At 45.2% G+C, this 135,498-nt stretch overlaps 6 protein-coding genes across 7 annotated transcripts; 2 read left to right on the forward strand and 4 right to left on the reverse strand.

Annotated features, from left to right (window-relative positions):
* Positions 1 to 5,806: 5,806 nt before the first annotated feature.
* Positions 5,807 to 15,781, reverse strand: LOC119400399 (uncharacterized). Of its 2 annotated transcripts, none has more exons than XM_049418068.1 (7): positions 15,606 to 15,781; positions 14,233 to 14,353; positions 13,956 to 14,041; positions 13,148 to 13,343; positions 11,390 to 11,595; positions 9,968 to 10,442; positions 5,807 to 6,217 (listed from the first exon to the last, which is right to left on the reverse strand). In XM_049418068.1, the coding sequence occupies exons 2-7, from the start codon at positions 14,339 to 14,341 to the stop codon at positions 5,862 to 5,864; spliced, it is 1,428 nt and encodes a 475-aa protein (XP_049274025.1). In that variant the 5' UTR covers positions 14,342 to 14,353; positions 15,606 to 15,781; the 3' UTR covers positions 5,807 to 5,861. The 2 variants fall into 2 exon arrangements, with proteins under 2 accessions (XP_049274025.1, XP_049274026.1); XM_049418069.1 differs by having other exon boundaries at positions 11,390 to 11,592; positions 15,606 to 15,775.
* Positions 15,782 to 16,297: 516 nt separating this feature from the next.
* Positions 16,298 to 24,052, reverse strand: LOC125756231 (uncharacterized). Its single transcript, XM_049417576.1, has 5 exons — positions 23,829 to 24,052; positions 21,865 to 22,146; positions 20,056 to 20,233; positions 18,384 to 18,557; positions 16,298 to 16,442 (listed from the first exon to the last, which is right to left on the reverse strand). Exons 1-5 carry the CDS (start codon positions 23,968 to 23,970, stop codon positions 16,298 to 16,300), a joined length of 921 nt encoding a protein of 306 aa, XP_049273533.1. The 5' UTR covers positions 23,971 to 24,052.
* A 227-nt stretch (positions 24,053 to 24,279) lies between these two features.
* LOC119400400 (ATP-binding cassette sub-family C member 10) lies at positions 24,280 to 69,618 on the forward strand. Its single transcript, XM_037667421.2, has 20 exons — positions 24,280 to 24,507; positions 26,415 to 27,750; positions 28,184 to 28,342; positions 29,474 to 29,701; positions 30,960 to 31,125; positions 32,207 to 32,337; positions 35,658 to 35,909; positions 37,690 to 37,788; positions 40,349 to 40,538; positions 43,855 to 44,121; positions 53,627 to 53,714; positions 55,139 to 55,298; positions 56,397 to 56,612; positions 56,797 to 56,924; positions 59,465 to 59,634; positions 60,353 to 60,513; positions 61,347 to 61,600; positions 62,496 to 62,763; positions 68,493 to 68,605; positions 69,369 to 69,618. Exons 2-20 carry the CDS (start codon positions 26,449 to 26,451, stop codon positions 69,577 to 69,579), a joined length of 4,563 nt encoding a protein of 1,520 aa, XP_037523349.1. The 5' UTR covers positions 24,280 to 24,507; positions 26,415 to 26,448; the 3' UTR covers positions 69,580 to 69,618.
* Positions 69,619 to 75,109: 5,491 nt separating this feature from the next.
* Positions 75,110 to 89,408, reverse strand: LOC119400401 (luc7-like protein 3). The gene is made up of 8 exons (XM_037667422.1): positions 89,231 to 89,408; positions 88,143 to 88,249; positions 87,350 to 87,482; positions 85,684 to 85,899; positions 83,421 to 83,585; positions 82,055 to 82,766; positions 81,172 to 81,232; positions 75,110 to 75,588 (listed from the first exon to the last, which is right to left on the reverse strand). Exons 1-7 carry the CDS (start codon positions 89,333 to 89,335, stop codon positions 81,201 to 81,203), a joined length of 1,470 nt encoding a protein of 489 aa, XP_037523350.1. The 5' UTR covers positions 89,336 to 89,408; the 3' UTR covers positions 75,110 to 75,588; positions 81,172 to 81,200.
* Positions 89,409 to 89,818: 410 nt separating this feature from the next.
* LOC119400402 (eukaryotic peptide chain release factor GTP-binding subunit ERF3A) lies at positions 89,819 to 119,523 on the forward strand. The gene is made up of 11 exons (XM_037667423.2): positions 89,819 to 90,256; positions 94,926 to 94,979; positions 95,503 to 95,685; positions 105,554 to 105,587; positions 106,224 to 106,332; positions 106,901 to 107,205; positions 111,094 to 111,334; positions 111,760 to 111,942; positions 114,014 to 114,175; positions 115,887 to 116,055; positions 116,516 to 119,523. The coding sequence occupies exons 1-11, from the start codon at positions 90,049 to 90,051 to the stop codon at positions 116,557 to 116,559; spliced, it is 1,692 nt and encodes a 563-aa protein (XP_037523351.1). The 5' UTR covers positions 89,819 to 90,048; the 3' UTR covers positions 116,560 to 119,523.
* A 5,891-nt stretch (positions 119,524 to 125,414) lies between these two features.
* Positions 125,415 to 132,529, reverse strand: LOC119400403 (ankyrin-3). Its single transcript, XM_037667426.2, has 4 exons — positions 132,292 to 132,529; positions 131,956 to 132,118; positions 131,025 to 131,176; positions 125,415 to 130,352 (listed from the first exon to the last, which is right to left on the reverse strand). The coding sequence occupies exons 2-4, from the start codon at positions 132,099 to 132,101 to the stop codon at positions 129,877 to 129,879; spliced, it is 774 nt and encodes a 257-aa protein (XP_037523354.1). The 5' UTR covers positions 132,102 to 132,118; positions 132,292 to 132,529; the 3' UTR covers positions 125,415 to 129,876.
* Positions 132,530 to 135,498: the final 2,969 nt, after the last annotated feature.

Consider the following 135,498-nt stretch of genomic DNA (forward strand, 5'->3'; position numbering starts at 1 on the left):
AGGAGTAAGTAGAATGTTTTTCATCAATTTGTAAACTTCGCTTGCTGTAGACACGCGTCAGTGGGCGAAAAGTGGGAGCACAGCCCACTCTGCCTTTTTTTTCTTTTTTATGAATACTTTTTTCCCTGTTTTAGTGTTTCCTTAAACTTACAGTATCATTGATGGAAGCGACTTTTTACTTTTTGAAGATTTCGGAGCAGAAAAAGTACCACTTTGGAGCAACTATAAGTGCTTTGTAGCAGCAAAAATGCTAGTTTGGAGCAGCGATTGGTGTTTTAGGTGCAGATTGCAAAATGTGCAAAGCGTCACCGAAGCGTCTCACAAATACTAATATTTATTATGAAAGATATTTCACAGCAAAAATCAATGCAAATTGCAAGAAACGAACAATTAAAAGGATGGTTGGTTATTGAATGGATCGTGATATGAGCTATATATTTAAAATACAATCTTGGTCCTTTTCACATTTCACCAAAATAGCCTGCATGTAGAATCGAAGCTAAGTTACCTATGGGCGTGATATGCCAGTTCTTGTTGCATAAATGAGATCAGAGCCGATAAAGCTGCGTACTAGTAGCATACTGCAGATACTGATAGCATACAGATTGTTTTTGGTTCCTTTAGGGCTTGCCAGTTCATCACATGGTTAAAGTTCTTCATCTTCATTTTCTCAGTGCCATTTTGGAGCAGGTTCGGAGCAGTTACTAACAAAACTCAGTTTGGCGCAGCATGCAGCCGCATTTTTCTTTTGTAGCAGTTTGGAGCAATTGGAGCAGCCCTTCCATCACTTCAGTATTACACAGTGATAAAAAAAACCGCCAGGCCTGCGCTGAAACCGCAGCACAGTCACAGCGAAAGCTGGAAGAGCAGCGTTTCTAGAGCCCGTTAAGCTCTCTTGGGGCTACAAAACAAGTACACTAGAAAGGTACCCACTACGCTATAAATCACAATTTTTTGTGAAGTTGGGAAGCACCTACTAAGCCATTATTCGTCATTCTGCGGAGAAGCGAGGCACCAGCTACACGTCAGTAAGGCATCATGTGCACTTTGTTGACGCGACGACTGATGACGATGAAGAATTATGGCTCAGCCCTTTGTAATGGGTTGGAATCTTTAAACGGCCCACCATTTATGTAATTTGCATTGGGTGACGCCCGGTCACTATTTCCCTCTCCCGTCATGCTGTATAACATACGTTGACGTGGGAGAGAGACGGGGGGGGGGGGGGGCGAAGAACTTTACTGAGACCCCGAGGAAATGGATCATGCGCTTATGGGCTTCCTTGGCAACCAATACAAGTGCACTTGCGAGGAACCCACTACGCTATAAATCAGTGTAATTTTACTGAGACCCCGAGGAAGTGGATCATGCGCTTATGGGCTTCCTTGGCAACCAATACAAGTGGACTTGTGAGGAACCCACTACGCTATAAATCATTGTAATTTTTGAGAAGTAGGGCAGCAGGCACTGTGCCACTTTTCGTCATTCTACGGAGAGCGTTGGTAGCTGCTATACGCATGTAAGGCATTATGCGCACTTTGTTGATGCTGTGCCTGATGACGATGAATTATGGCAGAGTGCTTTGTAATGGGTTGGAAGCATTCAACAACCTACTCGTTGCGCAATTCGCATTGTGTGACGCCTGGTTACAGAATTCGCGTTGTGCGACGCTTGGTGCTTATTTTACTCTTCTACCACGCTATATTGCATATGCTAATGTGGTTCCTTTCCGACATGAAGCCTGTATAGGACCTTTTTGCAAAGCAGTTTCAAGCACCGGCATGGCTCAGAGGTTGAATACTGGGCTCCCACGCAGAGGGCCCAGGTTCGAACCTCGTTCCATCCTGGAGTTTTTTTCTTATTTCGTTTTTTTTTCTTATTTCGAGCGATACTGGTTGCGGACACCGGCGGCGGCGGCGGCGGCGGACAACTACGGCGCCAAAAACGGCCGGTGAAATGATCTCATAACAGCTTTCGCTGTAAAAATCGAAGCATTAATGCTTCGCCTTTTTTACATAATGCCAACCCTAAATCTAATGACGAGGTCGTGTACGATATTTTTTTTTCTTTTATAGTCAAGCTCGCACGCAATGGTGCCAGAAAAATCAGGGTGTCACTTTTTTTTTACATTGCAGATCAGCGGGCCTGGTAAGTAGGCGGCTTTATTTCATAGTGATGAATATGATTCATTTATTTTTACAGTCCCGGCTAAATAATTCATTCACATACAGCGGCCTACGGGGCTTCGGTCTTAAATATGCAGGTTTTCCCAGCTAACTTTAGCCAAGGTTAAAAAACATGCAGAAGCACTTTCATCCGAAGAATTCAAACAAATGCATGTTGTTAACTACTGTACGACTTCACATGAAACTGCATAAATAGTTGACTAATTATCTTCTCAAGTAATAAAAAGACACTAAAGTGAAAAACTAAATCAGATTAGATTAATAAACTGATCGTTGGGCACCGTGTGGCCTTTGGTTTTGCAATTATAGGTTCATTCTTAGATGAGCAATGGAGCTTAAATTTCCTCTTTTTTTTCCCGATTTCGCGCTGACACTTCCGCGCATGAACGTCAGTGTGACGTCACAGATTGTTTCTTTTTAACGTTGACCCAATGAAATTTGCTAAATTTTGTTAAGTGTTTAACTTGGCACACAACGTATGTTAAATCCTGGCGTACTTCCCTGGCATTTATACTGCTAAATCGTCATCGATTTTTTTCCCCTATGCCTGGCTGGGATTGCTTATATCTAGGCACTATTGTTTCTTATATACAGGGTGTCCCAAATATCACGTAGCCCGATTTAAACAAAGAGGAACATCGTTATGTGAAGCACACCTAGGGCATATTGTTCCCAGCATACTGTAGTAGCCACTGCTCATTTTTTCGTTAATGAGGTTTAGTTAATTAGTCGTAATTATGTTTCTAACTCTACAAGTACTCACCTAATCATAAAAACGTCAATGAGGCATATGTAGGCATGCTCAAATGACATCTAAATTGTGCTATTTTCGGCAACGTGCTAATTACGTGCCGATTTTTTCCGGCTGATAAAGAAAGCACGCGAAATATGAAAAATAACACGTGACCATGCTGCCACCCACAAAAGGCGGGAGCGTAGTCTTGGTTTGCTACCTCACAACGATCATGTTTGAGGGTGCTGCTTCCGGATGCGCGCTGCAGTCACGTCACGTGTCATTTTTCAGATTTCGCGGGCTTTTTTATTAGGCAAGAAAAGCGTGCACGCAATTAGTACGTTGTTGACAATAGCGCAGTTATATGCCATTCGAACATGCCTATATGCCTCAGTGACAATTGAATGATTATATCTATAGATTAGTATTTGTCGAGTTAGAAACATAATTACGACTAATTAACTAAACCTCATTAACGAAAAAGTTAGTAGTGGGCTACTGATATGCACTAGGTGCGCTTCACATAACGACGTTCCTCTCTTTTTTTTTTAATCGTGCTGCATGATATTCGGGACACCCTGTATATTGCCCTGTGTGTCTTTCTACCCGTGTCCCCGTCTTTTGTGCTGCGCTAGTTTGACTAAACGAAAAGGAAAATGTATCAAGGGCTCGTTTCTTTGTTAGACGCAAGCCAATAAAAACCAACAGTCAATGAAGCCAAGCAATGTATGGATACTATTCGTAGTCTTTAACTGTATTGTAGTAATTATTATATAAATAGAGAGGAATGAAAGTGGACAAAGAAGCGCATTATCCACCGGCGGCAAAGCTACTTTTCCATCCACTTTAATTCCTTTTTCATTTATGCCATAATTACTACGCTTAGGAGTATTTTTTTTTTTGGGGGGGGGGGGGGGTTCAACTACACTTTGTATGTTCGTGCGCTCGTTAGTATGTGCATGTGCATATTGCACGTGCAAAATTGAAAATTTTCGGGGGGGGGGGGGTTGAAACACCCAATCCCTCCTGCCCCCTGTGCTGATTTTCGCTTGTTTCACTTGTTACATGTCATTGCATTGATGGTCATATTCTCGTTCTGCTGTAGCCAGAGGTGCCAGCGTTGGATGACGTCAGAGACGAGGAGGCGCGCCAGCTGGACGAGACGTACCATCGCGCACGCAACGTCGACGAAGCCAGCAGCGAGCCACTAACGGATGACCCGCTGCAAGACGCCGAAAATGACCTGGTCGACGATGCAGCTGGCGAAGCGGATGGGACGAATCCAGAGCCCTGACAGCTTGCAGCGCGTGATAGCCCTGTTACGGTCTTCTCGTCATATTGTTACAAAACGCGTTTTTTTATTTTATATTCTCACCGAAAGTGAAATATATAAATACGAATATATTCTTGTACGGGCATCTTTCTTAATTGTAAGTAATCAATCGCCTAACGCAGCAAAAGAAACGATTCTAGCCAGTTCCACGCCATAAAAACCGTCGGGCGGCGAAACTGTTGCCCCTTTCGCCAAGCATAAAATTTTGTTCCCAAGTTTCGGCAAAGTTTTCACGAGCATCAACATCATCATTTTTACTTATTTCTTCGTTCACTTCCGTTAGTGACCCTCTGGTCACGTGACCTGCCTGACGACAAGTACTATAAGACTACAACCATAGGCGTGCGCAGTTTCCCCATGGTGGAGCTCAGGGGGGGGGGGGGGGGCAAGGTCATTGCATCTTCCACCCTCCCCCCCCATAGGCTGAGTCCAAAAGACAACATGCTTTGCAATGAATGAAAAAATTCAAATGAAGTGATGACATTCTTCTCGCAATGGCCTGGCTTTCAGGGAGTAACGATGGGAATTAAACAGTTTTGTAATGCACCATCAGGGGCCTTCGGCTGCCATTATTGTGAAAAACCTGCGTGGCCAAAACCCTTCTCTTTAAACAATGAAAGGAAAGATCCAACTGTAGTAAACGTATGGGGCCAGAGCCGTACTCAGGAATTTTTTTCGGAGGGGGTTTGTGTATACAACGACTAACCTTGCCAACTGGTGGCGGGCCAGCTGTGAAGGGGTGCAAATATTTTATCACCCAAAATGTTAAAGCATGAAAAAATTTCGGGGAGGGGTCAGAACCCCCTCAAACCCCCTTGTTACAGCCCTGTATGGGACAGACATTGCACCCCCTTCCTTGGTGACCCTTTCCATGTGCATGCCTATGGCGACGAAGACGACGGCACACGGGCAGACTAAGACAGCGACAGCACTAAATTTTTCATTACTCAATATTGGCACTTCAATTCAATAATTAAAACCAAATAGCGTACCAAGGAGTTACACCATACAGAAAATACAGCAAGAATTGACTAACTACTCGGCCGATCCCCTCCAATGGGTATGTGCCATGAGGAGAGGACAACAACAACAACACAACAACGACAACAGCTTCGCTGTAAAAGATCAGCAACAATTACATTAACCTGTAATTCGAAATTTGAGCGCAGTTGTTTGGTTGTGCTGATTTCGCGATATACAAGGTAAAAAGTTGGATGGAGACATGCATGAATGTTACGGCGGCGGCAATCACTTTCAGCTTTGGTGGTGCGTATGGCAGGATCCTCTCGGCCACGACGCTTAGGCACTGCTTCGGCGACACGAATCTTTGGATTCTAGCATCGACATCGCTGAGCCTCTGTTCAGGCCTCTCGTTTAGCTGCAGCGGCAGACGAAGCACGTTGAGCTACGGCAAAGTGAAGGCTACGCTGGTAACAGAAAACTGAAGAGGTCAGCTACACAGAAGCAAAGAATTTGGCAAATTTTACTTCGCCACTTCGTTGCTTGTACGCTATCACATTGACGTTTATCAATGAGACGGGCTCTGCACCAGTTTTTATTTACACAGGTTTATCGCATCAAAATACAAATGTTTGTATGTCATAAAAACTCAGTAGCAATCCCTGTCGCAGTGTTCTGATGCGGCAGCAGCCAAGATGTCTTCTAAAAGAGAGTCTCCACTGTGGAAGTCCAGTGAGATGTGCTCCACATCACAATTTCTGAAAGTTCCCAGGGGTGAGAGTCTTGTAAGAAGGTCTTCTGTGTGTACCAGCCCTAACTGTAACGTGCCTGTTGCCAGCGATGTGGCTGGCTTTTGGATGTTCTCAGGGAGCTTCAACTTCCGTTGGAGGCACTCCGACACACCCAGGTCAAGCACTTCCTCCATGGCCGCCAAACGATCCACATTGGAAGTGCTATCACCGCACTCCATGGGTGCCTCTACATCAGTGGAGCAATCTGGATTGTCTGTAAATTCAGCAAAGCAACGGGATGTTTAGGTAGGCTAGTTGTCGCTGCATTTTTTGTAAGACGTAGAGCACGAATGATGGCACACTGGACAAAGAAAGGAACACACAGCACATGTGATGTGTGTTCCTTCCTTCATGGAGTGTGTTTTCGTGTTCACTCCAAGCGTTCTAAAAAAGTTGAGCAATGCATGTGGTACCTTTAAAATGGGTCCAGACCATCAAGAATTTTTAGATAAGATCACATTTCACACCCCAAATTGACACCTGGGTAAAGATGGACACTGCTTCGATGGACTCCGGACTATTTTGACCACTTTTCCACAACTGAGGCAAGTTTGTGACCTCACTCTTGGTAGAAAACGCGGCAGGTAATTGCGAAGCCAAGCCTTCATTTTGCTCAGTCTACTCAGCAATGTCACTACAAGAAGTGTACAGAAGGATTTTGAAGGCATCACAGGCAATTTCGTTTAAGACGGCCATCGAGATTTTCAAAGTGATGGGATGGACTCGAACAACACTTCAGACAGGAAGGAGTAAGAATCACGGAACCTTTCTGTTCCGAAGTAAAGTGGAAGGAACTTTGAAGCAAGATTTTAATAGCAGTAGGGTGCAACTTATAGGCGATAATATATGTAATGTTTTAAAGTTTGCAATACTTAGTGCATATAAGCCCGTACAACATGCTCTTGAACTTAAAAATACGATTAATTGACAAGCAGGTAATATGAACAATTTAACCTTGAAATGTGGCTTCGCGGCAGTGCAGATTTCCCCTGAATATGTGGTTTCACAGCATAGCAACCCCAAGCTGCAGTGAAACCACCTTTTCAAGGGTTTTACATGAGGTCAAAGATATATCTACTCGTTCGTTACGACTACTTCAAGATTATGAATAACTCATATTCATGTTAAAGCAAATTTGAATACTGCGATATTCGTTTGAACGTTTTAAGCACTCGAATATTTGCACATGCCTAAAAAAAATATGCACAGCTTCGACTGACTTAATGTCGCAAAGGCTATTAAACAGCTTAATAATAGGGAAACTGAAGAACCTATACATATACCAGATCACTGAACATAAAGATTCCCCCTCCTCCCTCCCAGGTCACGAACGTTGACTTCAAATAGAAACTGAGTAATGCTAGAAAGCTAGCACCTGATGTTCCACAACTCAAGGAGAGAGCAAGTTCATCATTATCTTGCGTGATGCAGCCTTTAACGCATGCCCTCAATTCGTCATGCGATATGGAATAGCATCATTCTTCTATATCTACACTGAATGCACAATGGCAGCTCAAACTATCAGTGCTTAGAAACTTTACCACCACTTCAGAATTTCTAACACAAAACTATTTATACCTTTTCATACCTCATGACGAATTGATGGTGTACACTAAAGGCTGCATCAGGCAAGATAATGAGGAACCCTTTTTCTGCTTGAGTTGTGGAACATCAGTTGCTAGCTTTCTAGAAATACTCACTCTATACTTGCAGTCAGCATTCGTGACCTGGAGGGGGGGGGGTGTAATCTTTACGTCTAGCAATCTGAATATGTATAGGTTCTACAGTTGATTAAACAGCGCAGCTGGTGGCATCAGTTTTAACTTTGCCATTGCCAAACATTCCAGAACGAATTTGAGACCCTCCGTTTTTCCAAGATGGTTATCAGCCGGTCCTCCTCTCCACACCACCTGCTTTGCTCCCACCATGGCTTCCTTCTCTCTACCCAGCTTCACCCTCTCCACGTCGCTACCCTTTCTCTACCAGGCTCAACTCTCTACTCTGGGCTTCCCTCTCACACAACTAGCCTTACCCAGGAAGAAGCTTTACTCATGCTCTCCCTCTTGCCAGGCTTCGCTCTTGCATCTGGGCTAGAAAGTGCAGACTATGGATCCCAAGTGATTTAACTCGGTCTTAAACAGCTCTGCTGATGATAATATGACCTGTATGCATCTGCACGATCATCATCACCATCAACCACCATCTCAACGTTGGACACAAGTAGGGATGGGTGAATAGTGAATTTGAGGTTCGAAGCGAATCCGAAGCGAATAGTGATTTGGTCGAATAATTTCAAATTGAATAGTTTGAATAGTAATCACCGCATATTATTAAAAAAACTGGGCGTTTTTTTTTGTCATGACCCTTGCACAATATTTTTAAGGATTGGAACTAGGTATGAGTGAATGTCACTTTTTTGGTTTGAAATGAAGTGGAAGCAGCCTTGAATAGTATCAAGATTTGAATAGGGCGCAAGTTATAAGTGGACGTTACAATTTAAAAATTACTATACTTAGCGCATATAAGCCCATATAACACGCTTGTAAACTTAAGAAAAATATGTACATTTAAAGGGACACTAAAGGCAAATAACAATTTATGTCAGAGTGAAAGCCCAATGTATGACAACTTCTAAAACGGCAATATTATCAACAGCAGTGCCCTACTTACCGAGAAATTAAGCTAAATGTATCACATGATGAGCGCCACGAGTGGGACATTTTCGAAGTGATCCCGATGACGTAGGGAAGTCGGCCTACAATAAATCACTAGTAATCAAACTAGCAGCAGTAAAAAAACAACATTCCGAGCATCAAAAGACGTAATAAAATGCTGTTTGTTCGTTTCCGCTTGATTCATGGAAAACAAACCTCCGTGGCGTTGCCATGGGGAACGGTGCGCGTGATTCAAAGGTTCCGTTTTCCGCCGAACTGTGCCTCGCCCGTCTCAGTGGTAGTTTCGGGATCGCGTACTGCCGTGCGTGTTTTGCGCGCTCGTGAAAGTCGCTCTGACAGAAAGTTCGACAAAATGCCGCATGCGTGTGATATTGCCGGATGCCCGAATGGTGCATAACGCCAGTGCTGCAGCAAGGAAACCGGTGTGTCTTTTCACTGGGTGCCGCGGAATGAACCCTTACGCTCGAAGTGGCTTAGTGTCATGCCATTGCGCCAGTGTGCTAAACAGTCAAAACCTCTGCGTGTGTGCTCGCTGCACTTTCGTACTGAGGATTACAAGACCAACCGCAACTTGGTGACGGCTTTGAATGTGCCCATCCGAGCAAGTCTTTGCCGCAGCGCCGTTGTTGCTACTGTGGGTCCCGCTACTTCCGCTCGGCTGCTACTAGTGTCGGCGGCCGTGCAGTAAAAGCGGGCAACGTTGGGCACGGCAGCAGTGACGTATGAGAGTCGTATTTTCAGGCGGGAGATTTGAAGCGCGCTAATGCGATGCGGACCACTAAAAACGTGATTTTATTTCAAAATAAGCACTTCCTTGGCACAAAAGCAGCGCTACGAGGTTTCTGGGCCGCTATTTCAACAATCAACGTCGACTTAATATTTGCCTTTAGTGTCCCTTTAACCTTGAAGTGTGGCTTCGCGGCAATGCTGATTTCCCCTGGATGGATTGTTTCACGGCACAGCAACCACACGCTGCAGTGAAGCCACCTTTACAGGGGATTATGTGCGGTCAAATGTATACATCTATTCGTTCATTTCGAATACTTCGAAATTTCGAATAATCTGAATTCGTATCGAAGCGAATTCGAATACTGTAATATTCGTTCGAATATTCGAAACGCCCGAATATTCGCCCATCCCTAGACACAAGAAGTGCCATTTAGTGCACCTGGGTAGTCATTACGGTTAATGTACATGCCATTATGGTCACTGCCGCTTCCTCACTACATGAAATATTATGTTTATTGTCCCTCCCTCTTTCTCTTCTTAGCAGAGAGATAACATGTTACCTTCGTAATTCGAAGCATCCACTCCATCCTGTCTGCATCCCATCTCACGAGTTTTGCCAGGGAGTGGACATCGGTCGTGCAGCCTGGTCCGCAGCTGACGCAAAAAGGCCTGCGCATCTTTCCGGACTTCTTGATCTGCATCGGAGGCCATCGCCTTCTTCATGGACGCGCCAAAACCTGCAGTGTCGGCTTCCCCGAGCATTTCCTTCACGGCGGACTCGGAGACTACGCTCGGCACTTCGAGCTTCTCCCCAAGAAGCGTCTTCCAGATTGACAGACCGGCTAGCTGGACTTCGCAGTCCAAGTCCGAAGCGAGCATGCCGGATGCACAGTGCTGCAGAGCACATCGGTGTCTGGAGCGCAGTCCAAGGCAGTCTCGATCAACCCAGCTGCGAAGAGTGGACGCTGCGGACCGTCGTGCAAACACATCTGCGTCGTCCAGCGCCATCGATGAAATGTCTTTTATGACGTCTTCCTACGGGAATACAGTCAAACCTCTATATACAAGGAGCACGGATATAACGAATTATCAGATATAGCGAAGTAAATGAAGGATAGTCTTGCCATGGATGCCGTGTTCAGAAACTGCCTTTAAAATGAATACCCGCACTTATCGAAGTCATTTTCGTGTCAGACAAGACATCGTTATGATGAGGTTTGACTGTAAAGTGTTTGCTTTTGTCATATTCCACCAACTACACAGCAATGTGCTTATCTGTTGTTGTTCTATTTACTCAACGTTTAGAACAGCTTCGAAAAACTTGATCAATTATCAGGTAGTACTGTGTAACCAGCTAATTAAGAAATTGACAGTCCCTTTAGCTAATGCTAAAGAAAGCACAGATGAAAGCCTATGCTCTCGCATTTGATTTACTGTTAATCCCCAACATTTGATTCCCTTATCATTCACTTTAACATTCGATTTAATGCTAATTCACATTAACATTAAATACACATTTGTATTTAATTCATATTAATTCCCATTTGATTCCCTTTAGTTCATTTTAACTCATGTTTGGTTCATCTTAAGCATTTAGTGATCACTTCTAATCACTTGGCATACACATGCTGCTTCAATCCACTTGAATTCACATTGGATTCATGTTTTATTAACATTAATTATCACCTAGGCAATGCAGGCATGCACCACATGCGACTTTTGGTACCACTTGTGGTCTCAATGCCAGACACTGAATTTTTTTACTTGTGAGCCATATGAGGCTTTAGCCTTAACAAATTGTGCAGTCAGTGTCTAAAGGCTTCTTGGCAGAAATCCTGGGCACGGTTGAACCAAGTCTCAAGTGGAACCATGCGGTATATACAAATAAATACAACACGTTCCTTAATTTTTGTTTTGCGGTCCTGCTCATGCTTTCATCTAAAGCCACTTCATCATGCCACGAAAGGAGTCCTTCATCTCACCTCCTCAAGAGACAGACGACTGCAAAAGTGAGTCCACAACCATTCTCGAACAAACAGTTTTCCAACTGCGGCCACCGCGGATGCCCGCACTCCGCCGTCGCCGTTCTGTAAGTTGTCCCACACGAACCTGGCCAGTCCGTAATGCTGAAGCCAATCCGTGAGACAGGACAATCCGGCAGTGCCCTCTCCCAGATTCAGCCTTTCTGCTGATAATCATAATTGAAAAGAAAACGAAGTGACGGCATTCAGGTTTCTCACACTCCGATTGTGTATGAGCACACTAAGTTGCATGCCATGAGATAGCATAATTATGATAAGTTCATGAACAACGGTGGCAGAACTTCTTAATGCCTAAAAATTGGCACTGAATTTCCTTAAGGGTACAGTTGTAGTTTACAAAGCATTTAAAGAAGTGAAGCAGAGCAGGACGCACGTGTTATTTGATTATACAGTAGAACCCCGCTGTTACGTTCCTCACTGCTGCGTTTTCCCGGCTGTTACGTCGTTTTCCGCCGGTCCCGGCATAGCTCCCATAGGATACAATGTATTGGGAACCCCGCTGTTACGTCATAACTGTCGGACCGTTCCCGTACGACACGTCGCGAAGTGCGCCCGGAGCCGACCGAGTGACTACCAAAGAGAGCGGCCATGGTGCATTTTCACGCAGCTTGGCCTCGTTTGACCGTAATATTAGCCGCATGAGAGGGGCAAGCAACAGAATCTTTCAACTGATGCAAACAAAAGCATGGCCTTCGAGATTCGAATTGCACAGATGGCGTCTATGACGTAACTGCTCACGAAAGCAAGGCCTTCGAGATTGGCATTTACTATTGGCAAAAGCATAGCCTCTGAGATTTGCATTGCACAAACATGGCGTGTATGACGTAATTGCTTGCGAAAGCAAGGCCTTCGAGATTGGCATTCACTTCTGCCATCGCGTTGGCGTAGACTCATCATCATCGTTATTTGTCGGAGAACGGGAGGAGTTCGAGCTGGTTGGAGCTCGCATGGTCGTGCGTGCGGTTCGCGGTCGGACTCGCCGCGCCGGTCGTGATTGCGTGTGCTTAGTTCTTTCATGCCTACAGCTGTTGGTGTTAAAAAAATCACATACGTTGATTACATTTCTGTGGATGAGGCCGTCCTAAGCTCCGCGTTTCTATCCATCGACTAGATCGCGGCTGAGCGCGCCAATTTTCGAGCTGCTCGTAAGAATTGAAATAAAATTCTGTACCACTAAATATTTTGCCGTTTTTCCTGTTTTTCGGCTCTTACGTTTCTCGTCTCTTATGTTTATTTCCTACGGTCCCTTCAAAAACGTATCAGCGGGGTTCTACTGTATTGTTGTAAGCACGGAAAGGCCAAAACTGCACGGCCAGTGTTAACGTTATGCGAGTAAATACAGTGACTTCACATAAACTGTACACTTTCAATAGTAACCATCTTTTAGTGCTTGAAAACAACACAAGAAAGGTGACAGGACACAGTGCGAAGAGAGATACAACTCTCTTTCTTGTATTGTTTTCTTTTGCTAAAAGTTAGTATGGACAAGCACCAACTAGGCCGTCAATGCATTGCGCATACCTTCTCTCAAAATTGGTTGATGATTTGGTGTAAAAAGCCATGGACCGACACTAAATTTCCCACTATGCTTTATCCTTTCACAACCATCAGTCTGAGAAGCCATTTATTTAACCTTTCATACGATACTTCCTAAGTCTTTCATCCGTTGCACAGATGTGATCAAACGAAGTGGCATACCGGCATGATCCCCAATGCCGCTGAAAGAGTCTAGCGCAGCTTCCACGAACTGCGGCTCCGTCGACACAAGCTGACGCTGCAGAGATTCACCGAAAGAGCAGAGGGCACTGCAAGCCCTCCAGTCGAAATCTTGACTCGTGTTTGAGAACATGACACACACCAACGTCAGGGATATCGCAAGTGCTTGCTTCAATGCCTGCAAACAAAAGTATCACGTAAAGCAAGCAAAAAAGAAAAATCAGGAGCCCTTCCCTGTCGGGGAAGGGCTCCTGATTGGGGGGGGGGGGGCAAGCAAAGCTTGGCATGTGCATGCCTAACCTACGACTTTTCTTTTTTTCATTCTATCGCAGTGCACAATGCTCCCTCCTAACTGTTTCCTTCTTCCATGCCGGGAATTGGAGCTTCACCCACGTGCTTAGCAGCGCAACACTTTAGTTGCTACAGGCAACAATAATGATCATGCATTCATATCCAGGCAACAGAGAAATGTGGCAACGTGAAACGAAAAGTCACCTCGATCAAAGATCAGGCTGCCATATCAGAAATGGCTGATCGCCGACGCGTTCACGATCGAGAGAGCATCAGTTATTGGAAAAAAGAGCATACAAATACGCGTGTGATTGGTGCACTTTTGAGGGCCGCATTTCTTTGCTTTTGCAGGTGCTGGGGTTTTTTTTTTGCGGTTACACCCACAGCACGACCGACAACTTGTGAGGCAAAGCAAGCTTCGCTTGAAAAAAAAAAAACTTTCTTCAAAAACAGGCTCTTTCGTTAACTACTTCACGTAATGAGAAATGATGCAACTTACATGGGCTGACAAACTTGGATCTCGAAGGAATGGTGCCAGGTTATCCAGATAACTTCTCAACCTCATAGGATCTGCTCGCACAAGATCTGTTGATAAGATAACAGCTGACTGAGGAAATGAGACAATTCAACACACACACACATTGGGAAGTTTCAGCGAGTTGCAAGCGCCAAAAACAACGTATGCAAAAGAAGTATGTTACGACTATTCAGCGCTCATGTTTGTTCAGTGTCAGTGCTCAAAGCACAAGAAGCCGATATGAAATAAAAAAACTTACCAATTTTCTTGACAGCAAGCGCAACGCACTCAAGGGCAACAGAGAGCAGCCTCGTCACCTTGGCAGCTGGGGAATTCGTTAGGAACTGCGCTATCTTGTCGGCCACCATTTCATAAGTTGCCTGCAATAATTGGATGAAATGGAGTTGAAATAAATTTAATTAACCCTGAAACCAGGAGTTGCAAGGAAGAGTAGGTAAAAAGTCGTGGTTACAGCTTAAAGGGGTCATGAACCACACCTGGGGCTTGGTGAGAAACCATACCCCGAGGTAAGCAGACACCGCTATGAACAGCTCTGCCAAATCTTGCAATCGTGCGAGGCAAGGAAAGCTAGCAGGTGGAGCGCAAAGTTGCCCTTTTCTCAGGTGCCCTCTTTTCATACAGAGGCCTGTGCTCACTCTCTTCGGAGCTGCCAATGCCTATTGTTCGAAGTTGAGCAACAGATAGCATGCTATTGGCCAACAGCCAACCAATCAAGAGCAGTGTTTAGATCAGAGAGTTTTCCTAAAATTAACTATAGGGGACCTGGCGCTGCGAGCCGTTAGCTACCATGGGAATGAGGTTTCGTACACAAAATTTTCCTAGTCTTTCGGCTTGCGCTTAAACGTACTTGGGCTTTTGTTTATTGACGTGTTTTTTGCGTTCTTTTCGGATAAAAGATAGCCCGCTGTTACTTCGTGACCAGGTTTGTGATTTGTTTGCCTAAAAATAAAGTGGTGAAGTGTAACACTGACTTTTGCTGAATTTATTTTTTGCGACAAAGCGGATGCAGACCGACTCTTAGCGCAAACGGAGCCGAAAGAACTAGTTTAGACAATTTTGTGTACTACCCCATCTTACCATGCTGCTGAAGCGTCTGCTTGCAGCCTCCATAGACCACTAGCGCCAGAGTTCCCTCTAGTAAGTATTGTAGGAAACTCTATGGTTTAGATCAGATGCGCTTCTTGCCACGGTGTGCCACCATGTGCTGGTGCTGCGCTCCATAGTCCGTTAGCATTCACACAGTGAGCCACACTCGTGCACAGGAATCACAATGGGAGAGAGCGATCGTGTTTCATAACTTGGGCTGACATAACTTCTTTCCCTTGTGTCATCCCTCCCTGTGTAGCTTCCAGAACGTTCATCGTGACGAGAGAAGAAAGTGCTTAAAGCTTGCAAGAAGGCCATGTAACTTCACTCGTTCTTGACGGATTTCAGAAATTTTCGTAGAAATCAATTCATGAGGCAATAAACTACCACACTGAGGCCATTCAATTATTACTTGCAAAAGCGGTTTGTGAACCATTTAAGATTCTTGGATAAGCAATTCAACGAAATTTCAGGCTGTTTAACGAAAAAAAAAAACAAAATGAAAGGCATTTTGTTTAGATATACCGAGTGTACAAAGTGCTGGCAGCGCCCTCTTCAACTCGCAAACCGCTGCAGGACTGCAGCGCCCTCGCTTTCGACTTGTCTCCAAACTCGGACTCCGCTGCGGCTATTGGACCTGTTAGGGTTTCCGCAATCTTCTGTTCGGTTTCTGTGCTTGCACAGGAATTAATGCTGGCTCTGAAAGGGTGGAGGGTGCATGCGGAGAAAAACAAGATTATACTGATGTCATGGAAAAATTGTTGATGTCGGTCGAAAAACCATGCATTGCCATTAGGACAATCATTTCACATTCTTTTCTTTCGAATTGCTGCATTAAATATTGCATGAAACCATTCCCAACATGTAAAAAATGCCGCCGTCAATATGCCAGCCATCTGTCATCAGACTTCACGCAGGAGGAAACTGACACTATCCCATAACGAATTGCTGGCTTTTTCCTGCAGCTTTCAAAAACCACCGATCTTTATTTCAAAGCATTGAGAAATGTAATGTACTATACGCTATTACATGTACTGTAGCACAACAGAATACCTTACATTATGATCTTGACATTTCTATCTCTTGAATTTGCTATTTGCTTTATGTTCTTGATTAATTTCCTTTCTTATTTATTTGCAGCATTCCTGTAATGCTATTTGTTGGGGTTTTCCCAACACATGCTGATATTGACAAGATGCACTTTTTTGTTTACTTAATTACACCCGCATTACACCTTCATTACACCCGTACCTGTAGACAAAGGGAACTTGCCTTTCTTGGACGAAGCTGGCTGTAAACTTGATGCTCACAAGCCTGTCACTGCTCAGTGAATCCAGTGCTTCTTGAAAGAAGCTGTCATCCCTGGCAAAGAAAAAAGCCGAAGCATTATAACATTATGACTCAAATGCATGACTGGCAACCATTAGCACGCAGACGCAAATACACATTATTACAGCCTCATTTAGCACGGGTAATGAGAAAGATGCCGGGTAATGAACACAGCTGCACTGAAACGAGCTTACCAAGGCTCTTTTCAAATTTATGTTAGCGCTTGACTTTTTTCCGTAAGTGCATTGCACACAGTAGAGAACTTTATATTTTGTGTCGAAAATGGCCAAAAAATTTCTTGCAATCTCCTTGACAATGTCATCACAAACTAACATGCAGCAAGCAGGCCCAACTACGAGGCAAGCGGGCCTGACAGCTATAGGCTGGTTTGGTTAAAGGGACACTAAAGAGAAAAACAATTTTTCTCATATTAGTAAATTACTCTTTCACAACACCGAAAACACCCCGCTTCCTGCTACAAGACACTTGGTAAGTGAGAAAACGCGCAATGAAGAAAATGTGGGTGGTAATGCCACCTTGAAATTGCTTCACAAATCGCCATGACATCATATATTTTGATGGTGTCTACTAGGACTTACGTCATTCCTAATTGGTAAAAATGAAGTACATTGACCTTTATGAGGGCCAGAGAGTTAACATGCCAGGTTTCAGAAAATTTCATTGGGCCCATGTAGCCAAATACAAAAGATACACTTTGAAATCTATGACATCACACGCAGAGATTTCAGCGCAAAATTTAAAAATGAGACTGTGACCTCGATTTTTCTCCTCTATTTCTAAAGCTATGATGGCAAAATTAGCAATGTTAGAGTTTTCAGAGTAAAAATTAACAATCTAGACCAGTTAATTGTTTCACTTTAGTGTCCCTTTCTTAATTAAGTGTATTGTACACAGCAGAGCATTTAAAATTCCATGTCGAAAACAGCTGAAGAATAGCTTGCTATCTCCTTCACAATCTCATTGAATAATATGCAGCAGGCAGGCCCAAATACGTGGCAAGCAGGCCTGACAGACCCAGGCTGATTTCGTTAATGGCATGCTGGTAGACAATCTCCGAGGCCAGGTTCTGGTGCCATGCGTGTCTGAACCAGAAACTGCGGCCAATACATACAAAGAAAAAAAGAAGAGAAAATGCTCGAGGCCATGATTTGCAGCACTTGCAGTGACGAAAGGAAAGCGCACATTTTGTCAACAACCTCACTCATACTCCATGGATATAAAAAATGTTTGACGCAGGAGATTCGTGGGACAACAGAATTCACTAATAAGGTCATTCTATAATTAACTAGAAAGGAACAGCGGGGCCCCTATATCTAACTTAAACCCTTGAGGCGCAATGTCCACATATGTGGACGCAACTTGCTTTTGCCAGTTCTTTGGACTAGTGGCCAAGAAAGAGCAAGATACATTGCACTTAGCATCGATTGGACCTTCTGCAGAGTCTTTAGTCTTTACTTAACCTCAATGTGCTGCAAGTGATCGTAGCCGAACACTTTGGCAAAAGCAATACAATGTTCAACAAGTCGTTCAACGTGCTGCATTGCAGGATCAACATCAAAAGTCGTGTGCACTTCTTCCGTCCTTTGTCCTTTTTGTGAGCAATGCACAGTCCTTAGCATGTATTATTTTTCTTTGTGTGAAATGAATACAATAAAAAAAATTGCATATGCATTCTGAGCATAAAACTTGGTCTTTTTTATGTAAAAATGCGACATGGCTGACTGCAGCATAATTAAATATTTAATTAATACTAATTATGATTAATTACTGCAACGCACACAACACATTACTTCATTTTCTTTCTTGGAATGTAATACCGAGTGCCTTGGAGTTATGTGCAAATTTGACACATTTGCCTGAAGCCTGAAGGGGTTAAACAACTGCACGGAAACAGGTGTACTAAACCAAAGCTAGTCCTAAAATTCACGGTAATAAGATTTTTTTTCCACAAACTTCATGGTAGATGCAAGCTTGGCGAGGACATCTGCAGCTGCACTGGCTGCTTCTGAGGACGACATCCAAGCAACACAGCATCCAAGAAGGCGCCGGTTGATATCAGACTCGGAGCAAAGCTTTTTGCCAAGCTTTGCATCCTTTTCAAGCAAGGAACGAATTACGTGCAAGCATCTGAAAAGAAAAATTAGCTATGTAAACCTGATGTAGAAACTAATTCAAAATAGGTAGAACAGTTAAGTAATACCCCAATCTCAACAAGACGATGAATGGAAGAGCTACAAGTGCCATCACAGTCGAACATGCATATATAAAACTCGCTAAAAAATGGGGATTAGTTCGACAGATGATATAATTGGAATAGATCTTTTAAAGAATTTTCCGTATTTTCTATGCTAATTTCGGTACACAAGTTGACTTCATGGGACTGATCCACGATAATGCAAAGAAGGTGGCTTAGCGCAACACACAGGGATTTTTTTTAGTTCTTATTTTTGTGTGGTTTGTAGTTGGCAGCGGGGGTTACATGCAGGGGTAGGTTGTAGGCGCAAAAACACAATATCAACACGACCCTCTTAATCACACTTCTCACTCTCTCAAATGCATGCGGGAAAGTTCCCTTCCATGAGAAAAAGCCATTTCACACTGCTTGTTCAATATATCAAGTGTTCCGGCTATTTTTGTTCGATGTAGAAGCAAATTTTCCTATGCATTGACGTTAAAGCACTGTTGTGTTTGAAAATAGTTCGATATAAAGGAAAAATTCGATTTAGCCAAGTGCAATGTATAGTCGGGCTTGACTGCATTGGGGAATCAGTGCTAGCGAGCCATGGCTGGACATAATGTTGATTTATATTTCTGGATAGTACTGTGATTTTCTTCCAAGGTTACAGCAGGATGACTACTGGCAACTGATCGTTACCCTTCACCAGTGCCACGTGCTCCTCTTTGATCACGATCGGGCACAATCCGGTTTGAATTTGTTGATCGTGACTGGCTCCTGTATACAAGCTGCAGAAGAAAGCCAATCCCTGTTGAGGAATGTGATCCCAATCAGGCTTAAAAGGTTACTGACATGAAAATTTTTCAGTTGTTCCTTTACGTCAAACGAAAGGTCAAGCCCTCAAAAGCCTATAAAATGTACTGGTAGTGTGAGTGCGACCTGAAAAATTAACTACATGTTTTTAAAAGCTAGTGTTGGTTTCTACTGAACCCCGACATCACAACACGGTGTGAGCTTCTCTTCACGTGCTTGCGGAAGACATCATCACATTTCCACGGTCGCTACGCTGCGTGGCTCCGTTATTAACATACTAGAAGCGACTATTTGGTATGTTTTGGTACCTGACGTCATCACAACTAGCCATACTGGTGCGTGAAGTCACCAGAATTGACGCTGCAGCCTGACTTCATGATAGTATTGATGCCAGTAGGTGTGACATGCGAAAATTGATTTTAATGCGAAATTAATTTATCTTTTCAGCATTTCCTGAGCTTCAAACTTGCGCTGTATACTGGAAATTTGAATGACTGAGTGAAGCCAGCTTCGGAAATTGGTGTCGGTACCCCTTCAATCACAATCAGAAGTGCACGGTGTGACACTGGTGTTACTCCAGTGGTGTTACACCAGTGTGACTGTGTGACACTGGTGTGACATAAGTGTTTTACGTGCCTTCTACGCTGTCTCGGTGGTAGCTCCTCCGTCAGGGTCCTGTCTACAAATGCAGCAACTTCACTGTCGTTGCCCTTGCTGAAGTCCGACTCGAGGAACGCAACAAAAAATGCCTCTGCCTTTCCCTGGACAAAGACACTGGCATCCTGCAGGCACTGAAACACCTTTGACGAGACACCTGGAACATAATGAAGTTTATTTGTTGATTTTTTTTTGCAAGAAGGCTCCAAACAGAGGTTGCAATGTCGAACGTTTACAATTACCTGACTGAATGAAGGAAAATCGATTTATGGACTCATTTTTGTCTCTTTCAACCGTATGAAGCCAAGGAAAGCGTCAGAGGCTTGTGGTAATTGAGTCTATGTAATATTAGTGCAGTAGTAGTGCAGTAGTAGTAGTAATTGAGTGACCCTTTGAGACGCTACGTACACAACTGTGTACACCACTTGTTTTTGTGACTTGTATCAACTAGGGGCTAAGAAAGAGCAAGACACATTGAGCTTTGGATGAATTGAACCTCTTGCATAATAAATTTGTCTTCATTTAACTTCATTTTGCCGTATACTGTTGCATATGATCACTTTGCTGAAGGCACTACCACATTCGACAAGTCGTTCGACATGCCGCTTCCAGCGATCCACATCAAAAGTATGATTTTTCTTTGCTCAGCATGGACATAACCGAAAACAAGTTTGCACTATATTCCTAGCCTGAGATTCCATTCTATTTTGAAGAAACAGAGCACAAAGGGCTTCAGAATAAATAGATATTTCATTGCGTAATAATTAGTAATGATTACCATAACACATATAAGTAACATATTACGACATTATTTTTGTTGCAATATATTATCAAGTGCCTTGAAGTAACACTGCATCGATTTGACGCCTTTACAGACATTTCTTCCCAGGTGGCGTCTGAGTCAGGTAAGCTGGTGTGCCAGCTTATTCCAATATACCCCTGTCTTTCTCCCCCACCCCTGTTTTATTGCACATGCCCTCTCCTCCTCTTCTGTTTTTTGTTTGAGGGACAGTGTATGAAGCATACACATACATGTGCTAATGTAGGCAGTTACTGTCTTAAAGAAGACAAGACCGCTTGTGTCGAAACGCTGGCTCCAGCGACAGCCCCCTGTTCAAGGATTCTTCATATCATCATCTCCTGTTACAGAATGAAAGAGGCCCAGGAAGACATTGTATTAAAAAATTAAGGCAGCTTGCACTATTGGTGCCAAGCCTGAAGGAAGTGCGGAGCTGGGCAGCCTGCCTAGTTCCTCTTTATTTTTCTCTCTCGTTCTTTCTTTATCTTGCCTTTCTCTCTGTTTTTTCTATCTCTTTTCTTGTCTCTGTATATTTCTGTCTTTCTTTATTTCTTTCTCTTTGTTCACTTTCTTCCTCTCTCTCTATTTCTTGCTTCTTCTTTGTCTCTCTCTCTTTTTTTTCTATCTTTTTATTGTCTGTTTCTTTCGATATCTTTCTCTCTCTGTCTATTTCTTTCTTTTTCTGTATTTCTTCCCCTTTTTTCTCTCTCTTTGTACTCTTTCTTTTGCCCATCAGAGTCATTGCATCCCATGCCGGACAAATCAGGGCACGTGTTCCGTGAGCGAAGCAGATGATAAAGAGGACGAAGAGAGCGCGTACTGACTGGTTCATGAAGATGATAGTTTTCTGTTCGTTCTGCACGGACTAATGGTCGGCTTAAACAGCTCTGCTGTTAAAAGGAAATAAATATGAGTGAAACAAGTCCTCACATTACACCTGTCTAACTAAAGCCTGGCCAATAAAGCAAGGATTCAATCGAGTTACGTACCGTGCTCGATACACCAGCTTCGTCCAGACTGGTGACCGAGGAAGGATGTCACGGCTTCCAGGTACGACACCCGCTCACTGGCGCCGGCATTGTCGCTAAGTCTGTCCAGGGCCTTCAGCACGCGACTGTCATCACGAAGCGATGTGAACATCTGTTCGAGCTTTCCGAAGATGGCGATGAGTTGAAGTGCGAAGCAGAGCGATTCGGGTGTTCTAGGCACAGCGACTGCTTTTTCCAGCTTGGGCATGACATCGCAGCCTCTCCACAGCTCCACACCGAATTCTGCAATTAATGCAATTTATTTAGCAACACTGCCGATCCGCCGTGTTGGTCTAGTGGTTATGGTGCTTGACAGCTGACCTGAAGGTCACTGGAATGGAATCCCGGTTGCGGAGGCCGCATTTCGACGAAGGCGAAATGCTAGAGGCCCTTGCGTTTTGATTAGGTGCACGTTAAAGAACACCAGGTTGTCTAAATTGCTGGAGCCCTCCACTACGGCATCCCTCATAATCATACTGTGATTTTGGGAGTTAATACCCTAACAACTTTACACAGGGCTTTAGGAGATGTTGGAATATGGTATACGTACAGATTAAAAAAAAGACTTTGCAAGGGCTAGAAATTGCAAGTCTCAGATAACTTATATTGGGCTCTTCCTTTGTTTGCTTATTTTAGTTTTCCCCCAACACATTTATATATTTTTGTTTCTTTGTTAAGTATATCAAGAGAAGTACACAACACACAAAATTATCTCAAAAAGTGTGATGTGGTAAGTAGTAAATGCAACTCACAAAAGACAGAAACAAGCTTAGTGGTGTCGGGCGAGCTTAAGTTCCGTCCGTTTACAGACAGCAGAAATAATCAAAACCTCTTTTAACCTAATCGCATTAATGATCACTGCTAAAATTTCATTCATGGGTGTTACTGTGTCAATGCAAGACGCTTCACTTTAGCACATTTTTTTATGTGGATTAGCATCAATCAATCGTGCATTTATAGCAAATAAGTAATCTACGCCCGCCTATGACAGTGTACCACCGAAAAGAGACCGCATAGTTGCACAGCACATGCACTCAACATGCCTTTCCACATTTCTTATTTTGTTTCTACGGTCGGATACGACTTTGGAAGTCCGCGACATTTCCTCCTCAAAGGCGGATGCGCACAAGCCTGCACCAATGGGCGCACACTCCAGATTGACGTCATGAGCCGGACGGCCGGTGGCCCCGCCTTCTGATAACATTGCCGAGTACATGTGCGGAACTATTTCTTCAAAACGGCTGTTTGGCCTAGTTGGAAATGGTTCATCATTTAAGAAGCGCAAAATGACACGGGGACGAAGCATAGACACACACAGGACAAGCGCTATGCGGGGCCTCTCCGGCCTTATTAAGTTGTATACAACTATAGTCAAAGCTTAATATATTTCCTTTTGGTCAATTTACCATAGTGGGGATGTTATCTTCACAGGGAGGCAGGCATTGTAGCGTACATAAGAGAAGTGACGATAGGAAAATTCAGGAGCCCCTGCCCTATCGGGAAACTTGGTGCAAGCGAAGCTTTGGGTCTGCGCGCTTGACTTCCTACTTTTCTTTGTATCGCACTGCGCAATGCTCCCTCCTAACTCTTTCCTTCCTCCATGCCGGGCATCGGACCTTCATCCACGAGCTTAGCAGCGCAACACTTCAATTGCTACAGGCAACAACGACGGTCATGCGTTCATATCCCGGAAACAATGAAATGTGGCAACGGGTGAAATGACAAGCGACCTCGATAAGAGATCAGACTGCCATATCAGGCAACGGCTGATCACCGACAAATCCACGATCGAGAGAGCACCAATTGTTGGAAAACGGCGCATACAAATACGCATGCGACCGGCGCACCTTCGAAGTACGACGCCGCCAGCGAAATCTGTGAGTTATGACAAGTTTCGCTTGAAAAGTTGATCGCACAAATCGCACCTGAGTCGTCTCGCACGCTCGCATCTAGGAAGGTGACCAGTTTCTGAACCAACGTGTCGTCGACGTCATCTTTGAGCTGTCGAAACAGTAGTAGATCGAAGACCGCGTTCCATTTTTCGAGTTGCTCCGCGGGAACCGGCATGATCGTAAGCACAGAGCGCAAACAAGCCTTCGTTTTAAAAAAAGACACGCTTTGCTCGCTTTTGAACACCGCGACACGGCCGCCATTAGCCGAAAGTGTTGATTAGGGCAAGATGCACTGTCGTATTCTAAAATTCTTGTTTTTAGTTTTGTTTGTGCATAACTTAAGTATTATTGTTTAAAAAATATATATTTATTAAAAATTTATCGCTTAAATGTTTATTTCATTACCTTATTCAAAATTATTGCTAACGAAACTGAGGTTAATATGGATATTACCGAAACCACAATGTTGGCAAACGTGGATAGCATATGATCCGAGCGGGCAGCAGACGCTATCCACGACCGGATATTTTTCTCAATATCGGGGTTTAAAATTTGTAATCAATCTGTCGAGTCAAACGGTTACTGAAAGCTCACAATGAAGCTCGCTGAGACACAGATGCGAGTTGTTCGGACGGCGACATGACCCGAAAACCGCGCGCCAGACGGTTTTCTCGGTCACAGTCTCTTGTTTCTTCGCAGTTTGGGCTCTTAGGTAAGCGATCGTTTCGTGTTGTTGCATTTACACGTTATTTAGTTCGTACCCAAATTTTTCGGAGGACAAGGATTCGGCTTTTGCGCGGACGTTGCGTAAGCGTGTGTTGCGCGTAACCACGTGGTATTGACGCGATCGCGATAGTTTCGGTCGTGTGTGTGGGTGTGCGCGCGTGTCATGCGAGCCGACAGTAGTATCGGCCGCGTAGGAAACGCTCTCCCTTTCTTCTTGCTTTCCCCGTAAGCGAGCCGTGGACCGCACTCGAGTTCCGCTTCTACGAGGGCGGCCCTTTCAGTCGCCTTGACTGCGCAAAAACCTTTCCTTAAACGTGCTAAACCGAGATACCCACGACTACCCGTCGAGCGTATAAACGATCGAGCAAATAAGTCTTTGTAGTACCATCATGACTTATTTGCTCATTTTCGCACGGAGCTGCAATCAAGCTTATTTTGTAAGCGGCTAAGGTGGCATATCTCTGGCTTGGTCTGTTATCCCGCGCGGCGACATACTGCATATATCATATCTTTGAACACATTATCACAGGATGTTTGCAAACGTTCCCTGATATGCCAAAGTGACAGTATCTGTGTTGCTGTGAAAATATCTCGCCTAGAGCATATCGTGTGTTAGCATGTGGGCTATAGTCACTGCATGGCGCTTAAAGCACATTTTTTTCGGTGCTTTATTATTGCATATATGCACTACGTAACCCAGTGCATGAGCGATTAATTTTGCAACATCTCCAGGAGATGTCCCAGCAGGGATTGAGCGCTTCAGTTGTCACATATATTCTCTCCTGTTTCACTTGTGTATGTACGATCTTTTTCTCATAAACTGCATACCAGGTTTATGCAGTTTGGTATATATGACCCTCAAATTTCTGAGCTTTTCCAAAACATTCAGTCTTCAATTAATTGGTTGCTTCCGACTTACCGGTATCAAGTTTCTTGAAGTACAAGCATCTCAGCACTACTTTAGATGGCAAATAACAGGGAGGGTGCATTCTAAAATACTTGTAGAGCTCTTTGCAGTATGCAGATAGGTTCCAAAGGAGCTAGCTTCCATGAACTTGCCACCTGAGATGTTACCCTAACTAACTCAGTAGGGATAACAAATTAATGTTATCCCTACTGTGACATGTGTTCTAGTAGTTATTATGTTTTGCCTTTGACACAGCTTGAATTTTTTTTACAAGACAAAAGCAATTTATATGCCCATAATTGATGGGTCTCGGCACATTTAAAAATGCAAAATTTTACGTAATGTGTATGCGGCTGCATTTTGCACTAGTATGTGACAGAGGCTAGGTGCTCAAAGTTCATAGAAAGCTCAACCAGTTTACCGAACATAAACTTCTACAAATAAACATACTCTTGGGCAGATCCTTTTGTATTTATAATAATGGCACAAAAGGCAATGTTATTAGCAAACGATATAGTTTTATTTCGTTTACCAACCTTGCATACCTTTCTTGCCGCTGTCTTTGCAACACGCCTTCCTCTGTGGGCATTCTTGATGGTCTTTTACAGTATCCTCATGTTTCAGAGAGTGATAAACTCGTACACATTAGTTTTCAATGAGTTGCACGACCATATACCCATATTTATAAACTGCTTCAGTTTCTCTGCATGCTTTTCAATTGAATACAGAAGTGGTTTGAAAACTCATCTCTGTTATTGCAGATAAATAGAAATATCTGTCCTGATTAGTCGATTGATTGATCGGCATCAGGGTTTACATTAGAAGCTAAGTCTGGAATGTGATTACATCGGAAGCTACGTCTGAAGTGCAAGGGAAACCATAATGGTGGGCTAGCTTTGTAGCTGTTACCACCTGGCTTGTTCGTTCATTCATCATCACAAAAGACTTCAACTATGTTTGACGTCTTTTGCCTCATTTTCTTGCAGATGCAGAGAAGGAAGGTTGTGATCAGATGAAGCGATGAACCTTTGGGACACCTTCTGTGCAAGGAATGATGGGACCCTGGTCATCTGGGAGGGTAACCGTCTGAGTCGCTGCTTCCTGGACCTCCTCGGAAGCGCTGTGCATGTCCTGGTCGCGGTCATCAGCGTCTACTACGTCGGCATCCGCCAGATCGCCCTCCGCCGCGACCACCAGCTCGTCCACCTGCTGCCATCGACATGGCGGACCCACCTTCGCAAGCTGTGCTGCTCCATCTTCCTGCTGCGTCCTGTCGTCCACCTGGTCATGTCCCAGCTGATACTCGGCGAGGTCATGGCACCCTCGACAATGTTCAACATCGGCGCCGTCATTCTGACCTGGACGGTCCACTTCTTCTACCTGCAAACACTCACAAACCCACTGCCACGGCACCGCCGGTTCGCTGGCGAGGTTCCCGTGATATTTGTCGTGGCCACGTCCGGGTTATGCGCCACGTTTCGCGTGTCCGCACTCCTCTCCCTGAGTGAGTCGGATCATGGCTCCGAACTCTCGTATTATGCCGACTTGTACTCGAACATTGCGAGCGCGCTCGCCTGTGCCTTCTACCTTACAGCCGCTGTACACTGCTCGAGCACTGCAGGCGAGACGCCGCCACGGACGTCGGGCCAGGAGTCGCCGTCGTCCGTCCAGAGCTACGTCCGTCTGCTCGAAGCGGACGACGAAGCCCGACAGCTTGGCACAGCGGAGGACACCAACTTCTTCTCGCTCCTCACCTTTTGGTGGGTCGGACGGTTGATGCGCCGCGGATACCGGGGCCACATTCAGGAGCCCGACGACCTGTATGACCTCCCGGTCAGCCTGAGACCCGAAGAGGTCGTTCAAGGACTTTACCGGAAGGTCGACGCCTCTAAGCCACTGCCTGGTCTTCTCACACTATTCCACCGATGCATCGGAAAGCAGTACTATGCCGTTGGAGTTCTGAAGTTCCTCGCAGACGTCCTGTCATTTGCCAGTCCCATCTTGCTGAACAGGCTCATCATGTTCCTCGAGGAAGGACCTGGTCAGGGACCTGCGTGGTCTGGCTACGCCTACGCGTCGGGGCTCACTATTGCCTGTCTCGTCGGTGCGTTCTTGTCAACTCACTATGGTTACCTGGTGTCGCGCATAGGACTCAAGGCGAGGGCGATTGTCGTGGCGCTCGTCTACCAGAAGACGCTGCGTGCAGATGCAACGGAGCTGCGACAGAGTTCGTCAGAAGCGCTGAATCTGATGACCACCGACGTGGATCGAATTGTTGGCCTCTTTCAAAGCTTGCACGAGGCATGGAGCTTACCACTTCAGGTTGGTTATGTGCCTTGAAACATTTCAAGAACTCCACCTTTTTTTTTTCTGAGAAGCACACAATGTAATGTGCTTCCTATGAGAGGAAGAATGTATGCAGTTGACAAAAATAATCACTGGGCAAATGAGTGATGTGAAAACCTAGAAGGTGGAGGGAGACTGCTGAAAGAGAAGTAGGATTCTTCAGTTTTTAGAAGTTGGTATAGTTTTCAAAATTTATGCCATGCTCTACAAATCTTTCAATTGAGAAGTTACATTTCAGAGGAACTGTGTAGGCTTCCCATGTACCTATATTACCACAGACTTATTGATGCCAAGTACCCAGTTGATTAAATTATCACATCAGTTGTACATTAATGAAACTTCTATATCATTATTGTGTGTTTGCTGCTGCATCAATGTTTTCTCACCGTTTCTAAAATTTTGGTTGCAGGTAGCAGTGACAATGTTCCTGCTCTGGCAACAAGTGGGCCTGGCCTTCCTTGCTGGCGTTGTGCTGGCTGTTTTGCTGGTCCCCGTCAACCGCTCCATCGCACTCAATATTGGTAGACTGAGCACTAGCATGATGGCATTCAAAGACGCGCGCATAAAGGTACAAGTCACCCAAGAGTGTGTGTAAAGTAGTTTGAGTGATGATTTGATGCTAGTAATGCTCTATTAACCCTGCTAAAGTTATTAAACATTTTTAATGGACTTACATACATAGTCACTAAGCAAAACTATTCATTTGTAGGTACTGGTCCGTATGTAGGAGAAAAGACTGGTTTTATATAAATTCATCACTTACTTTTATGAATGAATTAAACAATGTTGCTTCGTGGCATTAAACTGTGTGAATCAATCAGTCCATCATTAGTCAACTGCTTGTGCAGTAAAGGTACATAATCATAATAACTATTCTTATTATTTATTTTTATCAATACAACGTTGATGGAGAAGACGAAAATAAAGGCAACACTATTTGCTTGACCAGGTTTTTATCCGCTGCACATGGAGGTGGAGTTCGGTAAGCAACAGAGCTAACATGATGCATCTTACTACCTTATACATGACCAATAGCAATGGGTATAGAAGACCACAAAAAGCAAGAAAATGTCATTTAACAAACTACACGTAAAATACTGACAATCTAAAGCAGATTGTGTGTTGGGGTGCACTCAAAGAGAAGTTGAGCTCGTACCATCAAAGTGCAACAATCAAACTTATTCAGTTGTGACAGTAATAATGTTGTTTGTAGTTATACTCCATTCCATACATAGCAGTCAACACTGTGGAGGTTAGCGATGCTTCTTGTGGTAGATGTGTTCACACCGGGATAGGTTAAGGTTCATTCTTGTTTCGCACCCACAATGTGATTTCTTTCAGTTTTATGCGGATTAATAAATTAGATGTTTCTGTGGCTTCGAGGTAAGCAACTCTGCGGTATGGCTGTGGATATGTTGTTCTGTATCTGTTAGCATTTCGTTGTCTTCATTTCATTGTTTTTTATTTGAGGCGTTGCAACGCTTGACATGCCATTGCTCTGCTTGCACGAGCACTGATGACGAAATGGGGCTATGACGCGCGCAGTTATACATTTTGCTGACCGAACTTGTGCAGCCTCCGTAGCGTTGATTGCTATGAATGGAACGGAGTAAAGCGTTTGTACACAAATTGTCCTTCGACAATTTTTGGTGTGGTGTGTGATCGAAAAGAAATTTCTTGTCCCTGTATCTCGTTGCAGCTGATGTCGGAGGTGCTGTGGGGCATGCGGATGATCAAGATGCACGCGTGGGAAGCCCTCTTCCAGGAACGTGTTGAGAGCATCCGGCAGAAAGAGGTGGCCTTCCTGCGGCAGCGCAAGTACCTGGACGCCCTGTGCGTCTTCTTCTGGGTCGTCACACCCGTGCTCATGTCGGTGCTGTCCTTCGTCACCTACGTCCTCCTCGGCCACCGACTCACTGCTGCAAAGGTGAGCGCTGCACCATTTCAAAAGCCACCTGACCCAAAATCAACTGTGTCATATACCCAAAAGCACATAGACACGGCCATTGACTGATATGAGTATCATGAGCTGCATAGTTGCCGTGGCGACCGCAATGTGCTGCGGTGTGCCCGCGCCATGCTCCACAGTGCACTCATGATCACACTGAAAGTGAGCCGCGCGTTGGAGAAGAAAGAAAAGAAAGTGCTCAAGGTCATGACATGCACTGCGCTTTCAGGTGTAGCTTCTTGCCTTTTTGTCAACACACTCTCTGTAGCTTTCAGCGTGCTCACTGGTACGAAAGGAGAGGGAAAGTGCTTGAAGCGTGTGAGAAACCCCTGTAACTCCGCTCGTACCTGATGAATACTAAAAATTTTTGCAGCAGTCAATTCGTGAGACAATGATCTCCAATAATGAGGTCATTCGACTATTACTTGTAAGTGTGTTGCAGGGCACCTTTAACTTACAGTTGACTCGTTTCACCACTTTCTGAATGACGGCGCAGCGGATCTGCCAGCACCATGAAGGAAGGGAAACAGGAGTGAGCGTAGTGCAACATGATTGTTGCTTGCAAAATAAGGAACCCAACACGTGATCGTCACAAGAGCTCACGTGTGCATTGCAGGCATGCACACTTTGCCTGTGTGTTTAGCTGCAGCCATGCCATGGAGCAAGAAATATTTACGTGTTGAAACCATAGGCGTGTGCAAGGTTCCCCTTCATGGGGGGGCAAAGGTTCGTCGCAGCGCCCCCCCTCCCAATTATGTCAATGTATGGCGCTGACATTGCGCCCCCCCTCCCCCCTATTATGTCAATGTGTGGGGCTGACTTTACGTCCCTCCTCTCAGGTGAATAGGGGGGGCGCCCCCCCCCCCGCCGTGCGCACGCCTATGGTTGAAACTCTGCTATTTGAAGCAACCAGATAATGTCATGCTCCCAGGGAGCCACAGCATGCTAGCGTCATCTTGTGGCAGATGAAGACATTGCTGCCGTGTCGGTTGCCAAGGGAACCAGTCACATGTGTTGCTCCCATTCAGTCATGGAGCATGGATGTGGAGCACATTCGGCCACATTTGCTGCCGCGGACTCCTTGCACCATGAAGCGAAAACAACAGTACAGCGAATGCAAGCACCCCCACATGGCTCATAGTGAATCCAGAGTACTACTTTGGAGGTTTAGACCTTAGTTAAACTGGTCGCTGGACTCTTCGATAATACCCGCTTCTCCTTTCCTTTCCTCTTTCAGGTGTTCACGTGCCTCGCTCTCTTCAACATGCTCAAAGTGCCACTCAATGCCTTCCCCTGGGTCATCAACGGATGCATGGAGGCATGGGTGTCGTTGAAACGTACCCAATGCTTCCTCGACCTCAACGATTTCGCTCCTGCCAGCTACTACACTAGCTCAAAAGAGGGTAATTGCCTAAAGTGTTTTGACATATATCACAGGCTATGCAACTCAGCTACATCATACCTGCACGTTTAAGTCATTATCTATTCAAGTTAACTGTTTCAAAAGTACAGCTATTTTTCTTGGACCATGATAAATAAAAGCAATGTTAGCAACGATGTTGTTATGCAGGATTCTCTGTAAATTTTTTTTAAAAGCACCTAGCTTGAAATTTCTATCATTCTTTCGTAATTGCGACCTGGCCTTATATTTATTTTGAGTTTGGCTGCCTGTTTTGTACAGTGAAATGTCTATCCACCCTGCAAAAGACTGCAGCATTTGTAAATGTAATAAAAAAATCTGTTGTCAAGACAGCTCATAGATGACTAGAAGGTGTTTGAAAAACAACATAGTATGTGCTTAACCCATTGCAACACGGCGTCCTTATTTGGAGATGTGACTTACTTTTGCCATTCTTGTGCACTATTGGCAAGAAAAAGACCGCAAACACTGAGCTAATTGTAAGCTAAGCATTCTTGTTGCCTAATGTTTTTATGTCACTTTTGGTTGGTACACATGATCAGTTTGGTGAAGGCACCTTGTTTGACGCGACTTTAGACGTGTAGTGTTTCAACAGGAACTTCTAAATATCTTTTTACGTTTCTAGGAATGCTCGCTACCAGCAGATAACTATCGCATGTAATTTGAGTGGGTCGTTGAATTTGATTGATGAAGAAATACAGCATGACTGACTGTACAATAATTAGGCAATTATTTACATTGTAAATACAATTAAATGCCGTAAAATATACTATAACTTATTCTAACACTTCCACTTGCTTCAAGTTTGGTCTTCAGAACATTGGAACCAATGAAATTGTCTAAGTTTCACGCATTTATGAACAGTCGATCATAATGTGTGTTGCAAAGGGTTAATCGTTCTTACTACTGGTATTACTGTTTGGTGCCTCGAACTTCTAAAAGCTCAGTTCTGTTGGACCATCCCATTTACCACAGCAAGGCTTAGTGTCGTGTCATGCAAAAGCGCAAGGGTCAGCAAAGGAGGTAATTGTATGCCAACAACCTATCTGGGTCTCTCTGTGCAGATGACCTGCTCGTGCGGGTCACGAATGGTGTCTTTCACTGGGGTGGCGTGATGGGCGATGCCACTCTTCCAGCAGCCATCATCGGAGCCCGGGGCTTCATCCTAGGACCGGTCAACGTCACGCTGCGCAAGGTCTGTTCTTATGCGAGGTGGCCACGATAGTCATTCACATGCAAAGTGTCAGGAGCTTGTGAATGAAGTGTGCATCAGTGAGCCTTTACAGTATTGGTATATGTTTGCTAGTGTTAGATATCAGCTGTTCTAGAAAGCAGTGTCATCTTCATTCAATGTCGTTCTCTCAGTCTTGTTTTTATTGTCACACCAGTTATATGTACACCCTAGGCAGGTTTTTGCCATCGCCATCATGTTGCGTCTAAACTCCAAATTGATAACATCGCCTCAATCATCATATGTCCTACGCGCGAGTAAAAGCATGCGAGTGCTGGGGATGAAGATGGGTGAAGCAGAGATGAAACGAGCTGGCCATTTCCGTCTCACGAAGGGCACATGCGGTAACATTGCCCCACGTGCGAGGCCGGCCGTCAATGGCTCCTCAAGTAGGTAGGAAACATCCCGCCCGACGAAAGACGGACGAAGGAGCATGAAGGGGCGCTGGTGTTGGTGCGGCTGCATTGCTCGAGCAGCAACTGCGAACTTTGATCAAAAGGGTGCAGTCATGAGCACTGGCGCGCGTGCTATCTCGACAGACGGCTTCTACAGGCAACCGACAATGGTTAGGTGGCGCTGCGATTGGCCCAGCCATCAGCGCCACGGTCTCGATTCCGCGTAGCATCGAGGCAGCCAACGAGCCATTTCTACCGTGCATGGCGTGTGTTTGTCGTGCTGTTTGAAGCATGTCGCTGGTTTTGTATTGCGGTTTTAAGGCGATTGAAAACATCGATGCCCATTTTCGACCACCGACGCTTGAAAAGGGACGCGCACTGTACGACAACGACCATGTTTATGGTGTTAAAGAAGTGAACACCGACATCGCAGCGAAGTGCTTGTCACAGCAAAGCAAGCATGCTTACGACGTTTAACTACAAGTAAGTTGAAAAATAATTATCTTATCCCACTTAAGCGCACAAATACGACCGTATACGTTTCTCGATCAGCTGTCACTTGTTTTATTACTAAGAGCTTGCCTAATATTTGCTGGGTTGGGAAAGATAAGCGAGAAAAGAATAAAGCATCGACACGTGCCTTCGTTGAATCTCTTTGGGGTTATTTTTCTACGTATAACCAGTGACGTGTGTCTCCGTCCGTCCCTTTATATCTACTGTTCTACTTATAAGTGAACTTGCACCTCGCGTAAGACAGGCATTGGCGCGCTCATGTTGACAGCCGCTCGCGATGCATACGAGTGTTGTTGTTCCAGCATGTGTCATGCCTGATGATCATCTCTCACTTTTTCTCTTTTTGCGTCGTTTCTTTTTTTTTCATGCAAAGTTGTCGATCACGCCCCGAGAAATTCTCAGCTGTTGAACCTCGAAAGCTGTTGAGCAGGAGCTGTCGACCGCCTCTTGTATACAGGAGGAAATATTGTAGGAAGGTAACCAGATGATGCTCGATGGTGCTTTTTTCGCCGTTGACGAAATGCCTCGAGCATATCCTGGTATTCTCGTTCGGTTGCCAAGATGACAGGTCATCGGCACTGAAACATTGAATTGAGAGCAATCAGCTGACACTCAATAACGCGAAAACAAAATGTGTGCAAGTGTGCGCAAGCGAAACGCAAATATCCGAATACGCGCCGAGTGCTGAAGCAATCAGCTGACAAGAACAAGAAAACAAAAAACGTGTGCGCGAGGGAAGCGGTAATTTCCAAATACTCCATGTGTTACGCGGTGCACTCCAGCCTTATTTCTGTCGTACTAAGCGCGAGAAAGCATCGGCATTAATGAGCCCGTTCCAGCAGTCTAGTCATCGTGCTGGTGCACAAAGGAGCGGCAAGGCACGTTGACAAATTAATGCGTGGAAAAATGCGCCGTGCGTCCAAGCTTTTACGACGTTAGGTTTCACGAGTGACAACCACTGTGCTAATGAGAACTAACAGACAATAACGCCAAGGAAAGTATAGGGGGTGTTATCTGTAGTATTTAGAATATAAATGTGCGTGTCCACTGTGCGTGTTTTAACACACGCTTGTGAGCAGTTGTAACGTTGCCGTGCGTTGCACGAATGCTTCCCGTTATTGTTTTTGCTCTGATGCCGTTTAATGAAAATTCGCAAGGGCGACACTTACTTGACGCGCCGAACAGCTGCGATCCACTTCTGCCGCCGAGTTGCTTCCCACGGTCGCGATGGGAAGCGATACATCATGATGCCGACATCCCCTTCTTTATTGTGGCAATCTTTAATGCAGCAGTATCTGCGTTTGTTCTTTTTTTCCACCTCTGACGACGGAGTTGTCAACGGGCTGCGGTAAATCCATTGCGCCTGTTCGCAATGCGCACAACGGTGGAATGGCGCGAAGGGCCGCCCCGTGGGTTCTAATCACCGCTGCTAGGCGGCGCGACGTGTACAAGCAAACTGCATTGCCGGGTGCCTATACCCGTATACAGACAGACGGCTCATATACGCTTGTATGTCCTGTGCTCTCAATGCTTACTTCGCGTTGAGACAAGCGGTCGTATTTCCTAACACCGGCGTTTTGTAGAGTTACACCAGATTGGATCCTAATGGAGTTATAGCTGCTAGTTGTTACGAGCATGTGGCGCCCTTTCTAGCGTAGCTTCGTTCCCCCGTCAGATTCGGCGGGCAACATTCGTCACAAGAGCATAATAAACACCGACGAGCGCAGCTCTCAGTTAGTAGCTGTGACCGCCATCATGCTGTTGGGTCGTCCTTCCTAAACGCGGGTGCCTCGGCCCCCACCTTTGTCTGCAATCCCAGGCAGATCGTGACACTAGTCTTACTTCTTATAAGTTTCCAATCTGTTGCTATCGTATTCATTGTTTCACCCTACCGACGAAACTGATTTTTTTCATCTCCTTCTCTATTTAACTGCTAGTGCATGGCCGCTACAAACTGAAGATAAACAGTGCAAAAAAAAGCATGGCTACGAAAAGCAAACACACAGGACATGCGCTGACTTCCAACTGAATTGTATTGTCATTAATGCGTCTTACAATCTGCAGGAACAGTTACAAAAATGAATAATTGGAAAAAATGCACTGACATGAAAGCAGCAAAAACAGCATTAACAATCACAGCGGCCTGCTGCGCAAACCCCCGCATTCCAAGAAACAGAGCTCCCTCTCAGCCAACAGACAGTTTACTTATGCATCTGCTCCTCTCGCATGCCATTTGAGGATAACGCAGGCTGTGTGTTTGGCTTTTTGTAACTGTGCTTTTTTACGCGCTGTTTATCGTCAGTATGAATAACCAACTAACCCAGTCAGCTACATTAGTATTTAACTACTTTAATTTAACTCCTCCATCCTCTGCAGGGACAACTGGTGGGTGTGGTGGGTCGGGTGGGCAGTGGCAAGAGCACCCTCCTGGCAGCCATCACCGGCGACATCTGCCGGGTCCAGGGTGCGGTGACCCTCAAGAGGCTTGACATAGCCCTGGGTCTGGTGCCCCAGCAGCCGTGGCTCCAGCGAGGAACGCTCCGCGCCAACGTGCTCTTCGGGCGGCCATTCGACGCAGCGCGCTACCAGGCAACGCTCGAATGCTGTGCCCTTCTTGACGACCTGAAGGTGGCGCTCTCGTCTTGCTGCTTAATTATTTAGCTTTGTTCATGCAGTTAAGCCTATACAGTTATAAGCTATACAGTTAAACCTCAGTATAATGAAGCCAGTAAAATTTTAATTTACTGTGCTATACAGTAAACTCTCAGTAAACGGAAATCTCTTAAACGTGATTGCTGCCTAAATGGAACAACTGCTTCTCATATGATTGGTTTCGTACTTGAAGTCTGCACCCTTGTTCATCTCTCAGTAAATGGAACGTCTGTTAAACGGAACATCTATTATTGGTCCCTTCAGGTTCCGTTTAACGAGAGTTTACTTTATATCGAAACATTGTTAAATAGAAATTCGACCTTTTGAGCAAAGTTTAGTCGCCAAAGGCTTCCTTTCTCCACGGGATGTGCCAGAAGAATGTTTGAACAATACGGCAGTACAAGAAGCTCATTTCAATAGCACGAAAAAATTAAGTTTTCTTGAACCTGCGATCCAGAGAATGTGGCTTGATGCTGCACAGGCAATGAAACAATTTTCACAGTAGCCTGTACAAAAGAAATGCAAATACAATGGACTGTGGTAATATTGGATAAGCATTCGCAAAAACCGCTTGCAACTCAACCATATGACGATCGACGAATGCTTAAATCTATCTCCTCGATCTTCCTCTGCAGCAGCACTGAAACTTTGTTATACAGCAGACTCTCATTAAACGAAACCTGAAGGGACCAGGAAAACATGCTCTTTAACAGGAGTGCCATTTACTGAGAGATGAACAGGAGTGCTAAATTCAAGTATGAAACCAATCATATCACAGGTAGTTGTTCCATTTAAGCAGCAGTTACGTCTAAGAGCTTTCCATTTACTGAGTCTACTGTATTAAAATCACTGATAACACACTTCGTTATGCTGGGTTTCTAAATACACACTGACATAAATTTGTGAAAAGTGACATACTTCATAATATCGAGAATTTTATTATATTGAGGTTTAACTGTTTACCAGGAAGAGGAATTGAATGAATTTGGTCTCATCTTTGAAAGTTAAGCGACCAAAATTACCTCTGTGTGTTGAAGTACTTACACGTAAGGGTGCACCAGAAGGGTAATATAACAGCATACATGAAATCAAAACAGCGCAAAAGATTAGATAATTGCAGAATAGTTGGCAACCACATTGGATGGCCTAGCGTGATTGCACACTTCTGCATTAAGTGTCTAGGTAAAATGCATGGCTTGTGAAATATGGGCTAGCCAAGCCTAATAGCTAACCAAAGTGCATGCGCGCATCCAGAATCTGCCATTTCCACTTGCTGTTGCCAAGTGTTTGATATTTTTGCTACGAGAATAGATATTTTGAGCTGTGAACGAGCCGATATATTCCCTTCACTGTGAATGATATTAAGTCAGATCTTTCATTCTCAGTTTTGTAATTTCGGTTAATTTTTCGTGGAAATACTGCATGGCCAACCAAATTTTACTTTGTAATAGTGTTCTTTGTTATACACCTAAACCTCGTTATAACAAACACGGATATAACGAGTTATCGGTTATAACGAAGTAAATGAAGATTAGCCTTGGTAATAGCTACAGTGGTTTGATTGTACGCTTATAAGGAATTTTCGGATATGGCGAAGTTACTTTCGTGTCCAATGCGACTTTGTTATAATGAGGTTTCAGTGTAGTATAATATACTTTGTTATAGTATTTGATATCAGTGATTGGTATACTGATGTTTGACTCTACTATGCAAGACTGGGCGATCAGTACCAACAACATGCTTTATTCTTTTGCAGTCTTTGCCAGCTGGCGACCTGACGGAAGTTGGCGAGGAAGGTCAGACACTGAGTGGAGGCCAGAAGCGGCGAGTTGCCCTGGCTCGGGCCTTGTACCAGGTACCAGCCTGCTCGTTGACTCAGACTTCGGAGAGTGCGCTTGCACGTTCACAGAAACGTGTACGACTGGAATGTACAGTGGAATCTCGTTCATACGATTCTGCATAATAGGTTTTTCGGCCCTAATATATTTCCCTTTTTTATTCCCGGCCAATGTCCGATGGAAAGAATGAATTTTCATGCGCTTAATACCATCACATTTTTTCCAAAATTTTGGATATACGACCGTGAAAGTGGATCTTGACTCATATGTATAGATATCCTACATGTATTCTTTGGTGTACTAGCTCAAACTGCGTTCCAACAAGCAAGGATCTGCACATTGCAGAGCAGCCGCTGAGGCTGCAGCAGCATCAGTTTTTCAGCTAAAAGATCGCTGCCAGGCGTGGCCGCTGCATCCAGTGATGATGATGCGCCAGCTGATGCACTGCACCATCTAGCGAAACTCCTAGGCATTGAAAAGAAAGTGCAAAAAGTGCAAAGGGATGAGCGGGGGGGAGTGACACAGGCTCTTGGGGGGGGGGGGGGGGGGGGGATCTGCCCCCTCTGGATCTGCCACTGCATAAAGTATATGTATTTGCCTTCTTTTTTTTTAACCTCTTTGGTTAATACGATTTTTACTTAATACAGTAGACTCTCCTTAAACAGAACCTGAAGCGACCAGGAAATTATGTTCCGTTTAACAGCAGTTCCGTTACTGAGTGACGAACAGGGATGCAGAATTCAAGAATAAAGCCAATCATGTTAGAGGCAGTTAAGTTTAAGCAGCAATTCCGATGAAGAGACTCCTGTTTACTGGGAGTCCACTGTATGTTTTATTTTTCGGTTCCCCTGAAAAACGTATCGAGATTCCACTTATCTTGCCAACAACTCACGATGCTTCATGCAGTGGCGTAGCCAAAAATATTTTTTTGCTTCGTGGAATGCCTAGCTAAGTAATCAGGACAAGTTACACTTTTCAGTCATAAATTATCATTGTCATGCGCCTTTACAGAAGGTGGGTGAAATCAGTCCACGATGTTATTGTCTTCAGAAGGGGTCAGGGTCCTGACTGAAAGCCCCCTTGTTAAAACGTTTGCTCCAGCAGCATTCCTTGTTCAATACCTTCTCGTCTCGTAGACAAATGGTCTAACAAATTCATTGACACTCGCGCATACATTTCCTGTTCGTGATGGTTACATGAATCTGAACCTGTCGCCTGTAGTGAGGATGAATGTTGTATTATGGAGCATGTATGAGATCGTGCCCCAGATTGCGAACCTACATGCTAGCAGTGCATGGAGGGGGTAAAAGAGACAGAAAGCATGAGGGCAGATGATTTATAATCCACATGCATACTGTGCAGGAGGGCATCGTATGGCTTTCTGGGCTGATGAGGCCAGGCTTCCAAGGCCTATGCTACTTTAAAAAGCAAATCATTGAGTCTGCTCAAGCCGCGCTGGAGACTCTGGCAATGTTTGTCAGATTGGGAACATTGGGAAATTGGGAACACCACAAGCAATGTATGCAACAGAGCAGAATGACGGGATGCTATTACTGGGGCCAGAGGGCTGGTGTGACGTAGTCAAGAAACGAAAGAAGGGGAATTTTTCATTGTTAGACACAGCATTAATGAGAACCAACAGACAATCGAGCCAAGGAAAGTGTAGGGGATGTCACCGTCTTTCATACAGTCTCGTTCTGGCAGACTCGATGCCTTCAGGTAGTATGCGAGGGATTACTGGTTAGGTGGTGGTGGTGAAAAACTTTATTCTAAAAGAGAGTTTATGAGCCCCCTGAAAGGGCCCTACAGACTAGGTGACATCCTCAGTCCGGGACGTCATTGGACGATACCGCTGCTTTTGCTCGAGCATTGAGGGCTTGTTGGGCCCCTAGGTCAGAGCAGATAAGCAGCGTTGCCTCCCAGTCCGCTCACGTAGAGTTGGTGAGGGGAGGAATGGCTGTGTCCAGCTGGCAGGCGCATACCATGTGGTAGACATCGGCTGTCTCCCCACAGTGCTTGCACCTGCCAGTGACTGCGGGATCAAAGTATTGTAATATGGCCGGGCATAGCAATGTGTTCGTTTGAAGTCGGCGCTGTCAGCTCGTAAAAAGATCACGTGCTACATGACGTCAGCAGGCAAAACAAAAGTGTTCCACGCTCACTGTCATGGCTATATACAAACAGCGCTGACTGACACTGCCAGGTTTAAATGCACAGATATGCCCAATAGAATGCACGGAAGGACAATTGCCGCGGTAGCTCGATTGGTAGAGCATCGAGCACGCTATTCGAAGGTTGCAGGTTCGGTCCCTGCCGGTGGCAAGTTGTCTTTTTGTCCACTTTAATTTCTTCATACTTATATCATAATTGCTACAAATTATGTCCCTTATACTTTCCTTGGCTTGATTGTCTGTTGGTTCCCATCAATGTATAGCCAAGAAACAAGGATGTGCGCCAACTTCTCATTTTTTTGTCGCCTTTCTTCTTCATGTCACATCAGCACCAGTAATTGCTTCTAACCAACTAGTCCAAATGCTCCTAGAATACTATAATTTAGTCTCGTGGCTCCTGTGCCAGGACTGTGACGTGTACCTGCTGGACGACCCGCTCTCGGCACTGGACGCCCACGTGGCGCAACAGGTGTTCGAGAGCTGCATCCTCGGAGCCATGCGAGGGAAGGCCCGGCTGCTCTGCACCCACCAAGTGGGCTTCCTCGCGCAGGCTGATCACGTGATTGTGCTGCGTGATGGCAAGGTCATCGCTGAGGGTGAGAAATGGCACATTCATTCATTCATTCATTCATTCATTCATTCATTCATTCATTCATTCATTCATTCATTCATTAACTAAAGTGCAGTTTATCATTCATTCAAGATGCAGTCTATTACCTACAAATTGTACAAGATGAGGGTCATGATCTCTGAGACCGCATCAGATGCTTAGTTATTTGTTACAACAAAAAAACAATCGTAACAGCAGGTAACTAAACAAAATAGCATCGCAGTTTAACTTGTAAAACTCCAGAATATAATTTAACTAGAAAAAAAGGTGAATGCAGATGAATTGTGCTTAAGGTAAAAGTATATATGGCAATGAGCGTACATAAACTATTAAAAAAAGTTATCGCACTATGAATAACATTAAATGATCAAGATGGCATGCATAGAAGCAGTGACACAGGGCATTTTGAAATGCGTAGAGGTAATTTTACGGAAACTAATGTTTGAACCATTTAAATTAACAATTTAAGGATGAGGAAGACTTATTGCATATGGAGGACTATACTATATAAAAGCTTTAGTACACGAAAAGAGCTGCCCATTTTTCAATGATTAATGTGAGGTAAATGTACGTACTGGAACAAAAACTGCCATAAGATGTGAACCTGGTATTGTTGGGATCAGCAAACACTTTGCACCTTACAAGACTGTGCAATATAGTCTATGGTCAGATGCAACTTACGAAGGCTGGAGAGGTCCCTACCTGATGACCAAAGCGCAGCACCTGATTGGCTCCGCGACTAAAGAAATAGTCCCACTCTTGCATAGGTCAGCAAACTCGCTCATGTGTTGACTCACTCAGACTCAGACCGGGCCATGAGTCCAATTCCGTGGGAGTTCAGTTGAGTAATGCTTTGGTGAGTTTGAGTCCGAGTGAGTTTGGCTGAGCAAAATTTTAGTGAGTCTGAGTCCAAGTGAGTCCGGTTGAGAAAAATATTGGTGAGTCTCAGTCCGAGTGAGCCCTAGGTGCAACATATATTTCTTGGGTGAGTCTGAGTGGGCTCCACCTTTTATTGCCGACCTATGGTCCTATCTACTCATCTTCAGCATTACTATCAGCCTTATTACGGCTTACATTTATACTCAAGGCTATTCACTAGAGCTGTGCGAATAGCAAAGTTTTGGGTGCGAAGCGAATTCGAATATTGAAGTGTGAGTGCGAATCGAATCGAACATTTTTCGAATATTTCTAGAATATTTTTCTAATACCTCGAAGCGAAATTGCAGAAAAAAAGTTAGAGAGGATTCCTAAGCATATTCTTATGAGATAGCAACATGAAAGTGTTTCTTTTCACTAGGTTGATGAAGCACTGGCGGGGTGGTGTTTCATAGTTGTCTTATCAAGAATGAGGCAATGTAGAGGCCGAATTCTATTTATGTACATGATTTGGTGCAACCAAAGTGGTGCCGACAACACTTTACACGTGATAGGCAAAGATGCCATTTCCTCAGCCTCTCCTCCTCTTTCAACTTCTGTGGAAGCCCAACTGATGTGGCGGACAAGGGTGTGCTCTCTTTAAGTCCAGAGTTCCAAATCTGCCTCTAGACGTCGATATATAGGAACATCTGAAATTTTGGATGCTAAAAAGCTTCGGCTTCCGATTTTTTGGACTTCCTGCCCAAATTTCAGGTCCACCTCTGCCACATCTTTCATCTCCATGTTGGAACCGGCGTATTCTTGAGTTAGTACATTTGCGACCGTAACGGAGCTTGAAAGGCGGCTTTGCCGCAATACCGGGGTGTGATGAGGTGAAGCATATTAAAAATCTAGGGACCACTTTCGATCGGACGTTAACTGTGTCTTGGCAAAGTTCGACCGTAACGGAGCTTGAAAGGCAGCTTTGCCGCAATATGAGAGTGTAATGAGGTGAAGCATATTGAAAATCTGAAGGGATCACTTTCAATCGGACGTTGACTGTATTTGTTTTTGGGAAGTTCGAATAGTTCGAATAGTAAAATTCTAGTGCGAATCGAATCGAATAGCAAACACTATTCGAAAAATATTCAAAATTTTGAATATTCGCACGCCCCTACTATTTACACATGTCTGAATGCACTAGCGTTCATGCATCAACTCAATATTTATTAATCAGAGGCATGAATTAAGGGGGGAGGGGGGTTGCCATGACCTCCACCCGCAAACTCTTTCACAGGAAGTTCTTGATAAAAAACATCTCGTGTGTGTTACGTATTTCATAAAAATGTCCTTACTGGATTGAAACCACTGATAACTCATATTTAAAGGTACGAGATCAAAAGGCTCTGATTATGTGAAATATTGGCATTAAAGAGCATTGACACCACGATCCAAAAAGCTAATTTTACGCTAACAGACTCATGAGTCGACTCACTCAGGCTCTCTCAGACTCAGGTGAAGCCATGAATCTAAGTCTGATGGAGTCCGTCTGAGTAATATGTTGGTGAGGTTGAGTCCGAGTGAGTCCAATTGAGAAAGTGTTTAGTGAGTCTGAGTCCGAGTGAGCCCTCAGAGCAAAATATATTTCTTGGATGAGTGTGAGTGAGTGCCAATTTTTTTGCCAACCTATGCGCTCATGGTAGTCAGTGATCTCTGACGGTGGGGTCAATGCCCATCCAGCTTATCACATCAGTCTAGAGTGCACACTCATTGTTGCAGGCTTGTGTACATACGCCTTTGAGGTCGTAATGCCTCTGCCTCCTAAAGTTATGCCCGACTATAGGCAAGTGCCAAATAAACTAAAGTTTCTGCCTGCTTACAAGTCGGTCGGTCTCAGACTAACTACCTTGTGACGGCCAGAGCAAACAGAACACGGACGAGATGAAGAAACGGCGACACAGGCAGTTTCTAACGACTGAAAGTTTATTAGAAAAAAATACCAAAGATGTATATGGGCAGGAAAGAGATTATCACCTAAACGACAGTCCCCCTAAAAACAAAAAACACAGCAATATTAGCATGCATAGGTGATCACAAGTGAGCACATTCCAAGAAAGCCACTTCCTGATCAGACCTTTCGTGCCCATATATATCTTTGGTGTTTTCTCTAATAAAACATTAAGTTGTTAGACAGCGCCTGTGTAGTCGTTTCTTTTTCTCGTCCATGTTCTGTTTACACTGGCAGTCTTGAGTATTTTCCAACTCAACCAACTTGCTACAGCTAATCGATAATTTATTGATTTGTGCAGGTAAATGCATTTAAGTACGCTACAAGCCATGCATGCATGAAACCAATTACAGTGAAGTTATTTCAGTCTGAATACTGGTAAATCTTAATTACAACTACGTAACTTCTTTTTCTTTTATTCCTCTCCTCCTCTTGATAGGCCCACCGTCTACAGTGCTCAAATCATCTGTCATGGAGGCACTGCCGGAGCTGACAGCATCCGAAGGACCGTCTTCATCGTCATCTTCAATGGCAAAGTCCAGCCATGACACTGGTTCAACCATATCTCAAGAATGTGCCGGAATGCTCGTCGAAGACGAGGAACGAGAGTACGGGGCTGTGCGCCTGAGCACGGTGCGCTCTTACTGGGATGCGGTCGGCACCTGGCTGGCTGTTACAGTCCTGCTGTCCCTCGTTCTTATGCAAGGTCAGTGCGTGGTCCTTCTCGCAACATTGCAGATATTGTTAAAGGGGTACTGACACACAAATTTTCAGTTGTCGTTTTCTTGCATCAAATGAAAGGTCAAGCTGTCAAGGGTCTAGAAAATGTACTGGTAAACATGAGTACTCCGTGAAAAGAATTAGGCAGCTATGCACTAGTGGTGTGAAGACTGAGGAAGCAGTGGAGCTGGTGGCATTGCCCTCCTCCTTTCTCTCCTCCTCACACTCACTTCCCTTTCCCAGCCCCTTGCTACACTACTACTCATGGCTATGCTCTCTCTCTCTCTTTTTTCTCTCTCTTGCTATATTATACTCTACAAGGCTATGCTTCTGTCTCTTTTTTCCTATCTTTTTTTTTGTGTCTGTTTCTTTCTATCTCTCTCTCTCTGTACTCGTTCTCTTGCCCATCAAAGTTATTGCATCTGCCGCGGGACAAATCCGCGTACGTGTTCTGGGAGCGAAGCAGATCATGAAGAAGAGAACGAAGAGAGCTCATGCCGGTTCATGATGATGGTAGTTTTCAGGTCATGCCACACGGCATAATGGAAAGCTTAATGGTAGCTCCGCCGTAAAAGTAATTACAGTGTGTTTTTGAAAAGCTAGTTTCGGTTCCTAGTGTACCCTGACATCATAACATACTACACTCAAACTTCATTATAACAAAGTCACATCTGCCCTGGAAATAACTTCGTTATCTCCAAAAATTCGTTATAAACGTTTATTTATAACACTGTATCTATGACGAGCCTATTCTTCATTTACTTCGTTGTAACCAATAATTTGTTATATCCGTGTTCGTTGTATTGAGATATCAGTGTATGAGCTTCTCGTCACGTGCTCGCGCAAGATATCGTAACATCTCCATGGCCGCTCCACTCTGTGGCTCCGTTGGTGACACATAAACAGCCAATTTTGAGTCTTTTCGGTGACATACAAGCGTTCATACTGAATGTTTTGGTACCTGACGTCATCTCACAACTAGCCATACTGGTGTGTGAAGTCACTAGAATTGACACTGTAGCCTGACGTCACGATAGTGTCTGTAGACGCTACGGTATTAGCGGGTACAGAAGAACTGAGCCAGGAGCCATCGTGTCGCCATGATAGAACGTGTTCTCACTTCTTCCTCTTCTTTGCCTTTTCTGGCTGGCTGCGTTTATTTATTGTTTTCTACATCCTGCCCCGCCCCAGAAGTAGTAGGCATTTCCAGGTGATGCAGAGCTTGAGCGGGTCTTTTAAACACTTTTCCGTCTTGTGTCTTGATGGTGTAAGCCCGCACCAGACCATCACGACCGGGGTGCACTTCCAATATTCGACTTAGCTGCCAAAAACACCGATTCTTCTTGTCGTCTTGTAGTAGCACGACATCATCTACCGTTAAATTAAACTTCGGTTAGATCCTTGCGGATACCGATGCAGAGACCGCAATTCCAGGAGATACTCCTTTCTCCATCTTTGCCACAGATGATTCAACAGCCTCTGACGATACTCCAGCCAACGTTACTAGAACAAACTCAGTTTAAAAGCTCCGCCGGAGAGGCGGTCCGCGTGGCGGTCGTGAGAACTAGTGGCGCTGCAGTCACGTCTAGCTCCCGCGTGTCCCGCGGCTGGCGCTTGTTGTGATCGGCGCCGCCGATGTGCAAGCACACGTGGGTTACAGCGTCGTCTGCGCTTTGTCCGCTCGTCATTTTTGCGGCTGTTCTTGACCAGGCTTAGCGTCTTGTACGAAGACACGTGCATGATGTGCGAAGCGTAACGAGGGCGAACAGATTCACAGTGCGGTATGCCGACTTGCGCCGGGCTGAAAGAGCGGCTACCGCAGCGACGACTCCGCTTCACGACACTTCTTCGGACCTCCAAAATACCCTACGCCATTCAAGCTTTGCATCGCAAAGATAAAAAGCTTACTGCGAAATGCAAGGTCTGTGACGTTCATTTTGAGAGTGACGACATTGTAAAGCACTATCGTCGTGTCGTTGCGGGACAAGAAGTTTTGATACCACGTGGAAAGCGGGAACTCGCACCCGGTGCCGTGCCGCGCTTGTTCCCAGCACTTCCACCACACATTCCAAAGCCAAAATGTTCGGGGTTTAGGCGCATATCCCCCCCCCCCCAAAAAAAAAAAAAGAAAAAAAACGCACGGCGTCCCGCGAAAGCCCAGCGCCCAGTTTGGAGGAGCCGCCAGAAATAGAACAGCAAAACGAAAGGCAGCCGATTACCTATATTCGCTACCGAGACTGAGAGTTGCATCACACTGACATTCGATCAGTTGTCAGCTGTCGCTATGCCTTTAAAGCAGTGGATTTTCGAGAGATTTTACGACGAGGTATCGAACAAGATGTGCGGAATAATTTACACTCGCCGGCTCGGGTACGGGCTGCTTCACACGGTACACATAGAAAAGACGAGGACTAGCGCTGGTCCTCGTCTTTTCTATGTGTACCGTGCCAAATTTTTTGCGCTGAGCTGTTTAATAATAGAATACCAACTAGCCCAATCCCACGCTTTGCTTCGGGAACGGAGACTTACTTGTACAAAAGATAATTGTAGTTGACGAGCAGTTTAAAAGGACACTAAAGAGCAAAACGATTTTTCTCGCATTAGTAAAGTAGTCTTCCATGATACCAAAAACACCACGCTTTCTGCGCGAAGACGCTTAATAAGCGAGAAAACGCGCAAAAAGAAAATACAGGTGGCGACGCCACCTTGGAATTCCCGCACCGTTTGCCGTGACGTCACATATTATTGACGGCGCCTGCTTGGGCCTACGTAGTTCCTAATCGGTTAAATCGAAGTACATTTTCCTCTGAGGGGGCCAGAGACTTGACATAACGAGTTTGTGGAAATTTCGTCGAGCCAGTGGCGCCAAATTACGTTAAATGCTCTTTGAAGTCTTTTACGTCACGAATTACAAAGTTCGGCGCGAAATTTAAAAATGAAACTTTGAATTTGGTTTTCTCCTGTAATAATAAACCTATGGTGGTGAAATAAACTACACATGAGTTCTCCGAACACACTTTATCAATCTAAACCAATTCATTGTTTCTCTTTAGTGTCCCTTCAACTGCGTAGTGAACGGCTACAGCACGAAACGCAAACGGCTGTCGTCATAGACGTGCGCAAAAGGGAGGCAGGGGGGGAAGCGGCCGCCCCCCCTAATCACCCAAGAGGGGGGCCCAAAATCTGCCCCGTACGTTGACCCTTCTAGTCACCTAAGAGGGGGGGGGGGCGCAAAATCTGCCCCATACATGGACTTAGTAGGGTGGGGGGGGCGCTGCAATGAACCTTTGCCCCCCCCTAATGGGTACCCTGCGCACGCCTATTGCTGCCGTACAGTGTAAGAAGTGCTGCGGGCATGAAACATCTGCTCGGTGAAGTTGAAAAACTGAAGTTGAATACTGACGACTCTTCTAGCGACAGAGTACGCGCGAATAACAGCTCGGTGCTCACACCACGGCCGATCTGTTCGAATTGATTAAGGCACCGTAGAAGGATGCGACGTAGAAAGATTAGACACCGAAATTCAAATATCCACTGAAAAAATTGCTCAGAGACGACATCTATTCGATGTAATCGCACACTGAGATTTCATTTACCGAGTTCTCGTAAAATTTCCCGATTTTGGGTCAGTATCCCTTTAACCGTCGCGAAAACGTGTCTTGTAAACATTTCAAAGCATTGGTGATGTTTTTCGAGTAAGTTTTTTTCAATAAATTGTAGAAATATGAGTACTGTTTTTCTAGAACATTTTTGTATCTGGAGTAAGTACGCTTCTTTGTACACTATAAAGGCTTTTACAAACGTGTTGGGTTGTTCTTGGTCTAGATTAGACGGCATTGGCTAAAATTGTGGTGGTAGTTATAAAAATTACTCTGACAACCCTCATTCGCTTAGAAACTCCTATGCTTGGAAGTTAAGCGCAATGTACACAGCTCAAATATTGTCACAGGGTCGTGACGTCGACGAAGGCAGCAGTCAGCAGGTCCCAGATGAAACTCTTTATTTGGGCGAACTTGTGGCCGGGAAACTGAAAGTCAAACTACAGCAATACACTGATAGCGGCGACCAGAGCGTCGACCGTCGATCAACTGACAAGCGGTCAAGCGCGTCGGCTTTTATACAGGCGCTATCGAACTTTCCAGCGATATTGCTGGTGGCGGCGTTATCTCTCGACAAAGCTGGAACATTCGCGTGCGGCGCGCAATCTTATCAAAACGATCTACTACAAATGCGAAGCTTCTCGAACACTGCTTCGCGGACAGCGTCGAGCGTTGATAACCGTCCTTGCTGGTCAAACCCGAATACATCAAAATAAAACAAGTGGGCTTGGCAATATAGACCGAACATCGATTCTTAGCCAATCAATGAACAACGCACGCGGGCCAATGCATACAGACGACCTTATGCACATCCACCTAAGTATCCACCTAACTAGTACAATACGAAAGTTGCCGCGAGCAATTGCGCGGCGGACCGCAGCGTTATGCCGTGGCAGCAGACGATGCGCCGATAGTGGCGCAAGACGGAACTGCAGCGCCGCTAGTTCTCGCGACCGCCGTTCGGACCACCCTCCTCCGCTGGCGGAGATACGGAGCTTTGAAACTGAGTTTGTTCTAGTAACGTTGACTCCAGCTTCCGGATAACACCATTTCTAGTAGTCTGCGGCCAGGTTGAAGTTTCACATCGGTCAGGTTCCGGATGAGCGATGATTGAATTCCTGACGAGTAAATGTGCACAGCATGCCAGATAGGGACTGAATATTCTGGAAGTTGTTCGTGGTGTAGTCCGCTTCGTTTCCACCTTGCCCGAAACTAGCAACTTTGTTGCTGCATTTGAAGAACCTTGCAAGTAATCTTCGTTGGTGTTCCAGCGCATACCTAGAACTGCTGCGGAACTGCTGTCACATTCTTGTAGACACGCTTTGTTTTCCTCCGAATCTTCAAGGAGTTGGATGTCGTTTCTTTCACATTTCCGAAAGTTCATTCCGGCGTTGCCCAAAATTGACTTTGCCTCGTTGTCCTCATCTAAGGCTTGGCCAAAACTGTCGTCTCCTGGCCGCAAGTCGTCGACAGAGAAATTCTGCTTCGAAGTCCGGGCAAGAGTTCTGTCTTCTCCGCTTACGTTGTTTAAGCCGTCATGTAGCACTAGAGAGTCTCGGCCGCAAGACTGCTTGATTGTCTGCTTAAACTGCAGATGTTTATCAGAAGGACATTCTTTATAGTAATTGATGCTCATAGACTCTATCTTCGGGAAAGACCATGAGATCTTCGCTGCAGATTCTTCCACTGCATCAACTTGCGAGACGCTGACCAGATGAGTACCGCAGTCCAAGAAGGTCTTTTGGGAGACTGGTCCTTGTATTGTCCAACCGAAAATAGTATCGATCGCCACAAGTCCTGGAACGTCTGGGCATCGGATGACTTCGCCGGTGATTACTTGCCAGAGATAATCAGATCCTATTAGCAAACCGATTCCGGTGTCTGTTGCGTCCTTAGACCAGTCGTTCGCGAGCAACTTTCCTTGTCCTCTTAATTCTTTAATGAAGGTGCTGTTGGCTGACGGCACAGTCAACTCGTGGCAAATGGTAGGAACGACTACAGCTTCTATGCGAATGACAGCCTTGTTGTATCTGCTTCGAAGCTGTATTTCCACCACGTTCCGCTTTTCTGGTGCTGAAGAGCAAGTGCTTCCGAAGGTATTCAGTGCTAACCGTGTCTGTCTGACCACCTTCAGGTTAAGCATACGAGCTATATCTTGCTGAATAAAGGTCCTCTGGCTACCTCCATCCAGAATACCGCGAATGCATTTGCTCTTTTCGTTGTTGACTATGTCGGTGCAAAATGTCTGAAGGTAGACCGCGTTGTCCTTGATTGGTTGCTTGCTGGATGGTGTTTCATCGCAGGAATCAATCCCGTTAGAAGAAACACACACTGTGGTGCTTCTTGATTTTCCTCTTGTCGTCGTGGTAGCCTTGTAAGTCGGGTCGCACATACCTACTTGAAGCGTGTCTTCCGCGGCAAGAACTGCAGGTGAGCTTGACTCGGCAATCCTTCGCTCGATGTCCTCTTGACGTGCAGCGGAAGCACCGGTTGTCCTTTTTCAGCTGCTCTTTCTTGACAGCAAGAGGGATATCGGCGCTGCAGCTTCGCGTCCCATAATGATGAGTGCGGCAGAAGAAACATTCCCACCTTGCGACAGACGAGGCGTGCAAAACTGACGCCGTTGGGATGCTACCGTGTGTGCTGTCCGTGCGATCTTCAATGGAAGGCCTTGGATGTGGGAACGCGTGCTGCTCACTGCTTTCTAGCTCCACCCGCATGAACAGCAAAAGATCGTGCAGCTCGGCGTCCGACGCAGCTGACGCATCTGCTGGTGCACCCGAAGAGGAGACTTGAGCAGCACGTACATCAGAGGGCCGTGTCAAGGCGCGTTGTCGTTTTGCTCGAGTGAAAGAGATACTGATGTCGCGCGGTAGAGCCTGCTGCAAGATGTCGACGAGCATAGCTGAATATGTCAGAGTGGGCACGTTCAGGGCTCCAAGGCAGCGAATATTCAGTTGCGTGGCATCATACAATTTTCGAAAACCGCGGATGTCATTGGTTGATGTCACGTTCGGAAGATTCCTCAGTGCTGTCAGATGGTGCTGAATAATCGTTGTTTTGTCGCCGAATCGTTCCTTCAACATAGCCACAGCGTCGGCGTAACATGATTCGGTCGTGGGCAAACCCGCGATCGCTGCTGCTGCGTCACCGGCTAGGAAACTCTTCAGGTAATAGAACTTAGTGAAAGGCGTCAGGTCGTTGTTGAGATGAACAACTTGTTCGAATTGCTCCCAAAAGCCTGTCCACTGTGCGACGTCACCTCTGAACGTTGGAATATGCAGCTGAGGTAACCGGGGCGCCATGAATCTTGCGGGAGCCTCATTTCTGAAAGCCGGTTCTTCTGTGCTTTCACCACTGGGAGCTTGAGCATGGCCGTTCCGATCTCTCTCCATTAGGGATATTCGGCATTGTAGCTCAGCAAGGATGCCAGCGGCTTGATCCTGGTATTCAGCTATAGCTGTATATTCCTGTTCGATATTTTCTGTCGGAATATACTGCTCATATAGCTCGTCGATCTGAGAGAGCTCTCCGTTGCTAGCCGCGAGTCGTTCCTTTTCAGCTGAGAGCTTTGCGGACGTCAGCGGAGTCAAGCAAGAGTCGCGCTTCTTGAATGATCTTCGTGTTCTGCACGCGTCGTGCAGATCGCTTGCCTTTTAGTCGATCCATTGGGCTAACAATGCTGCTGGCCGAAGTCGTTGTACCAACGCCGATCTTCGCATCCACGATCCGTTGATTCCTCACCGCCCGCGACGCGAAGCGAGAGTAGATTCCTGGTCGCCGTGCGTAGAAGGAAGGCGCGTCCGCACGTGGGTTTTCGGCACCAAAATGTAGACGCTACAATATTAGCGGGTACAGAAGAACTGAGCCAGGAGCCATCGTGTCGCCATGATAGAACGTGTTCTCACTTCTTCCTCTTCTTTGCCTTTTCTGGCTGGCTGCGTTTATTTATTGTTTTCTACAGTGTCGAACCACTTTTTCAAGTAATGATATAATGACCTCAATATCGGAGTTTACTGCCTCCCGAATCAATTGCCGCAAAAATTTCTCGAATCCCTCAAGAATGAGCAGAGTTACGGGGGTTTGGCGCACGCTCTCAGCGCTTTCACTCTTTTCTCGTGCCGACGAGCGCACTGGAAGCTAGACAGGGAGGGATGGCACGGGGGAAAGAAGTTACGTCAGCGCGCGTCATGAAATGCGAACGCACCTCCCGCTGCGATTCGCGTGCGCGAGTGCGGCTACCGTGTACTGAGGAGTGCGGCGCCGGCAAGTGGTGGCACCCCGCGGCAAGAAGCGCATCTGATCCGAACGCCGCTCTCGATTTACGTCGGCTATCGGCCAACAAGCATGCTGTGTCTCTTGCGACGTAAACTGGCAGATCCGCGACGTCAACGTGCAGACGCCCTGCCCACCAACGAGAGTGAGATCTGGCCTCTGTTTCAAAAGAGGGCTTCTGAGGAAACGGCAACTTGGCGCTCCGCTTGTGGTCTTTACGCGGCGCGCACGACTGTAATATTTGGCAGAGCAGTTCATAGCCATGTCAGCTTTCCGCAGGATGTGTTTTTTCAACAAGCCCAAGGGGTGCTTCATGACCCCTTTAATGTCAAAATAAAATGTCTTATCAGCATTTACTGAGCTTCACACTTTCTCATGGCTCTATCTGTGTAGAGGAGATTTTTATGGCAGAGTAAACTCTCCGTCGAATATTGGTGTCAGTACCCCTTTAAAGGAGCATAGTCACAAAATTTTAAAGGCAAAATCGCTTCATCATCATCTCCAAAACATCAACGATAGATACTGTATCCTGGAACATATTTAAAACAAATTTTAAAGTGTGTGCCTGCAACTGAGCACGAAACACTGCACCTCACAAATTGACATCAACTTGGTTTGAATGTAAACAACCAACAACCACCTCCGTCAAGAGTTTGTGTTGGCTGCTGTGCTCCTTGTGTACACTCTCTGCCCCAGTTGCCAGTGCAGTGTTCATGTGCACGTGTTCCCACGTGCAACACACATCATTTTTCTGCGTGATCACATGGCCAGCTGTGTTTATAAAGAACCAGCCTCGTCCCACCTCACTCAGCACTCTCTTAATCTGAAACTGCGACTGGTCTCTATAAAAAGTATCTCCAAATAATTAACCCATATATGCCCAGTGTCCTACGTATAGGACGCTTCTTTGATGCACTCTAACATCGCTATTTCTTTAGCTGATGACTAGCGCCACCTACAGCACATCAAGCAAGACTCATTCTCAACGTGTGCAAGCCTACACATTGCTCGCTTTTCATGCTGCCACGTGCCGACCGCTTTGCCTGGGCAAACACGTGCTTTGTGTGAAAGACGCCATGGAGAGGAAGAAGTGCATGTAAAATGCCGACCGCTTACTCCGGGTAAACGCGTGCTTTGTATGAAATACATCGTGGAGAGGAAGAAGTGCAGTGTCGATGTGCACGTGAAATGTTTCAAGGCTTACCACACCCGCACATAGCACCCCTAATGCCCAGTGTCCTCTGTGTATAGGACGGCTTGAAAAACAGTGTTGCGTTTACCTGGTAGTAAATAAAGAACTTGTGCTTTCTTTTGAGGGTAGAAGTACACTTTTTGTGAAAACAAATATTTGTTTTGTCATTTTTTCTGAGTGTGGGCATATAAGGGTCAACCTTTGCACACTTGAGCAAACAAGGTTTCCAACCATGATAAGTTGTTCAGTAGCTACTGATCTCAACTGAAAGAACAGTATGCGAGTATGCGACAGCTGTATTTCAGCATTTAGAGAAAATCTTGTTGGTGTGTGCATGTTCCTTTTCCTTTTACTTTGCTGCATCTAAGCTAGCTTTAATGCCAAGCTTCTTGTGAAAAAAAGTAAAAGATTATGCTTTGTTGCAGTGTCCCGCACCTCCACTGACTGGTGGCTTGCCGTGTGGGTCTCTTGGGCCAACACGACCAACAATCTGCAAAATCATCGTCTCATCAGGTGACCCTTCTTTCCCAGCTTCTTCACAAGTTTCTAAGGTGCGCATGACAAAACTATGTTTGTTATGATTGTCAATGCTTGACCGACAAGTTACTTAAGGAAAAATTACTCTGTGACTCTTTCACTATCATAAGAATGCAAATACAGGGACAAGAAGAAACGAGTTTGAATGAGCGGAATGCGAGAGTTGTGCAAGAGTTTCTCTTCACTCAAGAGTTGTGAGACCCAAGTTTGTTAAGTTTAAGTTCAGTATGTGCTTTAAGTTGAACTCAACTTCTTGAGTTGAACTTGACTCATAGTTGGACTTTGCTCAAGTTGAACTCAACAGGCGCAGCTCAAAAGTAAGCTCAAAGATAAGCTCAAAAGTAAGCTCAAAAGTAAGCTCAAATGTAAGCTCAAAAGATGCGTAAATGAAGCATGCAATTTGAGCACAACTTATGTGCAACTCTCGTGCTTCACTCGTTCAGTCTTGTTTAGATGCACCATCAAGCTGTGCTCAATTGACTAACTAGTGTAGCCAGGGCAATGTTTAATGTTGCACACTTGGCATGAATGTTGTATGCATGGGCCCTGTAATCACTCTGGCATGCTTGTTAGTTAAGTTTCTGTGTGTAACCCGCCATGGTAACTTGGCAGCAGGGTGTTGCATTGTTAAACATGAGTTCGGCTAGTTAGCGAACATTGTCCGAGGGCACTAAACCGTGTGTCGGTGTGAAAGGTTTTGCCTTTCAGTTGAAACTGCCGAGCTGTCTTTATGCGTCGGCAATATGAATGTGCGCTCTTGCAAGCTTTTCATGGTGTGCCTTGTAGGAAGTTTGCTCTATTCTATTGTCTGCTCGATACAGTGTGCACAAGCATTCTTAACCCTTACAGGAGCAACTTATGAAGAACTGTCTGTAAATGCGTCAAACTTGCACAACATTATCCTGAGACACTCGATATTCTATTTCAACAAAAATAATGTCGTAATATGTTGATTTATATGTTTTGAAGTAATTAATGCTAATTAAATTGTAATTACATATCTGTTTATTCCGAAGCCATTCATTTTCTGTTTTCGCATAAATAGAATCAAATCTCAGGCTAGAAATACATCACAATTTAGCTTTAGGTTATAATTTCCAGCAAAATACTTTTGACGTGGCTCACGGAAAGCGGCACGTCGAACAACTTGTCGGACGTGGTAGTGCTTTCAGCAAAGTCATCATATGCAACGGTACACTGCAAAATGAAGTTAAATGAAGACACATTTACTACGCAGGAGGTTCAATTCATCCAATGCTCAATGTATCTTGCTCTTTTTTAGCTACTAGTCGGCACAGCTAGGAAAGACAAGTTGTGTACACAAATGTGTACAAAGCACCTCAGAGGTTATTTAAACTGGAATCACAGTAACACATCCTGTTGTTTTCTTGCTGTTCCAGAGACACTAATAGTGATGTCATGAATGTGTTCCTGCCAATCTATGGTGGCCTAGCTGTGGCCAATGGTTTCCTGACGTTGGCTCGTGCTTTCTCGTTTGCCTACGGCGGCATTGTGGCTGCGGTCAAAGTCCATGACTTGCTTCTCGACAAGGTGCTCAAGGTAAGTAAGTGCAGCGTTTCTTTAAGAGACAACTCGAACGTTTTTTTTATGTGATGACGTTCTTTCAAATCCTTAGAAAGTTCAATCATTGTGGGCACAGCTACTGTCTCGTTCAATATCTATGAACATCACATGTGCTCAAGAAGCGTAAACGTTCTAGTTTCAAATTTTAATTAAGCCACAATTGTAACAAGAGAGGAAAATAGCAGTCAGCGCCACTGCAAACATTGCCATTTTCTTCGTGCGGCCACTGCATCAATGTCACAGTTTTCGTTCGCATGAGCTGCTGTTTGCCTTTTGGCAAGGCGTGTGAAACTGCAGTGCATAGACATAAACATTGACATGGATTATTGTTATGACTTGTGTGGCTGATATACTATGCAATATTGCATGAGATTGCATGTTGCATAGGATGATAACAAAGAAGATCGAGTGCACAGCACTTAGTTATATGGCATTTAATTACCCACACTATGAAGGTTTCGGTTGACACAGATTCCGCCATATGCACTGTGATCTGCATAATCTATATCTTTACCATGTTAAGCTTAGAGTTGCCAACTCTCGAATGTATTAAGTCCAATTGCAAAGAGGGAAGTAGGGGTGTACAGCTGGCAACAACATCAAGTGATGAATCATGACCCAACAGGACTTGAAAACCTTGAACAGTGCTTATGCCCGTGCACTGCATAATCTGCTATGTTGCTTATATGTGCCTGCATGCTTGCACCAAGCCAATGCATAAGCCGGGAGGGTGCAGAGAAATCTTGAACCAGCCAGTTCAACACCTTTTGTACACCTTTCCTACACCTTGTGAAATTAACGGCATGGTTCAGAGGACTCCACTGCTGCGCTGCTGTAATAATTTGCAGGGCTTAACACTTAATGAACTGGTTCGGTTGCTGTATATGACTCAAACAGGCCTATACTGTGGAGGCGCGCAGCAAACGCTTGCCACAAGTTTTGGGCCATGGGATCTGTGTATATATTGCACACTTCTATATGTTTGTATTCATGTTACCTTTACCCACATAACACTTATGCATAGGTGCAGAACACAAGATGAGTAACCTGCTGCACTTGTTCTCGTCAATGCAGGCACCGCTGTCATTCTTGGAAGCCACGCCCGTGGGTCGGGTGCTGAACCGCTTCTCGACGGACGTCTGGTCGATCGACGACACGCTGCCGTTCATGTTGAACATTGTGCTGGCACAAAGCGTGGCACTGGCAGGCACGTTGGTGGTCACTTCCTACGGCCTGCCCTGGGTCCTTCTGTTGCTCATACCTTTGGCGTTTGCGTACCACTCTCTCCAGGTATGACATCCTGTGATGCGTGTTTGCTGTGAACAACATGCAAACAGGCACACTGGAGAAAAGAAAGACACAACTCAGATGTCTCGTTCCCTTCTCCTGTGTCCATGTTTGATCGTCCACCCTCTTTCATCACTGTCATAGTGAATTTGTCGCTGTACCAATGTTGACATCATTTCTTTTGCAGCAATACTACCGCTGGACTTCACGGGAGTTGAGACGTCTGGGGAGCATCACGCTGTCACCCGTCTACTCGCACTTCACCGAGACGGTCGCTGGTCTCTCGGTCATTCACAGCTTCAAGGCGGTCTCTAGGTGAGATGGATGCAAGCGTGATAGTGCTCACTCATGGTCTAGTCGACGGTCCGAAATTCAACAGCACGACATTGGCAGAGATGAGATAAGACTCTGAGCGTTGTCCGAGTATTGTCCCTGCCTGCTGTGTAGTGCTATTTCATGATGCTTTAAGAGTTAAATGCAAAGAAAAAGGTGTCGAGGACGAGGGCAGATACAGACAAGCACTAACATTTAAGTAAAACTTATTGCGAAGAGATGCAAGATTTATGCAGGATATGGGTACATTGGCTTAAGAGAACTTCTTTTCAGGCATCTGTTCGTGGTATAACTGCTTTTAGGCACTAAAAAACAGCGAATGCAATGGTAAATATCAGCACGTCATGATGAAATGTAACTGAAATTAGCAGAATTGGTGAAAATAGAAACCAATACAGACAGAGATTCACAAAATAAGTGAAATCATTGTGGCCACCGCATCCGCCGAACCGCAGCTTCGAAGAAAGTCTATTCTTTTTCACTCAAAGAAACGGAAGGCTTGCAAGAACACCCATCACGTTTCATCTGCGCTGTTTCTACAATATGTAGTACAAGTATGGTTAATCTACATTGCAAAAGACAAAAACTTTCTCTTTGTTTATTGGCCTTAAAGAGCTAAATATTGTTCAGAAAGTTAAGGACAAGCTAACTCGTCATCGACAGTGAAGGGGTTAAGGAGATTCTACTTTATATGTAAACATCAAGCAGCACTTGAACATCTGTCATCCATTTATGTACATATTTTAATGTTCCCATAAACTGGCACTGCTGCTCTATAGCCATTACAGTAGATTCTCAGTAAACGGAAATCTCTTAAATGGAACTGCTGCTTAAACAGAACAACTACTCCTAATATATGATTGGTTTCGTACTTGGACACAGCACCCCTGCTCCTTTTTCAGTAAATGGAACTCCTCTTAAACGGAACACATTTCCCTGGTCCCTTCAGGTTCCATTTAACGAGAGTCTACTGTAGTTCCATCGTGCCAAAAAGCATATTAATCATAACATCGTCATTTTATCAAAGCCTGCTTCTTGACACTTCAGTGTTGAAGAATGAAGGAAGGGAAGTTTGAGGGCTCATTTCTAGGGATGTGCGAATATTCGAAACTTCGAATATTTTTCGAATATTGTTTGCTATTCGATTCGATTCGCACTGGAATTTTAATATTCGAACTATTCGAACTTCCCAAAAACAAATACAGTCAACGTCCGATTGAAAGTGACCCCTTCAGATTTTTAATATGCTTCACCTCATTACATGTTTATAATGCGGCAAAGCTGCCTTTCAAGCTCCGTTACGGTTGAACTTTGCCAAGACACAGTCAACGTCCGATTGGAAGCGGTCCCTAGATTTTCAATGTGCTTCACCTCATCACACCCCGGTATTGCGGCAAAGCTGCCTTTCAAGCTCTGTTACGGTCGCAAATGTACTAACTAAAGAAAACGCTGGTTCTAACATGGAGATGAAATATGTGGCAGAGGTGGGGGCTCAATTAATGCTGTTTTGGACCTGAAATTTGGGCAGGAAGTTCGAAAAATCGGAAGCCAAAGCTTTTTAGCATCCAAAATTTCAGATGTTCTTATATATCGACGTCTACGAGGCAGATTTGGAACTCTGGACTTGAAGGGAGCAACACCCTTGTCCGCCACATAAGTTGGTCTTCCATAGAAGTTGAAGGAGGAGGAGAGGCTGAGGAAATGGCATCTTTGCCTATCACGTGTAAAGTGTTGTCGGTAACACTTTGGTTGCACCAAATCATGTACATAAATACGATTCGGCCTCTACATCGCCTCATTCTTGATAAGCCAACTATGAAACACCAACCCACCAGTGTTCACCAACCTAACGAAAAGAAACACTTTCATCTTCCTATCTCATAAGAATATGCTTAGGAATCCTCTCTAACTTCTTTTTCTGCAATTTTGCTTCGAAGTATTCAAAAAATATTCTAGAAATATTCGACAAATGTTCAAAAAATATTCTATTCGATTCGCACTCACACTTCAATATTCGAATTTGCTTCGCACCCAAAATTTCGCTATTCGCACAGCTCTATTTCTTTATTTGACAACTGATGTGATGCCAGCTGGCAAAATGAAAAGAGTGTTCCACACTCGCCGTCTTGGCTACAATCGGCACTGACTAACACTCCCAGGTTTGCTTGCACATAAATACCCGACAAAGTGGACGAGGGGACGACCGCCGCCGTAGCTCTCAATTGGTAGAGCATCGGGTGCATAATCCGAAGGTTGCAGGTTCAGTCCCTGCTGGCGCCAAGGTGTCTTTTCATCTACTTTACTTTCTTCACATCTATATCACAATTACTACAATGTTCTCAAAACAGTACAATTAACATGCCTATACCTTCCTTGGCTTCATTATCTGCTGGTTTTCCTTAAGGTTCAATGATAAAGTCTTCTCGTACCTGCTTCTCGCATACTCTATTCTCGTATGTTCTCTATTCTCGTATACTCACTTGTATACGTGCTACTCAAATTCTCGTATACTTTGCTCTCAGGTTCTGCCAAGAAAACCTGCACAAGCTAGCAGTCAACCAGCAGGCTGTGTTTGCATCACAGGCGGCGTCCCAGTGGCTCAACCTGCGACTACAACTCATGGGCGTTCTGCTCACTTCAGGTGTCGCCTTCCTGGCCGTGGTGCAACACCAGGTCCGTGGGGTCAGCGCAGGTCAGATTCGTTTCATGCTAAAGAATGGTGTGCTGGGTGTATTTGGAATCCACGCTTGCAAATAGTAGAGTGCAAAACTGCACAGAATGAAAAAGAACACAAAACGTATAACTTGAAAAACTCATATTCACTTTGATAGCACACAATAAGGACAAGGACTGACAATAACAATGCAAACACTGCACTAAATTCCAACATTTGCTTGATTTTCTGAGGTGGTACATATATGTATAAAACAGATAACAGCGCACGCAGGCACATTGTACGAGATGAATACATTTAAAACAGCAGTGGTGCATGTGCGCATAGGAAGTTTAGATATGAAATCAAAACAGTAGCGAAATCTTGCAAGCAAAAAATTTTTATGCTACTGTTTTGACTTCATATGTTAACTTTCTATGCACACATGCATCTCTTCTCATGCTCAGATGCACACACGCATCTCTGCACACACTCATCTCTGCTCATCCTGTACAATGCGCCTGCGTGTGCACTGCTGTCTGTTATGTTATAGTATTATTATATGCACCGCTTCAAAAAATCTAGTAAATGTTGGAAGTTAGCACTGTGCCCACGTTGTTCTTTTCAGACCCTGTTCCTATTGTGATGTATTGTTGTTGTCCCAATCCTGCTTGGCCCACTGTGAAATATTGCCGTATTATTAAATAAATAAAAGTTGTTCGTGTTGGGTGCTCATTAACACTTGCACATACTACAGGTTTTGTGGGCCTTGCGCTGTCGTACGCACTGTCGGTGACGTCCCTGTTAAGCAGCCTGGTGACGTCATTCACGGACACCGAGAAAGAGATGGTCAGCATGGAGCGGGCTGACCAGTACATCAAGGGACTCGAGGAGGAGAGGCTCGATGGTGGCATCCTGGTATGTTGTTACGCCTACTTAAAGGGAGACGTGGGTCTTTAAAAAATTTTTTTTTATTAGTTGGGTGAACTGAATAAAATTCAATACACCTATTCAGTTTTTCCTGCAGATTCCAAATCTCTAAGTAGATTTTTAATATCTGCATTAGAACAAAAGATATTCAATTTTGAAAATATTTATTTAGCATATTTCTTATAGGGCGGCAGCAAGAGTGAAAAATTTTTGCAGCATACTATTTATGATTATTGAGAATTACAATTTGGTGAACAACTTCATTAGAAAATAAATAGCATCACCAGCTAGACCAGCTCTCTGGCAACCTTGCCACTTACTTTGTTTTTTGTGTTTGACAAGGCGAAGTTGCAAAAAGCCCCGTATGCTAAATTAATTTTAGAAATTGCATATATTTTGTTCTAATGTAGCTATTAAAAATCAAAATAGAGATTTGGAATCTGCAGAAAAGCTGAATAGGCGCGTTAAATTTCATTTAGTTCATCTGTCTATTGAAAAACATTTTTTTAGGCGCTCACACCCTTGCACGTGAATGCACGAACCGTGCGGGGGTGGTGAGGCATCTGGGGGGGACATTGACCTCAGAAAGGATCCATTGACAATGTTCCATGACATTGCGTCTAGCTACAAGCTGGGTAGGAGGCGTTTTCTCCCAAGGTGGCGTCGCCACCTGCATTTGTACGGTAAGTGTCTTCCCGCGACAAGCATGGTGATTTCGATATTTGAAAGAGTAACTTAATAATATGAGAAATATCGTTTTTCTATTTAGTGTCCCTTTAAGTTATTTTTGTAACAGTAGTCAAACGTCAAACATTCTGCAGCCTCCCTTTGGATGGCCGTTCTGCGGTGCAGTCAAGTTCAGCAAGGTGACTCTTCGTTACCGTCCCGGTCTACCTGCTGCACTCAGTCGCGTCAGCTTTGAGGCGGCGAAGGGCTGCAAGGTGGGCATAGTGGGCCGTACGGGCGCAGGAAAATCCAGCCTGCTCCAGGCTCTGTTTCGGCTCACGCCCGTTGAGAGTGGGCAGATCTACATAGACGGCATCGATGTTCTTCGCGTGAATCCCAAGGAAGTCAGGTATGTTCCGCAGGAAAATTAACTACAGTGGACTCTCAGTAAATGGAAATCTCTCGTAAATGGAACTGCCTCCGACATGTTTGGTCTCATAGATTTGAATTCTGCACCCTTGTCCATCTCTCAGTAAATGGAACTTCTGTAAAATGGAACATAGTTTCCTGCCTCCTTCAGGTTTCGTTTAATGAGAGTCTACCATAGATAGTATTAGCACGTCCGGTACGCACTTGATGGCTTGTTTTATAGTACCAGGTGACCAGATGATTATTGGATAGCAAGACATCAGGATAGATCAGAGAAAAAACGGGTGTAACCAATATCCTAGTTGATATTGATATTAGGAGAAGGAGATAGTATTATTATGAGATATTATTGATATTAGGAGACCTGATATTAGGAGAAGAAAATGGACCTTGGCAGGTCATGCCATGAGAAGAACAGATAAATGATGATCACTTAGAGCGACAGTAGAGATACCAAGAAATGGGAAGTGTGGCTGAGGATATCAAATCGTTAGGTGGAGAGATGAAATTGAGAAATGTGCAGGCATAAAATGGAATAAACTCGCACAGGATAGGGTGAATTACAGATCATCGGGAGAGGCCTTCGTCCTGCGGTGGACGTAAAATAGGCTGATAATGATTATGATGATACTGAGCAATGGTAGTGACATCTTGAGACGCTTTGTCTACTCATACTGCCTTACAGACAGGTTTTCTTGCTCCGTGAGTGTTTTTGACAAAAAAATAAAGCATTTAGAAAGGCAACATACTTGCAGTTACAACAACAGGCCTGCTGCCAGCAGGTGGATGACAAAATTTGGCTTTTGCATGACAAACTTTCAGCAAGGCTCTGTATTAAAGAGACCTCCCTCCATCACGGATCGCTACTGTCACAGGTCTCGGCTGGCGGCCATCCCACAGGATCCGTTCGTGTTCTCGGGATCGGTGCGAGACAACGTGGACCCTCGAGGTCTTCACTCGGACAGCCAGATCTGGCGGGCTCTGGACAGGTGTCAGCTGGGACGCACCGTGCGATCGCTGCGCAACAATAGCGCTGCGGCGAGCACGGGCCTCGAAGCGAGCCTGGGGCTACGTGGTTCTGTGCTAAGCGCTGGACAGCGTCAACTTTTGGCTCTGGCCAGGGCCCTTCTGTACAAGGCACGGGTGAGTGAGTTGAAACTGAGTTTTACTCTGAACAGCTGGGTAAAGATCAGCTGTTCACTAATTAAATTCTGAGGTTTTGCATGTCAAAACGAAGTTTAATTCAACGCAGTAATACCTTTATTATGTGCCGTGATCTTTTTTATTTTGTTGTTTTTTTTGTTTTATTTTGTGATATTTGTTGCATGCTGTAACATGTTAACGTTGCTTCGTTATATTATTTCAGAATTTGTTTCTGTTCATGTTTGTTATGCTGAGGTTCAACTACGCATATTTCGTCTCGGCAGTGTTGCTCCAACACAGGTTTGCATGCATTGCTGCGAAGCCATGCTGTGCTGCAACAGAGGGCATAAGTTCAACTGCCAGTGATTGAACAGACCTCTTGTGGGGCTACTTTCACAAAGAGTTGAGCATCGCTGTCTGCGATTATTTACGTGTGTTATACACATGGGTTGATTTTCTGAATAACAAAGAGCTGACCTAGTTGGTAAGTATTCATTCTAAAAAGACAGGGCATGCAAACACGGACACAAGAAAGAAGTCAGGACACCACAAACGCCGACTAACAACTGAATAGACGCACAACAGTGGAAAAGAACGAAGGCACAAAAACTTATCTGCACATGCCTATGCAACAGGCATAGAAATGAAGAAACGCGCCTGATGATTGAAGCATGGCATATCGAGAATAGTGGCAGCGCATGCGTGAGCCAACCATCGATTAACTTGCATAAAGATGAAATCAAATGCCTTAACAGTAGAGCTGTGCGAATAGCAAAATTTTGGGTGCGAAGCGAATTCGAATAATAAACATTGAGTGCGAATCGAATCGAATAATTTAGAATAATTTTTGAATATTTCTCAAACATTTTTCGAATAATTCGAAGTGAAATTACAGAAAAAGTTGCAGAGAATCCCTAAGTATGTTCTTGTGAGATAGCAACATGAAAGTGTTCCTTTTCGCTAGGTTGATAAAGCGCTGGTGAGGTCATATTTCATAGTTGTTTTTCTTATCAAGAATGAGGCAATGTAGAGGCTGAATTGTGTTTATGTACATGATTTGGTGCAATCAAAGTGTTGCCGACAACACTTTACACGTGATAGACAAAGATGCCATTTCCTCAGCCTCTCCTCTTTTTTCAACTTCTGTGGAAGGCCAACTGATGTGGCAGACAAGGGTGTGCTCCCTTCAAGTCCGGAGTTCTAAATCAGCCTCGTAGATGTCAATATATAAAAGCATCTGAAATTTTGGATGCTAAAAAGCTTCGGCGTCCGATTTTTTGGACTTCCTGACCAAATTTCATGTCCAAAACAGCATTAATTGAGCCCCCAACTCTGCCACATCTTTCATCTCCATATTGGAACCAGCGTTTTCTTGAGTTAATACATTTGCGACCGTAGCGGAGCTTGAAAGGCAGCTTTGCCGCAATACGGGTGTGTGATGAGGTGAAGCATATTAAAAATCTAGGGACCACTTCCAAACGGACGTTGACTGTCTCTTGTCTAAGTTCGACCGTAACGGAGCTTGAAAGGCAGCTTTGCCGCAATACGGGAGTGTGATGAGGTGAAGCATACTAAAAATCTAGGGACCACTTCCAATCAAACTTTGTCTCTTGGCTAAGTTCGACCGTAACGGAGCTTGAAAGGCAGCTTTGCCGCAATACGAGAGTGTAATGAGGTGAAGCATATTGAAAATCTGAAGGGACCACTTTCAACCGGACGTTGACTGCATTTGTCTTTGGGAAGTTCGAATAGTTCGAATAGTAAAATTTCAGTGCGAATCGAATCGAATAGCAAACACTATTCGAAAAATATTCGAAATTTCGAATATTCGCACACCCCTACTTAACAGTTATCTTCCACGTAGACCCCCACGCGTGACGGATTGATAGGTTCGCCTGTTGCATGGGCATGCACAGATAAGTTTTCGTGCCTTCGTTCTTTTCTGCCGTTGTGTTTCTCTTCAGTTGTTAGTCGGTGTTTGTGGTGTCCTGACTTCTTTCTTGTGTCCGTGTTTGCACGCCCTGTCTTTTTAGAATGATTTTCTGAACACGGCATCGCGCGTTTCTGTGCTGAGCACAGGACAGCGTCAGCTTCTGGCCTTTGCCAGGGCTCTTCTGTACAAGGCATGGGTGGGTGAGTTGGAGAATATGTTTCGCAATGAACAGCTGTTTCAGGGTCAGCAGTTAGGTGGAATGAAATGTTGGATTGCAAAAGAAAGTGCAGATTAAGATAGTTATACGAAGCAGTCAAACATTGAACAAAATGCAATCGTACACGAAAACATGTTTGATAGGGATGTAATATCTATTACAAGCATAGATATTCAGCTGCTGCCTCGTGCAAAGTTCATGTGCCACGTGATGCCATCAGCAAAAAGTGTTCCACACTCGCCGCCTTGGCTACACGAGTGGTGCCGGCTAACACTCCCGGCGATTACACGTACAGAAATACCCAATGAAATGGACAGGGAAGTACCTCCCATTGTAGCTCAATTGGTAGAGCATCGGACGTGTAATTCGAAGGTTGTGGGTTCGGATCCCACCGACGAAAAGGGTGGTTTTTCTACCACTTCCATTCATTTCAATTTACATCACAATTACTACACTACAGTTAAAGACAACAATTGATGCCCCCTATGCTTTCCTTTGCCTAATTCTCTGTTGGATTCATTTGGTTGTGTCTGACAGAAATGAGCCCCTCGAAAATTTCTCCTTCTTTCGTTTAAGCATACATATTCATCTTTACACACTGCGCAAAGGAAATAACTAGGGGTGTGCGAATATCAAATTTTTCGAATACGAATCGAATACGAATATCCACCTTCGAATATCGAATCGAATATCGAATATCAAAGGAAAAATGGCTCCACAGTAACAATATTTTATTTAACATGTAGCTATTTAAAAATAAAACATTAATAGCCTGACTGGCAACACAACATACACTGCTATCTCCAGAACACAATGTCCAGGCTAGCACAATGCGCATCACAACACAATCAAATATCACGGCACAATGAAAATAATGACTAGATGTTATCATGAAGAAATATGAGTTACTCCACATGATCAGGCAGCAGGCGCTCCCTTCTAACAGAGACAACCCCCCCTGCCACTGAAAAGGCACGCTCGCTTGGAACAGAAGTGGCTGGTATAGGGAGGTACATGGGGCAAAGCTTTGCCAGACTGGGGTATCTGAAGGTGCCTACAGTCCGCCACCAGTCGCATGGGTCACTGTCTTTCTTCAGAAGTGGTCCCGCATAGTGAACGAGTGGTAGTGCGGCACGTTACGGCCGCATAATATTGAAAATGTACGGTTACATGATCGCCAACAGCGCTGCACGTCGCAGATGCACCAGCAATAAATCATACGTATTGGGGCGCTCGTCGCAGGCAGATATCGTGCCTGCGTGTACTTACGATGTTTATCGCTCCTCTTGGCAACGTTTTTATGATACGAACGCAGCAGAAATGTGGAAGACGAGTTATTTTATGCATGATAATCGAATCGCATATTCGAATATTCGAAGTTATCAAATATTCGAAACTTTTCGAATACACGATTTTCGAATCGAATACGAATATTTCGAATGTAATATTCGTCGAATATTCGAAACTTTCGAATATTCGCACACCCCTAGAAATAACATAAACACTAGATGAAGATACGACGAAGCACAAGCACTGACTCACAACTGCATGTACAGCATATGCATATAGTATACCGACTCGCCCAACTAGCTACTGTACTTCAATATACTGGGTGTTTCAAGCAATGAGTCTGTAATTCCGAAAAATCAAGGAAATGCGACACTTGTTTGATGCCTTCACAATTACTTCTGTAGCTGCAGGCATCTTAAGATGGCTAAACACATGATTTGGGACAGAAATTAAGAAAGTTAAATTCACTTTTTAGTTAGTGGAGTTAGGCGGTTATGTGAAGTGGGAGAATTGAAGTCCTTCATGCGAAGAACTCATTGCAGCTTTGAGATTTCGAAGCAGCAGCTTCTAGTAAAAATTGCAAAGTAATGAAATTCACCCAAATTCAGCGGCGAAACTGCAACCGAAACGCAGAAGAGTGCAACTGCCATATTCATCTGAGATGTCCAGAATGAGTGAGCGCTGTTATATCAACCACCAACCGACTTTGTTGTGGGGGGTTTGCGGGCTGTGCTTGCAGTTATAGCGTGCATGATGCACATACGTTGAAGAACGCAGAAGATCTACACCTCCGTAATTGTTGTCTTGAACAGTGACGTCATTCTGGTCGTCTGCTTGTTGTGCTCATCGATGCTTCAGTTTCAGTTTCGTCGTTATATTTGGTTGAATTTCATTACGCCAGAATAATTACTAGAGGCCGCTTCTTCAATATCTCAAACTGCAATGGGTTCTTTGCGTGAAGAACTTCAATTCTCCTATTTGACATAACTGCCTAACACCACTAATTAAAAAGTTAATTAATTTAACGTTCTTAATCACTGTCCTAAATGATGCCTTTGGCCATTCTTAAGATGCCTGAAGCTACAGAAGTAATTGTGAAGGCATTGAGCAAATATCGAATTTCTCTGATTTTTGGGGAATTTGGACACATTTGTCGAAATACCCCTTCGTTACATGCTGAGCTGAGCCGATATTGACTCGGTAGGTACAACATTGTGATGTTCTGGACGAGGTCACGGGTTTAATTCCCCTCAGCTGCAGCTGCATTTCAATGGAACCAAAATGCTTTAACATCCCAGAGAAACACGAGGCATTATGAGCGGTTCTCCTGCCAAGGATACTTTATAAATTTTGATCACCTTGGGTTCATTAACGTAGATTCAAAACTCATAATGTGAGCATTTTTTGTGTTGAGGCATCATTAAACCATAACCGTGAAGGCCAAAAATTTACCTTGAAGCCTTGTACTGGGCAACAGAACGTTGCACCCTGAACCACCATTGTGTTTTTGCACTGGAGGCAGATAGAGGGATTTTCCGAGTGCATGGACAAAGGAAGAAAAATTTGCTGCAGTGGAAATGATTTCCCCAAAAGTGTGAAACTGGACCTCTGCCATCTTACTACTGGCACGATGAAACATCAGCTTATAGTGGAAAATATTAGACGCTTTCCTCATACATCCTACGAGCCTAAGTCAACTAATTTTCCCCGAAAGATACCGGTTGACAACGTGTCCTTACATTACCAGTTTCCTTACAAAGTCTCTATGTCCTGTTAAGTTTTATCGGAAGCCACATATGTATTCAGCTAGAAGTGTCACTTTCATTGGGAACAAGTTTTTTTATCTTATAATTTCCCTAGTATGTAAATAGTACATTGATTCATAATTAGTTCAGTGTTCTGTTCTGTAAGTGGTATTGGTTCCGTATGTGGGACTGACCCATGCCACTTCTCCATAAGTGGGACTGCCCACTTGCACTTTTCCATAACTGAGATGGATCAGTCCCGCTTATGGATAAGTGAGACAGATCTGTCAGTGATCCATCCCACTTATCTCTAACTGGGACTTACTGAAAAGGCTATGTATGTGAGGTAAAGTGCTGGCTTCACATTTGCTGCTAAGCCGTGGTAGCTTACCCTCCTGCAAATTTTTTTTCTTTAAAACCTCCTCGATGTAAAGCTATTGCAACCATAATTTGTTTCCTATTTTTTTGCCGGCATTTGTGTGACGAACGTGGTAACGAGCCACAAACATGGTAACGAGTCGTGAACGTGGTAATGATTCTCCAGGTCCTTTGCCTGGACGAGGCAACTGCGGGCATAGATGCCGAGACCGATCGTGCAATTCAGGAAACGATTCGAAGCACATTCCAAGACACCACTATCCTGGTGATAGCCCACAGGTGAGGGCATAGACCCAGGTTTGTTTTGTTTTCGCACTGCCATCAAAAGTGCAATTCTGTGAGAGCCAAAATCTTTATTATACTAGATGAAGCTCTTAATCCACAACAATGAGCTGTTGCATTCAGAACCTTCTTCATTGTAATTTATGGTGTGACGTGGTGGTGGCATTCATTGGATTCCGAAAATTAGTGCTCGGCTGTTTAGCATATACGAAGAATGCCTTTCAGATCTGGAAAAATAGAATGATTCATTTCAGCAAAATCGCTTCTTGGAATTGTGTGCAGTAGACTCTCATTAAATGGAACCTGAAGGGATCAGAAAAATATGTTCCATTTAACAGGTGTTCCGTTAGTATACTGAGAGGTCAATAGGGTACAAAACCAATCATATTAGGAGCACTTGTTCCATTTAAGCAGTAGTTCCATTTAGGAAATTTCCGTTTAATGAGAGTTTACCGTATACTCATTACTTGCCTCATGTATATTCATTATTTGATTACACCAAGCTACTTTGTAAAACAATCTTTACGCTTAAATTATTTTTCTCAAAATTTTATATGTATATGTATCGATCGCTCAGAAATTGGAGTTTCTAATGGGCAGCGACAAAGTGAAATGCTGTATTAGTTTAGAAAAAAAATGCAATGAAAAAAAGAAAAAGAAATATTCAAAGCTATGAGCACAATTGCGTCATATTTTAACTGCATACTTTATTTTCTCTTTTTACTGCTCACACATTAAAGTCGGGTAAAATGAAATGCAGGGTGGAAACCGTTCTAGACTGTGATCAAGTCCTAGTCATGTCCCACGGCAAGGTCGTCGAGTCCGGCAGTCCGCAGGAGCTGCTTCGTCTTGGAAACGGACACTTCCGCGCCCTCGTCGAAGCCTCCCGCAAAAACGGAGGCACGGTGCTCGTCGAGACCGCGGAAGCGGACGACGACGACGTTCCGTTAATAGGGTTCTCCGATCCGTAGTGCATTTCTCAATTTATATCGTGTAACAGAGAGACTTTATTTAAACATCGAAGATTTCTTGTGATCGTTCTGTGTGATCTGTTTGGGACGGGTAACGCAATAGAACGCTCGTTAAACTCACAGTGGTGCAATATAATTAAGCATTTATTGAGCATGTTAACACGTGTTGGAGTGCAGTGTACAGCATGGTTAAACTTTTAAAGGGAAGCAGAAACCGTCAGTTGAATTACTCAAAGTGCTATGCAGTTCACCAGTTTGTTGTTAAAGGGGTACTGACACCGATTTTTGAAGCTGAGTTTACTTCATCATACAAATCTCCTGGATACAGAGGCCACTCTGAGCAAGTGTGGAGCTCAGTAAATGCTGATAACATATCTTATTTTCATATTAATATAAATTTTTGCATGGTGCACCTACTGACATTGACACTAGCATGATGTCAGGCTACTGGGGCAATTCTGGTGACTTCACGTGCCGGTAGGGCTAGTTGTGATGACTTCAGACAGCAAGACATACAATATGGCCACTTGCGTGTCACCAAAAACATTCAAAATGGCCACTTGTGCGTCACCAACGAAGTCGCACAGCGAAGCAGTCATGGAAACGTCGCAATATTTTGCGCGAGCACATGGCAAGAAGCTCATACAGTGTCATCACATCAGGATACAGTAGAAACTGAAACTAGCTTTTAAAAACATGTTCTGATTAATGTTTCAGGGCGCACTCACACTTCCTAGTACATTTGCTAGGCCCTTGAGGACTTGGGTTATTTATTTGACAAAAAAAAAACAACCGAAAATTTTCATGTCGGTGACCCTTAAGACATCTTTGAGTGAAACTGTATAATAGACAAGACACGCGAACGGCAAATAAACAAAGCTTTGTGTATGTTTGCCACTTGCTGTGTCCAGTCTTTTACGCTGCTCGCTTCGAAGACGTTAACTAGCTTGGATTCAGACCACAGCAACAAAGCATGTCTTGCAAACCTGGGTACAAATGTGCCATGTTCTTTTTACATTTTGCTAGTGTCCTTAGAAGGTCATGTTGCAATTTCAGTTCCTCTGTGTGATAGATCTGTGTCACGAATATTTTTTTTTTATTGTCGTTGTCCATGTTTTCTGGTGAAGGCATCTTGGGAGGTGCTCCTGCATTGACTGCTTGGGTTACTTATAGGGAAACCAAAATGGTGCAGAGAATGAAGGAGAAATAACAGAGAGCTGAGCTAGTTGGTAAGTATTCATTCTAAAAAGACAGGGCGTGCCGTGTGTCCGTGTTTCTTTCTTTCTTGTGTCCGTGTTTGCAGGGCCTGTCTTTTTAGAATGAATGAAGGAGCTATGTCAGTACCGAGAACTGTTTACACTGTGCCCGAGAATTTATAAATAGCTAATCTTGAATGAGATTTGTACTTTCAAAGCACTAGCTGCAAAAGTCTACATGAACAGATTATATTGGGGTCATCTTTTCTGTTGCACTGTATACCCAATCATGCGAAAAAAAATGTCGAAAAAAAAAAAAAACCTAGTGCACCACAAGCTCGACAAGAGCAGCCATCATTCGCCAAGCCCAACACTTTCTACTCATTTTTTATGGCAGGCACACCTATATATTGCTATACAGGCATGTACTACTATTTCAAGCTTAACGAAGTCGTGCCAAAGTGTGCAAAGCACCAGCATGAACTCCTAGAAGCGAGTCTTACTTTGGCAAAATCTTGTTCATACATATTGTCGTGGTACCCTGCATACGGGAAACCAAGATGACGCACTAAATAACACAAACAACCTGTTTGATACGCTGGTGTGTGCAAAGACACACATCTCTTTTTCAAAAAATATCGCAGTCCGTGAGGCCAAGTCCATTGGAGCGCACACGTTTGCTTAGCACAAGAGCGGAAATATGATGCGCATCTTATCATCTTTCGATGTCATTGGTAGCAAAAATATAAAACCAGATTGTATTAACTGTGAGAATATTGACGACATCACACCGTCATTGGCATGTCGGTTTTCGATATGACATTTCTAGTTCTCTGCACTATTTCTGATGTCCCATAAGCAGTTCTAAGATGCAAGCACAATCCAGCTGAAAGTTCCGCTAGCAGCATGTGCTGCACGAATCTTTTACGGCCAGATGTTGTGGTGCTTTTCTGTGATATGCTTGCCAATAAAATGACAGTCGGTAAAGCCACTGCTCTGGGCCTGGGTGCTTGGTACTTTTAATATTTGTAGACACAATCACGTCATCTTTTTGTTCCGTAGGTGTGGAGAGATTTTTATTTTGTGCAATTATCTATGAGGTATGTGTCACCTTTGTTGCACTGATTGACGATGCATGGACCTATGATGAACACGCACCCTACCAAAAAAAAAAACGTTGTCAAATAGGTGTTGGACTCGTAATTCCAATAATCTTCAATAGAACTTCCCGATTGAATGCCATTCATTCGCATCAGCGATTGGCGTGATGAGACGATCACCTTGTCAATGGCTACTTTTAAAAGGAATTTAAGAAAAAAAAAATTTTAAATAAAGATGGTGATCTTTATTCTTATCCTTGTTGCAACAGATTTGCACATTTCATTGTTTTCAGGTTCAAATGGAAGGCTCCAAGTCCTGTATTAGTACTTGCCCGTGGAATTCCTTAGTGACCTCTTGCATTGCCTACGTTAACCATTGTTAACATTTTACAAATAACATTCCCGAAGGAATGTTGTGTGTATTCATGACCAGAGCTGCTCTGATACATAAGTTGCCAAAAGAATTTCATTATCTGCCGATTCATTCATCAAGTTACACTGGTGTTTGATACATAGAGGACAAAGTCCTTAAAGGAATTTGATACTTACGCAAGGCTGTTGGGCTTGCATTCAGTAGGTGGCCTATCCTTGTACAACCTTGTGAACAGCTGAATTTGTAGTTACAGAAGGTACAGGTACTGTTACAAGTGGATCTCACCCGCGGCTGTCACATTTCGATGGAAGTGAAATGCTGGTGGCCCGTGTACTGTGCGATGTCAGTGAACACCAGATGGTCTAAATTTCCAGAGCCCTCCACTACGGGATGTCATTTCGTGAATCTCGCTTTTGCAAGCAATGCCAAATGTGTAGTATTTCTGTGTTGGCAACACTGCAGCTGTATTGTCTGGTGCATAAATACGGCGCAATCAAAAATGCAGTGCCTGCATCTTTGTTGAGCTTTTGAAGGAATGTTGAGCAGATTGTGCTGCCAAATTCCCACTATGTCATCTGAGCTTCTTGCATATTTCATAGTCAGAATCATGCGACGGTAAAGAAAAAGTGTTTGAACATGTGTGAATGTCCTTTGGGTATTTTTGCAAAATTAAATTAGTCAACTGTGTTCACAGAACCATGGAGTTAAATTTCACTGGTGAAGCCACGAAATGGCACGCAAAAAGACACACATACTACTGAAGCTAATGTGCATTGACGCACCATATCCAGGTTTCACTTCTCACTCAAACTGTTCAAAACGGATAAAGCAACATTCAACAATCGCACAATCTTTCTCACTGTAGTGTTAAGAGTATATTATCTGTGTAGAAATGCATGTAATCTATGAATTTAATCTTAGAATTTGTCATCTGGCAACCCAGAAAACACGTGTAGAGGTGTGCTCAAATTTCGCATTAGGGAGTGTCATAACCGTTGGTAATCTTTTTTTCGCAATTGTCATACTATAGTTATCTTCATTTTAAAAAAAAAAAAAAAAAAACAAGCAGCAATGAAATACTGTCAGTGGTGCCAGTGCATCGAACTATGGTGGCAACATCACGGGCAAATCAAGTGGACTTGTATCTAGGAGGCGTTGTCTGAAGTCTTCTGTGTCGCATGTCCAATCATGCATCAAGACACAAAACCGTGTGCCAAATCTGAAAGGCAACAGCCATAGTTCATTTAGAACCAGCAAGATGGTATCACAGTTAAGTGCAAAATCCTCCATGCCACTTATCATTGAATGCACTAAGTGTTTTCTTGTGTACTATCTTTAAAAAGAATTATTAGTCAACTAAAACTTTTCTACAGAAGCTTCAAACACGAGGTTTGCATGTTTATGAGCCGAAGCATCGTTATGGTTTCTGTATCACTCAAAGTATTGATATAAATGCAAAATTTTACATTAAACGTGTATTCCCCGTAGCAGGAGTGGTAGCAAAAGCTGTTCTCCAGTATCCCTACAATACTTAGGAAGAACTGGTAGTGACCACCTTCACAATAATGTCACATGGGTGCGACGGTGCAGTACACAGTACACAAGCTGGTACAGATGAAACTCTTCAGTGGGCAAATCTGTGCCCCCTAAAAGATAAACTCGCTGTAAATTGAAAGCGGCGAGCACGGATGTCGGGCATTGACTAAGCCGATAGTTAGTGAAACGCGTTGACCTTTATATACTCAGCTTCGAAGATTCTAGCGTCATCGTTGTTGACCATGTGAGTTTTATAGTAAACTAGACTACTTACATCGTGCATGCTACGTTATCAGAAAGCTCTTCGTCAATCAGGAAGGTTCCGGCACAGCTTACACCGATCGGTAGTTGCGTGTAGCAAGAAAGGAGCATGCGTGGCAAGTAGCACTTCAAGTTGTCTAACCCTTTCTCATGCACCCACTTACTCTCCTCTCCTGTTCAGGGTAGCGTAGCGAGAGCTGTGAAAATGTTGCAAAGGAATGCAGTCGCTACCCTGACGAAGGCAAGGAGTGGTGTCCCTCATCATACGAACAATCTTTCTTTGGCCGCTAATTGGAAACTTAGCTGGATACATACCAGTCTTTCCACTGAAGGCAGAAGAGAGCCGCTACTGCATTGGCTTGGGAAGTGCATAAGACTTGGAGATTCTTTACGGCAACACCGAGAGAGAGCTCTCGTTGAAAGAAATCTACGGCCCATCCACTCCGTTAAGATGGTCGTACAGCGAAGTTGTCGATGCACGATGATCCCCCTTGCAGCATTCCTTGCAGCGGCCCCTGCTGCCCCCAGTAATGGCGGCAACCCTTTGTTGCCGTGGCTCCGCGAGCTCGAAATGCTGTCTTCCACACGACGTCTATACGTACAAGTTTACATGATTGGCTAACAAGATCATGTGATGTCATGTCCCCCTAGATTTGGAATGCATGCTTACACCTTATTGGTCGGTGAGATCACGTGACCTGCAGATTCAGCCAATGGCGTTTCAGCAGACTCCTCGTGATGTGGATCCGCCACTAGATTTGGAATGTTCATACTTACACCTTATTGGTCAGTGAGATCACGTGACCTGCCGGCTCAGCCAATGGCGTTTCAGCGGATGCCTCGTAATGCCGTGGTCCGCCGCTGGATTTGTAATGAGCATGCTTACACCTTATTGGTCAAAGTGAGATCACGAAACCTGTTGCTCGGCCAATGGCACATACCCGTTAGGAGTTTTCTGCGGACACCGACTACTCGACGACACAGGCTAGACTAAGACAGCTTTGCTGTAAAAGGTACACGCTGACCCACTTGTCTCGAAAGAAACCACACAACAGACAAAACAGTAGCACTGCTACAACACCACTCTTTATTTCTCAACTCAGATGGCGAGAGTGCAGTAATGTAAAAACAAAGTAACTCAATCACACTGCAAAATTCTGCGTTCACGTGACTGTCCATGTTAACGTAAAGACAAACTAGGTTGATGCAAAGAATGGAAAGGGGGATCGATGAGTGCAGTTTGTAATGATGGGGAGGGGGTGGGGGAGAACACAGAAAGGAAGAAATAGACTTGATGAAACGGGAAACGTGGTTTTCTTTTTCGCTCTCTCAACTTAAGACGTGAGGCAAAACAGAAAGCAAAGGAGCACCTTCTTTCGGTGAAACGGATGGCAGAGGCTCGGCGGGTTCTTGTTTTGTTCCTTGCATTTCGCGGCTGTGTGGGTTGGGCTGCCATGTGGACGTCGCTGCCGGCACAACGCCTGCGCGCGTAGACGCTGCTTCCACCAGTGCTTTCCTGCTTGCCGGGTTTTCAACCAGAACGCTGGAACACGGAAGAGAAGTCGAAGAGCGTGAGGAGTCTGGCGGATGAAAGGGTTCGTCTACGAGACTTTGGGCCCTGTGGTGCGCTTTGCCATCTCTCTCTCCATGGCACTGCCCCACGTGTTTTGAAGACTCATCCGCGACATTCAATGATTTCTGTAACCCTCATCCGTGAGGTCTGTGTCCTACTTGTCCCGCATGTTCACAAACTGTCTGTAAACTGGTTCTAGCCTGCGCACGAGAAACTCGAGGCAAATCATCACACACTAATTACCTATACGAAGGTGATCCACATTTCTTTCATGGCTAAAATGGGAATCACATGAAAAATGTACATGACGGTACCTACTCCATAAATTGTTACCCGAAATGCCATTATGACTTCATTAGCATGTACATTCATAAAGCAATACAACTCTGCGCAGCTGTGCTCTAATCCTAGTGTATTTCATTTATACTGTATACATTGGGTATCTAAACACATTAGCCTAGTCCTTATCAAAAAGCTGCACTGCTAAACGACTGCTCAATACATTGCCAATTAGCGAATGCCTTAGGCCTTAGCTGACTGATTCCGAAAACAACCATGCTCACTGCTGCATGACGCTAATAAAACAAACAGCCTTGCTATTTTCCCTGTCCCCTGCACTTGCATGTTATAACCTCAGAGGATTCAACATTAGGCATTCCATCAAAAGACAACTTACAAGGCCCAGTTTACATAGGCCTGGTATAGCTAGGCCTTGTAGCTTTCCCATTTTAATAAACTGGCCTTGTAGGCCTAGCCGCAAGGCCTACAGCTTCAGTGCTGTGCTTTTCAGCACAGCCACCAGAGCTGCGGATAGATCACGCACTGTGTTGGAAAGTTGTTGAACGTACAGCGAGACATTGGAAAAGCTAATGCCTTGGAGAGAGAGCGTGCACGCCAGTAAAACATCACCACAGGGGCATTGCAGACACCCTCACGCAAGCAATGCTTGGCATCTGGCAATGGGGCACGTAAGGATAAATGCTGAAAAAGAATTAGCCAATTTTCAAAGCTCATCATAAGAGTCTGTAGTATCATACTAGTTTGGTTCATCCAGAACTGGAATGATGGGTAGTACACACATGGCTTCACCTAAATTTAACCAATTGTAGGCTTTTCGAAGAGTTTTCGTACACGAGCTAATATGCCATTTCAATCTTATTGCAGCTAAATGATTAACATCACAAAGCAGTCCATTGCTACAATCCTACTGTATTTGTGGCACATCACAAAAAAATTTTAGCTTACTCGAAACAAATGCCTGTGGTGAGTATCACTGCCCAAACGTTGTGGAGATCTTGACAGTATCATCAAAGATTAATAACTACCACGTGATACCAGACAAAGTACAGAAAAAATGTATTGTCATGCAAAATTTGAAACTCGTAAATGTTACTAAGACATCTAGCTGTTCATGGACACTGGATACAAACAAACTGAATAAAAAATAAAGCAGTAATGAAAGGCAACAAATACTAAAACCTGTGCATTACACAAGCTTTAACCACAGTGTTGCTGCATTTGGACATCCTCTCAACTTGCCTAACCATATCCTTCCATGAGCACAGGATTAGCCAGTGCCGGTAAACAGGATTAGCCCTGGGAGTGTTTGCAAGTGCAGGTCCACAGGATTAGCTGTGAGAGTCTTAGCCAGTGTGGGTCCAAAGGATTAGCCCTGGGAGTATTTATGAGTTTCCATACACAGTATTAGCACTGAGAGCATTAGCCCGTGCTGGTCACCACCGCAGTGGTCATGTGGTTACGGGAGCTGGACATGGTCAATAAACCTCACGTAGCCAATGCACCAAGACAAGCAGCATAAATTACGTGATGGAACGAACATAGTTGTGAGCGTAACAAACTGCTTTCAGATTGGTGAACAGCCAGTGCAGAACGTGGCTGAACGCCACACAAATTCACAGCGTGCTTTCGTAACAAAGCCATGCCAAAACGTGAAACATTCACGGACTACCCACCATTCCTGTTGAATAATAGTCATGCCACATCATCTTCCAGTCATTTTAGTAAAACGTCCACTGATCTATTATCCTCTCTTGTTTTTACACCAATCTGGTTCCATCCATAATAACAGCTCAAAAGACTCCAAGCATTTCGTACAAACTTGCGTACTGGTGGCTGCAAGAACTGTTGCAGTAACAACTGTGTGTGGTGGAGAGCAAAAGACTGCTATCATGGAAAAAGTGAATAAACATCAAAAACAAGATCCAAGCAGTAGTGTCTCGAGAGTGTCCAACAAGAGTGGCATAAGCCCACCTGTGTGTCAAGACGTGAGTGACTCTGGGGGGTGCCGTTGCCATATGCCCGAGCGGCCGCTGCATTTCTTCGCGCGGCCCAATTTGTTACATCATCACGTTACACAACACACTTGCAACAAAGCAAACGTATCTCTCTTAAAAAATCGCTAGAAAGGCAAGAGAGAACAAAAAATCATAACAAAGCAGTGTCACTGGTGAATGTGGAAGCGTGGGATCCACAAATGAAAGAAAGCAAGAAAAGTCATTCACAACGCGAGAGATTTAAGACTGCGAGTGAACTAGTAGCAGTGCAAGATCCCAATGAAATGCTAGCCCCTTCTTCAACCTGCAATAAGTAAGCTGTCCCTAAGCACAATTTGTTATACAAATTAAAAGTACGCTTGCTGCATGCAGCCCTATGCAAGATAAATTTGTGCAGGGCTTTTTCTTTCATGATAAAATCCTATATATAGTTACCTAGGAACCCTGCTCTACTTTTTATCACCATTTCAAACTCCAGTGTTTAGTGTATTCCTTAAAAGTGGCAATTTTCAATTCTTAGCGAATACTTTACATTTTTACTGCACGCGTCCCAGGCACGTACGCACAATTGCACAGAAAGGCAGGTTTCGTAATGATAACGTTGTGACGTGCGTTAGATTTCCCATGCTCAGGAGCTCAGTGTACGGTCAAACTTAATAGTTTACGGACAGTGTCTCCGTAAACGCCTAAGCGTGCACAGTGTGCAAACTTGACCAGGAAACCCCACAAGGCTACATATGTCATTTCGAGTTTTTGGTTGAAGCTGAAAATCGAAGTACCATCTCTCTGAAATGTTCAGTATGCATTCCAATAATTCTACACGGTTCTGCAAGTCTGTTATGGAAATTTAATGTCATTAATATGGAACTCACATATACTCCGTAAAATTATATGGAAATCTTACGGACTTACAGAATGGCATACAGAACATTTCAGGAGAGCAGCCATAAATATAGATTTTTTTACTGCGGATCATGATCTGGAATGCATCTTTCCAGGTTTTTCTTAGGAATGGTTACATTGTGCACTGCCTGGAATATGTTGTGTGTGAGCGTAAAAATAGTCAAGTTTGCTTGGTTTCTCTGAAAATAACATGGTCCACAGAAGTCAAGGCCGAGATTTTCTACGCTCACAATGGCAAAATATATGCTAAATCACTGCAGATTGAGTTAGAGATAGCCTTAATCAGTCCTCAATGATCCTCAAGCCGATGTTATCAAGAGTTGCATGCGGAAAAAAAGAATAACTTAGGCCATTCAGTAACACTCCAACAGCAAAAGCATAGTTCGCTCAGCTTATCACAAAAGACAACAGGATCGCCTTCACCTGTGATCTTGCGCACCGTCTTGCCGCAGCTCGAGCGAACAGAACTTACTTGTGAACAGTGATCAAGGCACACTTGGGCACGATTGTACGGTCATCATCACGCATAATGTTTGGGGAAGTCATACTTTTGGTGCCAGGTAGCACCAAAACCTGCCACCTCTGAAAGTAAGAGCCCACTGCTTCAGATGTCGTGCAGCAAATTGCTTTTCTTTCCACGCTCGCTCGTACAACCCAGCTACTACCCGTCTGTGGCATGCAACCTCAACCATGCACGGGCGACCTTTTCGCTGCTCTAGCTAGCGCGCACGCGACCAGCAAGGAATTGACGTGAAAGAAAAGCACCGAGCTTAACAGTTCATGTCCACGCACGCAGACTCATTAGGCACGATACAACCGAACGTACACATTTAACGAAACTCGGCGGCACGCTATTTTAATGGCAATCGCAGGAAACCAATTACCTAGCCTGCGCTTTGTACGGCTGCAAATTTTCTTACGCAGATTTCAAAGACATTCCCTGCTAATGAGAGGTCAAGACAGTGTAATTAGTGTTTTGTAAAGCTGTTCTCTATGTTTAAGATGACAAACTACTGCAATATCCCAGCACATCACCCATCCAAGTGTAACGGCAAAATTAGAAAATGTACAGAGAAAGCACTAAATTGTGAAAGTGCTTCAAGCACGACCTCGCAATCTTCTGACAGTGCAAAACTATCCAAGCACATTTGCAGCCAGTAGCAGCTTAGTTGTCTAATATTTGCACGTACAAGGGCACGTTTATCCACGAAAATAAATGAATAAAGAGACAACTTTTTTATACAGCATCTAAAGGTTACTGAGGCAGCTAATTTGTCTACAAGTGATATTGCAAAATGTCACTGAAAAAGCATTCAAGATGACGCTACCCAAACATACAACTTCCGATACACATGCCAACACATCCGTTGAAAACTTTCGACAGCGAAGCGCAGATGCCTAGGCAAACGTGACCAACAAGTATCTATAAAACATATCAGTTATCGCTAAATGTCGCCCAACTTATTTACATGGCGAGACGTTATGTAATACGACGTTTATTACGAAATCCTTTGAAGGAGGACGACTGTGATGGGCAGGGATATTGCAGTATGAGATTTTTTTTTGTGCAGAGAATGTTAAAGTGCGCTTTGTCACGTTTCTTTCTTACATCTCGTGTGGCTGAAACCGATTTTTATCAGCTGCTAACTAGTGCTGCGCCAGTGTGCTCAACTGTTGTCACTACACATACGCCGCCCACACAATGTTTCATGCATTAACCATAAAAAATTAACTAAGGAAAGAAAAGAAGAGAGTAGCTAAAAAAGTGAACCGAGAACATGTGCTGCATCTATGTTGAAACAAGACATACAAAAAGGAAAATGGTGCCACGTTCGTTCAGCAACCCTGCGACAGCAATTAAAGAGAAGACGACGGCGTGTTGCCCTCTAATGCAGTTGTTGTTGGTTGGCCATACCTGGTGCATTACTCGCCTGTTACACAAGAACCCTCGCTCCGCAAATCTCGCTTGACCTCGAGATGGGCTCCTCAAGCTGCCGCTCCGCCGACGGGAGAGACGGGGGAGGTGGAAAAGTCGTAAGGACACACACGATGGAAGGAGGCACATCGGCAGGTCTGTCTTCAGTCTGTCCTTTCGCAGAAATCAGGAAACCCATCCCTGACCGTCCACATTGCACCCCAACAACCCACTTGTCCGTGCCCCCGCCCCAACCAACCCTCTTTCAACACATACGGGGAGAAAGGGGAGAGGTCACCACCCCATGACAGGAACCACACACTCCCCCGCAAGAACAACAGGGCGAAAAGGATAAAATGAAGATGCATCGAGAAGAAATAAAGAGAAGCGATGGGAGGCGGGAGGAAAGGCAAGACAATCCCTGCCGCAAATGACACCTACCTGTCATCCCCAGCAACTCACTTGACGTCTCAGTGACGGGGGCTGGAGTCACCATTGCTCACTGCAAAGGAACGAACACGGAGCCTTTTAGAAAAGCGAGGACAGCGAATAGCAGTCTTGAGGACACTGATGTCGTGCAAGGACCTCATCCTGGACATCCCACTGCCTAAGCAGGAGACGACCACACTATAGTTGGATACAACTTTTAGAAGTCCGTGGCATTTCCTCCTCAAAGGCGGATGCATACAAGTCTGCACCAATGGCCGTGCGCTCAAGACTGATGTCATGAGCCAGGCGGCTGGTAGCCCCGCCTTCGGAGAGCATTGCCGTGTGCATGAGCGGGACTATTTCTTTAGTCGCAGAGATGATTGGCTGCCGCGTTGCGGTCATCTGGGTGGCACCTATCCGGACTTCTAAGTTGTATCCGACTATAGAGGCATGTGAATATTTGAAATTTCAAATATGAATTGAATATTTTCTTTACTCGTAGCAGACTCGATTCCAAAAATGGATATTCGGATATTCTCAATTATTCGGCAACAGCCAAATATTCTGTTAAAGAGGTGAATATTTGGAGAAATTCGAATACTATCTGGACAAGTAACGACTTGCGAATGTTACACATTTTTTGAAAAATATCACTAATATGTTAATTGCCTTGATACACTAATACATTAATTTATTTGAAGAGAGTAATCAAAATTATCCTTACTTCTAATTTACAACTTTTATAAGGATGCACACATATTTTTAATATTCAAAGTTTCTTGCCTTATTCCCATTCAAAAAGTTTGAATATTTGCACGCTCTTAGACCACACGCATTCATACAAACACGCATTCACACAAGCAAAAAAGGTAAACATCTTCACAAGCATGCTCACCCCTAGAAGATGAGCTGCGGTGTGAGTCCCGGTCGCTCTTGCTGCTGCTACTGCTGCTGTGGTACTTGTCTCGGTCATGTCCAGATGACCGCGAGTCCCGTGAGTCTCGGTGGGAACTGCGGTCGCTCCTACTACTCCGGTCATCATCGTGGCGACTGCTGCTGCTCCGCTCATCGTCCCGCCGACTCCGGTCATCATCTCTTCTGCTCCGGTCGTCATCCCGCCGGCTCCTGTCGTCATCTCGTCGACTGCGCTTCCGGTCCTCATCGCGCTTGCGGTCTTCGTCACGTTTCCGATCCTCGTCACGCTTGCGGTCCTCGTCTCGTTTCCTATCCTCGTCCCGCTTGCGGTCCTCATCCCGCTTACGGTCTTCCTCACGCTTCCGATCGTCGTCACGCTTACGATCATCCTCTCGCCTGCGGTCCTCGTCACGCTTGCGCTCATCATTTCGTCTCCGGTCGTCGTCCCGTTTGCGGTCGTCGTCACGCTTTCTGTCATCCGTACGGTCCCTCTTGTCATCTAAACGCTCTCTACGGTCATCACGTGGGGACCTACTTCTGTGCCGCTTCTCGTCACGGTCCCTCCGATCGTCCCGTGCCAGTTCGGGCCCTCGCCGGCTGCTTCGAGTGTCGTCTTCCTCACGCCTCCGCCGCCGTTCCCTTTCACGCTCCCGCTGCTTTTCCTTTTCCTCTCGCTCCTTTTCGCGCCGGTTCTGAAGGAAAGAGCGCATGTTTAGATACAATCTTTCATGCAGGTGGCACAAGATCATGCAGCAGAATCTACAAGAGATAGACTCACAAGATGCCACATGAGCAACAGTGTTAAGGCCGCATTTGTATTGGTGAATTGCAGAAGCTGTCGCGACCAATTGCAAACAGTTGCTTTCGACGGGAAGTGACTGTTGAGTCAGTTGAGCGAATGCAGCCTCAAAGCTACTGAACCAATCGGCAATGCAGGACGCCTGCATCTGCCGAAACCTAATTTTATGTGGCAATGGCAGCACAAGAAGCTGTGCGCTGCATAAATTTTTAGACACATTCGTGTTGTGGCAAGCAAACCGTACTTGTCTGTGCAAACAACAGTCACCACCAGTCCTCCCGTGCTTACCAGTCGCATGAACTCTTTTAGTAGCTAGTGTGAGAGCATTCAAAAGAAAAAGTCTTATCGTAAATATCATTTTCTGACTGAAAGCCAATCTTAATCGTATATTTTATCCCGACTGGCTCCTCTGTGCAAGATGCAGAAAGGTGCCAATCATCTGCAACAGAAAGAACATTACCACAGGGCTATCAAGTCAAGCTCAGGTGTTTAGAGTGCAATGGTGCTTTCCAGGTGACTAATCATAGTGGCACTTTTAACTACTCACCAGAATCTCCTCAACGGCTTCCTTGAGCTTGGCGTAGCCCATGTGTTGCTTGCCCATGAGATGGTCGTCAACACGCTGCTGCGCGTCACCAACAATGAGAAAGGCTCCGCAGATGTCGCACACCTCCATCTGCTTTTCCTGGGCAGCTGCCAGCTCTGCCGTTTGCTGCACAGTACAACGAGGCAATGCACAATGACTCGTAACTCCCTAAAGGCCAACTTTCATGGCAGCCTTCTATACACCACTCCTATCGGACAACTCGCAACTGTGATCAATTTGCGAAATCGCTCGGCCTGGCTGGCTCCTTTGACAAGATTTCTTGGCTGACAAGAATTCCTCGGCTGCAACTGGATTCCTTTGACAAGGAATCCAGTCACAGCCGAGGAATTTGGTTTTACTCAGGCTTGGTGAGAAGCCAAGTGCAAGTGAAAGGGTTCCATGCATAGGTGTGCACACAGGAGTGAGCGGCGCCCCCTAATCATCAAAGGGGGGTGGCAAGTCCGCCCCACACCTTTATTTAATCGTACCTGTGCAGTCACTGTTTAAGTGCAGGGTTATGGCCATGTTTTTGACAATCACAGTGGCCGACGACCCCTCATGTTGCATTCCAAAACTATTTACTTTACACCTCTATCCCCTGAACGACGGGGACTAAAGGCACGCCTTTACAAGAAGCACATCATCGCTTCATTTTTATTTTTGCACCCATTGTGAAGCTTGTTTTCTGTCGGATTTGACCCCCCAATACCGTATTCTCTCGCGTATAACCCGCACCCTCAAAAGCGATTCGCGGGAAGTTTTCTAAAAATAATCCACGCATATTGCCGCAAAGCTAGCTTCTCTGTGTAGCTGTCAAGCACTGCCGTGAAGCCACTTTTGCAGACAGGCAGTTGCGTTTTTTTTATTGACTTTAGCACAAGTTTTAAAAAGTTTTTTTGTGTGGGTTATACAAGAGAAAATGCAGTACTTAATATGCAGGGTGGGCACTGTGTTGAAACTTAGCCCTCCCTAATGGAGAACCCTGCACACACCTATATTGTGATTGTAGTACAGCTAAACCCCGCAATAATGAAATCGACAAGAAACACAAATATTCACACTTGCAAAAGTTTTGTGTTTTTGAAATGAAACAGCACAGACAGAAAATGATAATAATAATATCTGGGGTTTAACGTCCCAAAACCACGATATGATTATGAGAGACGGCGTAGTGGAGGGCTCCGGAAATTTTGACCACCTGGGGTTCTTTAACGTGCACCTAAATCTAAGTACACGGGCCTCAAGCAGTTTCGCCTCCATCGAAAACGCAGCTGCCGTGGCAGGGATTCGATCCCGCGACCTTCGGGTCAGCAGTCGAGCACCATAACCACTAGACCACTGTGGCGGGGCCAGACAGAAAATGAACTGAGAAAGAAAAGTTCACTGAAAAAATAAAGACGGCACCTATATTTTTAAGTCTGGCAGCTCTATGCTGCCAATTTCCCACAGGATGAATGTCCTCTCAAGCGACTAGAAACTTCGTTCTGCCAAGCACCTGACCGGAAACGCGCTTGTAAACATTTTATTGGTAGGTACCCGGTGGCAGTAGTTCTCCACCTCCAACATCAGCGGTGGATGTTAGACCATTCCACCAATGCTGTGGCGAGAAGGTGAGCCCAGAGACCTTAGCAGTTCTCAATGGGGCCACATTTCGACATGAATGCCCCATACACCACAGAGTGCCAGCGCACGGTACTCCTCTGCATGTTAGAAAAAACGGAGGGTTCCCAGTGGGCACTGGGAGTCTAACTCAACACCCCTCGCAGTGGAAGCAGGCACTCTACCATTTTGGCACCACTGCAGTTCAAACACAATGTAAGGGGTGTATTCCAATTCCGGCCAGCATCACAGGCTGTTTAAGCTGACAGCTTAGAAGAAAAGAGAAAGCGAAGGAAAAACAAACCGAATTGCTATTTAGCTGCTTTCATGTTCGAATCAATGAAAAATAAACGTAGCTTACACTAAGCACTTAAGAAAGCACCGACTTAGGTGTAAACGACCACACTGGTGAGACCAAAGCCTTCCGGTCAGCCGCCATCTCATTTGGAAAGCAAAGCAGCCTGCATAGTCTTTAGTCTCTGATGCTGTCTTTGCAAAATTGTCTAGGCTGTGTAAGAACTGGAACAAGGCTTAAGATGGTCACTGTCTGTTTAGCTGCCTATTTCGCAGTCTATGGCTAATACTGAGACACTGCCAAGTTTGCAAAACATCGCATAGGCCTCACCCTGAGCCAATGTGCCTTGTCAGAGTCCTTGTCGAGAGACTTGCGCTCTTCCTTGAGCTGGTCACAGAGCTTCATGATGCCCTGCGCCTCCTCGACTTTGCCCTCGCAGCCCAGCTGCTCCACCTGCTGCAGCAGACCCTGGATGCGCTCGTTCAGCACGATCACCCGCTCGTCCGTCGGGGCCGCCGGCTCTTTCGTCTTGATCACCACGCCGCCCTGCAAAACAGAGTGATGACCCCGAAGAATGCCACTACCCCTTTAATAACAGAGCATGAGACTAGATCAAGTGATAAAGTGACTAAAGTAGAGCATCGGACGCATTATCCGAAGGTTGCAGGTTGGGTCCCCACCAGTGGCAAGTTGCCTTTTCGTCCACATTAATATCATAATTACTAAGTTCCAGTTAATGACGACAAATGTGCCCTATATAGCTTGCTCGTTTGCAGGGTGTGCCAGTCACGCCACCATCACGCGCATTGGTGCCACAGTGCAGCGTCACGAGGGATCGTCGGATAACGCCGTATAAGGATACCCTCCTCGGCGTCATTGCCTATTGGTTTCATTAAGCTGAGTCTCACAAAGAGAACGAGCTCTTGATCTATTTCCCTCCTTTCGTACATGGTGAAATAAGGGACATGAGAGGAGAAACTCGTGAAAAGATGGATAAAACACGAAAGACAATGAGAAGAAAACAAAAAGACTAGCTGCCAGCTGGCACTTGCAGCTAAAAGAAATGTACTGTCAGCTGCAAAAGTTTACAAGATCTGCAGCGTGTGGTGGATGGAAAAGTGCACAGCTGCGCCACCTACCGTCACATGGCATGGCGTTGAGGCTATCGGTCATGGCCTCCACGATTAGCTCCTGCAATGGTGCGTTGGTGGAGCTAATTGCGGAGCCCACAGCCGATAGCCTCAACACTACACCGTAATGACGGTAGGTGGCTCAGCAGTGCAGTTTTCTGCTGCTCCGCCGCATACGGCAGATCCCGCAAACTTTTGCAGCCAACAGTACAATTGAAGGATGAACATATGCCATTTTTTGTAGTTGTAAATGCCAGCTAGTCCAGTTGTTTCCTTCTCATTGTCTTTCATGTTTTCCACTGATGTTTTATCTTTTTTAAAATGTACGAATTATCCCTGTTCAACGCTACAAACTCGGACATAACATCGTTTTGTCAGCCAGGTCAGCCCAACCTGTAGAAATCTCACCACCACCAACACAGCAAACACCACAATATTTACTCTTGGGTAAGTTGGCACATACATTAGATTCACAGTAAACGGAAATCTCTTAAAAACTGAATTGACAGGGACAAGAGAGAACACAGGACTTGTTCTGTCCTCTGTCATTTCTGCAGAATTTTCATGCTATATTCCACCCTTCAAATACAGCAGACTCTCATTAAACGAATCTAGAAGGGACCAGGAAAATATGCTCTACTTAACAAAAGTTCCATTCACTGAGAGATTAACACGGGTGCAGAATTCAGGTATGAAACCAACCATATCAGAGGCAGTTGTTCCGTTTAAGAGATTTACGTTTACTGAGAGTCTACTGTAATATACCCAAGCTGCACAGTTTAAGAGTTCAATAGCACTCCCTCGTATCCTTGTTCACAATAAAGCTTCTATAAGCCAAAACAGCTTGACCGGTATGTTCTTCTAACCTCTTGGTTGCTGAGTTGCAGTCGCTGCCGCGCCCTCCGGATACGCTTTTCGACGTCTGAGAGCATGGACTGGCAGAACTGGAGAAAGGAGTCCTCGTAGCCTTCCTGACGGTACCGGGGGCTTGCCTCATACCTAGACAAGAGAATGATGAAACAAGGCTGGCCAACACCACACGTGCACAAGTTCAATTGTCATTCATTTTGGGGCATCCACAGTTTAAGACTCCCTCAGGAATGAACATAACCTGTTCCGAAGGCAAACAAACATGAACACCACACTCAGTTAGAACCTAAGGAAAAACTGTAAGCTCTGCCCACAAAACCGTGGCCCGCCTTCCCTTCGCCTGCGAAAAACAGTCGTGCCGGCTGGTTTTTGCTCAAACCATAAGTACCATTTCTCAGCTAATGTAAATATTAGAGGAACACTAAAGAGGAAAATGATTTTTCTCATATTAGTAAATTACTCTTCCACAATTCAAAAACCAAACTGCGGGTGGCGACACCATCTTGAAATTCTCGCACCACACTCCGTGACGTCATAGATTTCCACGGTGTCTACTGTGTCCTACGTAGTTCATAATCAGTAAAAATGAAGTACATTGTCCTCTGAGAGAGGCCGTAGACTTAAGATACCAAGTTTCAGGAAATTTAGTTTTTTTTTTTTAGGTTGTAACCGAGAAGAATAAGACTGGTTGTACCGAAAACACTTTGACTTAATTTGACAGAAAATTGTTTGTTATTACAGAAGACAACAAATCAGCTGCTAGGGACGCAATAGTCCGCAAAAACTTACTCTCTCTTCAGCCTGTCGTCATGAACTTTGTTGCACGGTCCCAAGTCAGCCTTGGTGTTCACGAAGAGATCATTGGGGCAGAACTTTGCGAGAAAGTGCTTGCACACCTGCAACAAAGACGGCAGCAATTGCAAAACATGCATGTTAACTCACGAAGCGAAAACACTACACGGTCACATCGAAATGGCCTATGCAGCAAAACACACACACACGTATAACACATTGTAATAGCCCGTGCTTCTTAACTTCAAAGGACAGGAAGAGAGCAGAGTGGGTCAGGGAACAAACGGGGGGCTAAAGACATCTTAGTCGAAATCAAGAGGAAGAAATGGGCTTAGACAGGGCATGTAGCGCAATGGCAAGTTAACCACTGGTGATTAAGAGTAAAAGACTGGATTCCAAGAGAAGGCAAGCGCGCGAGGGGGAGGCAGAAAGTTGGGCGGCCAGATGAGATTAAATTTGCGAGCATAACATGGCATCAGCAAGCACAGGACCAGGTTGATCGGCGGAACATGGGAGAGGCCTTTGCCCCTGGCGCAGTCAGGCTGATGACGAATAGCCTATGCAACACACACACACATATAAGAATAGGAGACGCGTCCAGAGTAACCAGGGCATGCCTTGATATCGTAGCATGCGCTGCTGCATACAACTGCGTGATAAGATGCTGGAGCTTGATTTCATGTCATGCTGGTATCTTTAATCGCTGCACCGATTCGCGTGGTCAATATACGATAATGAGGACCGAAGAGTTGTTGAATAACACCGGAAGCCTTACAAACGCGCGAGAACATGTTTATTATGCAAACGATGGCGTCTTGTAGTGTGACTGTATCCGCAACGCCATTGCGTACTTCGGTGCCAAAATTTTTGGTTTTGCAATAGCGGCTCGGTGTCGAAACGCCACAATGGCAGAGCGGCTACATGCGCGTACGAGTTACGGCGTACATTACCGCGCCTTCGCGCAAGAAAAAACATAAAAATTAAAAGGCATCGAAGGGCACGGCAGCCTGTTCCCAGAACTGAACACTCGGACCGCGTTAACTGGGTGATTAAATGGAAACGCTAACAAATCGATGGACGCTTACGTCGGGGTCTTCCCAGTTGCAAGTGTTCTTCTTCTCCGTAGGCGCGAGATTCCTATCCCGGCCCATTAATTCATCGAGAAGTTGCTTTGCTGAGGCGAGCGCCATTTTCGATCACAAAAAACAACTGCGGTGCTGCGGTGGAGCTCCGGTGCAAAAATTTCCCGTTGCTGCGGGCCTGCAATTACAACCCATGTGACTTATTACGTCACATGCGGGCGCGTTCCCGTGTTATTGAGAGCGTGAAAGCTTTGTTAAAAACTTGAAATTATTTTATACTTTCACAAAAACTCGGCGTTGCGTGTTATTACGTAGTTAAAAATATTTAGAACCCATTTTCTGACGTTCGTTTTTGAAATAACAGAACGTTTTGAAGTAAGAGCCTACGTCGACTTATGAAAAGAAGTCACATTAAAATATAATGGAACGCACCACGTAATTGACACTAAAGTTATTTTGACAGCAAAAAAAACAACAGTAAAATACACTACTAATTTTTGTATTACGAACTGTTAAGAGTTTAACAAGACTGCAAAGTTTAATTTTCAGGCGCGAATTAGGCCCGCACTCACGATCGGCTCGCGCCTCTCTCTTCCCTTTCCTTTTTTTCAAGCCTAATTTTGCACACGCGGTGGTGTTCTGGCGCCGCGGTGAATTGGTGGAGTTGGGGTGCTTGCTGCGCCGCGTTTTAATTTTGTGAAAAGGGACACACACAGGCCGATTATTTTTTTTCTCTTCCCACCCGCCCGCCTTATCCCCCGAACAATCCGTGATCATCGAGGCCGTCTCCACTGAAAAGAAAACCACGCGAGGATTTCACAATGGACACATCGTCTCCCGAAGCGCAAGTAGCGCCCGACAATTGGGAAGACCACAGCGTGGAGATCAACAATGCCGATGAAGACGACGACATGGCTAAGTCGTTCTCCAAGCTAAACGTGGACGCACCGCCGTTCGTGCCTTCATTCGCCACGTTACAGATGGCACAGTTAGACCCACCGGAGAAAGGCAACGAGGATTCTCCATCAGGTAAGGGAGGGGGGTGCCGATTTTCCTGCGCCGGGGTAGTTCATCCTTCGGCTACCCGTAGCACTGCTACCGATTGAGGTAGCCCGCCGATCGCCTGACATCGCGACAACGTGATCGAGATCGTAGGCCTCTTTATTTTTCTTTCTTTTCGTTTAGCGAACCGCGCTGCGTGACGGTAGGCCTACGCCGGAGCCCGATCTCTCGTGCTTCCCCCCCCCCCCCCCCCCCCTTGTACGACGAACACGAAAAAGCTGGTGTCAATAACCCCGAAAACTCGTCGCCCCTACGAAGAAGACGAAGAGGAGGATTACACGGGGCACGGTGGTTAGGAAGGAACGCTGGAAACTCCGTGATTTTGCGAGTTGTGAAAAGCGACCGGACGGGCCAACCCCCTCCTCTTTTCACCGCCCTCGCCGCCTTTTTCATTTTTTTCCCTTCGCAGTGCCTTTGCGGTACACGTGGTTTGCCTGCGAGACGGAACATGGCTGCTTGACCGATGTGACGTTTTGTGTCAAGTGCTAAGCTACGCCTCTTGGTACGTAGGGTACTCAAAATAATTGGTACGCCGGCAAGCGAGCGTAGCGCGTTCGGTCTCCAAAACGTAGCAGTCACTACGATTACCGGTTACACGTGTTGGGCGCCGACCATTATGCCAGGATCGCAATGTGGTTCTTTCTGACGGCGCAGTTGCCCGATTCTCGCGTTCACGAAAGTTGCGCAAATGCTTGCCGCAAGTTGTCGAAAACAAATCGCGTCTGTCGTGTTTTGAAAGGAGCAGTTTCTGACGATGACTTCTCTCCCTCTCCTCCTTTCACGGTTCCACGTAGTAGCTTCGTCACCGGCGTTGCGCAAAAAGAAAGAAAATGGGTTGCCACTCGTCGCTGATGACGTAGTCTCTGCTACGACTTTGGAACGGCGCAGCTTCACGCCAAATATGCGCCACACTGGTCCGGTTTTTTTTTTTTTTTTTTTCATGGATTCAGTTCTGTGACCGTCTTGCCGCGTAATCGCCTCTACTGCCCGTCTCCCCGTGGAGTTTTCCGCCGATAAGATGAGATAACGAGGGTTTTTCTTGTATCGTTCCTTTTGTTTTGCGATTTACGCTAGGTGCCGCTTTGACGGCCTCGTGTTAGCTTTTTTTCTTTCTCGCTTGTGGTGAGGGTATCGCAGTCTCGTGTGCCGAGTGGACTTCGTCAGTAACGTCTTGCGACTGCGTGAGTTGAAAAACATGTTTTCGCTGCTTCTTCGGTGGCGGTAGTGTTTTACTGGATAACCTAGAAGCGCTGGCTTGGTACGAAAGCGGTAAGCACTACAGGTTTATCTGGTTACTCGGCCATGCGGTGTACGTGAAAAAGTTTGTCTCATGAAAGGACGAACAGCGCTGTGTGTCAGGCGTGGTAGCCAATACCGGTCTGTTGGTCATCCGGCTTTTCCCACCGTCGCGCCTCTTTTTTGTTTGTAGCGCTAAGTCGTAGACAACACCTGACTTTCGACGTGGTCTGTAGCACGGGAACTCGGCCATCTTGTTTTGACTTCGTTATAACGGTTTGTTCGTCGACACCAGCTGTTCGTCTACTTCGAACAAGGCCATTGACGCAACTGCCGAAGGAGGAATTCGAGGAATGTTTCGGTGTAATCAGTCTGGTTTCCACGGTTGTGGCACAGGTGTCAGAGCTTGCCTGTTTGCGTAAGTGCGTAGAATATGACCTTATTGTTGTTTCGATTTTACAATTTGACCTTTCCTGTCGGATAGCTAAGGGGATCGGCTAACCGTACGTTGTCGTACGAATCTTAAAACCGCTGTCACTTCGATTGCAGCCTACATTGGCCGTTTAAGTGTGTATACGCGGCTATAGCGTCACACTCTGGAGATTTCTTAAGCTAGCCGCTGTACAACACCGCAATACTATCTTTAAGTTAGTTTCGTTCGTGCGCTCACGCCATGCACAGCTGATCATGAACATACGTCAGCGGTCACATGTTGCTGTACCCTTTTGATTGGGCGGCAGCTCACGACACCTAGCCGTAGCTAAGTATTATACATAGTAGAGTACGAAATCAGCGTAGAAGGGCTAAATTTCCCTCCTGCCTTGATTTTAGCCACCAGTCGGATAACCTCCTCTCGGTTATTTCTTTGTATTGCCACACGATCACGCGTAACGCGGCATTGAGTAAAGAACGTGCGAGGTTTTGGGCTGGCCTCCGAGATCTCAGGCTTTCAGTTGGGGGTTTCCACAACGGAAACACTTCGCGCTGGCTCAGAGCGGCTCGTCGAGAACGCGACGGCGAAAGACCTCGCCTGGAGCGTACGTCGGGGCGACCTTGCGACCCGGCGCTATCGCTAGCGATAAGTAGTAGACTCGGTCGGGGAGGGGGGATTGTGTGGTGGTACGCGGGCTTGTCAGGCGCGGAGATCTCGGAAGCCAGGTGTTGTGGAATGTGCTTCGTACTACGCGTGCTTCGCTTCACGATACCGGACGACGTATTAGCTTCTCTGTCTGCCTCCTCTTCGCCTTGGGGACAATAAACCCTGCGGTCGCGCTACCGGCCGGAAGATACGTCGACGATTGGTTTTGAGGTTTCCCGTTGCAGCATTGTGTCTAGCGTGGTGTCAGGACGTAGCTAGCGGTTCGTGTTCTGTCTCGACGCGAGTGCGCAGTTCTTTTTGACTTTCAGTCGGTGAAGAAGCGTTAACGTGCGGTTGTTGCCCCCCGTATCGTTAACGATCCAGTCCTGCAAGATGAGGCGCGCTAGGAGACGTGAGTGCGTTGTCCTCGCCAAATTGTTCATTGTATCTTCTGCTTTTGAGGTGGTGACAGTCTGTGTAGCCTAGTCACGCTGGTTACAGCAGATCTGTACTTCACCGCAAGGTTTCGTGTAGTGCCTAGTAACATAGTTAGGAAAGTTAGACGACATGACAGGCACACTAGCAACTAAGCTAGTGCGCCAACTTGGCAAAAAAAAAAAAAGTTTTCGAAGGCTACGTCATCATCAAGTGCATCAGCAAACCTTCTGTTGACTTATTCTCAAGTGAGATAGACTATCTGTATGGTTAGTGGGTTGCACGGTTGTGTACATCCGTTCTTTCTTGCGGTACCACGTGGTGCTTCTCATAGCTTTATATTTGCAATCGACGTGAAACAAAGCTTAGTTGCTAGTGCGTCTTTTTCCTGCCGTCTAACTTTATTAACGAGAACTAACAGACAATTGTCTGTTAGTTCCCATTAATATTGCCTAACAAAGAAAAACGAGCCCTTAAAAGTCATCTTCTTTCGTAACTTTGTTACTTGGCACTACTTGACCTTGTGATGAAGTACCAACTATCCTGTATTGATCTGTAGTCTTTTACTTGCAGACTTCCTTGGCATCAGTGCTGCTTGATGTAGTCCTGCCACATTTTTCAATCTTGCATTGAGGTGGTGAAAGTTGAGGGTGGTAGCCTAGTGATGCTTACAATTGATCAACTGTCATTCATGGCCCCTTTGCACTTGCAAACTTTCCTCTTTTTTTTTAAATTATTATTACTATTATTTTTTTTATCAGTGTTTGATGTTTTCTTGCGCTGTCTTCATGGGCTTTTACTGTCTTAAGATTTCTAATTGTCAGTGCTCCGGTTCACCTCAGACTGTTCAATGGACCATTTGCAAAAATCTGCAAGGCGGCTTTACTGCAAGGTTGTTTTCCAACCAAAAACTCTGACTGGTTTTCTCGCTCATCGTACTTTTACCGCTCCTAATTCCAGTGAAGGCACGCGAGTACGACAAAACGACCTCTTTCCCCAACTATTACTGTGGGGCCGCCTCATACGAACCCTCAGCCTTCGCTAGGTGGACAAGGCAGCCGTCGTTCGTAAGAAAAGGGGGGGGGGGGTAGAGAAGCAAAAACAGAATGAGCGAGAAAAGCAGTCGGGGAATGAGAGTTCGGTTGGAAAACAACCTTGCAGGAAAGCCGCCTTGCAGATTTTTGCAAATGGTCCATTGAAAGTACGCGGTGGCACCAGAAGTCTAGCATCACACAAAGATTTGAAGAGGACTGCAGTTCTGCTATCGTAGCTGTGATGAATAAATGGGCACTTAGCTGACACATAGACCCGATAATCAATTAATTCATTGTAACATCGCAAGTCTCCATAATAATTGATTGCATATTGGTTGTTGTTGGTTTTTAAAGGGACACTAAATTGAAACTCATTAAACCAGTTTAGACAGATAAGTCATTCTTTCAGAACTCTGTAATTAATTTTGCCGTCATAGATTAATTAGGAGAAGAGAATGAACGTTAGTTTCATTTTTGAATTTCACACAAAAGCTTCGGTGCAGGAACGGCACCTTGACGTCACGAATTTCGAAGTCTTCTTGAGTATTTTGGCCTCATTGGTTCAATAAAGTTTTCAGAAACTTGTTAAGACTTTTAAGTCTCTTAGAACACAACGTAAACAATATTTACCGGTAAACGATTGCGTACGAAGCAGCAGACACCAGTCAAAAGCTTTAGGGTAAACATAACTTGGCGTAGGTCTTCAGTTTCCTTAGGGGCATATGTTTTATTAGCACGTGGATTGAACAAGGTTGCGATGCATAGTGACTTCATTGTCATAATTGATCAGCTTTGGGTGCTTGGCTTTTTGTAGTACTGGCAGTGTGCATGATTTACTTCTTCCATTTTGCAGACAAGAAAGACAGCGACAAGGAGGATTCCGCAAGTATGGACGACTCCCCAGCAGGTAAAACTTGCTTTACAAATAGAGCAGTGTGACATCAAAATATAGATCGAACGTAAGAAATATATCTCAATACTTTTTGCTCGTGTTGCTGAACATTTTACACCATGCTGTGCTTACCAGAGTTTAAGTCAACCTTCCTTGATAGTTGAGAGTTATTCTGGTAATGTCAAACGTCTTAAAGCTTGTCCTTCACTTCAGCGAGACAAACACATTGCTGCATCTCAACTGAGCAAGACTTTGCACTTGTAGAGACATTGTGCTGCAGAATATTTCACCCAGACATGATACAAAGAAACATTAGGTAACAAGAATGTTACATTTAGCATAAGCTCGATGTTCTTGTTCTCTTCCTTGTCAATGTTGCACAGAAATGACAAGAGTTAGTCTAGTCTCCAAACAAAGATGTGGTATTGTAAACGAATAACTGTTCTTCCGTATCACTGGACTGTGGTGCTACAATATTGTTGAACTGTAATTGTCCATAACCTTGTTATTACAATCGGAGACTTTACATGCCTTGCAGACTGGGAATGCGTGACACTGGAGGACAGCCCTCAGGACGCAGGCGGGGGCGACCAGACGCCCTCGACGGGGGACGAGGACGAGCGCATGGACGTCACCACCAAACCACGCAAGAAACCCCCCAAGGACGACGACCAGGGCCCTAAAAAAGAGCACATTAACGTCGTCTTCATTGGCCACGTTGGTACGTACACCAGCTGATGCAAGGGTGTTGGTGCTATAATCGTTTTTGGGAGTAGTGGGAGACTTATTACAGTAAAAGCTCGTTAATTCGACTCGTTAATTCGGAAAATCGGTTAATTCGGTCACGTCATCTGGTCCCTGTAAATATAAGCATCACTCTATGAGACTGGGCGCTCGTTATTTCGGACAGATTTGACCGCAAATCGGATAATTCGGCGACTTTCGGGCCGCTGGCGAGGCTCGAAAACGAAAAAAGAACAATTCGGAACAAAAGTGAAGCTCAAACGCAGCATCGCCATGGACATCAATTATCGACTTGGCTTGGATTGAGACTGGTTGAACGCCTTTTTTTCGCGTGTGGGTTTTGTTGCTTTGTTCCCGTTGGTGTGCTGCATCGTTGATCGCCGATTTATCGAGGAACGTTTCAGTACGGCTCCTTTAGCTTGATTGTTGCTGGTGCTTTTGTGCTGACTTCTCGTGCGACCGCACTCTCCGCCGATGGCAACGCCGGCGAAGCGGCCCAAGTACGAGGCCAAGGACTTCACCACCAAAGTAGAAATTTTGCGTGCTCTGAATAACGGGCTCTCCCGACAAGAAGTGATGAAGAGTGATGAAAGGGGATCCTTCAATCGGCGGCAAGAAGCAAGGAACGAGTAACCGTACTTTTAATCCCCCAACGTGACAGGAACAGAGCGCTTGCCGCTTCTCGTTATCGGAAAGGTTCAAAAGCCACGCTGCTTTAAGAACATCAACAATCTTCCCGTGGATTACCGTGCCAACCGAAAAGCGTGGATGACGGGTGAAACTTTTGCGGTACTGCAGACATCATGCGAGCTGCTGAGCACCTTGAAGGGCTCAGAAAAATTGTGTCCGCGCGAATTTCTTCTCGAAAACAGACAAGCATCCGCGATTACTTTGTTAAAGGAGTGGTGACACAAAAATTCGGACACAATTTGACTGTTGAACCACACTAATGGGTGCATATAGGTGCCATCTGTACAATATCAGCCACATATACAGCCTAAAAGGTATTTTAAGGGGAGACGCGGGTCTTGGAACGGTCAAAAATGGTCAAAAAATCGATTTTTCGCAAAGCTTATTTTCGAGGCGTTTGTACTTCTGAGCACCTACTCTCAAATTGCTAACGCTAAATTCGGTCGGGAAACGCGATAAAATCGGCTTTCAAAGCACCCCGGCAGCACTAAAATGTCCCCAAAAGGACGAAATTTGTTCGAACTTCCCGCGCGCGCCATGAGCGTTGCAGCGGGCCGAGCGCCGCCATCTTGGGCTAGATTTGAAGCTGTTCTCTTTGTGCACATTTTGCGCCATCTCAAAATGGCGTCGCTCAAGCAGAACGGCCGCCGTCGCGGGTTTTCTGAAGGTCGTTTCCAGGCCACTGATTGGCTCTCACGCGGCGCGCTTTTCAAGCGCGCCTTTCCGAGTCTCCCATTGGCTGGCGCGACCGACACGTCATTTTTTTTTTTCTTTGTGTTTGGTTCTCCGCCGTGGCTGTCCGTTTGTGTGCGCCTGCTTTTGCGATCGTGCGTGTTTCTCGACGGACCGTGTCTCTACTTTGTGCCGGTAGTTTTTCCACGCGATCGAGATGCCTGGAGACTCTCGTCTGAAACCATCGACGCAACGAGCTTTTGGAAGCCGTAAAAAACGGGCTTGGAACAAGAAGGCGCCGGCTACAAGTGCACCGTCGGCAGCGGAGTTGGAGTCGCGGCCGGACCCTTTGGACCTGCCGGGAACTTCAACTGACGACACCGTGGGACCAAGTTCGACTAGCGAAACACTTCGGGTTGATGCCGCGTACTACTCAACGGCGGAGCAGGCGCAGCGAGTTGAGAGATCGGCGCAAACGAAGACCGTTCTGTCTGGAAAGTCGGCTACCCAGCGCAAGTTCGACCTTCTTGGAGTAAGCGCGGAGTGCCAGACCGGTGACGCCGGGACCGATTTTTTGCTCGTCGATATGAAAGTTTTGAATAACTTTTTTGCACAAGCGAAGTTCGACAAATGCGACGCAAAAAGTCTCAGCGTGAGGAAGGCAACGGACAAGGAGTACGGCCTTGCGGTAAAGCTTATTTTTTCTTGCAGCAGTTGTGATTTCGAGAAGAAGCAATTTTCTTCTCCGAGAGTGAGCGGAACTGCCACCATCACTCCCTTCGAAGTCAACATGAGGGCCATGAAGGGGATACAGATGATAGGCAAAGGTGTTACTGCCCTTTCGGACTTTTGTGCGTGTATGAACCTTTCGCACCAAGGCTTGCACCACAAGACGTTTCAGGGACACCTAAAAAGTTTAGTGAAAGCCTGCGAAAACACAGCGACTGAAAGTGAAGCTGCTAGTGTGGCAGTAATAAAAGAGCTGTATACAGACTTCCTGAACCCCATAGGGAACATCGATGTTGTGTTCGACGGCTCATGGATGACGCGAGGTCGGAGCTCACACATAGGTGTGGGCTGCATCATTGAGCTCTACACTGGCCTTGTAATTGACCATGTTGTTTACTCAAACTTTTGTCTCGGCTGTGCCCTGGGACCACAGCCGCAAGACGAAGGGTACACCGACTGGCTGGCAACCCACGAGTGCCAACGAAACATCGAATGCAACTCTGGCCGCATGGAAGTAGAGGCTGCGCTGACCATGTTTCAGAGGTCCTGGGCCAAGCATGGTCTGCGCTACACGACTGTGCTCTCTGATGGAGACAGCCGCACTTTTCATGCCTTGTCCGAAGCCGAGGTGTACGGCTTTATCCAAATAGACAAAAAGGACTGCATCAACCATGTCCACAAGCGAATGGGTGCAGCTTTACGGAACCTTGTGGACAAAAAGAAGGCTCAGGGTGAGTCTCTTGGGGGTAGAGGAAAGCTCACACAAGAGAAGATCAAGAAGATCGCGAATTACTACGGATATGCCCTGAGGAGCAATATCAATGACGTGCCAGCTATGAAGAGGGCAGTCGAAGCTACACTGCTGCACATGACATCGACAGATGATGCACCAAAGCACTCAAAGTGCCCCGAGGGTGCTAGCTCTTGGTGCAAGTACAATAGAGCCTTGGCCAATGGGGAGAGTCCACCTTCACACAAGAATGCCCTGCCGGCTTGTGTTGGGGCTGCTCTGGAGCCAGTCTTTGCGAGGCTCAGTGATGAGAGCCTGCTGGCACGGTGCTGTGAAGGGAAGACCCAGAACGCGAGTGAGAGTCTTCATTCGGTCATGTGGACCCAAACTTCAAAGAATGGGAACGCTTCGCTGGAAAGTGTGAAGCGAGCTGCCGCTGAGGCTGTTGCCATCTACAACCAAGGAAGAAGGGCAACCAACGAGTCCATTGCTGCAAGTTTGGGCTATATTGCTGGGGATTGCCTTGTTCGACGAAGCCTAGAAAAAGACTCTCTGCGTTTACGCAAGGCAAATGCAACTCATCTGAAGAGCACCAACACAAAAAAGACTTGCAAGGAGACACAAAACGGGTGCAACTGAAGATTACAGTCCTGGACTACTTTGAAGGTATTCTCTCAAGCATAGCAACCTATTACCCAGGGTAACATGCTGCCTAACATCTAGAAGGTTCTTCCTAAAGACTGAAAAGACATGAGCAACCAGTCGCTTGAGCCTCATACCCCATGGCTTTTCCAGAACCCCCCAGCCGCTTGTCATGGTGGGGTTTTGATCATGCGTTGCACATTGGAAAATTTTTTTAGATATGATTCCTTGGGTGGAACAAGACACTTTCTGTTTTGTTTTGAAGGGAAACAGATGGGGAACATGTGAATAAAATTTATGGTTAAAGGTTCCTTTTAGAAATTTATACAGTGCGTGTCAATCTTCAAACGCGATTTTCTCAGCTTCACATTTTTTGCCAACTTGACCAGCCTTACGGATCTTTTCATTATGTTTTTGTAAGGTAATTTTGATAAATTTTATACCGTTGAATTCGTAAGAAATAGGACTGTGGAGCTATGCTATTTTTTTGTGGCTAAGATGAACATATGAAATTTTGTGAACAATAATGTGAGCTAATTGCATTTCAAGATTACACAATGTCAATACAATTGAAAGTTCTTATATGATGATATATCTCAGTGACAATATAAATAGCATAGCTCCACATGGCAGGTCTTTGGCTACAGCTGCATCTTAAACAGAACCTAAAAATACTGAGGGAAAGTGTCTTAATGACCCGTAAGAAATTACCTAATTAGATTTCACTTATGCTCTCACAATTTGATAACTAATTGATAACTAACTAAGTACATGAAAACTAATTATATTTTTGAAAACAGGAGGAAGAAATACATATACACACCCAATTTCATTACAATATCTCCAATAATAAAACTTTTCGTTTCGAGACCAGTGTCTCCCCTTAATTGAGTTTTGAAGTTCGTGAAAGTGCCGGATCGGAAATATAAGCAAAAGAGGATGAGGTCACCGAGTGGATACCACGTACGTCACGAGTTCTGGCCGGGTTACCGGAGGCGTGTACGAGACCGACAAAGCTGGTAGCGACACCTGATGATGCGTAGCCTAACCAGAGACCTACAATATAACATCGCAGCGACTTACCCGCTTACTGATTCTATGTAAAGCATTTGCAGTGAGATAATTAGCAACTCACAGTATTCTCATTGCTTTTTTTCCCGACAAGAACTACAACGCGACGGAAAACATCGAAAGAAAAAATTATTGTAGTTGGACAAAACGCCACAAGATGTCGCTACGGGCTCCGCAGTTGCAGTTGCTGCTGCAGCCGTCAACAGCTCCGCAAACGATAGGAAGTCTACAGACGAACTAAAGCTCTCTGCTGCCGGGATCATATTGCGTAGTGGACAGATAACTGCTTCGACCCTCCGACGTGCGTACGTGGGATTGGTATGCCTTGAGAACGCGGCGTTCCCCGATGTAAATACGAGTCAGTAAAGCGTACATCACGTCATTTGCATGTTACGCATAAACACTGTTACAGAGCGCCAATGTCGTGATTTCAATGCTTCCTTTGTCACTTCTCATCCTGCTACTTTACGAATGATCGGAGCGAAAATGTTTCGGCACGTCTAATGCTTCGGCTACTCCAAGCCTGGCGGAAAACGTCGCCTCAGTTGGACAACGACAAGAACAAAATCGCGGCTACCGGCGAGATTCGCAAAGTGAATCGAGCTTTTCTTACTGATTTTTACACTCCTGCCAGCTCTTTCGTCCATCACCGCACTAGATAAGCAACGTAGTTTGACAATCGAGGAAACAAGCACTCGCAACGCTCAACACCTGCTCAACACAGCAAACGAAACAGCAGCACTGACAACATAGCAGAAGCTGGCCAGTGACGTCACTGGTTCTTGCGTTCTTGTTTACCAAGTAGACCATCTACGTCACGGGGCTACCGAGTGCTCTTCGAAATCGAAACTGCCTCCGGTCGTAACATACGAGCATATAATTAAACGTTCGTCTCGCGCTGGGGCAAATGAGTTTCGTTGCCGCTATTATCGAGTCAGTAGCCATTGATTAAGAGCAAAAAACAGAGGTTCACAAATTTTCTGTCACCACTCCTTTAAGTAAAGGTATGTTGAAAAAACTCGTGCATTTATTGTGTTTATTTCGGCCATTCGATAATTCGGACATTGAGGTTACCTAACAGATACTTGTTTCCAAAACTGTTTGTAACTTGTTCACATTGGTGACCAAAGTATAGCGCATCGACTACGAAGAATATACATATGCATCTTATAGTTTAGTGTGAGAGTACTTGCGTTTCTATGTAGCAGAACGAGACATTTTTGCTGTGAAATGCAAGATGCTATGAAATGAGTGTGAAATGGTGCAACCAGTAGCCGTAGCACACTGCTTGAGCTCGGTACCAAGACAGTTTGTCACATAGTGGTGGTGCAAATGTGGACAAGGATGGCACAAAATTTGATGCGACTTCTACCCAAAAATACTATGCGGTAATGCAAATAAGTTCTGCGGAATCCCGCAAAACAGCGGAAGAGTTAAAGGAAAATAGACAACCACCCATTTGTAGCAAGAAGCCACAAGGTAATCCATACGGATTTCTCAGAAAGAAGACTTTTTAGTTGCCGAAAAAGTCTTACTAGTCCGGGGTTCGAAACCAGGACCAACGCCTTTCTAGGGCAGTTGCTCTACCAATTGAGCTGCCAGGAAGCTAGCAATTGGTACTGCGAGGGCGAATTCATTGACAACTCGAAGCACATAAACGCATAGCATTGCAAATGAATTCCACAGAACTCGTATAACAGTTTAGTTTGTGTATTTTTGAAGGATTGTCAGTGTGATGCAAGCTGCACGCGAGGGAAAGCGATCGCCAACACGCTGACGTCACTGTAGCCCAAGTACAACCAAATCTGCTTGTCCCCAACTGTAGCATGAAGCAGGGCATTATTGGGGATTTTTTTTGTGCTGCTCTGATTCAAATAAATTTGATTGCTATGGCCTAACAATTTTTTCGGGCTGTTCAATTTTTCGGACTATTTTATGGTCCTCGCGAGGTCCGGAAAATTGGGCGGCGAATGTACATAAACATCATTTTGTTTTAATTAATCATGGCGAACTCAGGGCTTCGTTGGAGGCTTGTACCCCATGGTCGTGTCCTCTTCCATGGCCCTGGGACATTGTACTCTCCGGGGCCTAATGGAAGCAGCACTGAATGTATGCAGTGTCTGTGTAGCAGGATCTCTGAGGACATGTTAACCTTGATTTACTGCTACGTGTGAACAGTGAGCAGCTTAAAAGTGCTAGGCTACCAGGGTTAGTACAGTCAAACCTCAATGTTACAAACACGGATATAAAGAATTATCGGTCATTACAAAGTACAGTAGAACCTCATTTATAGATGGCTGGCACGTGACGTCATGGACACAGCTTCTGAAAGGAACTGGGACTCCACGATGGCGGCTTTGATGACAAACAAGTTGCGTCTATGTGAAAACGACGCGGCAGGAACGTCTCTGTGCGCGAATAATGAAAGAATGTGCATGCGATGTTTTGATAAGATTAATGTGACATCGTAAACGTCGCGTCCCCACGTGCTGGTGCTCCAACATGGCGCTTTCAGTGACGTCAGTGCAACCCATGTATATGTTTCTGGGGGAAAAAAAAAACGCGGAAAATAAACGTACGATCCGGGAAGTCTTTTAAGATCCGAATCCAGTAAAAATTGAGGCTCACAAGTCTATATTGAGGTGCATGGGCAGAAAACCTGTTTCTCAAAAGACATAGTTTGACTCTTCGATTTTCGAACTTGTGGCAGCCAGAGGTAAGCCAGCTAGTTGGGTCCTGACAGGAAACGTCATATTCACGTGTGCAGAAATCCCGAGACAATCCGAAGATTGCCGCGTGTGAGCGTCGGTTCTTTCTGCATTGCCGCTTGGAAATATGGGGCTAGGTTTGCCGAAAAGTGAAAGTGATAGTCTCGAGCATACGCATGTGGGATACGGTCATGTACGTTCCCAAGATCACTCCTGACTCACCGCGTCCATGAAAAAAAGTGCAGCACCGTTAACAACTCGACAAGCTCCACTCTGCGCAGTGCATGTAACAGTCATGGTACAACACGATGTGAAATCTTGCGAAAGCGACAGCTGTTCACGGCTCTCGCATGCTACGTCGCACACACACGCCTGATACTAGTTTGTGTTTGGTCTTGACTTGAGACATGCGGCGGCATGTTTGCCGCCACTCATAATTGCACCATCTTGCACGCCGGAACGGGCTTTAGAAGATAATGCCAGCCGTAATGGAAACCGAAGTTGAAATCCCCAAGCGAACATCTTCTCTTTTTTGCGTCTGACAGTGAGAAATCTTCCCGAACAAATTTGTCCTGGCAAATTCTGGCTACCCACGGGTAAGCAGAACTGTCCAGCCAGAGCAAAACGAACACTGACTGGAAGTGCGCCGCGTGATGGGCAGAGCAACCCGATAATAAATCAAGGATCAATGTACCGTGCTATGGATGAAGGATTTGCAGTGCTCAGCGACATCGTGATAAGTGCTACAGAAATTCATTGCAGTACTGTGTGTTCATGTGCTTCGAGTTGTCGATGAATTTGCCCTCGCGCTGCCCATTGCTAGCTTTCTCGCTAGCTCAGTTGGTAGAGCGACTGCTCCGGAAAGGCGTTGGTCCTGGACTCGAACCCCGGACCAGGACGAATTTTTCGGCGACGAAGAAGTTTTCTTTCTGCGAAATCCGTATGGATTTCTTTGTGGCTTCTTGCTACAAACGGGTGGTTGTCCATTTTCTCTTTCTTAACTATGCAGTAGCTATTCTGTAGAAGGTCTTGCATCACCAGCTACTGTTGCCGAACACTAATGTCGCTTCATTGTTGGCTTGCTCACACTACTTTTGGCTAGAGGGGACTGCAAATTGGGCCGGTGAGACTGTTGTGCTGCTGTTGCAACGTCTGCATAGCTGGCTGGCCAGATATCAAAAGGAGTATAGAGAATAAAATTTCAAGAGTGTGCGCGTGCAAATGAATGATCGGGAACACTGAACTATTAAAGGGATACTGAAAAAAAAATTGGAAATACTGCTGTAAACATGGAAATTATACACAGAGGACGCTTCTCTTTCGATAAACAGTTTATTGCGTGTATTTTTGAAGGATTGTCAGCGCGCGGCGGCTGCACGCCAGTGCATGCAGGGTGCACATGTTCCTGTCCTCCTCTTCCCTTTCCCCACCTCTCCTTTACATTCCACTCTCCCCCTTCCACAAAGGCGCTGAGGCATGCCCCACCATTTAGCTTTACCCCAGCCAGGAGCATTGTTCGCTGTCGGTGCTGTTCATAGTACACTCAGACCTCATCATATAACAAAGTCTCATCTGCCACGAAAATAACTTCGTTATATCTGAAAATTCGTTATAAATGTTTATTTATAACACTGTAGGTATGACAAGGCTGTTCTTCATTTACTTCATTATAACCGATAATTCGTTATATCCGTGTTCGTTATAACGAGGTTTGAGTGTAGTCTAGGAACCGTAGTGGGAGCTGAGCATGTTGGGAGATGCTGGCGATGGCTGGCATTGTTGGCATGTGTGTTTCCTTGGGGTGCATAAGACGTCGTCTCTAGTTCACACAGCATGGCGACTAGACGCAGCAGTTTCAGAAACTCATTAAATTCGTTATTTTCCTCTAGTCTCTGTCTGAAACTAATGTTGTGTCTATCGATTTCAGCACCCATTCTTTCAATTTGGCTGAAAATCTTGGCAACAAAAATTTTGTTCAGTATCCCTTTAAGATTGAAGGCAACAGTTTTACTTGTTGCTGACTTATTAAGGAAGGGGTGGCCAGTTGTATGTTTTTGTATATATTTGTGCGTTTTTCGTGAGTGGCTGGTGGCCTATAGTGCCTCATTTTGACATTTTGGTTGTTATAGCCAGTATTATGAAGTGTGAAAGTAGTTGCTGGAACAATATGGAGCAGACCAAATTGTGTAGTGTAGTCTGTTGTGTCCAAAAATATGTTCTATACAGACTTATTGTAATGAGCACTGATGTTAGTAGTAGCAGTTCAGTGGTCAGGGTTATTTTGTGTGCCCATGTGCTCTCGTTTATTTGAAAATATTAATGGGACTTTTACATGTATTGTACTGTTTGTGTGTTAAACTCCTTCATTTTATCGCTTTTTTAGTAATTGCTCGACCCTCAGTTCAATTGAATCATTTTTACAAGCACATGCCTAGTGTTCTTTTGTCAGTAAATGCTTTTATGTTCTGTAAAAATTTGCTGTTCCTTGTTATGCCTTGTTTATTAGAATCGTTGATCAGAATTATTTCAAATAGGAATTGATTATAGGGCAGTGTGTGGAAATATTTTTGACAATAAGCCTCTTTCTTTTTTCTTCTTGGCAGACGCCGGCAAGTCTACCATAGGAGGCCAGCTTCTGTAAGTTGTGTTCTTGGTTTTCCTACCGGGTTTTATTACCAGAAAGCTCGACTTTTTATCGAAACAGTACCGTGCAAAGCACTTCTTGTACATGTCGTAGAGTTTTCCGGTAATAACTGGAAAACCGGTAATAAACCGGTTTCCCAGTTTGTTGGAAAGAGCTTGTCCTGTGTGTATCTCTGCTTCGTTCCCTTTCTCTTTTTTTTTTCTTTTTTTTTTTCCACGCTGCTTAATATGAACCAATTCCAACTAGGTCAGATGGCCGCGTTGCTACGAATCTTTCCACATGTGCAGTATAGCGCATACACAACCAACACAGAGAAGATGGAAACAACAGACTGGCGCTGCTCTGTGGTATTTGTTTCTGTGCTCTACACTTTTTAGTGGCTTATGAGAAGCCAACAGCCCAACAATCCATTTTGCATCTCGTATGTTTCTACTGGTGGGGGCTATAAGGCCAGTTTTGGTAGGTGGGAATTGCCTGTGACTATTTTCTATGCATAGGCTACAATTATCCGAGCAACTGCGGGCATGGCCGTTCCTGGATCTCTTAGCATCGTTGTAGTCCAAGCCAGTGGTGTGCCATTGGCTGCCGTGGACGTCTGTTTTGATGTTTCTCGTTCTCCGTGTATGCAGATATTTGACAGGGATGGTAGACAAGCGAACATTGGAGAAGTACGAGCGGGAAGCGAAAGAAAAGAACCGAGAATCTTGGTACCTCTCCTGGGCACTAGACACAAACCAGGTAAGCGTGTCTGGCTGTCAGTAAGCCTGCATGCCGATTGCTTCAGTCAACATCCGATTTTTCGGACTTCCTAGGGACCGCAAAATCGTTTGAAAAAACTGGCAGTCCTAAAAAATGAATTCATACTTTTTTATTGCGCTGAAGCGGTCAAATCGCCATAGCCACATTCGAAATACTTTTAATGCCTCCCAGTACACTTATCAGGCATTTTCTTGCACACCCAGGCTCTTGCAAATACATTCCGTATCTACCGCAAACCCCACTTAACTAAACGTGCCACCCGCCACTTGCAGATTTGCATCTCGTGATGAGCACCGCTGATAGCAGTAAAGCGCACAATAGATTACGGCTCTCTCGCATGACACGAGAGAGCAGACACGGACACACCTGTGTTCCTCACCTTTCTGTGCGCTGTAGGTGTTAACATGGAATGCCAACATGCCCAAGTTCACGTTCTTTCAAATTTCATGGCCTTTACTCGATGCAAAGTTGGGAGTGAAGTTGCAGGTGTGCAGAAATGTTCGGGTGGGCATTGTTTTAATTTCTTCCCTCTAACTTTTGTTAACAGGAAGAACGGGACAAGGGCAAGACAGTGGAAGTGGGCCGTGCCTACTTCGAGACTGAGAACAAGCACTTCACACTCCTGGACGCACCGGGTCACAGATCCTTCGTGCCCAACATGATTGGAGGTGCCTGCCAGGCCGACCTGGCGGTGCTGGTGATCTCGGCGCGCAAGGGCGAGTTTGAGACGGGCTTTGAGCGAGGGGGCCAGACGCGAGAGCATGCCATGCTGGCCAAGACGGCTGGGGTTCGACACCTGGTCGTCCTGGTCAACAAGATGGACGACCCCACGGTGGAATGGTCCGAGGAGAGGTCAGTCGCCTTGCTGTCTTCTAAGTCTGTGCTTTTGTACTTGCTAACAATTGCTGTTGGTGCCCCTAAACCACCCCACGGTCGAAAAATATTGTGGTGTTGCAGTCGTGCACAAGTCTGCAGTAAACGGATGGCTGTGAGAAGTTTTTGAAACTGTGCCATAATAGTGGAGTTACGCGCGTTTGATGATCCAAAAATTCATCTCACTCGTTTCACTACGTTCCATTAGCCGGCTTGTCTCGCCTCATGGCCAAGTGCGTTTTGCCATGCCAGGAGGAAGAGCAGGGGGCGCACATACCTGTAAGCAGAGACAGGTTCTTGTTGTTGACATGACCAGATGAGTGTCGTGACGTCACTACCAACACTGGGGATACCGAAAGGCCTTGAGAGGGGCAGGGTTTGTTTTATTGCGTGACACATCCATGGCTCCTGGCGCTGCTACATATGGCACTGTTGATTGTGACAGCATTCTGAAATCAATGCACGTGTTGACTTGAAATGTTGAAAAAAGTATTAGAAGGGGCTCTGTAAAGGTGCGCTATGTGCAAATAGAATTTTCAGTTACAGTGGGAGATTAGTGCTTGAATATCTGAAGCATTATTTTCGTAAAACATTTTAACCGTGATAGAGGGCCTATGAATTGTGCCCTCGTAAGCCCAAAGGCACACGCTATCTTCACTGCTTATGGCGATGCAACCCTTATCTCCAGCTCTGGATACACTGCGGTCTGGCCTCAAATGTTTTCGGCATGTCGTGATGTGATCCTTCTCTGTGCACCAGTTGCAAATACTTTTCGAAAATTATGAATTCTCACTATGCTGCCAGAATTCCAAGTGCTTCCACGTACTCGATAGCTCTCTCTTGTTGACACTATGGCCAGCTGGTTTCAATGTTTGTCAAACCTTTCTTTTTTTTTTTTTTTTTTTTTCATGGAGGAAAGGTTCTTGGGAAATGTGCGCTAATAAGCAAGACCATTTGGTCCCCGAGAGCTTCTCCGACTGTGACTTTAATCAATATGAACGTTTATTATTTAGAAATACTGTTGATCCTTGCTTGAGTGTCGTTACTGGGTGGTGCAACACTTTGAATCAATTTGGTAGGTGTGTAATTATACAGCTTACATCAGTAAAACTGAGATTACACACTTAATGGGAATACATAAACATTGTTTTGTTTTGATTAATCATGGAGAACCCAGGGCTTCGTTGGAGGCTTGTACCCAATGGTCGTGTCCTCTTCCATGGCCCTGGGACATTGTACTCTCCGGCACCTGACAGAAGCAGCACTGAATGTATTCACTGTCTGTGTAGCAGGATCTCTGAGGACATGTTAACCTTGATTTACTGCTACGTGTGAATGTTGAGTGGCACTAAAGTGCTGGGCTACCAGGCTGAGTACAGTCAAACCTCAATATTATGAACACGGATATAGGGAATTATCATTACGAAATAAATGAATAGTCTTGTCATAGATGCATCAACAAATGTACGTTTATTATAAACATATATTTCATCGTCAATATATATATAAAAATGGCAGGAAGGGGAAGATAGAAACTTGCAATGTTTACGGATTTTTTGATCTTCAATATACAGTCAAATCCCGCTACAACGAAATTGACGGGATGCGCGATACATTTCGTTGTCGCGGAATTTCGTTGCAGTGAAATTTCATCTGTAGACCACAAAAAATAGGAAGATCTTATGATCATGACTCGTCCTTTGGTCCCGGCAAGCGCATGCATTGTCCTTTACATTTAAGGGGGGACATGGCACTTGAAAAAAAGTTCTTTATTTCTTGATCAATTTTGATGAAACTTCCCGAGTTTTTGTATATTTGTGTGCTAATTTCAAGTATGCAATTATTTTTATAGTATGATGTGTAGTTTTTAAAACAAAATATTTCGTGTGCCACTTGGGGAGCAAGTTTTTATCTAAACTGAGTTAGTTACAAAGTAAATCGGCATGTCACGATAATCTGCCATTGGAACTGTGTGCAGTGCAACAAAAATGGATGTTCTAAACCCATTAGAACTAAAGTTATTGTATGTTGAACATTCACAAGTGAAATTCTAGCCTGAAATTGACTTTCTCGCGAATGTTCAACATACCATAACTTTTGTTCAAATGGGTTTAGAACAAGCATTTTTGTTGCACTGCACACAGTTCCGATCGCAGATTATCGTCATATGCTGATTTACATTGTAACGCAGTCTCTTTAGAAATAATCTTGCTCCCCAGAAGGCACATGAAATATTTTGTATTTTAAAGACTATGCAGTATACTAAAAAAGTAATTGCATATTTGAAATCAGCACACAAATATACATAAAGTTGCCAAGTTTCATCAAAAGAGAGCAAGAAATAAAGAAAAATTTTTAAGAGCAGTGTCCCCCCTTAACTCTCACTAACTCGAACGTACTTGGCGGCACACGGAGTGAATGTATTTTCTCGCATGTCAGTCGATCCCGGATATATCGATAATTCGATATAAGAAATATGCGTATTTAAGGCTTCAATTAAAGCACTGCAGGCCTCGACACAGTTTTCTGAAATCGTAAAAAGCGCTAACATGACGATTCGCTCACATATGCTAAAGAACAAGGCGAGAACTTCTCCTTTCGCAAGTTAGCGCACTTTATTTCGCATGAAAAAAGTCCGTCAACTTGTCTTGCTTCTTGCGCGCCGTGAATTCGTCAAGTCATCGTCAATATCATTGAAGCTTTCCAAATAATTAAATTCAGCACCTTCGGCCACAACAGCGGTGATCAACGCTGAACGCTGATGCGAGCTCTGTAGCACGGTAAAGGGTTAGCGGTGGCAGCGGCAGCTGGCATCTTCAAACCGCACGGGTCCATTTCCGCAGCACCGGCAACGTCAGCTATGATCTCGGCATCGATGCAATCAGAAACAGCTACGTCATTATCTGCACCGATGAAGTCACTCGCTGTGCTCCCGTCCGATACGGCGCCCGGAAACGCTAATAAGTCGCAAAATTCACTGACGCACCATACACCGTAGTCGGCGGTCATGATGCGCCCAAAGTCGTCACCTGGCACCAAGGCCCGTAAGGAAACAGTGCACGACGGTGCTTTACTTGACGTCGCTGCAAACACCGGTCATCATTTTTATCGCTACGAGCGGCACAATGTTTACTTCGACTCCCACATGACGATTTATCAAGAACGAAGCGCGAAGTACACATTCCGCACGAGACAACGCTGCACGAAGAAACATTTCTCCACCGTCGACATGTTGGCGACACTGGCGATACCGATGGCACTTGTGGCTTTGCAGAAGGCAGCCGCTACGTTGGCGAGAAATGCGAAAGAAAGCGTAGCTTCTGAGATTTGCGTTCTAAAACCGAAAACACTAAAAATACGTCACGAGGTTGCGAATCTCGAAGGCCTTCAAGAAAGGGAATGCAAACATTACAACAAGGCTGCCAAGTCGCTTCGAATTCTCATTTTGGTGCTCTCGGCAATCAGCCTCTTTGAAAAACAGTAGCCCATGCGTTAAAACCTGCGGACCGCGCGTCAAATATACTGGTGAACTGGCAAGCGCTGTGCAACGAGCTAGAGCAACGCAATTTCGTCACCTGTGCGCGATGAGGGATTGGAACTTATTAAGAATGCGCCCGAAAAATGATCAGTAGTTGTTAGGAAAAATGCACTTTCTGGGCTTTGGAGCGGGGCAGCGTTCAATGTAGCGGATGTTTCGCTGTGCGAGAGTTCGATATACGTGCACACCAGCCCCATACATTTGCATGGGAAATTCAAGGGGATTTCTCAACTGTTCGATATAGCCAATAATTCTATATATCAGAGTTCGATATACCCGGGATCGACTGTATTAAGTACGAGTTGTAAAAAGGGAATGGTCTGTTGCAGGTACAACGAGTGCAAGGACAAGCTGGTGCCGTACCTGCGCAAGTGTGGTTTCAACCCCAAGACGGAGCTGACGTTCATGCCTTGCTCGGGGCTGACGGGGGCCTACCTGAGGGAGGTGGCACCCCCTGACGTGTGCCCCTGGTACCGGGGTCCCCCGTTCCTCGAGTACATCGACAGCCTGGCCCCGCTTAGCCGGTCGGCTGACGGGCCTTTTCGCATGCCTGCTGTTGACAAATACAAGGTGCGTGCATTGTGTGTGAAATGATTTCTTTATTGGATTTTTGCAAACCACAGGAGCGGATCGACCAAAGCCGCATAACGTTGGGTTATGGGGCAGCACCCTAGTGCTACATGCGTACTCGAAAAGCGGCAGGGTTTCTTTTTGTTGTATTTACTGTAATAATTTTGCAGGAAGACCTTGTGTAATTGCACTGTCTCTTTAATTGGGACATTATTGTCCTTTACGTATTATTACGCTTATTACACTTCCATTTTCAGTTTGTAGTAACAGTAGCACATCTTGTTATCCACTCCTCCTATGTAATGCCCTATACTGGGCCCTCAGGGTAACTAAATGAAACGAAATGTCAAAATGGTTAAGGAATTAATGTTTTGCTGTGTGTGCTTTTACACAAGCTTGAGTAGGTTTGAAATGTGTCACGACAGGACATGGGCACAGTGGTGCTGGGCAAAGTGGAGTCCGGGTCGGCGAGGCGAGGCCAGCAGCTGTTGCTGATGCCAAACCGGCGGACTGTTGAGGTGCTCCAGCTATGGTCCGACGAGGATGAGACGAATGTCATCACGTCGGGGGAGAACGTCAAAGTCAAGCTCAAGGGCGTGGAGGAAGAGGTAAGTCTTGTCTGCTCATGGTTACTTGCACGTGTCCTCTTTCCTTGTACGCTCAAGCCTCGATATAATAAACTACCAGTTATAATGAAGTATATAGAGCATAGTCTTGTCGTAGATACAGTGTTACGAATTTATGCTTCACAATATTTCTGATATGCAGGCGCCGACCGTTTATTCGGACACCTTCGCGGCACCACCACTCGTCCCATTGAAGTAATGCAAACTCTCAACTGAAAATTCGGACACTCCACAGTGCAACGTTGAAGGCCATGACAAGCTGTCAGAAATGTTTACAATATTTTTGATAGGTTGCCAGCACTGAAATGTTGCACTGGCTATAGCTGGAGATCGTGCCAGTGTCAAAATCCACGCAGAAATTACCGATCTCAAAGGCTATGTTTGCAGGCTGCACGTAACAGAGGCCTTTTGGCTTTAGCCAGTCACGTATCTATTGAACGGCTACCACAACCAAACAGCAGGCCAAGCCAAGATCAGAATGGGCTCGGTGCGGTGTTTGAGGTGAATGACAGCGCGTATAAGTACGACGTAGATCCTAGCTCGGACAAAGAGAGTATGACAACACGAGCCCTGCAAAATCAACTAGCCCAATGTCGTTCCCTTTTGGCGTTTGATGGTTTGCGTTGTCAGATGTTTGTGTGGCTAGGCCTGATCTTCGTCCCGAGCTTTGTGTCTCGCTTTCTTGTTGCTTGACGAGCAAGGCCTGATCTGCTGAAATTGCTCTGACGCCACCTGTTCTATGGGCGCTGAGGGAACTAAAGAAATGTGGCTACTACAAGGCCCTGACAATGGCGAAAAAAAGCAGCAATTATTTGCTAGGTGGAAGGCGGCTGACCTCAGTCCGAAGTTGCTTAGTTTTCGCCGAGTTGCACGATGAGATCATCCCTCAGCTACTCGAACCAGCGCATGTGGACAGTGAATGCTGCGATGACGCGACTCCCACACCACAGCCATCAAATGCGGATTTAGCGTAGGCCGTTGCAGTGCTATTGCCGACCCACAGGGGTGGCAAAACATTGGCTGAAATCCCTGGCTCAAATACAGGCAGACTTAGTTACGCATAAGCATGCATGTGTACAGACGCACATTGACAAGTTTTTTTTTTTGGTCTCTGGGCCAATAAAGGTGCTTTTTTTCTGGTGAATCCTTTTTTCGAACTCCTGATTATTTAGACTTCTCGGCGGTTCCCGCCAAGTTCGAATTAATGGTCGGCGACTGTACAGCATGCTCTCGGTAAGCAAAAAGCTCTTAAACAGAATTGCTGTTTAAACCGAACAACTTCCTATGCTATGATTGGTTTCGTAATTGGGTTCTGCACCTCTGTTGCCTCCTCTCAGTAAATGGAACTCCTGTTAAACGGAGCATATTTTCTTGGTCCCTTCAGGTTCTGTTCTACTGTCACGGAGCTATTTTCGTGTGAGATGCTTTTTATTTTTCTTTTTTTTTTCCACACTACAAATGCTTAGTGTTTCGTTCTCCCTTCCAATGTACAAATTCCTTCGTTTCGCCTTCTATGTAGTTCATTTTATGCATTATTTCTCATTTTCCTTTAACACCCCCCCCCCCTTCCCCCCATTGTACTCTATGCTTCTCAGGGCCTGTGGGGTAATATGAATAGATGAACAGATCTGCACCCACATAGGTTTAGGGTATCAGTTCCGCTTCCCAGCAAGGCTTTTGCATTCTTTCTCCAACAAAGTTCCTTCTTGAGTTTCTGTTACATCTACAGTTGTCCCAGTCTCTTCTGAGAGCCGCTTAGCGATTGCCATGCAACCTTGCCAGTCTGCCCAGTTGGCTTGCCAAAGTTTCACATCATTTTGTTTTCGTGTTGCATCTGAGATCAAGGAATGCTGATTCATTGTGCTTTGGGTCTCAGCGCAACTTTTTTACGTGGTCAAAGTAAGGAAGACACGCCACAGCGTCCTTCGTTCAGGTTTTTCGAAAAGGTGCACTGTTACCCAAAGCACGATGAACCAAAACTAACTCGCCCGTCTGGCTGTCTTGCTCCAGGACATTTCTGAGTGCATAGTCTCCCCGTTCAAAAAAAACGCAGGAAGTGTCTCCAGGGTTCGTGCTGTGCGACGTGGTGAACCAGTGCAAGGTGGCCAAGGTGTTTGACGCGCAAGTGGTCATCCTGGAACACAAGTCCATCATCTGCCCTGGCTACAGCGCCGTGCTGCACATCCACGCTGCCATCGAGGAGTGCTCAGTCAAGGTATGTCCTTTTCTGCGATCACTTGCTGCGCGGGCTAGCGTCTTGAAAAAACCTGAAAAGATATCCCCTTTCAGGTACTGTTTGCGTGGCTGTGCATGCCAAGATAGCAAACCGATCGCAAAAGCGCTGAAGAAAACGAAGGGCGTTCACTAAAATGTACTGTGCTTCTTGAGCATATTGAAACATTTTGAGTGCTGTTTTTGCATCCGCTGATAATTAAGAAACCTTTTCAGCACTGCAATCTTCCCCATAGATCCTGTGGTTATCTGAAATATCAGAAGCTAAACCTTCTTACTGTTCAATCTTTCTGGCTACACTTACACAGCTGCAACTGCATTATTTGAAGCCATCCACCATGTTACCTCGCAGCCTCGAAGTGAAGCTCGTCCGTTGCAGCCATTGCTCAAAAGGATGTTTCACATTCACCACCATGGTCATGAGCGGCGCTGGTTAACGAACAATCCCTGAGCTAGATTGTGTATTCATATGTGCCCTTCAACTAGACAAGGTAACAATCTATTGACTATGCAATGCGCAAAATTGTGGAGGTTGTGGGTTTGGCTCCTACCTGTGGAAAGTTTTTTTTTTCGTCCACCTTCACTTTCCTGTAGCTTGCCATTTCCAAACATCATTTATGTTTGAAATCACTTTCTTCTGCTTTCCTCGCCCTCATTAACTCCCAACTTCAACCAATTAGCCAATTAATCGTTCTTTGAGAAACTTTCCTGTGTGTTTCTGAAATAATGAGTAGGGGTTCTTAGTAGGGGTGTGCGAATATCAAATTTTTCGAATACGAATCGAATACGAATATCCACCTTCGAATATCGAATATCAAAGGAAAAATGCCTCCACAGTAACAATATTTTATTTAACATGTAGCTATTTGAAAAAAAAAAAAAAAAACATTAACAGCCTGACTGGTAACACAACATACACTGCTATCTCCAAAACACAATGTCCAGGCTAGCACAATGCACAACACAACACAAGCAAATATCACGGCACAATGAAAGTAATGACTAGATGTTATCGTGAAGAAATATGAGTTGCTCCACATGATCAGGCAGCAGGCGCTCCCTTGTAACAGAGACAACCCCCCCCCCCCCTGCCACTGAAAAGGTACGCTTGCTTGGAACAGAAGTGGCTGGTATAGGGAGTTACATGGGGCAAAGCTTTGCCAGACTGGGGTATCTGAAGGTGCCTACAGTCCGCCACCACTCACATGGGTCACTGTCTTTCTTCAGAAGTGGTCCCGCATAGTGAACGAGTGGTAGTGCGGCACATTACGGCCGCATAATATTGAAAATGTACGGTTACATGATCGCCAACAGCGCTGCACGTCGGAGATGCACCAGCAATAAATCATACGCATTGGGGCGCTCGTTGCAGGCAGATATCGTGCCTGCGTGTACTTACGATGTTTATTGCTCCTCTTGGCAACGTTTTTAGCGATACGAACGCAGCAGAAATGTGGAAGACGAGTTATTTTATGCATGATAATCGAATCGCATATTTGAATTTTTCGAATATTCGAAGTTATCGAATATTCGAATCTTTTCGAATACACCATTTTCGAATCGAATACGAATATTTCGAATGTAATATTCGACGAAAATTCGAAACTTTCGAATATTCGCACACCCCTAGTTCTTAGTGCTTGACCCCGAAAAGGAAGAACGGGGTATTGATAGGCGGGACTGTTCTTCCGCAGACTATCATCTGCCTAGTGGACCGCAAGTCGGGCGAGAAGAGCAAGACGCGGCCACGGTTTGTGAAGCAGGACCAGATCGCCATCATGCGCATGGAATGCGCTGGTGTGGTGTGCATGGAGCCATTCAAGGAGTTCCCCCAGATGGGCCGGTTCACCCTGAGGGACGAAGGTACGTTTGCATTCCTTGTTTCCTTCTGGATCCCTGAACGAACTGTCCCTGACCGAACTGTTCACTGGGTGAACTGTTCGAAAAGTAACCCACTGAGTGAACTGGTGCCTCAGTAAGTGGAATAGTTTCACTTCATTGCTGCCCAGCTTCGACTTTACCGGTTACATGAATTCGCGCTTATGTGGGAGCCACTGGCTGCTATGTCCGACAATGCTATTCTTTTAGCCTACATAGGCATTGTGTATATTAAACTCCATGTGATGTACATTAACATAGTGTACTTAAACGACAGAGACCAAATCATGGATTGAGCATTTGACGGATGATACTGCTGTGACTTTACGTCCGTAAAGTTTGTTTTGTCGCAAGCACTATTCTAAAACCGTTTGATGTTGTAGTTTCGGGACATCGAGTCCCAGAATACTTGATTCAATAGGTTATGGTTTGCTCTGGGGCGCAGGTCGCACCATTGCCATCGGGAAGGTGCTGCGGGTGGTGGAATGACTGGGAGCAGCCCCGGAGCAGTGCCACTCTCCCGGCTCGCAGCCGCCACCACCACCACCCAGGGATTGCCAGCAGCAGCAGCAGCAGCAGCAAGACGCCGCCAGCTCCACCAACTCACCTCGCCACCGCCCACAGCGGCACTGCGAGGGGGGCGCGCGCGGCGTCGACAGCCGGCCCAAACATGCGGTCCGAGCAGCTGCGCCGTCGTCCGCGGGCGGATGACCGTGGCCCCCACGGCGGTGCGCCGTCTGCAGTCGGCTCGGGAATCGAGTCGGGCCCAAACCAGAGCGCTAGAGTCATCAGAAGAGGGTCACTGCAGCACCGCTGTCATGTTGTGCCTCGCTGCATCTGCAGTGTTGGCAAGTTGCTAAAATTTCGAAAATAGGATGCGTAACAGTGCGGTTTCACAAAGAAAAAGCGAAGGACAATGTCCCTTGTCCTTTTCCATATCCGCCGGTTCCACACTTGCATCGTTTCGTGCTCTTAATTTTCCGCATTGTAAGTTACCAGAGTCAAATCCTATTTGAAAGATCGAAACCTAAATACTACAAGCTTACAGAGAAGCACTGTCATGCAAGTTCCTCAATTCTGCCGGTCACACTTGCTCCATTTTAGAGATAGTCCACACGTTGAACCGCTCATTGTTAGCTTGTGCCATTTCTGTGGCTACGGAGATGATGTTTATGGCATGTACAAATGGACTTGTAATCGAGCTAGCTGGACTGCACTGGGTTGCGTCACGTGTATGCCTTTGCTTCAGTAAATCATCGTAGATTTTCCATAGCATAAAAGGATATTCGGTTACAGCGGCCCGGAAGACACCCCAGTCACGCAGACCGCAGTCGATCGCTACACCGGCCAGTCGCGGCTCGAATGACTCGGTGTATTCCGGACCTGCAGGTTTCTGCGACTCCGGCTTTGTAGAAAAGCCTTTTCTGATGACTCTAGCTCCGGGACCCAAACCTTTTTGCTGCGTGGTGGGATGAGCTGCGGAATCCTTGCACGGAAACAAACGGACAACTATGTCGTGCAGTGGGCGCTCTCTTAGCGGCAACACGGCGCACACTGGTTTTGTCGAGGGTGGAGGTCCTCGTGGTGGCATGTTGCGCCCTATAATACAGGTGGTCAAGAGTTTGAGGGGTCGCGGCAAGGTCGTGGTTGAGACACGGATTTAAAGACGGCCGGCGTGTTCCCCCCCTCCACTTTGAAGGACCGCTAGTGATAAGAGGTGACTGTTTGCGAGGCTGCAGTGGTGGTGCGAATGTGGGTGCAAGCACGAAATGCTAGTTACCAATAAATGATGGCCAGTTTTCAGGGGTGTGTTGCACTTATTTCGTTACGCTCTTCGGTGCAAAACGGAAGTTTGTAGAGTATAGCGACAGTCTGGTATTAACTGCCGACTACTGGAACGAATTCATCGCTCCTGGCCATCGTATCGTCTCAGCGCTTTGACGTGATGCCTGTATCTGGTACGAGATGTTTGTTGGTATGTGTGGCTGGTACCAGTTTTCCCCACCATAGCAGCAGTAGATATGTGTCTCCTGGTATTAGTCTGGTATTTTTATTGTAAATTATGGACATCTGCAGTGTGCTGATGTCTTTTTGTACCAGCATGCCTACTTTTCTAGTACCGGTCTCCGGAAGAGAGTCCACTGTCCACAAAGTATTTTTTGGGCGCTTATGCTGCTAGGCTGTACGCCTATTACATTGCAGGATCTCTGGTACCACCATACATACCAACATTTATACCCGGTATCGGTTTAGAATAAACTGGTACTTTTGGTCTTATGTATGCCCTTAAAACTGCTGACTTGTGTAGATTTTTTGGCAACAGTGTACCTTGTACCAGTATCGCGCGTGTTCCAGGCATTAGTCGTTCAAACTAGCGAGTACCAGATTCCCACTGCCATTAGCACAGCCTGCCTATGAAATTGGAAGGCCTTCCCTTGGGCGAAATCCGTGTGCACCGCAATTCAAGAAAAAAAAGTCAATGGGTCGCCACGCAAGTTGGCTCTACTTTGGGCTCGATCCGACTCTCGGACCGTCTGCAGACTCTTCGAGAACAGGACAGGCAATGCGCACCAGCCGTCGAGACGGTCGTTACCGGACGCGACCGGTCTCCAGAGATGATGGAGAGACGTTTTTTTTTTCTTCCTCCTCTTTTGTATAGACTTATGCCAATTTTCAATTTTGTTGCCGTCTTTCCCTGGATTTTTCTTTTATGACAATTTGTTTATACAGTTGTGTGTAGCCTCTCTCTACTCTGTTCTTCTGTGTTTTATATAGTAAATATGTACAATTGCCTTTCCTTTGTACTTTGAAAAAAAAGTTTTTTTGTGACCACGACGCATCAGCTGGCATCTTTTTATCGCTCTTTCAGTGAAGACAGTTTGGTCTATCCCTCAGGCAAGCTGTCAACTTTATTTGCCATATGGACTTTTTTTTTTTAATTACGCAGGGTATTTCGCAGTTCACCATGCATGGGTTTTGGGTTGTCTGGCAATTATCGCATATCACGGCGCTTCATTTTCGTTTCCGTACAAGATACGTCCAGAATTTGTCACGCATTGGAGGTGCTACGTGCGTTTCTCGTTTAGGTTGTCTCGTTCGCCACGTGTATCTTAAAACAGAGCGGTGAAAGTCTTCGTTTAAGCGTTTCACATAATAAGCACGAAGAAAATGTGCGTATGGCTTTTTTTTTTTCCTGGAGGAACGGAGGAAATACTGGTGGCGGTTGACGCACTCGTCGTGCCCTGTGTTCTTTTGTTGTCTGGGCTTGAAAAAGATCTTCGACGGAAAGAAATTCTTGTTTTTATGTCTCGAGGAGATGATCATGTGGTGAAAGGAAGCGGCGGGAGAATTGTCTTTTTTTTTCCCTCCCCTTTTTGTTTTCCCCTTGATTTTGTTGTTTTTACCAAACTTCCAAGGAAAAACTGAAATAAAAACGTTTATTCCAATCAACATTGTTGTGTCAAATGTCTTCGGGAGTCTCCTCATGAGGACAGTGTCCTAGGGATGTTTGCTTTGCTGTTGAAAAATGAACTCATTTTATCTAAATTCTTAAGTCACCATTATTAAATTATGCCAGTTATAAAGAAATTTGATGTCTTAACAATCATCTCTGTGCATTTATAGTGTTGCACTATTCATTTCTTGGCCAATCCTGCAAAGGGGGTGTGAGCAAGTTGCATAGGATTTAAATTGCTTGTACCTGCTGCTTCATTTTTGTTCAACGATGCTGCTGCAGTATGCTTGCTTGCTTGATCCCTTAATTTTGGCTCTCTCCTACTATGGGGGATTGGCCATGAAACAGTCTGTTAATATATGGGGGGAAATTTAGACGAAGGAAAAGGAATTAATGGGTCGTCTAGGTGTAAAGAGAAATTGGAGAATGATTGGTTTATGTGATAATAGAATAATAATATGGAGTACATTCAATTGGCGACAAGTCTGAAGTACCAAATTCTGAGTCTGAATAAACAAGGAATTCTTGTATCGCGAAGAAATTTGCAGACGTTGCTGTGGCCCAGAGAAGATCCCCAAGGGAAAGAATTATCTTCAGAATTAAAAGAAATGCTTTATTTTGCAAATGAAATTTCGAAATGTTTTCTTTTTCTTATGGATAGTGAAACGACAATGAAGTGTGTGATGTTTTCAGGCTCTTGACAGAAAAAGCATAGAGGAGATGGTACCAGACTAGACCTGTGTGAATAAAAATTAAGAGGAGGTATAAGGCATCGAAATTTTGTAAGGCGCTTCCAATTTGCAAGTGGGACACCATTTATTATCCCAAGGAGAAAAAAAAATTACAATCTTGAACTGGTATTTTCTAGGGGTGTGCGAATATTCAAAATTACGAATATTTTTCGAATAGTGTTTGTTATTCGATTCGATTCGCACTGGAATTTTACTATTCGAACTTCCCAAAGACAAATACAGTCAATGTCCGATTAAAAGTGACCCCTTCAGATTTTCAATATGCTTCACCTCATTACACTCTCGTATTGCGGCAAAGCTGCCTTCCAAGCTCCGTTACGGTCGAACCATGGTCGAACTTTGCCAAGAGACAGTCAACGTCCCATTGGAAGTGGTCCAGATTTTCAATATGCTTCACCTCATCACACCCCCGTATTGCGTCAAAGCTGCCTTTCAAGCTCCGCTACGGTCGAACTTGGCCAAGCCACAGTCAACGTCCGATTGAAAGTGGCCCCTAGATTTTCAATGTGCTTCACCTCATCACACCCCCGTATTGCGGCAAAGCTGCCTTTCAAGCTCCGCTACGGTCGCAAATGTATTAACAAAAAAAAAATGCTGGTTCTAACATGGAGATGAAAGATGTAGCAGAGTTGAGGGCTTTATTAATGCTGTTTTGGACCTGAAATTTGGGCAGGGAGTCCGGAAAATCGGACGCCGATACTTTTTACCATCCAATATTTCAGATGTTCTTATATATCGACGTCTACGAGACAGATTTGGAACTCCGGACTTGAAGGGAGCACACCCTTGTCCAACACATCAGTTGGGCTTCCACAGAAGTTGAAAGAGGAGGAGAGGCTGAGGAAATGGCATCTTTGCCTATCAGTAAAGTGTTGTCGGCAACACTTTGGTTGCACCAAATCATGTAGTACATAAATACAATTAGGCCTCTACATTGCCTCATTCTTGATAAGACAACTAATATGAAACACCACCCCGCCAGCGCTTCATCAACCTAGCGAAAAGAAACACTTTGATGTTGCTATCTCATAAGAATATGCTTAGGAATAATCCTCTCCAACTTTTTTTTTCTGCAATTTCGCTTCGAAGTATTCGAGAAATATTCGAAAAATATTCGATTCGATTCGCACTTGATCACACTTCAATATTCGAATTCGCTTCGCGCCCGAAATTTTGCTATTCGCACAGCTCTAGTAATTTCATTTTCATGGAATTCTGAAGCAAGGAATATTTGCGGGATCTGGATTCGGTAATAAAAGCTGCATCAGGTGCAATGACCTCGTATGCCGCTGCTGATGGCGTTCCCACGAAAACGCAGTGCAGACAAGTTCAGTTTCGCGATGCAGCGAGAGGTCTAGGTAACGCAAATTCCAATTACGCTCTGAATGGTGTCACTGGGGCGGAAAAAAAGGTAGATGCAAAATGCATATGGTTGTGATCACCTCGTAGCCCTTACACAGTTCTCTCCGCAATGCCACTTCTGCGGAGAACTCTGCCCTTCAACACATATGTAGGATTGATTGATTGAAACAACTTTATTGTGGTCCTGTAGGACGCGCCCGATAGCGCAGCGGGCGACTCGCAGGCCGGGACCGCCAGGCCAAGCCTGTAGGCCGCTTCGCGGATGGATGGATGAAAAACCTTTATTGTGGCCTTTTAGGGCGCATACCAGCGATTTGCGGGCTGCCCCCACGTCTGAATAGAAAGGCTTAGCCACTCTGCCGCATCGCGGGCCCATATTGGACTGCCATAACAGTTCTAGGTTGGAGCTGCGTTGCCGAGGCCGCAAACAATCCCCACTGAACCCTCCTACCACCCCGACAAGCTTTGGGAGAGCCTTGGCCAGCTCCAGTCTCAAAGATCGGCCAAGGCTGGTCGCGAGGTTCCAAAATGTAGGCCCAGATCGAGACATTCTGGACTCTGGATGCCGTTCCAAAGCTGTATTTTCAAATATACGTTTATTCTTTCTCCCTTGCCGAGGAAATGCTCCATTGCCTGTCAATCTGCTGTGCTTGAGGGCTATCGGAGATTAGCTCTTGCGCACACCTTCACTACCTAATATTGATTTGCCAAGGCTCAACTAAGACTTGTGTCATTGTTCTCACGTCTGGTTCTGCTTTGTCAGCAGGGGCGTAGCCAGAAATGTTTTTTGGGTTGGAGGGTCTAACCCACTTCCTTAATTTCACGAATACATGCCAACTAGTTTAATTCTATCATTCTAATGGTGAATTCCACTGGATGAGCTGGAGTTAGTTTTCTTGCTCCGTGCTCAAGAGGTTGAATTCCACTGGCTCATCTGGAGGAAATTCGCGACTTGGAGCAACTCACTCCGCGTTGATCTGCCTCGCAGAATCGGATTTCACCAGAACTCCAGCAACACAGTGCATTTGGGCACCTCGGTTGTTTTCAGTGCGTCTTGAGGTATCTGATCACCCCGTGCATTATATTCAAATCTGAAATGGCGTTTGTCAGAAGACGATGAACAGCAACCTTCAAAACCTCCATTGCACTTCAACACACCGGTCAAAACAGTGGTGGCGGGAAAATGTAGGTAGGGCACAAGCATGTATTGGGCCCAGCGCAAGGTTGCAAACGTTGGCAACTGGAAGCCTGCGACCGCTTCCGCTTTGCCCCTTGCCGGAGTGAGTTTATTTTTTTTGCTGGTCGATATGGACTGGGTCGCTCCGCGCAGGGTTTTGTTGATCTCTCGTGTTTTCGGCACAGAGCTCGGAGATCTGCCAGGGGAATTCACCATAAGCTCCATTTCGTGTGGAGGATTTGTGGCGGAGGCCTTTTGAGATGCCCCATCTGTGAAGAATGCTAGACTGAAACTTCTTTGTCACAAAGCCACTCGAAACCTGAAGCAGAAAGTTTAGGCTAGTCCGTTTTCATGCTGGTTGAGTTGCCGTACATACAGCTCTCCTAAGCACCATTGCCAAGGTTCCCTCCACTGCATAGAATAATGCCTGCACAGCATCAAGGCAATCTGAAAAACCTTTATTTCAAAAGTGCACCAACACAACCACGAATACAAATGCATCTCGCTGCGGAGTAGGAGGAGGGGTCGCACAAGCGCCACGTCGAAGACTAGGCAAAGAGAAACCACCCAGACTTTGGCACCAACTTCTCTGCACATTGACAAACATTGCACATTGTCATTAGTTCAGTTCACACAAAGTAACGGCGAGATTCATACACTTGTCCAAGTCTGCACTGCACACAGCGGAGGCTTCACAAACAGAGATCTTTCCCTGCTGGGCTGTGGAGTGGCTGACGACAAGAAACAAAGCTCCCTGAACCGTGTATGCACAATTTTTCGCCATCATCACATGTCCATACGACAATTGCACAATGACCGTAAGATACCACGATCATTCTCTCACCACGAACAGGCAGGTGCAGTCACAATATTCAAGAACATGCCTGCTAACACTTCGGCATGCAAGCTTGTGCAACGGACAGTACATCAGTCTTTAATAGAATACATATTACTAGCGGAACTAAAACGGGGACAAAGAAAGATGCAAACAGGACAACCGCTAGTTCTGACACGACTTATAAAGTGATCACAACCACAAAAAACATCTAAACTAAATGCAGTGTGCATCCTGTGTGCATCTTTATCCCTGTTTCAGTTCCGCTAGTAATGTGTATTCTAGTCCAAACTAACTAGCCCAAAATTGAGCTTTAACTCCATCAGTCTTGCTTGTACGTCACTCGTACAATGGCCACTCAAACCAGCGAACACTGAGATCCACACATCCTTCTGGATCTGCCAAGGCGGAGGCCTATCTACTAGCCTCTTCCAAAGAGTTACAAATGGTCCAGTTTTAGGTCTACAGCTAAATCAATGAAATGCTTTCAGATTGGTAGCATACAGCATACCAATCAGCATACAAAACAATGTCAGCAGATTCAGCATACAAAACAATGTCAAAAGGAGCTTTTGTTCCAAGAAATCAACACTCAACCACATTTTTCAAATGCGAGACAGCAATGCTGGTTGACAAACTTGACTAGAGAGAATGAAGCACCATTTCACAGACTGCATAGTGTGGATTGTTTTGAAAACTATAAATAGCAAGAAAGCAGCGAAAATAGCGACGACGTCCAAACATTCCGCAGCCAACATGTCGCACTACGAAGTCAGGTTTCTCGATAAATAAGACGGCGGCAACAATGACAAAAATCTTCGGTCGCCGCCCCCTCCTCCCATCTTGATACACAGGCTACAAGCAGAGTCTTTGGTATACTGTCAACACGTACACAGCACAATGAGGAAGACTTGCAAGTACAGCTCGTCGACCGACTTCAGACAGTCTATTCGATTCGTCAGCACCACCTGGACTTGTTTATGAGGTGCTTGCTTACGAACGAAGAAGCAGTTTATGAGTTGCTGCACTCAGAGATTCAGTGTTGCAACAATGCTGAGCTCTGAACCATGCCGTTCGGTTCAAAAGGTGCAGGAAACACACACGGTTGGTTCATGATTGCTCTGTGCCCTCCTTACTAATGGCGAATTCCATTGGCGGTTTCGGAGCACTTTGGGTAGCAGTTTTACTGCTCCATTCACAGCAAGTCTGCTCCATTGCCGGATTGAGAGTGCTCCCTATATGTGTTTCAATGGCAGATCCGGAGCAGCTCCGCCACCAGATTCACTTTACGAAGCAGCTCTCTCTACTCCACGAAAAGCCGCGGGTTCAGCCAAAAGTCGCAAGCTCCCCCCGCATGTGCAGAGCGTAGCATACCACGTGCGCGATGCTATGCACTGTCCGACTGTGCCCGTTATCTCTGCTCGCACCCGTGAAGGTGAAAACGGCGCGAAACACGAGGACTGCTGGGCGCTTGCGAAGTAAGTGTGCGCTAGTGCCCCCTACCATATGCTCTGGTGGGAGCGCGTGTGTTCCATTGGCAGATTTCCTTCGGTTGCTCTCCGCCGGAGCGGAGTGCAACGGCGCAGAGTTCGTCGGCCCCTCTGAATCCGCCATTGGAATTCACCATAAAAGTACTGGCTTGGTGCAAATGCATGGGTGTGAAGCAACAGTGAATTCGCTGCTTGCTGCTGGTACACGGGCCTATATATGCGTTGGCTGAACACCACTTAAGCGCATCTGGTGTGTCTACACAAGTGGGGTGCACTTACACCTCATAAACTATAGAGTTTTCTACAATGTTCACTAGAGGGGGATCTTTAATGCTGCAGTCGTTCGGCCACCATGGGAATGATGGGTAGTATATGGATTTGCCTAGTTTTCATGCTTGTGGCTTAAAATGCACTTGTGGCTTTGTTTGTTGTGTTTTGGCTTTTGCTTCGGCTAAAAGAACAGCTCACTGGGAACCTCGTGAGCTTATTTGAATTGGTGAGCCTAAAAGGGCCAAGGTGGTTAAGTGCGACTACTGAACTTCTGCTCAACTTCCTTTTGCAACACAGCAGCTGCAGGCCTCACGGAGTCGAAGGAATGAGGCTTAGGCAAATCCATGTACTACTCATCATTCCCATGCTGGCTAAAGCGTCCTATGTTGCAGCTCCCATAGACACTAGCGCCAAATTTCTCTCTAGTGAACTATCATGAAACTCTATGTCATAAACAGCCATACATGTGGTCGGCAACCTCACAAACTTGCACGGATAGAGCACATTGAGCATACAAGACAGAGTCCCGCACCGTGTCAGCACTTCCTGTGTTTGTAAGGTCATGGTGTGCCCGCAGCAGTTATCTGAAGCTGCAGAATTTCTGAGCTACTGGTGCCCTGCTACAAACCGGTTAAGAGTGGTACAGGTGAATCGAACAGTCCTGAAGAGCATCATCACACTGAGAATCTCAAGGCACAGAAAGTCTCGTGGTATATGATAAATACGCAACTTCAAACGCGTAGTGTGGCAAAAAAGATGCCCTCTTTGTTGCCATGTGCTATCACTACATCACTGTTGCACCCACGGCTTCCGCAAAGCAGCTTTACAGAGATCATGTCACCGATGTGTAATTGAGTACAACAGAAGCAACTACATCAGCCACTCAAGAGTGGCCTATGTAAAACTTAGTGGTGGAGAAAAGATGCACTTTACATGATGAGTGCACAGAAGCTCCTTTATAAGCTATTCATCTCGGCAGGAGCTCAAAGATTACACATACTGACCACTGGTTCTGTCAACAGAAAAAAGATATGTTGCGATAAGGAATGGTTGCAACTATATTAACCCCGTTACAACAAACTTGCATATGACATTCGCTGTAAGCATATACTACTTGTTGCACACATAATATCAGTGATAAAGATTTGAGGACTACTTCACTGTATCCAACATTGTAACAAGGTTCAAATGTATTCTTAAAAGGCTTATAAAAACAGCTGTCACTATTGACGGCTTGCAGCTTCTTAAGATGCACGTCAGAGTACGTCATGGTGCACATCATGGTGGCAATCACTCTCTAGCACTTACATAATTCAGTAAAGTGTCGACAAAGGGATCATAGTATTGATATGAGGGGCAAACTGTGCTCGCATTTCGCGCAGAAATGCTACTGTGCATCTTAAAACTTGTTCCAGCCAGCCTTCACACAAAGAGCTCCAGCTGCTGCCAGGTCCCAAATGCTGTCACGACTTCTAACACGAGACTGCGAACTAGCATACTTTGTGTACGTAACACTGAATCACTTTTCTAAAATGCTCGCTGCAGTAAGAAGTGACGCCACTCACAGACCCCATAAAGGCTAAAGGCATCACCAGATGTAAAGTGGTTGCTCCATCAAAAATGTAGACGCCTTCAGGTTAGCACAAACTATATCTAATAGCATCGCGTTTTGCATAGTGCTGAAATGCATAGCATTTGCACAAAAGGCATTAATCTATCTAGGTTACAGCAATGTTCAAAGTGAACAAGGTTCTTTGCTTTCATGGAAAACACTTTGTAATCAATCTGTGTGCAATGAGTTACACCTTCATTCTTCTTTATGGCAAAGTAGCTGGTTTGGTGCCCAGGCTGGAAAACTATTTTTGGAAAACTAACAATGAGAACAGAAGGACGTGGCGAGAAATGCACAACTGCTGGTTGTCATCCTTCTATATGTACTGCTAGTACAGTCAATTGCCTTTGTCTAGAGAAAACAACCGGTTAATTTGGCCCACATCTTCCATGAAATAAGGCATGGGCTAAAGCTGCAATAAGACCGTGCACGGCCCTGCCGAACTACTGTCTGTGAAAAGTGTAAGTTCCATAAAATGTTCCTTAAAAAGTCATACAGCGCATAACAAGTCAGAAAGAAACTGACCGTATCATAAACTGCTGTTCCAGTTCCCACATTGAACTACACAACCAACCATTCCTGAAGAGACAAACAAAATCTATGCTTCATTTCACCAGCTGACCTCTATGCCGATCGATGTACACAGCATGGATCCACTACGAGCCCACGTGCAAATAAATATGGCCAGTAATAATGACCACTACATCACACTGCAATAACCTACATTATAAAATTACATCAATGGGACATGTGTCCAAAAGCTGGTGATGGGGGGAGGGGGTTACGTATCGTCAGCAGTGACGAGTAATTTTTTACAGGCACTAGTTTGAAAATGGTACACATTGGTGATTTGGCAAAACTGGAAAGCAGTTACCAAGCGATTCATCACTGATGTCTGCACCTTCATAATCACGACAATGTATACCAATACTATGACTCGTATCCCTGACGTCTGATATGATGCAGATAGGATATTAAAACGTCTAGGCTTTGTACCCATAATATGCTAGTTACTATCAGTAGACATTGCAAATATTACTTTTAACAGAGCACTTGCTCTTTTTGGTCTCAAAACCGTCCAGCTTTTTACAGGCCTGCACTTGTAGGTGGTCCTATGGCAGTAGTATATCATGGATTTGCACCATGTGCCAGGCACAGAGGTAAGCATGTACAAAGTCAAATATTGCACTAGAGTCACATAAACTCTTGCGACTCGTATAACTTTGACGTCTATCTGTGTATGTGATAGATATGAGCGGTATTTTCTCCATGGGTGCGAACAGGCATTACCCATTTTTAGGACAGCTCAACCTATGTTCAATTTACAAAACGGCTCAGAGCGAATGCTGTCATACTTTGCACAGACCTTTTATAACAGTAAATTGAATCTTCGTGGCCGTTTTCACCATCAGACACTACACAACAGAGGCATGTTGTTAGGCAAGCTTGTGCTCGCTCTGACACCTTGTTAATGTGCAATAGAAACATTACAAACATAAGGAAGCACAGGAAAAGGCTCTGCACTATGAAGGCACACAGAAATGAAAAGGAACTTGAGCCCTCTGTGTAAGGAATGTACAGTAAGTAACAACATATAATGCGACATGGGATTTATAAAGAAGTTCGGAGTTCCCGTGACGCCTCAGTGCACAGACTAAAATTCAAGGTCTCAGTCTGTACTGGTTTTTGCTGTCTACACGGTGACCTAGAGATGCATCCTGCAATAACAAGAGTAGAAATTTGCATCTGTTTTGGGAACACATGTTCTACAAACTCATGTAGGGGACTGTATAGCAGCAATATGAACATGTCCAGTCTGTTGGGAGATGAAGGTGTTATCATGTGCCAAATAATGTGCTTGAACGCACTTCGCACTCTTCTCGTCACAGTATTGGAGGCCAATTAGCCCAATCTGCCACCCTTCTAAATTAACGTGCTGGCACATCCACACAACAATCTCTCGCGTGTGTTACGAAGACTAGAATTTTCCTACTTAAGTATCATAGTTACTACAAGAGTGCAGGAAAACAAAACCCAGGCCCAAGATCAATCAAATAAATACAAATTAATGAACACAAATGCCAGCATTCTTGTTTATATTTTGTTCTCCTTGAGTTTGCGTAGGTGCCTTTACCTACTCTAAATCCTTGACAACTCGCTCAGCCTCACATCACATTTAAGTCTAGAATTCGGCCCCAATAACGCAATGCGAGTACATATAGTGTCAAAAGGTTGTAGGTTATTGGTACGTAAAAACATTAAATTTCTTAAGACTTGATGTTGCCAGCAAGTAGGACCTGACCATACTTGTTTGCGAAATTGAAGTGATGAGCTGTGTAAGCTCAGGAGCATTTTAAAGTGTGCATGCATCATAACTCTTCCACGCCAACTGTACATTCCGTACACATATTTCTCCGTATTCCCAATGTGGAGCTTTTTCCGGCTGCTTCCAACCATCTTTTTCTTTTTTCACATTTAACAAGATGTCGTTCCATACGCACAACCTCAACAGGCCAGCACATCAAAATCTCAGCTGCTGTGGCACAATCATGTCAAACTCGGTGACCCACAGCTATGAAGGTTACGTGTACATCTATACTCTCGCCAACTTGTCAAAGAGCAGTGAGTGCCCGTTGAACCTAAAGCAATAGCTGTAGAATTAACACAATGAATACAAGACGAGTTTTTGTCCAAGCTTCTTTGTGGTGTTTGTCATGTTGTTGCTACAGCTATTACCTTAGGTTATCCGACTGTCTGAAAAAAGCCCTAGTCTACCCTAGACTGTACGGCCAGTTGAAAAGTGCGCAAGCGCCACTTTCTTCAAAAAACACCACCAGGTAACGGCCCCGTAACATCAGCGGTGATTGCTTTGAGTGTAGATGTCCTTCAGCATCACATAATCCCTGATTCTTCTGGGTATGCCCTCCAAGTCCCGGCCTTTAGGTTCCCTTCTACCTTCCTGGCCTATCCAGTAGGCACGCCTGGCTAGCCATTGCAGGCTCGGTGGTGACACTTTGCCGGTGCCGAATCCGGCTAGCCGGAACATGGTGAGCAGCTTCACGTCCCCACGCTCCGTCGCCCAGGCGACATCGTCCTTGCCCGCTCCGTCACGAGACCCGTGAGGAGCTCCGGCGGCGAGAAGCATGTCGGCGATGGTGTGCCGCGCGCCGTAGCGGGCACACAGCCATATGGGACAGTCGGCAAAGCACGTGGTACCACGAAGGCTGGCGTTATGGACGAGGAGAAGGTAGACAAGGTCGCGCCGTCCGTGCTTGGTGGCGAGCCAGAGAGGCGTCTTGCCAAACATGTCCCGGCGGCACACACGGATGCCTGCGGCGTGATTAGGTTGTAATCACTGGGTGCATTAGTGTACACATTGAGTGGTCTATTGAGTACACATCAGTGGTGCACATTAAGTAAAGAGCTTACTAGTCAACCATCATCATTAGCGGAATCAAGTCATTCGCAACTCAATGCCACCCTTCAAACCTCTCCCCAAGCAATGTACTCACAAACCAGCAAGAGACAAACTGAACAGGAGAAAGCAAGTACTCATCAATGCGAAACAATATAAACTGTACTTAAGGCAATAATCAATGCACTTGTACTAGGACCAAAACATCATCACTTACTTCACTTTACATCAGCAGTGAACGTTTTCCTTTGCTAAATTGTACCTCCAGTTTATTAATTTTACCATGTTATTAAAATGCTTGTGGCATCCAAGTGTATTTTCCTTCTCTTGTAAACATTACACTAATCAAGTTACGGAAACCAGCCAACTTGCTACTTGACTCTTAACGAAAGAAGAGGAATCAATCAAGCGGCCCTTTTCTGGTTTGACCCTATACGAAGCCACCAGATGTTCAAGCACAAAGCCAACAGTTTGTTGCACAATGTGTGATGCAAAAATGAAATTATCAATCATCAGCACAGCTCCAGCCAGTGAGCAAATCTGCGAGAACAAGGATCGACAAAGTGCAACAGTGAGCGCCAGCTTACTGGGGTTTCGAAGGAGCATCTTTGCTATGTCAACATTCCCCAGGCGGCAGACAATGCACAGCGGTGGTTCCTCGCGGCCAACGCAGTCTCGGCTGAACTGATTCACGTCAGCTCCGAGGGACAGCAGAATTCGTGCAGTGTCCCATGCTTTCCTGCAGATCAGCAATGAATCACAGATCAATGACAAATGAAGGTAATTGACAAATAATCATTCACAGACCAATTGTGCATCTGCACTTCATTCAGAGAGAGACCATTTGTGAATCCACAGACCATTGACAGATTATTCAGAACACATCATTCACGTATCATTTGTGAACCACAAATCATTCACAGATTATTAAGAATGGATCATTCACAATTCACAGACCATTTGTGAATTGACAGATCATTCAGAACAGATAATTCACACACCATTACAGACCATTCATGAATACACAGATCATTCACAAACGAAGATCATTCACAGACTATTTGTGAATCCACAGATCCTTACTTGTGAATCCACAGGTCATTCACAAATGAATTCACTTGGGCAGCGACGGAGTAAGCAACACGACACAAGCGCTTGTGTCTGTTGCTTACTCCGTAATGGGGCAGTACTTCGTAATGGGGCTTACTCCGTAAATGGGGCAGTAGCACCGTTTGTAGGTTTTCTATTTTTCATTTCCTAGATTCTAGAGCTCGCCACGGACTTTAACCAGCTAATAATATAGTTATTCAAACAAGGCAGCTGAAACGTATTCGCCTAGACTGCTGGGAGAAACCGAGTTCGTCTTGTAACGAGGGCAAACTCATCACTGGATCTCTCAACATTGCGCAAGGAATCACGAGGCACTGCACGTACTGCGTAGAATCACTGACTGACGGGGGGTCGTTTCAGGTCTGTACGCCCTGTACGTGAGTTTCAAACCAGCACTGAAAAGCTTACCTGCACAGGGCTGCTCCAAGAGGCGTCGCTCCTTGTAGCTTGGCGTTGATGTCGCCTCCCGAAGAGACGTGCCTCACGATGGCTTCGATGTTGTGGCTGGTCACGGCAAAGTGTATGTCCGCGGCGCTACCCAACTCCACCTTCATGACGGCAGCAGGCTTGCCTGTTTTAAAAACTAGAAAGGAACCGCGCGGACATTATTATTCTAGACGCTGTCGCTACGCAGCCACACTGTTTACAAAACCCGCGGACGCGAATGCGTCTCACTGGGAGCACGTCGGTCGCATGTTTACGCTACGCGATCGAGGAAAAGGATCGATGGGCAACACTCATTACCGTGGTTTCCGAAAACGTCCCCACGGCTCCGAGTAAAGTATGAGCTTGGAGAAGTCCGTCGCCGAAACTAGTAGGTCTCGATGTTAGCTGGTTAGGCTCATCGATTACAGCCTTTCAGGCTTTCAGCTCCAACTGTTTCGCACAGCTGCACGTGACAGTAGCAACAACAGCAGTCGAATTAATGCGCAACGCTGTAATGTTTACATGGGGACGAAAGCCAGTTACGACGGTCGATCCATTTTCGTCTCCAAGGGCGCATTGCATTGATGAGAAAAGCGTGCCCCAGAACGGCGTTTCGAGAAGGCGTCCGTGACGTCACGTAGAGTGCGGCTTGCTTTGACTTGCACACGAACAAAGGCCTCTGTGACTTTGTGCGTGTTTATCACGGAGGCCATGTGTAAATTCGTTTACTTTCGAAACTCATGTCTTCGGTCCGCACTCTTGCTAATTGAAAAAAATGTGTCCAAAACACGTGCGTTATTATTGAGTTTAATATCGCACGTTTAGGTCGTTTTTGTTGGATAAAAAGGTAATTTGAAATAATATTTAAATTCAACTCGCTTATGTTGCTTATGTGAGCATGTGGCCAGTCATTTGTGCGCGGGTGGCCACTGACACTGTAGCAACTGGAGCGCGGGAAAATGAAAACTTTGTTTATGTACAGATGGGTTTGTGCTTGGAAAGTTACGTTTCGGTGAAAGTGCTTATCAGAGTACGTTCATGATTTGCTGCTTCAAAGTTCTTCGTTATTGTTTTTGCTCCGTCTCCAGCTCGTCAACATTTGCACAGTAAGTGTTCACACCGTTGACATGTTCCGCTTCAGCGACATCCACGACTTTGCATGCGTGAATGAAAAGAACACGAGATAGATATTCGCGCTATTTAGATTGGGATCGCTGCATCATTGAGGTTTACGGGATAGGGTAAGGCCGCGCCGCATTCTGCGTGTTTGCACAGGTTATCGCCATTTTCATTTACGGCCGCTAGAATTCCGTTCCACTGCTTCCAGGGCTGTCCGACATCCTGTGCCATTGGCCAAGCTGACACGTAACTTTTCGCGTGCTTGGTTTCTTGTGGGTTGCGGAATGCGCGGTGTCAGCGTTAAGCCTAATTCGCGCTGTACATACACACCACTCTGGTACACACGTACCTCAGTCAAGACCTTAATAAAAACCAGCAGATAATGAAGCCAATGAGGGTGTAAGAGATGTTAATTGTACTGTTTTAAGTGTATTGTACTAATTGTGATATAGATGTGAAGAAAGTAAAGTGGACGAAAAGACAACTTGCCGCTGGAAGGGACCGAACCTGCAACCTTCGGATTACGCGCCCGATGCTCTTATCAAGTGAGCTACGGCGGCGGTCGTCCCCTCGTCCACTGAATGGGGTATTTACGTGCATGCAAACCTTAGTCAGCGCCGCTGGTAGCCGTGACGGAGAGTGTAGAACACACTTTTTCTTTGCCAGCTGGCGTCACGTAGCACGCGATCCTTAAAGAGCAGACAGCTGACAGCTTTCTTCACATCTAGCCTTCAAAATTCCCTTCCTACACCTCGATCAGTCAAGTGATTGCATGCTAGGGTAATGTTAAACATCAAATAAGTTAATCAGTTATTTAGACTGATCAATTATTGTTTGGGAGCTCTGTTGTCGTAAATTTCGCCACCACAGGTTCATTATTAAAAGAGAAAATGAAAGTGGTGGTTGAGGGCAGCGAACAAAAGAAGGCCCACAGGCGCCGCCACCATTGACGTTGAGATGAACAAAACGTACCCTGAGTGGGCAACATCACAGATGACGTGAATCACCATACGAAACATTTATAGAAGACAAGAATGAAACAATTCCAAAAAAATGGTATGCGTAGAACATTCAGTTCTTATAGTTTACTCTGCCAACCAAATGTCACGACGTTTTTGATGACACATATATCATGCGTCACCGAAGTAGACAACATGATCTGTTTGAAATTATAAGCAAGGACATCAAATTTATTTTTACCTACTATAAGAGTGGGGTCTGAAAGCGGTTCCAGCCAATGGCGCAGCCAGGGGACGGGCGGGGGGAGTGGGGGTTCAATTACCCCTCCCCGCGAATTCTTTTTTTCAATTTTGCGTGTGTGTGTGTGTGTATATACACGCAAACATACAAATACGCGCACGAACATACGTAAAGGGTGGTGACCCCCCCCCGCTCGAAAAAAAAAATTCTGGCTACGCATCTTGTTCGAAACCATAATGCTGGCTACCATGAGTATAGAACAGAGGATAGCACACATGTGATTTCACGCTGGCGCAGGAACACTGTGCTTAGACGGACACGGTGTTTCGATTTTGTCAGGCGTCGTTTTTATTACCAATGGAGGCGACATATTACTCTGCCTGTAAGACCGAAGCGCGGCAGCCGATCGCGTCCGCGACCAAAGAAATAGTCTCACCCATGCACTCGGCAATGTTCTTCGAAAGAGGAGCCACCGGCCGTCCGGCTAATGACGTCAATGTGGAGTGCGCCCATTGGTGCAGGCTTGTGTGCATCCGCCATTGATGAGGAAATGCCGCGGACTTCTAAAGTTGCATCTGTCTGTAGTTTCTTCACGTACTACGTGGCGTCGCCTTACTGTTCAAATTCTTGTAATTCGGCTACTGCTTGTGCTGGGCGAATATGGCAGCAATACGCGTACCTACACGGTGCTAACGTATGTGCACTGTTGAATTCTGCAAGAAGCCAGTCTGCCATCCGAGCTAACCAGGTACGAGGCTGTCAGAAACCGAGGCCGAATTAGTCGACAACTCGAATCATAGGGACCTCAGAGAATGGCAGTAGAAATCTTCTTCCGACGACCCCAAGGTGCACCTATACAGGCTGTTTCAAGAAATGTGTCCGAAAAATCTTCATAAATAAGGTAAATGCGATATTTGCTGAGGACCCACCCACCCTTGCCCTAATACCCTAACGTAAAAAAAGAGAGAAAAAAAGAAAAACATGCGGCAGCTACACACTATAGTGTTGCGAAGACTGAGGAAGCAGCGGAGCTGGCAGGTGTTGCCTTCCTCCTTTGCTTCCTCCTCACCCTCACTACCATTTCCCACCACTTACTGATACAACTTTAGAAGTCCGCGGCATTTCTCTCTCTCAAAGGCGGATGTACACAAGCCTGCACCAACGGGCGTGCAGTCCAGACTGACGGTGACCCCGCCTTCGGAGAAC

The sequence above is a fragment of the Rhipicephalus sanguineus genome, chromosome 7 (genome assembly GCF_013339695.2).
Source record: "Rhipicephalus sanguineus isolate Rsan-2018 chromosome 7, BIME_Rsan_1.4, whole genome shotgun sequence".
NCBI classification, from domain to species: Eukaryota; Metazoa; Arthropoda; class Arachnida; order Ixodida; family Ixodidae; genus Rhipicephalus; species Rhipicephalus sanguineus.

What these genes read in the sequence shown, in the direction of transcription:
- LOC119400402 (XM_037667423.2), top strand. Translation starts at nt 90,049, where the DNA reads ATGGACACATCGTCTCCCGAAGCGCAAGTAGCGCCCGACAATTGGGAA. An exon ending in GTGGAATGGTCCGAGGAGAG is followed by an intron (nt 107,206 to 111,093) that starts GTCAGTCGCCTT and finishes GGTCTGTTGCAG; the next exon opens with GTACAACGAGTGCAAGGACA. An exon ending in TCGAGGAGTGCTCAGTCAAG is followed by an intron (nt 114,176 to 115,886) that starts GTATGTCCTTTT and finishes GTTCTTCCGCAG; the next exon opens with ACTATCATCTGCCTAGTGGA.
- LOC119400403 (XM_037667426.2), bottom strand. Translation starts at nt 132,101, where the DNA reads ATGAAGGTGGAGTTGGGTAGCGCCGCGGACATACACTTTGCCGTGACC. An exon ending in CTTGGAGCAGCCCTGTGCAG is followed by an intron (nt 131,177 to 131,955) that starts GTAAGCTTTTCA and finishes GCTGATCTGCAG; the next exon opens with GAAAGCATGGGACACTGCAC. An exon ending in GATGCTCCTTCGAAACCCCA is followed by an intron (nt 130,353 to 131,024) that starts GTAAGCTGGCGC and finishes ATCACGCCGCAG; the next exon opens with GCATCCGTGTGTGCCGCCGG.
- LOC119400401 (XM_037667422.1), bottom strand. Translation starts at nt 89,335, where the DNA reads ATGGCGCTCGCCTCAGCAAAGCAACTTCTCGATGAATTAATGGGCCGG. An exon ending in GACGACAGGCTGAAGAGAGA is followed by an intron (nt 87,483 to 88,142) that starts GTAAGTTTTTGC and finishes TCTCTTGTCTAG; the next exon opens with GTATGAGGCAAGCCCCCGGT. An exon ending in TGCAACTCAGCAACCAAGAG is followed by an intron (nt 85,900 to 87,349) that starts GTTAGAAGAACA and finishes TCTGTTTTGCAG; the next exon opens with GGCGGCGTGGTGATCAAGAC.
- LOC119400399 (XM_049418068.1), bottom strand. Translation starts at nt 14,341, where the DNA reads ATGGTGGCCGACAAGATAGCGCAGTTCCTAACGAATTCCCCAGCTGCC. An exon ending in GCTTGCTGTCAAGAAAATTG is followed by an intron (nt 14,042 to 14,232) that starts GTAAGTTTTTTT and finishes TCTTATCAACAG; the next exon opens with ATCTTGTGCGAGCAGATCCT. An exon ending in CGGCATTGGGGATCATGCCG is followed by an intron (nt 11,596 to 13,147) that starts GTATGCCACTTC and finishes TATGATTATCAG; the next exon opens with CAGAAAGGCTGAATCTGGGA.
- LOC119400400 (XM_037667421.2), top strand. Translation starts at nt 26,449, where the DNA reads ATGAACCTTTGGGACACCTTCTGTGCAAGGAATGATGGGACCCTGGTC. An exon ending in GTCCCTCGTTCTTATGCAAG is followed by an intron (nt 44,122 to 53,626) that starts GTCAGTGCGTGG and finishes GCTTTGTTGCAG; the next exon opens with TGTCCCGCACCTCCACTGAC. An exon ending in GTGAATCCCAAGGAAGTCAG is followed by an intron (nt 61,601 to 62,495) that starts GTATGTTCCGCA and finishes CTACTGTCACAG; the next exon opens with GTCTCGGCTGGCGGCCATCC.
- LOC125756231 (XM_049417576.1), bottom strand. Translation starts at nt 23,970, where the DNA reads ATGCCGGTTCCCGCGGAGCAACTCGAAAAATGGAACGCGGTCTTCGAT. An exon ending in GAGCGTGCGAGACGACTCAG is followed by an intron (nt 22,147 to 23,828) that starts GTGCGATTTGTG and finishes CATTAATTGCAG; the next exon opens with AATTCGGTGTGGAGCTGTGG. An exon ending in AAGCTGGTGTATCGAGCACG is followed by an intron (nt 20,234 to 21,864) that starts GTACGTAACTCG and finishes ATTATGTTCCAG; the next exon opens with GTGTCTCGTCAAAGGTGTTT.